The following is a 139,340-nucleotide window of genomic DNA, read 5'->3' on the forward strand; positions in this document are numbered from 1 at the left end:
CAAGGTGTCTAATGGGATTGTCTTTCTCCAATGTAAAGGCGATGCAACGATGAGCATGCCACTACAGGGAAGAATACATGTTCAAAGACAATGTGCCGCATGGGTATGCACGTTATCTAGCCTACTGCTCACAAACACACTCGGCGCACCTCACACATTTTAACCGCAAATCCCAAAATGAACATTACACTTAGGGGTAATAATAGAGCTAAACCATTATATATCTCGCGAACAAAGCTACGCCGTAACTCGTGTCTACTCAAACTCGATTAACTTTTGCTAACTAGCCTCGGTTCCTACGTGACTACTTAGCCTAACACCTTGGCATAAAAGTTCCATTCCTTGTGCATCTCCATTCGTGCCTTTTCCCTATCGGTAGCTCCCGCCATTGCGCCGTCAACTTTCTCTCACATCCTTGCTTTTTTATCAACGAAAGTGTTTCCAACTCACCTTTAACCCGTGAGAGGACAAGGTAAGGTAAAGAACAAGTTGAATCACATTGACAAACACAATGCATGAGGCAGCTCTAAGAAAAGGTAAGGAATAAAGGAGATTACATCCTTAGAGTGTGAAATTAAGTATTAATGAGTATCATTAGTGAGGTTGACACATTTTACTTAACTCTAACCTACGATCAACCATGCTCTGATACCAAGCTATCGCAACTTGTCCAAATTAAATTTGAATTAATCATTAGGATGATCATTTCATAAGATGAGAGCTAGCCCACGCTCGTAACTCGACAAACCACATGATAACCCACATCTCACCACAACAATGGTAGCCACTAATGATTAAAGCGAATATAATTCTGGCAGTCATGGTATGTGTGATATAGTAATTTTCAGGAAAGTTATTACCCACATATACATTTACCAACATGAATATCACAACATAGAAAAACCAAGGTTCAACAGATTACAAGTTGATACATTAACAAACACAAGGTTAATCTAGCGTAAACATACATACGCCGCATAGGAAAACAACTAAAGAAAACAAAATCGGTGGTGCCATTTGACCACAAGGCAACCGAATGGGGTTAGAGTAGCCGGCACCTAACTTCAGCTGAAAAGAAAATAAGCAGCGAGAGTATGAAGGTACTCGCAAGACTTAATCCATAATGGGTACATATAATAACCCGACTCTAAGGAGAATGCATTGAGGTATTAGTAAGGAATCATCCACGTGGTTAAGTAAATTTCATAAGCGAAATGCAACTTGACATACACATGTAAGCATCTATACTTAACCACAAGTATAATTCTATCCCATAATCACCACAAGAATATATGTAACTAGAACCATAATAAGAATATCTATAAATAGAACCATCTCAACTATAACCCAACATGCCATACCACACCATCCCACATTCGTAATTCTACGATCGATGCGAATAGACAGAAGCATGCTCATTACTGAGAGCGCGGCAATTCAAATTGATTTTACACCCTACATGGGGTACACATTTATCCACATGACCCGGATCCATCGTCTTAGCCCCTGAGATTTACCCAGAACTACCCACTTGCACATGCTCCTATGGTGTCGGGGTTACCGCAAGCGTGTCCTGGATACCTCCAGCTCCCTACCACCTTAGTTCTCCTTTATTTTTCTTATGCATCATAGGGCCACAAGGCAAGCGTCAGCATGGCATATAATACTCAGCTCATTCGTCCATTATCCGGATATGTGGTTGTACGGATAGTGCTAAAGCCAACATCATCGACGAACGATGCTTAAACAATGCAAGCGGTCTATGATATCTGAGTTCCTCTCCCAAACTACATGGAGGAACTCATCCGGTGTAGGAGATACCCCTAGCATCGCCCACATCTCACCTCATTCTCACAACTCATTCGACCAACATCATCAACCAGCATTGTTATCATTGTGAAAGAAATTAAAGCCTATACTTGCGAATGATGGAACACTTCACCGCTCGACTTCTATCGGTGACCTATGGATTGTTAATCATTCCAGATATCTTTCAGGTTAGACAACATCATATTGAACCCATGTGACAAAGATACAGATTATCAGTAACTCAAGGTAATAGAATTAATGCATCAACATAGGTTCTACCCACCAAAACCCGATAATGGACCCACTATTCATGCAAATATACATAAAGCGTAATTTATCAAGTTATACAATATGAGATCCAAATTAGTAGGTTGAGTTGTGCTAAGATGTTTGCCTTGCTGCTTTGCTTCAATTTTAGATCAAAGCCAAAAACCATGTCGCGAAAACACGTTACTCTCCAGCTCGTCGATCACTAAAAGGGGAAGAATGCAACGCAATAAGCATGATGAAATGCTATAAAGGAATTTGCATGATGCATGATTACAAAAATATTTGTAAAAGAATGCTCGAATGATTAGGCTAAAGGAAGTTTGAACATCGGATATGACAACCTAAGGCTTTTGAGTTCTGTGAAGCTAGCGGTCAAACTGGGAAGGTGGCAGTCAGACTGAGGAAGGGGTGACAGTCAGACCGGTGGGTTTTCTAAGTGGTCAGGCGGTCAGACCGGTGGCTTGCAGAGAGATTTGGTGTATGGCGGTTAGACCAAACCGTGGGGCGGTCAGACCGCGGGGCTCGACGGTTAGACCGACCCAATGGTGGTCTGACACCTGATTATGGATCTTAACATAAAGCTAATTGGCTAAGTTTCATCCCGCCGGTCAGACTGCTCTAGGGTGGTTTCGAGCTTGATGTGGATATACATGCTTGGAATCCTCTCCGGCAAAGAGGATGAAGGGGATGAGCTCAAGGAAGTCCTCAGGAAGCTTGGGGAAGTCATCTTCAGACGTTGTAGTGGTCGAGGTGGAGCTCTCCTCTCTCCTCTGGCTTGGTGTTCACTCCGGTGACGAAAAAGCTTGGGGACGACATAGGGGACTCGTGGACAACCTCTACCTTCGATCTCCAGCCTCCGGTGAGCTCAAGGTGGGGGGATCTCCTCTCTTCTCCTCCTCCTCCTCTCTGTCTCTCTCTCTCTCTTCCCTCTCTCTCTTTCTCAGTTGGGAAGAATGAATGAGGGTGGTTGAGCAGATAAAATTTTGGAAATGGCTTTAAGTGGTGGTTCTGAGCAGTGGTGATCAGACCGTGAGGAAGCTCGGTCAGACCGCCTGGGAACAGAGGCTAAATTGGGTTCCCGGATTTCTTCCAAAGGATTTTGGGATCTTCCTAACCACCTCCAAACCATTTCTACTTAATTATACCCGGTGGAAACGCACATAAGCCAAAGACATACTTTTTCAAAACGTTTTGCCTAAAAATATGATTTCAAAATGCCATGATGCTTATGCATACTTAATGCCTAAAATAGGACTTTTGGGACATTACAAAAGTCATCTTTGGAATATCCTCTGGTCGGATCTTTATTTGGTGGTGGCCTAATGTCAAATCGATTTTGGAGAAAACCCGGGCACTGGTCAATTGATTGAACAAAATATCAATCCGAGAAAGTGGATACTGGTTCTTGAGTGACCTCATTCAACAAACGGTGATCAACACACATCCGTAAAGTACCATCATTCTTCTTCATAAAGAGTATCGGGCATCCCCAAGGTGATGAGCACGGACGAATGAAACCCTTTGAGAGTAACTCCTAAAGTTGCCTCTTCAACTCTACTAATTCATTTGGTGGCATATGATAAGGCCTCTTTGAAATCGGGGCCGCACCGAGCAAAAGATCAATAGAGAATTCCACTTCTCGGTCGGGTGGTATTCCTAACAATTCTTCTAGAAAGATGTTAGGAAACTCGCAAACCACGAGGATATTCAAGAGATCCGTGGTGGTGACAACATTCATAGCATATAGACAAGGATCAACTTCTTTAAGCTTCAGATGGACTTGGGTGCTGGATAAATCATCAAGAGTGATAATCCTCTGAGCACAATCAATGACGACCTTATTCTTGGCAAGCCAATTTATTCCTAAACTGACATATATACTGTCGGCATCAATTACCAGTAGATTTTCCAAAAAAGATACCTCGTTGATAATAATCGATGCCTTGGACACATATTGATTGGTAAAAATGTTGGCTCCGGGTGCCTCTAAATAGGGTGCACAGGTAGTGCTAATCTTTAGCTTGTGACTCTGGGTATAACTCCTCATTATGAAAGAGTGAGAAGCCCTGGAATCAAAAAGGACAACTGCAGGAACAATGACATAATCAGAATTCACAAGCAACGTACCTATCAATACGTTGGCACTCTTGTGAGCTTCCTCGGCGATGGTGTAGTTGACCCAACCACGCTTGGGAATTTGCGCAGTCTGAGAGACTTGTTGAGGGGGTTGCACAGGTAGTGGTGACCTTGGAGCAATCACCACAGCTCCCAACTTTGAGAATCGGCAATCCCGCACAAAGTGGCCAACATGCCCACAATTATAGCACGGGCCTCCGGGGCTACCTGTCACACTCCTCTGAGATCCTGCAGGTCTTGGAGGCTACACTTGTGATGAGGAAGACAGACATCGCACTATCCACATTGGCTGTGGAGTAGTCGAAGCCATCATGTGAGACGCGGACGTTGAGATATCCTGCCCACGAAAGGCGACGGGACCCTCTTGCGCTTCTTCTCCTCTTGGTGATTCTTCATCTTGAACTCGACCGTGAGGGATGTGCTCACCAACTTGTTAAAGTCGATGAACTCATGAGCTGACAAGCGGTCTTGCATCTTGAAAGAGAGGTTATTCACAAAACAGTATTGCTTCCTTTTATCGGTATTAACCTCTTTTGATGCATATTGAGCCAAGTGATTGAATGTCTACACATACTCTATGACTAACTTGCCTCCCTAATTGAGGTCCAGAAATTTCCGCCTTTTGATTCCCATTATCACTTTGGGAATGTGATAGTCATGGAAGGCTTGGCGGAACTCTACCCAAGACACACGGTGATTGGCGTCGTGCATGGTGAGGTAGTTGGTCCAACATGCAACGACCGCGCCTTGGAGTTGATGGGCGGCGAAGAGAGCCTTCTCGTGATCCTCGCATCGAACGATAGCGAGCTTCTTCTCGATGCTGCGAAGCAGTGATCTGCATCGAGAGGATCCTCTGCACGCGTGAAGGTGGGAGGCTGAGTCCAAAGGAAGTCCGAGAAATCATCTCGGTGTCCAGCTCCACCCCCTCCGTGAGGGTATGTTGCACATGAGAGCCTCAAGAAGAGCAGTTTGAGCTTGACAGTTTTGCTCAATTTGCATTAAGACATCCATCGTACTCGACGATGGAGGTGGTACGGGGTTATTCTCATTGGAACCCTCAGAAAAATCTTCAAGATTCTGATGGGTTCTCATCCTGTTAGTAACAGAAAAATGAAAAAGAGGCAAAAGGTTAAACCTCAACTTGATAGAAACGACATTGATCAGATTTGAGCAAGTGATGCACACTAGAGCATCGTATTATGAGGAGAATGCATGATCAAAAGTGTAGTGCAACATATGCGAGAACGTAGCATAGCTCACAACTCACAACTTTTTTCACGCAAGTGTCAGCAGTTAGACCGTCGCCTGGTGGTTAGACCGCAGACACCAGCGGTCTGACAGCTACCTGGCGGTCAGACTGCTGGAAGTCTGGGGCCAACAGCAGCCTTTTTGACACAATTTACACCCAATGAAACTTCCCAACTATGAAAGTGATTCGTTCCGACAACCACGATCGTCATCTAGATACGGTTACAAATACATTACACTTAGGGGCATAACATAGCTATTTAACTATTCAAAACTAACGAAAGAGAATGACACCCTATTTCACTTTTCTTGTCTTCACTAACTTTGGACCACTCGCCCAAAAAGGCGATAATTCTTAACCCACTTAGAAGGAGACGAGTCGAGGATCAAGATTAAACATGTTATTAACAAAAGGAGGTACAATAAAACCTACAACAAGGTGAGAAATAAGGTAGAGCAAACACTTAGGATCTAGTAAATTTTAGTGGGTTGCTTTAGTGAAGTTAACATGTTTTATTAACCCATATCCTAAGTATTTTTAGGCTATCTGATATCACGCTGTGAGGAACCACCCAAATAGTATACTAATTAATCATTAAGTCAATCATTTCTATAATTAAGACTGCAATGATTAACCAGAATATCATTTCAGTAGTCCCGACATGTGTTTTGTGCCTAAGATCGGAACACACACATTTCCAACATATATCATCACAACAAAGCTTAAAAAAAGTGAGTATTTAAAAATATATTACAAGTATTTGAGTATTAACAATTTCTGACAATTTACAATAAAAGAGAGCTAGGACAATAAAATGACCATCACCTAGCTAAAAGAGAAACTACGCAGCGAAAGAAAACATATATCAACAACAAAAGATAGGTGGAGCCATATGCCTTTAGACCCCACCCCAAAATAATGCCATCCAAATAGTTTGCACTACTCATCCCCGCCACCTACATTGGCAGGCGCTAAGTAGCCGAACACTACCTCCTCCACATCGATAGCACCTGAAAGGGCAGCGTGAGTACAAAGATACTCGTAAAACTTAATCCATATTGGGTACATATAAATAACTTGACTCAAAGGATTATGCATTTGGATAAATTAGCAAGGAACGACCACAAGGTTAAGTAGATTCACATGCGAAAGCAATTTTTGACATAAATGTGTAACCATCTACACATGACCATCTATACCATTCAATCCTGTAATTAGCAACATAAACATATATGTAACTAGAACCATCATAAATATATCTGAGAATAGAACCATCTCAACTACATCCCAACATACTATATCATATCATTCCACATTTGGGACTCTACAAATGATACGGATGGACAGAAGTGTGATCATAACCAAGAGTGTGACAATTCGAATTGTTTTTACACCCTGCATAGGGGTACTCTTTTACCCACATGACACGAGAACCATTCATCTTGTGTGACCCGCTAAAGTCCACATAAGGGGGTACTCGTGACAACCTTTCCCAAATAAGCCTCAACATTTGAACATGCGCCTCAAGGTGCGGGGATCATCTAGAACTACTCCCAGGGCAAACTAGATGCCCATACAAACCTATTATGCCCACGACACCCAAGGCGTGCGAGCCAAAGGGTCACAACTACATAAGGTATTCGGTTCATCCTTCCCACAAATGGATATGTGGTTAGTACGGAACGTGCTAAAACCAACGGCACTGACGGACGATGCTTAATCGATGCAAGTGGCCTATGGCATCCGGGCTCCTCTCCCGACCTACTCCTAACACCGCCCATATCTCGTCTCATTCTCACCACTCATTCATCCCAATGTCATTATCATTGTGAACCATAAGTAAGTCCTAAGCTCACGAGCTATGGTTGAACCATCACTCGACTTCTATCGAAGACCTAGGCACTGCTAAGTATTTCGGTTCACCTTTGAAGTTAGACATCAACATCATCATACCTAGGTTACAAGGATAAGAATCAACAACAATATCAAGGTTAACGTAATGTATCAACATAGAGTCTACCCATATCACCTGACTCTTGAACGCTACTCATGCAAACATACATAAAGAATAATTTATCATATTAGACACAATTGATCCAAAGTAAGGGGTGCAATATGCTTAGATGTTTGCATTGCTGCTTTGGCGCCAGCCTGATGCTACTTGCGCGGCACTCACATAATTTTGGTTGCTTGATGTCACCTTCAACCATTTGGACCGTCAACGCAATACTCTCTAAATAAATCAAGAATGCATTGCATAAACAAGTGAATGATGGAAAAGTGTGCATATGATGCATGCTTGAACAATAATAAAGCATCGTGTTTCGAAAACATTTGCAAAGGAACACTAGAAAATTCGGGTTAGAAAAGGTTTGAACCTCGGATAACACGTCCTAAGGTCATACAGCTTTGCATGGCTGGTAATCAGACCAACATTGTGGCGGTAGTCAGACCATCAATGTGTAGAGAGTTTTGGCGTATGGTGGTCAGACCGGCAGTATGGTGGCGGTCAGACCGACTCTAGCGGCGGACAGACTCCTAACTATGTGTTTGAATGAGGTTTTGATCTCCAAACTGGCAGTCACACCAGCACGAGCGGTGGTCAAACCATGAGTCCATAGCGGTAGCACCTCTACAAGGTCACCGACGAAGGTTCTGGCAAGGTTTTCTATTGTGAAGGATACCAAAACGCTCTAAGAGACTAATTGAGTGCTTCTATGGTGGTTTGGACAACCTTCACCGAGCCAAACTTAGAAAACTCCAAGAATGGGGTCTAAGCTAGGGTTGAGTTTGCATCTAAACGACATGAGGATCGATTAGACCTCGAGAATGATGGGGAATCGGTAGGGGACATCTCACCGTAGTGAGGGAAACTTCCTAGCGGGTTGGAAAGCTTCGGGGAAGCTCCAATTTGTGGATCAGGCTTTCGAGTGGTTGATGAGCTCAAGGTGAAAGGAATGTTTCTCCGGCGAGGGAGAAGAGAGGAGGAGCTCGGATAAGCCCTTCGGAAGCTTGGGGAAGCTCTCACAGTCAATCTCAGCTTGCCACAGACGTCGGGGTGGGCTTCTCCTTCTTTCTCTAGGGCTTGATGGAGGGAGAGAGTGAGAGAGGAAAGGAAAAAGAGAGAGTGCGAGAGTGGTTGATGCCTTAAATGGAAAGCCATTGAGCTCTGGTGGTCAGACCTCAGGAGGTCCCGGTCGGACCGTGGGAAGCCCATGTGGCTTCCTTTAGCAGTTAGACCGCGGTTATTCCTGGTCAGACTGCTGGAAGCAAATCCCAGTGTTTCCTTTCTTTTTTTTTCTCCTCCTTTCTAAATGGATTTAATTAAATTCAAGGTATTTTTTGAAGTACATTTAAACTTAAATTAACAAATAAACATGCACAAATGTAATGCCATGATGATTATGCATGCTTAGCTACGTAATTAGCATTTTGGGACGTGACATAGGGTATCACTGTCGGTTCAAAACCACCAACAACCAAAGAAAGGACTGTGGTACAACTTTTTATATGTGCTGGCTCATGGCTAAAACCTATATGAATATACACTTTATCACTGTCGGTTGATGCCACGAGCCCTGGGACCGAACAACACCTCCCGGATTTCTTTTGATCCCTACGACAACTATTGTTGTGTTCTTTGCTCGTTACACAGAAATGCTTTGTTTTCTGCATGTTCATATGTATATTGTTGATGACGACAATGTTGTCTTCACCATCGTGAGCCATGTTAGCCTGGTGGAGGAGGAAGATGATCCGGCAACCAGTTTAAACATCAGGTTGTTTTTTGAACTGGTGTAACAAACTTTTTATATGTATTATATATGAACTCTTATATATATATTTATATATATATATATATATATTATGGTTTAATATTTATTAATGAACTTTTTGTTTAGACATCCTTGCTCATCACAACCTGCTACCTTTGCTATCCTTTAGTACTACACTGCCTATCAAGGAATGGCTTGAATGGTTTATAAACGTCATCTTCGACTTGTATAATCGAAGGGTTGTGTTGAGCTTGTAGTGGTTGGGAACATACGAGTGGCTTTCCTAGCTCTACAGCTCAAGCACCCTTTTTTCAATTTATATTGATAGGATTACTACCGATTCTAGTTACCAACCATTAGTGATAAACTATCATCGACACCCTAATTCTCGCATTTCGCATAGTGATACTATCACTGTCAGTTGTAGTTGTGAACTAGCAATGATAATCTATCACTTTCAGTTGGTTACTTGATTCGGTAGTGATAGTATCAACACGCCTCATACAACTTTCCTTCTTCATCCTTCTTCAACACGCCTCGGCTTTCGTCCCGTGCTGCACGACCTCCTCAACATCTCAAAGCCAATGCTGTAAGACCCCATTCCTAGGATCTCATATGGCTTTTGTATTAGTTTCTAGATCAAGTAGTTGTTATGCATAGTACAACAATTATAGTATTACAGTCATACATCGTACATAAAAGAATTAAGGTTACATAGTACAAAGGGTCTTCAAACCATATGGTGTATTGCAAATCTAGCCTACTGGCCATCAAAAGCACAACGGAACAACAATCCAAAGCAATAGTAAGCTAGGGTGCGACCGTGACTGCTAATCTACTCCTCATCCACGCCTTCATCTCTAGTGAAGTTGACATCTATTTTCTCATCTGAATAATAGAAAGAGTGAGTACGAAAAGTACTCAACAAGTCCTATACTACTTCAAGGTGTTAATAGATGCATAAAGGATAAGTCAAGGACAATGCTCTGTGGTTTAGTTTTAAGTGTAAAGTAGATTTTCATGAAGATATCCAGTTATATTCTCTATTGTTAACTCTAAAATAGTGTAAACAAGGTATTAAGGTATATCTAAGGGGTTTCGGTCTTGGGAGGGGCTACAACTCACTCCGTAGTCCCTATCATTGTGTCTGGTGTACCTCTAGTACCACATAGCTCCTAGCAGATCAAGCTAGCAACCTCATCACTCGGATATCTAGTCCACACATACTCATCAAGACACACTCACACTCCCCGAGTCTAACCAAGTGATGTCATTGTTTTTCATGTCCATGATCATGGACATGACTATTCGAATAGATTTACATTATGCAGAGGTTGTACACAATACCCACATGATATACTCAGCTTCCAATTGTTGCAAGCGGGGGAGTGAATCATACCAAGATGCTTCAATAACCTTCCCTCATTGTACTATACTACGAGACACCCCAAGTGCTTCAGGTCTATGCAAGGGATGACAGGGTACCACTGGGACCTTCTCAAGGAGTCTAATTCCATAAACATCCACGAAGCACATGATAGACGATTGGGTGCTCATTGCTCCCCTGGACTCCTAGTAAAATATCCAGCTTGGTCGAGAGATAGAAAAGTCAAGTTCTACCTATGCAGGATGCATGGTTGCACTGGGGTGATTTAGCATGATGGCACAATGATTTGGTACTTATACAGCTATGGCAAACATCTTCAGCCGGCAATGAATACCACAAAGGTAACTCAAGCTCCCAAGAACATCCTCACCAAAGGACTACTCTACTTGCGCCTGACAAAATAGTTTTCACCCATTTTACACACCACCCACCATATCTCACACCACATAAAGGATTCCACAGTCACCAAAGATTCATGGCATATGAGTTGAATTGATTAAACAGTTAAGCGACATCTTCAAAGAGACGTATTTCATAGCGACATCTCTGAAGAGATGTATTCTATCCTAAGCATGCTAGATATCAAGGTATGGTCCAACGCTAATATATATAACGATAAGTAATCCGAGGGTGATATGTATTCTGGATAATGACATTTAAGGCATGGTAATTGTTTGGTACGATTTAACTACTACAAGTAGTTGAAATAGCACATGCGATAATAAGTCATGTTTTAAGTTGATCGATTAGATTATTGAAAATATGGGTTCAAAATGATCAAGGAGATAGGACTTGCCTGCTCTAAAGTCTTCTTCTAACCCTTAGTCGAAGTCAGGATCCTCCGGGTTCTCCGCGAAATCTTCTAGTTCTGCAAACACGATTACAATTAACGATGGCCTATAGTAGAGAAGAATCAAATAACACCAATGGAAAGCCAAATGAGACCTAATGGATATCACACTGAGTTATAAAGATAGACCCCAAAATTAGATGAATTTAGGTGAAATAATCGTCAGAATCGGAGTCAGAATGGAGAAATTATACTCCCACAAGATTTAACCTAGAATTAAATCAAGAAAATAGAAAATGGCACTATTCATGGGTGGGGCCCAAAGGTGGGACCCACTGCACAGTGCCCTATGGGGCCCACTGATCGAGCTAAGCTGTACTGGGCTTAGGCTCGAGCTGGACTTAGGCTTGAGCCTAAGCTGCATAGTGCTGGGCTTGGGCAGTGACGACCTGCGAAAGAAGGGTCTCGTCCACTGGGTTGTGCCAGCAGGCAGTGCTAGTGAGCTGGCCTGCCAATGGCTGAGCCGGGCTTGGCCTGCGCGATCACAAGCACCGATGCATCGAATGGCCCGTGCGTGCACGCACGGCTCAACCAGCCGGAGGAGGGGAGGCACACGGGGTTCACGTCATTACTCATGGTGGCGTCAAGCTGAAAGGCTCACGGGAGAACGGGCAAAGGGGCTGAGTCATAGAAAGGAACCTAGGGCGGGGATCTAAAGGGCGAGGGGAATCTATTTTGCTAGGGCTCTGTCAGACCCAACCAAATTACACTCAGCTTAATCGACAATTAAGTCGATTAAAACATAAGTAAATCTGGCAGTCCCGATATATGCTCAACAAAGCCCAAGATCACAGCGTATACCGTTTACAACATAGTTTTGTCACAAGATATGAATAGAGTACAAAAGTTTTAACTTTTATGACAGACCATTTTCCATGTACCGTGTTTATAGCAACAGAGTTTTCATACGCAGCAGAAAGATATTAATAAAATAAAAAGGCAGTGGCACCATTGCCCATAAGACACTACCAGGACTAGCTTAGATATTCGATCTCTACTCCTAGCCATCCCCTGCATTGGCAGGATAAAAGTACCCGTAAACTAGCTCGTTGCTACCTGTATCAACTTAAGAGCAGCACCCATAATACGAAGGTACTCGCAAGACTTACACAATATAGATATATACTATCTTGACTCTAAGGATAATGCATTAAGTGAATAGTAAGGAATAGCCACAAAGTTAAATTGACTTAGCAAAAAGGCACTGTAACCAATGTAATGACATGAACTGCTAACATAAACTGACAATAAACATAATCTTCAATAAAGTAAACTTGTCTAACTCAATTCAGTACCAGCACACGCTCCTTTAGAAGCCCACATACTTTCCATTTCCAAAACCGCATGAAACTCTACGATTGATGTCCAATGAAACTTAAGCATTCTCATAACCGAGAGTGCAACAATTCGAATTGATTTTACACCTAGCAGGGGGTACATCTTTACACACACAACTCGGGTCCATCCTCTTAGCCCCTGAGATAACCTTTCTTGTACTCGAAACTACCCACTTACACATGCCCCTATGACACTGGGGTTACTACGAGCGTGTCCCGGACACCTTTGACTCTCCACCACCTCATCCTTTTTCTTACACATCATAGAGCCACAAGGCAAGCGTCAGTATGTTATACAATAATCAGTTTATCTTACCATTAGATCGATATGTGAAAGTACAGAAAGTGCTTAAACCAACATCGATGCTTAAATGATACAAGTAGTCCATGACACCCGATTCTCCTCTCCTGAACTGCCTCTAGAACCCGCTCACATCTCGTCTCAATTTTTTTTCAACTCACCATCCTAACTTATCATTCGTTTATAACTATAGTTGAATTCCTATAACTCACGAATGACAGTGACATCTATCGCTCGATTTCTACCGAGGACCTATGCAAGGCTAAGCATTTACAGTATCACCTTTAAGTTGGACCATGTCATGGAAATAGCTAGGTTACCAGGACCATGATTAACAACTTTGTTAAGGTAGACATGATGCAACAAATAGGATCTACCCGATTCCCGACATCGACTCCTTATCACATCCATCTAAGGCATATAGCAAAATCTAACAGATTGACCAATTATTCACTGAAATATATGAGATATATGATAGATGCTTGTCTGGTGTTGCCTGTTGTTTACTCATGAACTCCACTGGTTCGCTTTTGTGTGCCATGAATTTTAAAGCATCAATGATTTTCTTAATTTTGATTATTGTCAAACATTAACAATTTTTCGGATTTGAATAAGCTCAGCTTAAAGATTAAACCTAATTAGAAAATTCATTATACATAATATGAGGGTGATTATTTTTAATGAACAGGGTATCAATTAATAAGTGGTTTTACCAATTTTGTACTTACCAATAATTAACCATGAATTATTGAAGCCCAAACATATTTTATTAACCAAATCAATTTAAATACACATTTCAGAGCTCCTAGTATTTTTAACATATATAATATGATAAAACAAAGCTAACAAAATTGGTTTCAAAATTTCTAGAGCTATATTTAATTTCCTATGCATTTTACAAGTTTCAGCCAAATTAACAATGCAAAATTTAATCTATTGCACATTTTCCGATTTAACCAAAATATCTGAAAGCGCCAAAATCTTTTTTCACCCATAGATAGTTAGCCTTACACATGAAAGTGGGGCCGGTCCTTTTGACCTTGGTCAAATGACCTGGAGGTCGGTTGCACAGTGCTGAGCACCATGCAGGCGGCTCTGTGTGGCCTCGCTGGCAGCGAACGATGACAGAATATGGCTAGCTGAGAGCAATAGGAGGCACGACACTTTAGGGAGACTCGATCTGGTGGTTATTGACTGGCGAGCCTGGCTGGAACAGAGCCAGCGACAAGCATCGCGGCCATGGCGAGGTCAGCCCTCGTGGAGAGGCACACCGGCGTCGAGCCAGGGGCCAAAACACGCATGAAAACTTTAGAACGTGGCACGAGGAAGCTCACTGAGGCACGATTCGAGGAGGAGGAACTCGGAGGTGGCGGCTCCATGGCGAGGTGGCGGAAAGGGCGCTGAATTTGGCGAAGAAAGGCGCCGACACGATGGGCTGGCGGTGGATCCAGAAAGGAATCGGCTGGAGATGGCTATAGGAGCTTCAGTGTGCCACGGAGAACCCGATGTCAGGATTCACACTGAGTGGGCTCGACTAGAGAAGGCCGGCGGCGGTAGCCAAGGCCACGACGTCAGGCCAAACCCAAAATAACATGCGCCACGACATGCCTACGGAGCAGGGATCCTCGCCGCGTGATTGTTCTAAACTGAGGAGCACCGGTGAGGCTGATCGATGGCACGATGGCAAAGAAAGGCGCCAGAGTTTAGGGAAGACGACATTGGAAGCTCGGTCCGGTGGGGGAGAAGGTAGAATCGGTCAGGGGAAGCGGTGGAGGGTGTCAGGTGATTCTCCCCATGGCTTCACATGGTCGGGCTGGGGCTAAACGGAGCTCTGGCGTAGCAGATTGGAGTTCGGTGGCTTGGTGTTGTGTGCGTGCAACTCTAGGCTACTCGGCCAAGTGAGAGAGTCTGGGAAGAGAGAGCAAGTGAGGGAGATAAAGAGAGAGAGAGAGACGTGCGGGAACAGAGGACAGCGGTCGATCTCTTGCGAAGCAACTCATGGCCAGTGACGTGGCTCGAACGAGTGACATGTCGGCCAACTTCGCCGGTTAATGAAAACGGTGGCCGACCAGAGAGCAGAGTGGCTGAGAGGCAGTGAGAAATCGGTGGAAAATCTCCCCTCCTCTGATCTGATCCAAACCAGGTCTTCCTATGGTCTAAAAATCGTGGAACAAATTTTGTGTAAAACTATAATTCATGTGCAACCTATTTTAACTTGTTTGACCCAAAAAAATCCTGAGCCAAATTTGAATTAAAATTCTTTAAAAATGCAACCATTTCTAACCTGCACAAATTTTTAAGGTTTCTCCCAAAAATTTGGGGAAATTCATTTATAATCTTTATATTGCATGGACTATTTTCTAAAAATTATTTCTATCCCTATGCTGCATAGCAAATTTGTGAGTTACTTCACAATACATCACTAATATTAATGTTAACAATTTATGTTAAGTTTAAATTGCATGTCAAAAATTGCTCAAACAATTAAACATAAGGCTAATTATACTCATGAATGCTTAATTACATGTTTAAGAATTTTGAACTGTCACTGTCACAGGCTCGTCACCGGCCGGTCGTCGGAGCAATCCCAGATCGACGCTAGAGTTGATGGTGGTAGGCACGGAATTGGGAAGCACCTCCCCTTGACCCTACAAAGCATTCCCCTACTACTCTAGGGGGTTTCCTTGGCATAGGCACAGCGGTTGGCACAGAGGAAGGAGAAGGTTGCTGGTGGTGATCATATCACAGTGTGGCGGTGAAGGTGACCAGACTACCATACGCCGCGCGAAGGTGGGTCAACATGAGCTACCAAGCCAAGGGAAAAAGGGAGGAGGTGGTCGGAGGCTCACCAGCATTGAAGGGGCTTGGGTGGCCGGAGTCGAAGAAGAGGCGGCGACATATCTCCCTTATGTTCCGGCGTCAGTCTCATCGGGGAGGGGGGAGGGGGTGAGAGCTTTGGACCCAGTTGGCTTCTTCCTCCGCGGTCCTTCCTCTTCTCTTGCAGTCCAAGTGGAAAAGTGCGATGGCGAGAGAGGAGATTGACACAGCGACATTAGGGATTGCATGGCGGATTTGGGGAAAAGAGGAAGCACAAGATCGAGGAGCTCCAATTTATAGGTGTCGTGTTGTCCTCAGTGAGCAACGCGGAGGATGACACCCACCTTAATTCGTGTGGCGCATGGTGGTGCGGCTACCATCCAACCACGTGGGGTGGGCGCCAAAGTCGTGCATGCCAGGGGCTGGTTCGGGTGGCGTGCTTGATGGAGCAGAGAGGGAAGGAGAGGAAAGAGAGGGCCGGGGAGAGGGAGGGAAAGTTGCTGAGGTTTAAATGCGGGAGAAAGGGGTGGCGTGACAATGATCAGGGAGATAGGGCGAGCTAGAGGAGGAAGACGATGATCGACCGCAGGGTCCACGTGGCGGTGGGAGCAGAGCGGGGTGGGGCGGCCTCGCTGGTGCATTGGGCTGGCGTGCTAGCTGGGACGCTCGGGTATGTGTGTTGCAGCCCATGTGCGCGGGGAGTGGAGGGAGGGGGTGAGCTGGGCCGGAACACACACACACACACACAGAGAGAGAGAGAGAGAGAGAGAGAGAGAGAGAGAGAGAGAGAGAGAGAGAGAGAGAGAGATGGGTTGTGCGGAGGAGAAAAAGGAAAAGGGCGGCCCGAGTTGAAGAAAAGAAAATGGAATTGTTTGGGATAAATTCAAATGGGATATTTGAATTTGGGGTTTGGATATTTTTTGGCATAAATTCAAATAAATGTATTTGAATTAGGATTTGGATTTGAAACTCTGAGATTTAGGAGAGGACTAAATTCAAAAGATTTTGAATTAAATTGGATTTCAGCTGGGCTAAATCTAAGAAATATATTTGAATTTGAGAGACATTTAAATTCAAATCTCCACTCAAAGAATCATAAAAACAAATAAACCAAAATGCACATGATTCAATATATTGCAATGATTAATTTAGAATTTAAATTTGGTGCTCTTTAGAATACTTAGCCAAAATAATATATTTGAATATATATACATATCAGTATGTATATATATATATATATATATATATATATATATATATATATATATATATATTAATATATATCATTGATTTTATGTTGTTTTAAATAATTAGAAAAAAATTAAAAGGAGTAAATTTTGCTAAAGTCTATATGCTAAAACTCAGGATGTTACAGATGCTGCCTTCTCATCCACACCGACACCGGCCTCCTCCACCGACACCTCGAATCATGTCTCGTGTCGTCGCTGTCCTCCATGACATCGATGTCTCTGCACCTCCCTGCCTTCCTCCACAACAACGCCTCATTCCCCTCACCGCACTGCACCACCATTGGCCTCCACAACATCGACGGCGTCATACCTCCTTCACACTGACACCTCGGCTCCTGCCCCACGTCGTTGTCGGCCTCTATGACACCACACTGCTGCATCCTCCGTGTTGTCCTCTACCCCGACATTGATGTCCACCTCCATAACGAGGTAATTTTAGTTGAATTTTATATGCATACTAAATGATTTTGGCCAATTTTAGATAATTTTAGATTAATTTTAGGTGTATTTTAGGATTTAGTGTATTAGTTTTGTTTTATAGAAATTTAGTTAAATTTTAGCTAAGTTTATCCTCTCAATAATGAAATAGACCAAGGATATGAGGTAACGTATTGAAAAATAACATATCGGATAGATAGATACAGTTTGCCAATGATAATACCTTATCCAATTTAGTTTGAATGCGGAAGTGTTATTTTTATATATCAACAAGAGTTTGGATGAAAGAAGACACATACACGAGTGCAGACCTAATTCTGCAGGTAAATATGAATTGCGATGTCATATGTGTCAATCTTCTCATTGACAGCATGCTCCCGTGTGCGTTTCGTTACTTCAAACGATCCTAAAAAAAATTTAAACAAGATCATATGCCCTTCAACCATCCAATTGTCAAGCCTTCCTATTAAATGGTATTTTTAGAAATCATCCACAGTGCCCGCAGCGTGTTTTGCCTTCTACGCAGCGCGACCAATTTTAACGAGGTCACCTGGTGCCTGGGCCGTTCCTTGTGGTTGGCCCGGCCAACGCAAAGGCCTCGCGCTACCCAAGCAAGCAAGCGGCCCTACGCGTGCTTTGGGTAGCCCATCGGCCAACCCACCCACGAGTTTCGGCTGGCTCCCCTCTCCTCCCCTCCCGGCTCCCCCACGTCGCCCGCCCGCGGCATCGCAGAACCGAGGGGAACGGTGGGAACTCCGGCCTCCTCCGATCCGGAGCTCCCAAATCGACCGACCGATCGTTCAGACGCCGCCGAATGGAATCCCGCCACGCCTCCCGGGGCCGCCGCACCGTACGCCTCCCTCTCTTTATTTTCCTCTCCGTTTTGAGATGGAAGGCGCGCAGATCCGCGTCCCGCTAGTTCTAGCTTCTGAGGTTCGGGGTTCCAATTATGCCGTAATTTGTGCTTGTTTTTGGCAGCTGGAGGAGATCTGGCACAAGAGAGCTGCCGAGAGGATGCAGCAGAAACAGCAGCACAACCCGCCGGCCGCGGCGTCCCACATCGACCCTTACGGTTGGTACATCGTTCCTTCTAATCCTTCTTGGATTGTTCATTGCGATCTTCTCTTAGTTTGCTCCGCTTCGATGCTGACCTTGGGTTGTGTTTTATTTCCATGTAACAACGCTGATGATCTGAAGGGAACCAAAGAGCTGGAGCTGAGGTCAGTTTAGCGAAATTCCTTTTTTTGACGCAGTTTAACAAGTTTTCTATGCCGTTTACAAGCATTTGATCTCTTTGAGCAATATTATGTTAGCTGCAAGTAGGATTCTTCTCTAATTTCTAGATGTTAACTAAGCTTTTGATCTGAATGCTAGCTCCTTGCTCGAGTTCAAGAACTTGAAAATGGGAACGCGGAATTGGAGAGGGAAAACCAAATGCTGCTGTCCAAGGTATTTTGTATGCAGTTTGGGTTCTTGGTATAGTTACTCCAGGATGGGCACTTCTTACATTGTGTATCCCTGCCAGATTGCAGAGAAGGAAGTTGAGAAGGATGCCCTTGTAAACCGCTTGAACGATCTGGTGAGTATCATAGAGTATGTTGTTATCTGGTTCCGTGCACCTAGTTTTTCCTGCACTTTAACCTTTGTGGCTTGATATGTTACTCGCAGGAGCAGAATGTAGTGCCCTCCTTGAGAAAAGCTCTGAACGACATTTCCTTGGAGAAAGATGCTGCTGTTATTGCTAAGGTATTAAGCACTTGTTTATTATTGTGTTTATGCTATCCGTAGTTATTGTGTGCTACCTATGCATGCTTAACCCTCATCACCACTTCAGACTGGTATGCTAAGTAGGAGGATGCTCTAGCTCAACTCAGGAGCATGAAGAAACGGCTGAAGGAAGCAGAAGAGGAGCAGTATAGGGTATTTCTAAAATTTGTGCCTTATTAGTGGTATCATCACTTTGCTAATCTTGAAATGCACAGGCAGAAGAAGATTCTACATCCTTGAGAGCACAGTTAAATACCCTACAGCGGCAAGTAATGGGCAACTCTTACAGTGGATATCCAATGGGAACATTTAGTGAGGAAACTCTTGTCGTGGAAAAGGAGATACAAGATTTACAGGCTCAGCTGAAGGTTGGTTCATTTAAACCTTCTGCTTGAATGTTATATTGTTTTCATTCTTTTGTAATCTTAACATCTAAAACGACAAACACAGCAAGAGTCACTGCTAAGGCAACAGAAGCAACAAAAATTAGCTGAAGAGATCCTGCTGAGGCAACAAGAGCAGCAAAAGGTAGCTAAAGAACAATCCTGCATTGCTTCTCTGGAGACTGAAAAGCAACAGTTGGAAGACCAAATTGCTGTGTTGACAAAGAAAGCTACAGGTGTGGATGATACACATGTTTATTGTAGTCTATCGTTTATAAAGTGAGGAAGTACAACAATTCATGTAACCCCAAGTAAACATGTAACTTCACCCTAGTTATTGGCATAGGTGTTGTCTTCCATGTTTATCATTCTCGAGTGTCTTTCATTACTTCTCACTTTCCATATTTTAGTGGTGTATAGATACGTCTTAAGGTAGTTCTTTATCTTATGTCATTCAAAATTAAGTGCTTACTTGCTGAGCATTCTCCGGATATAATCTTTGCATTGATTCTATGACATGAATTAGTTTTTGCTACCATGCAGAGGATGCTTCTGAGTTTGCTGCACGCAAGGCATTTTCAATGGTAATGTATCCAACAAACTTTAATTTTTTTTTTTTTTTCAGATACTGTATGGCCCATGTTATGAAATTCTGGTATGGTGGTATACCCATGGCCAATGATTTACTATGCCCATATTTATCAAGAAGGTAAGTAAGCTGGATGGTTGAGCACCTTCAGTCCTGATGGCCTTGAATGTATAGGGGTGATTAGAACAGTTGCACAAGTAGCATTGCTTGTTCATAGTATTATTCTAGCTTTGCTCAACTCTTCATGCAAACTGTACTGAGCTACTGACCCAAATTTACTTTATGGCAGCAAGATAGGGAAAAACTTGAAAAACCAGTTGCATGACATGGCTTTGATGGTTGATAGGCTAGAGGGAAGCCGTCAAAAGCTGCTAATGGAGGTTATAGATGTGGTCTTACCGTTTCTTTTGTATTAAATAAGTTTTCTAAGTGGTGGTTAAGTGTTTATTGTGTTGCACAGATTGATTCTCAATCATCAGAAATAGATTAGCTGTTTGAGGAGAACTCAGCCTTGTCTACTACTTAACAAGAAGCCATAGCTGTTACAATGCAATGGGAAGACCAGGTGTGTTGTTGTTGGTCATTTCCTGCGTAGAGATGCTAAACAAAACTGTGTGGAAGAAACTTGCGTCCCTGTTGACTTAATTGAAATTTACAGGTTAAAGATTGTTTGAAGCAAAATGAAGAGCTTCGTTCCCACTTAGAGAAAACCAAGACTAGAGCAAGCTAGCCTTTTGAAAGTAAGCAATATCCATATCCAACCTGGCGCGCCTTCCATATCTTAGATCCGCCAGAATTGGTCTCCGAAAATCTCTCAAGGTTAATCACTGGAGCATTTGATTTTTTGTTTAGTTTACTAGTAAGTCTAATTAAAATCATGTCATCAAAATATATATACTTTAGTTCCTGTAGGATCAACTTATCAAGAACAGAGCAGATCTGAGGGGCTGTCGGCAGAAATAAAGCTTAGAAAAGCTGTCCAATCACAGAATAACATTACACGCCTGTAAGTATGCTGCCTTTGCTTATCGGCTCCTACTATTTTGTTTCTGTTCGGAGGAATTAAACCATTGTCATCTCATTGCAGATACAGGCCTGTATTAAGAGATGAAAATGAAACAAGAAACGTATGCGACAATCCAGTGATATTTTTTTTGTGAAAAACAGTCCAGTTATATTACTGACGCATGGGCAGACAATAGAATCGCCAATGACTCGCTGATAAGCATTCTGGATGTGTTGATTTCGTGCCCTTAAGATGCTGGGTTGCAAGGCAGTTCTTTCAGTAGCTACTGTTCATCTGTGGAGTTCGATGAACATTGTTGTACCTGTACCATACTGTTGTATACTCGGTTCCCGCGTTGATCTATCTTGTACATTGGGAGCAATTGCAGGAGTTATACAGGATTACATTGGTACCATACTGTTTCTACTGACGTCTTTTTTCACCATTGCTGGACAATATGGTAAGGCTAACGCAAAGAGGCTATTTGCACGGTCCAGCTCTCTGCCGGAGTGCATAAAGACGTTACATTTACGTAGTGCCTGGACGCCATTATCATGTTTGGGTTCGGTCAAGGCAATGCATAGGCTTGTCAGATAATATGGCACAGCCGGTAGCGAACAAAATGCATATCCAGGCAAAAACAGAGCCGCACATGTAACATAACACAAAACACCAAAAAGGAAAAATTAAGTAGACACCATTAGAAAACATTTATATTAAAAAATACCATCAGCTACGAAGATAACATATAAACCCTAGAGCCGCATGACATAGAGACACCGATAGTATTTTTCAACTTAGATGATCTTTACAATGGCATTTCCCAAATTCGCCGCATCAAAAATGAGATAAGGCTCACGATTCACGAAGCACCCATGCACTCACGCTGGTCCAACAGAACAAAATTCACGACGTTCAGCAATACTAAGTCTGACAAACCAAGCAGTCAGCTGTGGAATCATCTTCAGAAGTTCTCAGCAAGCATCAGCATCCCTCCTTGACTGTTGCTTTGATGTTCGGCACACTAGAGAAACTAACATAACAGACCATATCCAAACTTGCTTACAAACCACAGAAAACACAGCCTTGGCATAGTCCTTACCTCCATACAGTACAACTGCTTTCAAATAGTGAAACTTTCAAACAGAGTCCTTGACATTCAGAATTTTTCCTGGCTGGAGAAGGAAATCGCCTCAGGTCAATTGAGAACTTTATCCTTCCATAATCAGTATATCTACAACTACATCATTGTTTCACACGTGGCAACAGGAAAGGGAAAAAATTCAGTCACTTGCCATGGAGAGACTTCCAGACGAACAGTTAGGAATGATATTATTTGGTTTCTCTGATAGAAATGGCCCAATGTTGCCTTCAAGCTGGCACCTACACCTTGATGTCTTGATGCACCCACAGGAAGAGCCTACATAACAATAGAGCGTCATGAGCTAAAACAAAGAAAGTCAGAAAAGATGTCTTATAGGCTCACATGCAGGATACCCAGTTGATATTCTTGACCATAATCCAGAAACAAAAGATTTTTCAAGTCAATATTTCCTCTCAAAATTACTCCCTATTTTATTTCCTAGATGATTAACATCTTTAATGGTGCAAGTAATCAATTCTCAGTTGCTTAGTTCCAGATGACATAATGCACTTTCTTTGTGTGGCATTTAGGTAAAATTCTGATAAAGTGGAGAATCAAGTTGTTACTTGTCCCTGGGTGCACCCCAGTGACCCCCCTAAATGTAAAGAACCTAAAAAAGCTTTCTTGCAGATTAATTTCATTTGTACCAGTAATACATATTACATCAAACATACAGCTTAATCAGACATCAATGATATTGACTTGAAAAATGTTATGTTACTAGATTACAGTCAAGACAAAGTGCAAAATGGATAAACAATACATCAAATTGTAGTACCGTCGACTAATGCACAAGCAATATTATTCAACAATTGCAAGGTTAAGAGTAGGACACAACATTGCAACTGGAGTAACCAACCTCAGCTGCTGGAAGCGGGACGGCTTCACAATCTCACATTTTGTTTGAGGCCATAAGTTTGGGTTTTCTCTCAGCAGGTTTCAGAATTTGGAAAGAGCACATCAAAGTTTCATCCACGCTCATCATCGCACCGGCATTATCAAATTCACCGCAATAATTGGGAGCCGAGAATATGGTGACGAGCTGTCTGTCAGCAAAGAATTCATACCCATCCTCAACAACCTGACACCACATGAAATATAAACACCTTAAATTATTAATTTACTGGGAAATAAAAGATAAAAAAGGTTGCGCTCAAATACTAAGGCACTACCTGATGAGCCCGGCAAATAAGATCAAGGTCATGCTTTTCCAGGAATTCTGAAACTTTCTCAGCACCAAAAGTATATGAGACCCCTCTATCATTCATGCCCCACCCTTGATTATCTTTTCCCGGATCTGACCAAAGTAGGTCACATAATAGACCTGCATCCGGTACATCAGTTGGACGCTGCAAGTTCTTTATCTCATCCAAGTGTGTTAGGTCAGGAGAAAGTCCACCATGCATGCATAATATTTTATCATCAATTAGAGCAGCCACGGGGAGACAGTTAAAACAATCAGTGAAGACCTTCCATAGCCGCACATTAAATCGACGCTTGCATTCATCATAGAATCCATATATTCTGTTTATTGAAGCACACTCATGATTGCCCCTCAGAATAAAAAAGTTCTCTGGGTACTTGATTTTGTATGCAAGAAGAAGGCATATAGTCTCCAAACTTTGTTTGCCTCGATCAACATAATCACCCAAGAATAGATAATTGGCTTCAGGAGGAAAGCCTCCATATTCGAAAAGCCTTAAAAGATCACTATATTGACCATGGATATCACCTGGATACCAAACAACACGGGAGATTACAGTTAGAGACAAATATGAAAGCTATTCAACAAACACTATGTGCTAGTTGCAGTCATAACCCCAAGCTCGCATTAGTACAAACAGAAAAGCATAACAGAATATATGAGGTCAGGAACAGCAATATGAGAAGCAGAGGATGAAAGACTAACAATTGAGTAAATCAGGAAACAAGTAGTATTTTAGCAGTTGATGTTGCAAATGAACACATGCTTGCTAGATCACATTGCTATAAAGCTACTTTGCTGCTTCAAAGACCATGCAAATCATGTGCCTTAAGCATTTGTTACATGGGTGGAATATAACCACAAAAACGGGAGATACAAAACAGCTTCTTGATCATGGTTTTTGTGTCGCCTAGGCGACAAGGTGCTCACGGGGTCCTGGGAGTCCCAGGCACCTAGGCAAAATCAGTGAGAGAGGAGGGAGGCAGGGAAGGAGAAGAGAGAAGAGCGGAGGGGAAAAGGCAAGGCCAAGCAGCAGCCACATCCCCATCCCTGCCAGCTCCAGCGTAGCCCTCCCTCTGCTCAGCTGCGGCATTGGCATATCTGGAAGGGGGCGGCGGCGGCGGCGGCCGAACTGGAAGGGGAACGACGGCGGCGATCTATCTGAGGGGCAGGGAAGCAACAGGGAGGAGTGGCTGGCTGGCTGGCGGAGAGAGAGGAGCAGGGAAGTGAGCGGCCATGCCGCTACGAGAGAGACAGGGAGCGAGCGGCGGCGCTGCTGCAAGACAGACAGGGAGAGGGCATCAAGAGATCAGGGCAAGTAGTAGATATGGACTGGTTAATGTACTACAGGAGGGGAAGGGATATGGGCTGGCAGGTGGGCTGGGCCAGCCCCCTCCCTTCCATTTTTACTTTTTCTTTCCTCCTCCCCTGCTGTAGTTTTGCTGTTTCTAGATTGGTATGGTATCACCTTGCCTCGCGTTGTGAAGGGGGTGGGTCACCATGCCTCACCTTACCGCCTTAAGAACACTGTTCTTGATGCTCAATAGCAATACCCTGTTGTAGGCAGTTAATAATAAAAGCTAGTTACAAGTGGATCATTCTCATTTAGAAGGGGCATATCATGCAAAGGAGGTAAACAGATCCTGGAGCAAAGTTTCTTATATGCCACTAGAGTCCATGACCTAGAGAACAGTTGTGTAGCTAACGAGGTTGGTGAGCCACCATGATCATCCGAAGGAACTTGCAAAAAGAATAAAGGAAAGGAACAAGCATACTAGTGCACGGTTCGGAACTCGTGATTGGGGGCATAGAGAAGGTTCAAAACCAGCTGCCATTAAAATTGCCCACAAGTTACAAGAAACTGGCTGACCTTAGAGAGGCTAATCTAAAAAACATATTCAAATTGAGGCGGCAGCCAAAATGGTTGGTAAGCCATAAATTAAAATGAACTGGTATCCCCAAAGGACAATAACTTCAGATGTGGTCTAGCATTCCTCTAGCGCCAATCGTTTGCCATGATATGCATCATATACTTATGTAGCAAAATATCAGATGATACAGGCAGCTCATAGAAGCTGTTCTAAGCATCTAGTAAGAACAATATTGACAATAAATTCCCAAGCGATATTGCAAGGGTAATCAGCAATCCAGATTAACCAATTAAAGCAAAACCTATCTTCGCCCTCATGCCCCTCCCCATGTTTACAGGTGTTTTTTTTTCATGTATGCACTTTCCTTTGCTGCTATTTTTTTTTTCCCTTGCACATACCTCACCAGCATGGCAATCGCATATGTACATATTCACATTAAAACCAATGAGCATAAATCAATATTTCACGCCCTAACATCCATCTCCCAGTAAAAACAGGATCATCAAATCTAGAACAATTCAGACTGATGCTACACGCCCACGTTTACTAATCGCTACATAGAGACGCGATCACAAGAACCCAACAAGACGCCAGCCTTCCCAAACGGCCGCGCGACCAAATCAGATCCACCCTCACGAACGCAAGAGGGAGAGAGGGAGGGGCGAGAGGGACGCACCGCAGATCTTGATGGGCGCCTCGAGCTCGAGGAGGTTGGGCTGGCTGAGGAAGATCTCGCGGGAGACGGTGCAGAGCTGGCGGATCTCCGTCTCGGAGAGCTGAACCTGCTTCCCGGGGCGCGCGATCCGCACCTCCAGCAGGCGGATGATAATGTCGTTGAGGAGCGCGGCGTCCATGCCGCCGCCCTGCCCTCCCGCCGCCGCCATCCCTTCCCCCGGGCTGGGCTGGAGAGTTAGAACGGTGGAGTTAGGGTTTCGGGCGGCGCGTCGGGAAGGGAGCGGGCTCGGGCGATCGGGCCGCGGATAGGTAGATAAGGAGAACGAAACTACGGAAGCCTCCGACGAGGCGACGAGGGTAACGTGGTCGCTGACATGTAGGGCCCATTTAAGTGTCAGCGACCACGTCACGTCAGACGATCTCGTTCCAACGGGAACTCGCCTGTTTTGCTTCGGTGTTTTTCCTTAGTAATCAATATCTATATCTAACGGTGGAAGGAATGCCCTCCAGGGGCCTGCTACTGTAGCAATAGCCCCTGAGTATGTACACGTACATACATGTATATATATACGTGTATATATACATATGTAATTTTCTTTTCCAAAATTCTAGAAAAATATCGAAATGAATAAAATGCAAAGAAAAATATCTAAAACTCAAAAAAATATGAAACAAATTTGTTTGGTTAGTATTACTTTCACCTACAAGTTAAAACTATATGCATGTATAAAAGTACTATTATTTTCTCTATAATTAATTTAATGTGTTTAATATTAATAATTTTATAAATAAATATTGAAATGTACAAATTTGTGAACTTAATTTTTTAGTCTTCTTTTGTCGTGCTCTACACAGCAAAATAAAAATAGGCGTTGCATACGCGCGCCAATCGGACTAGTTTTTTTTATTGGTGATGTCCTAGAAGCCCACTGGAATGCAGCAGCCCGAACACATGCATACAAGCAGAGCAGTAGCTCCGCGTCGCGCAGTCTTGCGCGTGCTCCGGCCATTCTGCGTCGCCATGCACGCAGGGCGGAGCCAGGATTTTGAACGCTGAGTGTGTTTGGTGAAAATTTTCGAATCTAATATACAAATATAAAATTTACTAGAAGTACAATATAATAATATTAAAAATTCTCAACATAGTAAATTCAACAAATAAATTTGAAATTTACGAAAAGTACAATATAAATAGTCTAAATATGAAATAAAATCTTGCATAAATTGTTACATACAAGATTACAATACATACTCTAGAACTCTACTCTACACTTTCTCATGGCCATGAAACTCTCGATTATATCATCCTCACTTATCTTGCAAAAAATATCACGCTCAATAAATGTGACTAAACAATCGTTCAATAACTCATCACCCATACTGTTTCTCAATTTATTCTTCACTAGACTCAATGCTGAAAATACTCTTTCAACACTTGCCGTCGCCACCGGTAGGATCAATACCAATTTAAGAATCAAGTACACCAAATCATAAAAAGCATATTTATTTGTTTCAACAAGCCTAATAGAGAGCTCTCCAAGATTGTTTAGACATTTTAATCTATCATCTCTTCTCATATCATGAATAAAGTTATCAAGTTAGATTTCAAGTCTTATCAAATCCATACTTGATATGTCCTTGGGATAAAACTTGGCAAGTCTAAGTATCTTGTGTGCATCATAAGAAGCAAATGAATTGAACGGATTCTAAGCCGACATGCAAATAAGCAACTCCATATTAACCTCATCAAACCGATTGTCAAGCTCTTACCGAATTTTATCAATGACACCAAGATATACCTCTCTTCTATAATGATCATCAATTGTTTGTTCGGAGTAAAACCGTGAGGATCTTCCATGAGGCACATAATTACCATCCAATGAAGGAATGCTGATACTATATTTTACACAAAATGATGTAACATTTCCTTTAAAGAACTCTTCCCACCCATGAGATCTCATATATTGGATTCTTTCCTTTGCAAAACTCACAAGTAACATTGCATTAACAATATCTTGGTCTCTCTTTTGTAAAGACTGACACAACTCATTTGTGTATCCAAGAATGACCAACGTCAAGTGAGCATTGAAAATAAACTCAAATGACTCAAAGATATCAACCATAGCATGTATGTTCGGCCAATCACCCCTTTGTGTGGGATCTTTTCTAAGAATTATAACCACTTTTCGGATTATGGAATACATATCAATAATGTGCAAAATAGTTTTGTAATGAGAGCCCCACCGAGTGTCTCCGGGTCTAGCTAAGTCCATCTCTTGATTTAATCCACTTCCACTTTCTATTTCACCCAATTCAAGTGTTGTATTTAGTTTTTGAGCTATAACATTTCGAAGCATATCATGACTCTTACAAGAAACTCCAACAGTATTCAACAAACGAGAAAGTTGAGCAAAAAACCATACACAACCATCATTTTCCTTGGCAACAGCAATAAGAACCAATTGGAGTTGATGTGCAAAACAATGAATGTAATAAGCAGAAGGAGACTCTTTCATTATCAATGTTTTCAACCCATTAATCTCTCCTTTCATATTACTAGCCCCATCATATCCTTGTCCACGAATTTGAGTAAGAAACAAGTGGTAACCAATAAGTAAAGATTGAATTGCTGCCTTAAGTGACAAAGAAGTGGTACCAGCTACATGAACTACTCCAATAAACCTTTCACATACCCTTCCATGTTTATCAACATAACGCAAGCAAAGAGCTAGTTGTTCTTTATGTGATACATCACTAGACTCATCAGCTAAAATTGCATAATGATCATCACTAAGTTCTTCAATTATGTGTCTAGTAGTTTTCTCGGCATAATACTGAACAATTTGCTTTTTTATGGGAGGGGAAGTCAAAATGCAATTTTTTGGAGCATTTTTCAGAACCAACTTATTAACTTCTTCATTATTTTCTGCAAGCCATTTCAAAAGTTCAAGAAAGTTTCCTCGTTTGCTAAATTCTTCACTTTCATCATGTCCACGGTATGCCAATCCTTGATGCAAAAGAAACCTCAAACATCTAAGTGAATAAGTCAACTTAGCCTTGTAAAGAGATAGATTCTCTTGTGACACCTTCACAAGAATATTATCAATTGGTTTACATTGCACAAATAAGTTGTATTTCTCTTGAGCCATATTGTGAGCACTACCTATACCCCTACATGTTTGTCTAGTACGTCACTTTTGTTCCAATTTATCCAACCATCCTTAACAAATTTACCACTTTCCTTGCCAAACAAGAAACAAACCATGCAAAATGTTGCATCCTTCCCAATACTATATTCAAGCCAAGGGTATTTATGAAACCAAATAAGACTCAAGCGGCGATCTTTATAGTATATTTTTCTGGTTTCGTACTCATGAGCATAAGGTTGGCATAGACCTTTTAGAATATATCATCTTCGAACTGCATCTTGATCAATGATATGATAGCATGCAATAGACACCCTTAATCCTGGATCAAGTTGGAGACGATTAACAACGTAAACAGGATGTGGTTCTTGTTCTTAAGTTTGCCCTTGAGCCATAACCGGAACCGGATGTGATTCTTGCTGTTGAGTTTTCCCTTGAGCCACAACTGGAACCGGAGGTGATTCTTGTTGTTGAGTTTGCACTCGAGCCACAACCGGATCGGGAGATGATTCTTGGTGTTGAGTTTGCACTTCATTCGCAATCTTTTTTGTCTTTGCTTCATGTTTCCGATAAGTGACGCAATGTTGTTGTTCCTCTTCATGTCTTCACAATTCTACATTTGCACTTCAAAAGTAAAACTAAGTGAGTTACAAATAAGGTACGAAATGTGTGCATGCTTATGCATTGTTTCAGTTAAAACTTTAACATCATGGGAAAATTCTTGGCATCAAATACAAAAAGGTTAGCATACTGATTAAGTGAATATATAATATCAAGTTATCGATGAAGTACTGAAGTAGCATACTGATTACTGAATGAATGACTCTTTTAGTTGTGTGGAGTGAAGTAGTGAGCCACTGAACCTCACGTCCTCTGTGCTCTGTGAAAGTGCATCTAGCCCCTATGTGTGGTTTTGGTAATTAATGACAATACCTATGGACTAACAATGGTGTTGAGTTTGTTAGTAGGTTGTTCCATAGGTGATGTATGGATGAGAGATATGCATGAGCTCTAGGTAAATGGGGAGATTGAAAATGCATCGAGATGAATGAGCTCTAGGTGATGCTCGGGTAAGTGATGACAATGCCTATGGACTAACAATCATATTGATAATTGCTATTAGGTTATTCCATAGGAGATGCATAAATGATGAACATGGATTCTTTGAGAAATGCCATGAGTTCAAAGAATTGCATCAAAAATCATTGAGATTTTAGTGATGCCCATAAGAAGAAGAAGAAGCTAAATAAGATTAGCAATAAGCTTGAAGGCTAAGTTACTTGTGGAGATCAAGTAACTAAAGGTATGACTTGTCAATAGAGTTTTATGGACTAACCCATGTTCTTTATGCTTGAGAGTGAGTTGGGGTTATGATCCATAAGAAGGCATAAGTTGAATTGAAATTATATGTGCCAAGAGTGAAGAACAAGAGTGGACTCCATATTTGATAAAAATGAATTCCTTGAAGATTTCGAATACAAAGTGGTTTTCTATGGCAAGATGGTGAAGGGCAAGTAAGACTCGGCTGCGATGGACCATCCGTGGTGAAGGGCAAGCAAATGGCTTGGCGCCGAAGGACCAAGGCGGTGGTGAAGAGCGAGTGAAGGATTTGCGCCGATAGACCGTGCGAGGCCATGGGAAGCTATGGATGATTCACATCAATCATATGAAGAATCAAAAAGAGATGGAGTGAAAAATATATGGAAGTTGGCAACCCTCAAGGTTTGAAAGAAAGAAGCGGTACTTGAAAGTTTTCAAATACTCAAAGTGGCTCAAACGAGTTTATCTTTGAATTTGAGTATAGGTATGCCGCTCTATTAAGAGGGATGCAATGTGAGCTAATTTTCGCATCTCAGTGCTCAAGAGTTCCCAACCAAATCCAAAGTGAGAGTTTGTTGTTAAGAGTCCGGAGCGGAAAGTGTGGAAGTGTCCAAAATAGGTTTTGGAGTGTTTCTAGTTTCATACTATGTGTTTTAGGTCATGAATTTAGTTGAGATGTGTAGCCCTCTGAATAAGCTTTCCATAGAGTCCAAAATCGTCGAAATCGGACTCCGGGATCAAAAGTTATCGCCGTTTTTCGGAGGTCAGCTGTGCTGTACTCGGAGACTCCGGTGAAGATCGGATTCTCCAGTACCTGGAGTGGTCGGAGACTCCGGTGAAGTCCAGATACTCTGGTACCTGGAGTGGTCGGAGACTCCGGGAAGTCTCCGGAGCTGTTTTCTATGTCAAGTGCCGACCGGAGACTCCAGTGTAGGTCGGATACTCCGGTAAAATCCAGAAAAGAGCCTAACGGCTAGTTCTGACACGTTCTGTGACCGTTCTGACGCCGTTTTTTGGATTTGAGACCGGATACTCCGGGGTAGGTATGTCAGAACAGTAACGGCTAGTTCTTTGGAGTGGGCTATTTATACCCCACTCACCTCATCCTTTGGGTCTGCTGCAAGGGCACGAAAAGAACATCCTCTAAAGCCAAAAGAACTCCTTCCCACTCCAATCTAGTGTGTGATTTAAGAAGAAAAGAGAGTTGGGTTGAGAGATTGGAAGATTGAGTGCATGTGAGCTAAAATCCAATCTTGAGCACTTGAGTTCTCGGCAAGAAGTTTGTCGTCGTGTTTGTTACTCTTGGAGGTGAAGCCTCCTAGGCGGCTAGGCATCGCCGATGAGCACCCAAGGTTGTGGGTTGCCGCAGAAGTTTGTGAAGGGCTCGATTTCGCCTCCGCAAGGGAAGAAATCAAAAGTGGATCGAGGAAAGCGGTTGAAAGAGACCCGGCTCGTTGGAACTTACTCAACGGAGACGTAAAATTCACGGTGGTGAATCCAAACTTTGGGAAACAAATCTTTATGTCTCCTCTCTTCTTTCCTTATTGTTAAGTTCTTGCTCAAATCTTTGTGCATATTGCTCGATCTACTTGTTTGTGTGTATTTGAGTGTAGGTTCTCCGTGGATCTACTTGGAATCATCTCCGAGAACACACGACATCACTTGGTTTGAGCTAGAACTCTCTACTCTTCCTTTTTATTCAGTTTCGGGCTCTGTTCTGTACAAAAACCGGAGAATCCAGACTTCATCGGAGTTTCCGAACCTGTACAACCCGGAGACTCCTGTCATCACTGGAGTATCTGTATGAACAGTAATTTCAGTCATATGAACAGTACTTTCAGCCTTTTTCAATTTAAGTTTTATTGCATATCTCTCGCTAGATTAGATTAATTTGTGTCACCTTAGGATTGTAATTTTCACACTTATTTAGGGTGACTGTGCACTAGTTGAGCCTAGCATATTTAGGTTTTTCTTTGTGAAAAATCCATTAGTTTATATTCCGTTGCAAATTTAGGCCAACGGTAAAAGGGAACAAATTTTTGCAAAAACGCCTATTCACCCCCCCCCTCTAGGTGACATCATTGTCCTTTCACTCTGTCCTCACCATCACTCCATCAGACATCAATTATTCAATTCATCAATCATCAGCGTGACAGCATCAAACCGATGACACATCACAAATTCACAGATTCACAGCGTGGGGGTGAGACTGTGTCACCGACTCACCGTCTCACCATGAGACGCGCATGACGCGGCGAGTAGCAATGCCGCAGTGGCCGTGCCTCAGCGGCTCGACGCGGCTGCCGGCGCCCAGCTGGGGGTCGGCAGACGGCAGGTGGCGGCTCAGCGTGGCCACGAGGTGGGTCGGCGAGCTACGTTTCGGCGCGGCGGCCGGCGGGTCAACTGGTCGGCGGTGCAGGGTGTCGGTCGGGACTCGGGTGGTCGGCATCTCAACGCAGACCGGCAGACACGCAGTGGACAGTGGTCGGTGGCTCGGCTCGGCAAGGGGTCGACGTGGGCACGTGGCAATCCGACGCGATGGAGCCTTAGCACGGCGGAGGGTCGGCGTCGACGCGGCGGGGGGTCCGGGGCTCGACGGGCAGTGGCTCCACGCAGGGATGCGGATCCTCGAATGGGGATTGGGGAACTCGATTGGTTGGTGACTCGGCGGGCATGGGGTGTCAGTCGAAGGTCGGGTGCTCAGCAGCTCGACGCAGACGCGCGGTGGACAGTGATCGGCGGCTCGGTGCGGCAAGGGGTCGATGCGGGCATGCGGCACGGCATCAGTCCGAACTCCGATGCGATGGAGCCTTGGCGCTGAGGAGGGTCGGTGCGGCAGGGGGTCAGCGGCTCAGCAGGTAGTGGCTCGGCGCAGGGATGCCAGATGCTGATGCTAGGATGAGGATCGCCAGATCGGAAGCTCGCCAGCTCGGGAGATGGGGAGTGGGGACTGTGCACTGCAGAGAGCCGGAGATAGGGCTCTCTTTTTTGCTGCTAATCAAGCTGGGCCATGAGGTAAAAAAAAGCCCAAAAATACAGGCTACGGGGTAGTCCTGGGCCTACCCGGACTACCCTGTAGCTCTGCCCATGCATGCACGCCGTCCCAATAGCCACTGACGCCCGCAGTCTTGCGCGCTACCGCTCGCCTACGCTTCAACCCTTTGCACCGTCGCCTCCTGCCCCGCCGACATCGACATCGCCCAGCTAGCCCAACCGTAGCCCCGCTCACGTGCTGCCCTGGCCAAGCCCGGCCGGCCATCTATTGCTTCACCTTCATACGGTCATACCGCCCCATCGTCGTCTATCTGCGGTGAGCCTCTTCCCCTTTTGTTTTCTACTCCCCGCCGAGCCACGTCGTGGCTTGCCTCTTGTGCGAACCATCACATCGCCATTGGACCTCACATCGATAGTCTACCACCGTCGTCCCGCACCACCACAGCCACTGGCCTTCGTGCCACCATCCCGCATGTCGTTACGTCATTGGTGCTTGCTGTTGCACCGCGCCGCTCCCTTCTTGAGCAGCCGATGTGCCGCGCTATCTTGCACGCGCGTCGTCCCGCTGTTCTGCCCAAGCCACAACTCCTCTGCACTGCCGTTGTCGCGCCACTGCGCTCAGCCAAGAAGCTGTCGCCGCCAAACTCTCACCGGTTGGCCACTTCACCCTCAGTGTCGGCTGCCCGAGTTTAGCTCCCACCACCATGGCCCGAATCCGAGCTGCCGCCGAGCTTTCCACTTCCCGGCACCGCCTCCTCTTGTGCCGCTCTGGCCACCTCCTCCCACTCCAGCCATCGCTCCCTCCGGCGTCATCCTCTCACTGGCCTGCCATACATTCCCCGACCAGACTTTCTCCTGGCCATCTCCCTCTCTTCGCTGGCCATCGCCCCTCTTCTCCGCTCTCTCTCTAAGTCGCCCGTGAAAATATCGCCCCTAACCTTATCCCTTCCCTCATCTCACCGCCATGTGGGTCCGCGAGCCGGTCCGACCAGTCCATAGGTTTGGTCCGCGGTGGACTACTCTCTGCACCAGCCTTGTTCCACTAGCTCGTGAGCTGAGCCTGCGGAATAGTACACCCTCCGATCCATAAATGAGGTGCACCATGGACCCCTCACAAATATCCCACTGGTCCATAATCTGTAGACCGAGTCCGCGAAGCAGTGCATCTTTTCCAATTTCTAGTATTTTCTTTTTGATAAATCTTCAGAGCGTCATAACTCCTCCGTTTCAACTCCGATTTTGGCGATTCTTTCGTCAATATTCCTCTAAAATCATAATCTATCTCCCCACCAAATCTTATAATTTTTGGAGTTCATATAATTTTTGGAGTTCATTTAATTTTCTCATATGATACTTACTTTGGTGTCGCGACATTTAACAAAAATAGTTTTGTATTTTATTAATTGAATTTGAGTAAGATAATTCAATAACCAAATTTAGGTTATAACCGTAGATTAGTTGTTTATGTTAATCTAACTTAATTATATTAGTAATTTTATTAGATGTATTTTTGTTTAGCCAATACGATATGACTTTTCATATTTATTATAGAGAACATCCCGCAGTTTTGCACGGGAGCCTCGAGGACTAACATTAACCATGTGATTACCAGCACCTTGAGGACTAACATTAATTATAGCTCTAGCATGAAACATATGATTATATGAATCATTCAACACATAAGGATTGCTTGTTTTAATATGAATGCTTAAAGCAGACTTTGACTTTAGATTAAAATCAAAGGGATAGATGTTATTTCCACACCCGCTAAAAATCTATTTCCAAGCAAATGAACCTCCAAAATCATGCAGTCACAGGCAACTACAATAAATTCTCAACCTTCGAGAACGAACATTAGTGATAAGATGACACCAGAACAGCATCGTTGTCTTGAATCAGGCTTTAGATATGAACTGACCACACGACATAGCTTTAAGCATTAAATGATAACACCTCTATCATGAGACACCCTTTAGACACAAAGTAACAGTACGACTCAACTTTAACCATAAAATGACAACACCTCTTTCGTGACTCAATATTTAGATAAAAAGTGACCACACGACGTAGCTTTAACTATAAAATGACAACACATCTGTCGTGAGTCATGCAATAGACACGAAGTGACTACACGCCTCAACTTTCATAGGAATCTATGCCTCCATATAGAAGCAACAATAACTCATGCTAAACTTTTACATAATGAAACAACCACACCAAACAACAGCTTTTGTAGGGAATCTCTGCAAAGCATTAGTGCCACAACTTTTCTAGCTTTCACATGGAATCCTGTGCTCCAGCCCCCAGCCAAGCCCATGCACCAGCCTCTAGCCACCATAAATAACCCCACACCCATCCATGGATAGACCAGTCATTCCTCAGCTCTCTCAACTATAATGTCTTCCTCGGCTCCACCAAGCCCACCCAAGAAATATTAGGGGATTTTCATCCCCTAGGGGTCGAACTGCTAATGTGCTTCTGTGACGACCCATGCAGGCTTTGCGAGTCCTAGAACATCTCATACACCTATGGTCTACGCTTCTTCATATGTACCAACTATAAATATGACAAGCCTCGATATGGACTGTATGAGTACCCACCGATATAATGATATACATCACTCATGTGGCACTTTTCATATGATTTTATGCATTGTCTTACTAATTTGTCATCTTCTTTCATTTGTCTAGTCTCATCCACCTCTCTGTGACTTCATAAAATGACTGGATATGGAGTAAAGTGACAACCAGAAGCAGTGGGTCCAAATAAGCATGCGGTGGAGGAGGGAAGCATACGAATGTCGGGAGTACGAGCAACAACAGGAGTAACTACGGCTTAAGCGTCAGAAGGAGGAGGAGCGCATGAGTAAGGCAGCAGAGGAGCGCGCCGCAGCTGAAGCTCGTGAGGATGAGAGGGAAAGGAAGCGGGAGAGGGTCCGTCACGCTAAGGCTTCGGGTCCCGATGCTCTGAGGAAGGGTAAATATCTCAGGTGCACTCAGTAGAGAGCATCTTTTGTAACCCGATCTATTCCCTAAGGTTGTTAGGTTTAGCAGCGGCACGCTATTAAGTTAGTCATTAGGCGTACCGTACATGCCAACATTTGTTATCGTTATCTCTGTATGGTTTGTGTACATTCACGCACCGATGAAAAACCTCATGTCAAATGTAATATTTATCAGCGGATGTTAGCTCTATACCAGGTTATATGATAATTGTTCTTCATAACTATTAATGTTTGACATATTAGAATTTGTATTCTCTCAACGTTAATTCACTATAAAATTACCCAAACAAATACATTAAATGAATAATAAAATGTCGACAAAATTACGTCTAAACAAATTTACACACACTCACTCATCCAGTTTTCTTTCTTTATTTATTCGCTCGTACCCTGATGCAACAAAGTTATACTACTGCATTCTATTCAACCCCACTATCACCAATACATATTGCACTATATACAGAAAGATGATATAAAATGACACATATGTATACTTACAAATTTAGTTTTTTTCTTTATTTATTCACTCATGCATGATAAAACCAAATTATGCTAAACCTGAGATGCTATCGCCATACGACATAAAATGACACATGAAAGTGTGGGTAAAAAAAACAGGCAAAAGCGTCGAATGCGATCACCACACTCGCACGCAGGGGCGGACCCACAGGGTAGTCCTGGTAGGCCCAGGACTACCCTGGTTCAGCCCAGTCCAACTAGTAATTAGTTAGCCCGGTTGTAAAAATAAAATAAAAAAACTACGAACGGTTTCGGTCTTCGTCGCGCGACGACTCGCCTCCTTGCGCCGCTGCCGAGTGCGACTCGACTCCTCACCTCCTCGTCCTCGATTCCTCACGCAATCACGCCGCTGCCACCAAGTACTTCCTCAATCCATCGCCCATCGGTCCATCCACTGATCCGCACTCCGCAGCACGGCCAGCGCCATCGCCGAATAGCCTCAGTACGTGAGTACCAGAGTACGTTCGGGCGGTCCGGCAATCGATCCATCGGTCCATCCGGCAGCACCAGGTACTTGAGACGTGAGCAACTAAGTAATGAGTATGTCCATTGACCATCGGTTTACCTGGTGCACTACAGCACTAGTGCTTGATTTTTGCAGGAGCAGGACAACTGGTGGCCTGGTGCATTGTCAGTACAACAACTAAAAAAATCTCAGAACTACTTGAACTCCCGTGATCATCTAGCCTCAGCCACTTCACTCTCACAGCCGGTTAGCATCTTCCTTTTCTGACTTTCTGTTGCGTCTCACAGCTAGTCACTCTTTCTGAATAATTGGCTTCAATCAGGGTAGTTTTACTGAGATGAAGAGGCAAGGAGATATTTCTTCGCTTTTCCGAAAACATGAAGCAAAGGCAAAGAAAATTGTGGCTGAAAAGCATACTCAAACTCAAGAACAAGAACCATCTCCGGTTCCGACTATGGCTGAAGAGCAATCTCAAGAACAATCACATCCTGTTCTGATTTCGTTTATGGCTGAAGAGCGACCTAAAGAACAAGAACCATCTCCAATTTGTGATGTTGATTGTCTCGAACATGATCCTGGCTTAAGAGTGTCTATTGCAAGCTATAATGTTAATGATCAAAATGCAGTTCGGAGAGGATATATTTTAAAAGGTCCATGCCAACCTTATGCTCATGATTACCCAACCAGAAACATATACGGTAAAGATCGTCGCTTTAGTATTATTTGGTTCCATAAATATCATTGGCTTGAATATAGTATTGAGAAGGATGCAGTATATTGCATGGTATGTTATTTGTTTGGCAAGGGAGGTAGTAAATTTGTTAATGGTGGTTGGATAAATTGGAACATAGGTAGTGATGCACTTGACAAACATGTGGGAGGTATAAATAGTGCTCACAAAGCTGCGCAAGAGAGATACGATTTACTTGTGCAAGGTAAACCAATTGATGATGTTATTTTGGAGGTGTCACAACATGATCTAAGTCTATACAAGGTTAGGTTTACCTATTCACTTAGATGTTTGAGGTTTCTTTTGCGTCAAGGTTTGCCATACCGTGGACATGATGAAAGTGAGAAATCTAGCAATAAACGGAACTTTCTTTAACTTTTGGACTGGCTTGCAGGAAATAATGAAGAGGTTAATAAGGTTATTCTGAAAAATGCTCCAAGAAATTGTATTTTGACTTCCCCTAAGATACAAAAGTAAATTATTAAATGTTGTGCCGGGGAAACCACTAGACACATAATTGAAGAACTTGGTGATGACCACTATGCAATTCTAGCTGATGAGTCTAGTGATATATCACATAAAGAACAACTAGCTCTTTGTTTGCGTTATGTTGATAAACTTGGAAGGGTGTGTGAGAGGTTTCTTGGAGTAATTCATGTAGCCAATACCAGTTCTTTGTCACTTAAGGCAGCAATTCAGTCTTTACTTGTTGGTCACCACTTGACTCTTACTCAAATTCGTGGGCAAGGATATGATGGGGCTAGTAACATGAAAGGAGAGATTAATGGGCTGAAAACATTGATCATGAAAGAGTCTCCTTCTGCTTATTACATCCACTGTTTTGCACATCAACTCCAATTAGTTCTTGTTGCTATTGCCAAGGGAAATGTTGGTTGTGCTACTTTCTTTGGATAAGTTTCTCGCTTGCTGAATATTATTGGAGTTTCTTGTAAACGTCATGACATGCTTCGAGATGTTAGAACTCAAAAACTTAAGACTGCACTTGAGTTGGGTGAAATAGACAATGGGAGTGGATTAAATCAAGATATGGTGATAACTAGGCCCGGTGACACTCGATGGAGTTCTCATTACAAAATTATTTTACACATTATTGATATGTATTCTACAATTCGAGAAGTACTTATAACTCTTGGATAGGATCCCAAACAAAGGGATGATTGGCCGAACATACATGATATGGTTGATGTTTTGGAGTCATTTGAGTTTGTTTTTAATGCACACTTGATGCTTATCATTCTTGGATACATAAATGAGTTATCTCAATCTTTGCAAAAGAGGGATCAAAATATTGTTAATGCAATGTCACTTGTTACTTTGGTGAAGGGAAGACTGCAACAAATGAGGTCTCATGGGTGAGAAGAATTCTTTGAATGAAAGGTTACATTATTTTGCATTAAATATGGTATTGATATTCCTGCATTGGATGGTAGATATGTGCCTCATGCAAGATCCCTACGGTTTTATCCGATTCAAACAATTGATGATCATTATAGAAGAGAAGTGTATATTGGTGTCATTAATCAAATTCGGCAAGAGCTTGACAATCGGTTTGATGAGGTAAATATGGAGTTGCTTATTTGCATGTCGCCCTTGAATCCCTTCAATTCTTTTGATTCTTATGATGCACATAAAGTCCTTAAGCTTGCCAAATTTTATCCTAAGTACTTTTCAAGTGTGGAATTGATAAGACTTGAACTATAACTTGATAACTTTATTGATGACATGAGGAAAGATGATAGATTCAAAGGCCTAAACAATCTTGGTGACCTCTCTATTAGGCTTGTTGAAACGAATAAGCATGTTGTTTATGATTTGGTGTACTTGCTTCTTAAATTGGTATTGATCCTATCGGTGGCGACGGCAAGTGTTGAAAGAGTATTTTCAGCATTGAGTTTAGTGAAGGATAAATTGAGAAATAGAATGGGTGATGAGTTGTTGAATGATTGTTTAGTCATATATATCAAGCGAGATATCTTCTCCAAGGTAAGTGAGGATTACATAATCAAGTCTTTCATGACCATAAGAAAGCGTAAAGTGAAGAATCTATAATAGTATCATAATGATGTAATCTTTCACTTATGTAAGACCTTATGTCATGTTTGAACTATTTATATTGCGGTTTTATAAATTTAGAATTTATTATTGAATTTACGATATTATACTCTTTTACCGAATTTGTGATTTTAAAATTTTGAATGCCTACCTTAAAAAAATCCTGAATCCACCGCTGCTTGCACGCCGTATCCCTGCCACGCCCCAACGCCCGCTCGACTCCTCTCTCCACCACCCAACCCCCTCCTTCCCTCGATCCCTCCACCCTACGAGCAGCAGCAGATCAAAAACCGGATGCGCCTCCGCCGCTAACTCCATTCAGACGCGCGGCGGCTAGCTTGCTCCTCTCAGACGCGCGGCCGCTTGCTTGCTCCTCTCAGACGCGCCACCGGTGGCCTCCGTTTCCGCCTTTCCATCCCGCACGTTCCAGCAAGCTTACCCAGCTCCGCCCGCAACCGACCCCACCCATTGCCATCTCAGGCCGACTCGTGTCCCGTCTCAGGCCGTCAGGCCAGCCGCCACGGTATAGACGGCTAGTCCCAGGCATCTTGCGGAAGAGGCTGCGCACTTGCTCGTACGACGCCCCGCGTCTCGGCAGCTATCAAGCAAGCGTAGTCCTCCCGCATCGCTCTGTAGCCCTTACGGACCGGCCATGCGCGCCGCGGAGCATAAAAAAACCGATCCAAAAGGCGGAGAAAGCTAATGGGAGCATACATTCCCGTTGACACAACGAATCTCTGCCCCCGCACTCTCTGTTATCTCCCTGTCTTTTCCGTCTCACAAACACAAGACCAAATATTCTTCTCCCCGTGCACTCGCCGCCGATGCGCCAGCCATCCACGATGCGCCAGCCATCCACTAGCAGCAACGGCGAGAGAATGCGATTGTTAATGGAAGGGGGGGTTAATCGCTCGCTTGCTCGTCGTTGCTTTTGCGCGGAGGAGAAGGGGAGGAGGGAGCGAGATGCCGTGGCGCCCACCCTTGTCTCGCTTCACCCTCAATCCTTTCCTTTCCGTCACGGCCAACTCCTCGCCACCACCCCAGCCCCCACTTTATTCTTAAGAACCCTCTCCTCCTCCGTCCATTGCAGCTCTTGCATCTCCTCCTCCTCCTCCCCTGCTCCTCGTTGACATCGCGATCGCCATCGTTGATCCTGCGAGGCTCTTTCGTTCGTTCTTTTCTTTTTGTTTGTTTCAGTGGCCTCTCTGTGCGTGTATATATATATATGCTGGATTGGCGCCGCTGCGACAGCGGCTCTTGCATAGATGGCGCACTCCTCGCGGGCTTGTAACCACTGCAGTCACGGTAATCTCTCTGCTTTTATTATGCTCAGTTGCTGCTGTTGTTGTCGCCATCTGCTATTTTGCACGACGTATTTGATTGTTTAGCGTGCGTAAAGTTTACGTGCCGCTGCTATTCTATATGTGCCTTAGCAGTTTGTCGTTGTCGTTGTCTAATCAGAGTTCTTACGTTCTTGTTCGCTGCCGCTCGATATGTGTTGCCTTCTGCAAGGCTGCACTGTCGGCAATCCAATTAACTACAGGCAGGCTAAATGGGTAACCTGAGAGAAAAGGCAAGATGGATTTTAATCCGTCTCTATGGGTTTCTAAAAGCCTACTTAAGGATACCATGTCATGGAACATGGTTACATGGATTAGATATCTATAGGTTCAGTTGATCCCTTTCATGGTAAACTTTGTTTCACCAATTGATTGATGTGTCAGCATCCATCGCTAACTAACCATTTTTCAGGGTTGTTCTTTTTGTTTGAGGCTGCTATCCATTAGACTGGACACATCATGCCCCTTTTCTGGAAGATTAGTTCTTGTGTTTGTCACCATTAAAGCCCATGCTAATGGCCTAATGGGCAATAGCGTAGCGCAATCGGTGATGCAATAAGTCGACATATATGATATATCTGTCAATTATTGTGGGCTGGACCTAGGAAATTAAGGATCCATCGAATCAACCTTAGTTATTTGATTGATTCTAAAATCAACTGTCATGCATCCATAAACATATCATACTATTTAGAAGGGTGAAAGGTTGACTGAAACTGACTCTTATAATCTAGGATAAACTGAGGAGATAGTGTGACTGACCCTGACTGCGTGCCCCATCAATCGGAGGTAGAATCTAACAGGAAGATATCACTGTGGTTAGCACAGTGTACAGGGGCTCATGTTAGCAACCCAAGCAATTTCGTGCGGTGTTTTGTCCCTGTGTTTGTTGCTCTTGTTCAATGCAGGTACACATAACTGGCCCTTCTATTTTTTAGCATTTTACACACAGTCATACTCCAAGTAAGGGCCTCACCCTAATAGTAAAAAAAGAAACCAAAAACATATATTACTGGGAGAAGCTTTGATGGGTTTACATGGATAATTCCCGTATAGGTTGACCGTTACATTGCATAATGACCCGCATTTTACTGTATATTACTCCCTTCAGTCAACAATACTTAACGTTTTAGACATGACACAATCTCTAATGTGTAATTTTGATCACTATCATCTACTAAAATATATTTATAAAATCTAATAAATTTATAATATTATGAAAGTATTCTTCAAGGCAAATCTACACATGATTTTCATGTTTCCAAACTAAATATTTTAAAAGTTATTAATTGTTAAAGTTTTAAAAGTTTGATCGATTTTATCCAAAACGTAAGTATTTGTGACTAGAGGCTTATCAATACAAAGTCTAGATAGAGTGCTGCGGTCTAATGTCACTCACCTAGTCAAATTTGCTTTCAAACCTATTTACACTGGGAGTTGCATACAAGTACAGCAAGTGTGTTTAATATATTCTTTTTTCATGCCTGCTTTCAACTGACAGGAAACGGTAGGTGGTAAGTCGCTCTCTGCTTTTCGGTTTTAGCCATGTGTGAGATCCTCTTCCTCTCCATCTACATTTTGATTGGGCCTAGCTGATGTTAATGTCGCTGCACACAGAGAGGAGGTCCAGCTTCATGAAGTGGCTCTGCGCTTTCTTGAAGGGGACGAAGCCCGGGGTGCCGAGCTGTCGGTGGCCCCGGCTGACGGCCGGAGAAGAGAGCACGCTTTGGCAAGAACCAACTAGACCGAAGGTACTAGTAGTCCGATTCCAACCTTCTTCCACAATCTCATCATATTCTTTTTCAAATGGTTCTTCCAATCTCTTCAACAATTCACATCCAATTCAGCTTGCATTTATTGTACTACATTGGAACAAACAGTTGCTTAAGGCTTTTGCTATTTCCAGGCTAATCCACCTAGACATGACAATGAAGAATTGGACCGTGCAATTGCACAGTCTCTTGCAGAGGATGACAAAAACCCCAAAGGTACACGGACAAATCCATCCATATATGTAAATTATGAACACGGTACTTCTCTATATTGTTTCCTGGTCGCATTGCTGTTAAATTTGCGCAGAGCCAAATCATAAAGGAGACAATAATGATGAAGACCTTGCTAGAGCCATACAGGACAGTCTCAACATGAACCCTTACACGCCTTACAATCCTTATGCCCCTTCTCAGGCCCAGCTCAGAGGACACAGGTTAGCAAGCTACCTGCATTACTGCATCCAAGACCTTGTCTCCGATGCACCGAAACAGCTCAATGCCCTCTGTGTCCTGCAGGGTCTGTGGACATTGCAAGCATGAGATAGGACATGGCCATTACTTGAGCTGCATGGGGATGTATTGGCATCCTCAGTGCTTCCGCTGCAGCTCTTGTGGCCACGCTATCCGTGAGACCGAGGTAACCATCCTGCGCCTCTTTCTTTCAAGGAAGTGTGTTTCAGTGTCATCTGAAAGCGATCATGCCCTTCTTCGTTTCTTCCTGTTTCCCAGTTCACTTTGCTAGGTGCAGACCCGTACCACAAGTTGTGCTACAAGGAGCTGCATCACCCAAAATGTGATGTCTGCCTTCACTTTGTAAGACTTTCTCTGAAATCTGAATGAACTCAGAAGAGCTAGCGCTTAGAAACTAGCATTTCAACGGTTTACCACTGCAAGAAACCCATTTTTGTGTGTATTTTTGCAGATTCCAACGAACAGGGACGGCTTGATCGAGTACAGAGCCCATCCATTCTGGGGCCAGAAGTATTGCCCTTTGCACGAGCATGACAGCACACCGCGGTGCTGTAGCTGCGAGAAAATGGAGGTACATACATTAGAGGAAATTGCAAAGGGAAGATTGTATTTCTGCTAATATTACATTGGGATACTCATGTAAATCCACATGAAAAATGGTTCATGGTTTGGTTAATGCTTTGTTTTCAAAATAGGCTATCAATTAGCTGTTTCCAAGGCATTTCACCGCAAAATTTTCTTCCGCAATTCTGCAGCCAAGGAACACAAACTATATGTCGTTGGGAGATGGCCGCAGCTTGTGCATGGAATGCCTGGGTTCTGCGGTCATGGACACTGGTGAATGCCAACCCCTGTATCATTCTATCAGAGACTACTACGAAGGGATGAACATGAAACTAGACCAGCAGATACCCATGCTCTTGGTTGAACGACAAGCGCTTAACGAAGCCATGGAAGGAGAGAGCAAAGTGAGTTTCTCTTTCGTCTTTTTCTGCAGCATTATAATCTTCGGAAATGTTAACGATCATTGCATCCGCATTTTTGCAGGGTCCTCACCATGTGCCTGAAACAAGAGGCCTCTGTCTGTCGGAGGAGCAGACTGTGAGAAATGTAAGAATAATTCCTCAAGCTAAGACAGTTTCTAGGATGGTTATAACGAGATAGTCTTATCGGTGATTTGGTTGCGATGAACTGAAAAGAGTTACTTAAAAAATTCACGCTACTTCCACTGATTTTGTTTTTTCGACCCTCTGCATTTTGATTTCTGCAGATATATAGGAGGCCCAGAATTGGTGATAACAGGTTACTTGGCATGAGAACTCAGCACCAAAAGCTGACTCGGAGATGTGAAGTCACTGCAATACTTGTCCTATATGGCCTCCCAAGGTCAGTAAATTAATGTGCCTGATTCAAATAATGCAATTCGTCGACGTTTATTTTATATCCAGTGCACACTTGTGTGAAATCGTAAACATTCTCCACGCTATTGCAGGCTACTAACAGGCTCCATTCTTGCCCATGAATTGATGCACGGATGGTTACGCCTCAAACGTACGTGTGTATACACATTATGTATTGAATTGATCGTTCATCATTCAATTTTTCGCCCCTAGAATTTGATCTGAAAATCTATTTATGAGCTCTACTGAATCGTATTTTGAAGGTTACCGGAACCTAAACGCGGAGGTTGAGGAAGGCATATGCCAGGTCATGTCTTACTTGTGGTTGGAATCGGAGATTCTTCCAGCTTCCTCATGGCATGCGCAACCGTCGTCATCTTACGCTTCGTCTTCCTCTTCCTCTCGTTCTTATCCACCGACATCGTTCAAGAAAGGCGGAATATCTCATACCGAGAAGAAGCTCGGCGAGTTCTTCATGCACCAGATTGCCAATGACACATCGACAGCGTACGGTGACGGTTTTAGGACTGCGTATGCAGCTGTCAACAAGTACGGCCTTAGCCAAACACTGAAACATATAAGCCTAACAGGAGGCTTCCCTGTATAAGAGAAAAAAGAGAGAATACTATGGCCATGCCGGATGCAGAACACAAAGATCATATGGAGATCAAAGGGGGTATACATATACATACAGAGATCAGGTGGGCAATGGAATAGGGGTTCGGATTTCTGTGACCTTGAGTTTTCAAAGGGGTCCTGTCAGAGTAAATCAGAAAAGGAACTGTATTTGCTCGAATTAATTGGAGTCGGCGATGCCTAAGTGTAATAAGATTGCACAAAAGTACTACTGTAATACACAGTATCACTCCTACTAATATAATGTAGTAGATATTTATATGTGTGTACACATTTAGTTATTTGCTTTTGATCCGCATATAAGCAAGGGCATCTTTAAAGTCAAAATGCAGAGAGAGAAAAGGTACCGTCAGCAGAATTACAGCCTTACACGAGACCTCACCAAGACACCAACTTACCCATTATCACCAAACAGCACTTTTCCATGATTCTCCATACAGCCAACTAGAAAGTAGCGCATCGTTGGCACGCCGTATGGCCTGTCGCCGAGGATGACCAGTGATAGGTATAAGGCAGTGCTATGTTTTTTACTCGAAGGCATTATGACCTCAAAGTAACATACTTTCCTTCATATATATGTGGACATCAGGTGACAAAAATACATCTCTTTTACTTGAATTTTTGCCATTTTGGATGCAGCTACGTTTCATCCTAGCTATCTAGATTTTATCATGGAATGTTCGGTGACAGTATGGATCAGGACATGGGAGCAACTGAAGAACAATAATTGGAAATGAGAAAATGCAAAAGAAAGGGCAATGTACGTGCTTCTCGTCGTCAGAATCTTTGTCATCCTCTGCATCAGAGTTGGCATTATCTTCATCAGCCTTGTCATCGTCTTCTTCATCCTGAGGAACATATGTGTCAATGTTAGCTATATTAGGTCAAGTGATCAACTAAACAATCAAGGAAGAATAGATAGATGCACTATTTATGTCAAGGTCATCATCCTCATCATCACCACCTTTGACAGTTTCCTGTTAATAAGAGATTTATAATTAATGTGAACCAAATTTCAGAAAAGAGACTTCAGTTACCCAAAATATAACCACCAACAGATATTTGCTTCCATATTTAGTCATCTTTCTTAAGTGGCAAATATCTTTTCAATAGCATATGATCAAGAGGTTCCAATAGATTGTTTAGGGAAAAGAAACGAGTCTCAGGAGTATACTGTATCAGTTCAAGATAGGATGGAGACAGAACTTTTGGAGAAGTTTTATTCACCCAATTTATACAGGAAACAAAAAAAATTATCTCAATTTGTTTTAAATCTAAATACGTACACGACACTGAATCCATTAAAGCTAACTACGACTGGGTCCATCGTCTAAAACTATTTAGTACAGGACCAAGCAGAAACAAATACTTTCTTAACGCAATCATCTATATAACCAACTTGTAATAGGATGCGAATGCGGAAGCACCAAAGCAGAGGCAAGTCATATTCCTGCTGTTTACCTGTTTAGACGCTTTTTGCAAGGGCATGTGATCCATCCTTCACCATCCTGAAGCACATGTCCTCTATAAAAACCATATTGAAACTTCATTTTTCTGGAAGAGAGAGAGAGAGAGAGAGAGAGAGGGAACATAATACAAGCACATTGAAGGATGCATGCCTTCCAATGCAAATGGGCCTTGTCCACATCGCTTCCATTAGCATCAGTGGTCAAATAAGCTCACCCACAAGCAAATCATCAACTGAAGAAACATGTTCAAGACCTAGGAGAAGTAACACATCTTTTTAGTTATTACATATCGACGACCGCCAATGGAACAAGCTTTCAGCAAGGGAACATGTTGTAAAATATTAAAGAAAAACAGAAACTATGCAGTGTTAGTAGTATTTTCAGGGAAATATAAGATAAGTTACTTTCTTTTGTCTTTGATGAATGGACAAACGGCATATGCAGAAGTTTCTTAAATTTGCATGTGGTATTTAATGTATACAGCTTCCTATTTGTGTAATCCTGGAACCAGTTGAATTTTAGGCATCAGTTTCATGTCAAACCTACTTGACATGTGTGGATCTACAAGTTTTACATGTTTGAGATAGCTTCAGGTCTTACATGGAACATGCAGCGACATCAACAAATCATTATGCTGTATTTCTTATAACAAGCTATTATATACGAAATGTGCCAAATACACAACACAGACATTTCTAACATATGTCATGTCCAACATGTTTTTCCAAAGACTTCCACTTTTCTGAGGTCTTATAACATTACAGATAAAAAGACTTTAAGACCAAGCTCAGACTGAATTCAATTATTACTGCACCAGGAACTTGTGACCTCAGTAACAATCTATGAATAGCACAAACTTGAAGAAACGTTTTAAAAGGGAAAAGGCAAGCAACCGCAACTGACCTCGTTTGATACATCAAAGTTGCATCTTGGATTTTCTTATATATTGTTCTGGCAGTCTTAATGAATGCCTACATCACAAAATATGTCAATATTTTTTTGAAAAGAACAAACTGCATAATCACACTCAAATGCAATAAGATGATTAAAGGTCTCTCTCCTGAAGTCAGATGAGTCAAATGTAAGCATCATCAGTGATTAAGTATGAAGCGGTAAGATAAGTATAGCCAAAAACGTTGTCGTAAACCAAAAGGGCACCAGTAGCCCTTCTGTAGCCAAAAACCAGTAGCATACCTGGTGATCTCGACAGTGAACACGCGGAGGAGCTCCGCCGGCAGCCTCTCTGGGGCCGGTGCAGCCTCGGCCGTGGCCTCCGCGGAGGGATCTGATAGGGCGGCCTCAGCCAGCGCGGAGGACTCGTCGAAGGAGAGCGCTTCCGGTGGATATGCCCTCAAACTCGTCCTCATATGTGAAAAAGACATAAATAGGTAATCAAGCAAACAGATGTAAATATAAGTTAAGGTACATGATAGAGCTCACAATTTTAGTAGAAATCATAATAGAGGCCACAATTTTAGTAGAAAGGATAATACAGCTTGCATTAATTTCCTTTGCTGATCCTTGAGAAATAAATCAGAATGAGCATATGTGAAAATAAATTACCATGAGGAATGAGTCGAGGTCGATAGAGATTTTCTCCTTTCTTTGTTTTAAAAAATCAGTGGATAAATGAAAATGTGAATATTCATGGATATCTGCTTCGGTCCTGCTAGCGCCCGACATCCGTTGGGAAATTTCCCATTGGACACTCTGTCTTTACATCGCAACATCAAACACTAACTTCTGCAACATCGGAGAAAAGTATCTGCAACATTGAAAAGCATGCACCAAAATAGTTCGTTATATGCATCCGATTTCAGGAGAAAATTCTCACCGCAACATCACTCCATGTTGCACGTAACATTTTCAGGTGAAAGCTCATGAGTGCAACATATGAAAATAACAATAGCAATAAATTTTCATAACGTCTGAAACATTAAATTTGAATATCTGAAACATTGGAGATACGAAAATATAGGAATTAACTTAAATTGATAATTTTTCGAGTCTGAATCTGTACGCAAGAGATTCAGGGATGCAACATACGAAAATAATTGTGGCAACAAATTTTCATAACGTCTGAAATATTAAATTTGAACATTTAAAATGTTGGAGATGCGAAAATATAGGAATTAACTCAAATGGATAATTTTTTCGGATCCGGGTCTGTACACGAGATTTCGGGATGCAACATATACAAAAATAATTATTCCAACAAAATTCCATAACGTCTGAAACATTAGATATACGAGCTAGGACACAGAAATAAACTCAAATAGATAATATTTTTAGGCCGACCCAATGATAGGCTGTGGGCTGAGCGGGTCATCCCGTCCGATACGCCCGGACATTCGAGTTACATCATTTCCGTATCTGCTTGACAGGATCCTAGGCAAAATATCATTGATTGCTGTGTAACAAGGTGGAGAACTCTATATATAGAGGTGTTCTAAATAGATTATAAAAGTTGGACTTGAGCAGTGAAAATTAATGCGACCAAAAGAGATACTTCGCTCTTTATCCAAATAGTGAAACTTGCTAAGTTAATTTTATGCATCTCGGTTGTTTATTCCAGTCTGGAATATAGGACAACTAATTTGTAATGGGCAAGGCCGAGAATGGTGGGCAAGGCTCATTATTTACATCCTTTTTGATAGTCAATCCATCCTTTTTTAAGTACAGCTCCTTAGCTGCTGAACTGCTGTTATTCAGAAGGTGCATATCCTCTGAAGGGGCATATTTTGAGGCCAATTGGTAATGAAGATAGATGACAGTGAAGACAATTTTGACTTAAGGTAAAGGCTTAAGATCAGAAGCTTTACTTTGTCACATATAGTTTTTCTTTGTAGTACATTGGCATTTGGCAGATTAAGATAGTTCAGGTAATATTAATTCAATCAGAAATATTGAGTGGTTACCTGCTATAGTATCCATAATAAAAAATGATATGGAGTCGTATGAACACTCCTTAGATATAAAAAAAAATAGGCTGGATAATCAGATCAATATTGTTATGAACATTTAGAGTAAATAGAGTAGAAAGAAAACGGGCATACTGTTTCAAGCTGGGAGATGTAAAGGTCGTCTCTCCCATCAGCACTGATGCCAACAGAACCACGCCTGAGCAGCGTTTCATCTCCCCGCCGCTGCCGCCATCCGCCTCCCACGCGCACCGTGTGGGACTGCAGTCATGTACTCGTTCATCCGGAAAGTGCGTCTCCTGCGCCGCTCCAGCACAGGGCCGCCCTATCTCCCGTTTCCGCATCTATTCAAGTAGCGCCGCCGCCGTAGATTGCACCAACTGGAGATGCCACATCGGCTTGACTCGTCCAGCGCGGAAGCGCGGCGCGGCGGAGGGTGTCTTCCCTCCTGCTGAGCCGGTGGGAGCGAGCAGCCGGCGGCTGCTGCTGGCTGAGCGGGCGAGGTCGCCGCTGACCTGCTCGACGGCGTGGCAGTGCAGGCAGTAGACCGCGGCGGCGACAGCGGAGGCGCCCACGAGCGCCGCGGCGGCAAGCTGCAGCTGGGTTTGAGATTTGGGGATTCAACCGCGGCAGGAATACCCGCGATTTGAGCGGACGGGCCGTAGTGCCGAGTGCATTTTCCACACTTCCGGAGCACACGCGAGAGACGAGCGTAAGTTCTTTCAATGTGCTACATGCGCCCTGGTTGGTCCCGGGGCGTTGGATCTTGCGGCGATTTCCAATGTTTGGGGCTCATCGTTCAGCTTGGCCGGTGGACCGAACTCCTGCGTCAGCGGTTGCCTCGTTTGCGGTCTTGCGGCGGAGCGTGGCGTCCGATGGCGGAGCTTCTTGGAGAAGATTGTTCCCTGGGTGTTTTCTTGTTTTTCGTTTCTTCCAGGGACCTGGTTGTAAAATGGGTTTGTACTGTGCTTCTTGTTTAGTAATCTAAATCTAATCCATTCGAGAGAAAAAAAAGAGCGTACGGGAGAACCCATCGCCAAACCGTGGCCTCTCGATCGCCATCCGACGGATTTCCTTTTTCCGATGACGTGGCTCAATGGTTTGGCGCGCTCACAACACGCTTTACTAATACTTAGTAAGTGTCCGTACATTGTAACGAAAATAAATTTTATATAAAATAATATTAAATATATGTATAGATATTGCAAACAAGAATATGAATAATCAGGATTTTCAAACCTATTGAATGCAATAAAAAAGTTAAACATAGATAACTTTGTAATAAGTAAACAAATTTTAGCAATTATATATGTAAGATTATAGCTCTTCTTCTTCTGATGGATGAGAGAACTCAATCTTCCGGTCTAGACGACCAGATAGTATGAAAACAAAAGAGGGTTCAAGATAGGCTGCGGCTATTGAGGGAGGGGTTGAGGTGATATGAGGCTAAGGATCCGGAAGGAAGCAAGCGTGTGCAGGTCGTGGGAGATCCAGGAGGAGACGGTGTGGATCAGGGAGGAAGCGACATGCAGAGATGGAGTGGAGTGACCACCTGTTAGAGCTTGTGGAGTGACCACCTATTAGAGCTTAGCTGGTATAGAAACCACTTTGCATTTTTTAAATAGTAGATATAAGATTCTTAGTCAAGGCATAAATCGAACAAGAAATGAAGAAGGAAAGTCATTCCCGTGATAAACAGCGACGGTTCCAACATGTACACTATATGCCGATACAATCACCATGTGAGATAGTTGAGCATGCAACGTCGATCTTTCTAACATCGCGTTATTAGCCAGACGTATAAATTGAGATACATACAAGAAACAGATCTCCATGATTCATATCAGGATAAATGAATCTCAAGGCTATTCACAGTACTCTTGCCACCACTAACCACCTTGCTATAACATAGATATAAACTTGGAGACCGTCTCTTGGAGGTATGAAGACCGTCAGGCTGAAGACAATAGCCTCATGTATCATTACAATGTTAAAGACGTGAAGATACACAGAACGATGGAAGAGGTGAAACCAAATTTTTGTGAAAGACCTATGGCATCTTTCACGGCGCGCTACAAGGAAATATGTAACCATGTAACACAAACTGCAAAATTTAGCACGTTCTAAATCCTAATGTACGCTACATACTCATATTTCTCTCATTCTAATCAGACTCAAATGTTATTCTGCCCCATATATCAAAATTGTCGCGCGTGATAGAACAGCAGAGATCTAATCATCTGATTCCAGTCCTGTGAGGATGGCCTTGAGCATCTCGTATGTCATAAATACGATGCCAACACCAGGAACCACTTTGCAGTACTCGGGCAAGATTCCTCTGTACATGCCTCTAAAACCTTCCGTGCGGACTATATGTCCAAACGTTCCGTAAAGTCCTGTCTGGTAGACACGAGCCCTCCCAGCCGCTCCTTCCAATTGCATGCGGCGTCTCACAAGATCCAACGGGAATGTAACTGAAAAATAATGAGCACGAAATGATCAAAGCGAGGTTAACTAAGTTTGACCCAACCATTTAGCGGGTCATATATTTTTTTTAAAAAAAATTGTACGTTATAGCACAAAAGATCAGACTGGTCACAAGTATTCATTATCATTTTGCTTACGTGAGGTTTAAACAAATGCAAAACTACCAAGCAACCATGCTAAAAGGAAAAGGTGAGTGGAAAGTGAAAGATATAGGTACAAAATCACATTAAGAACGCATTAAGAAGTACAAAAGAAATTTATAGCCAAACAAATTGGATTCTCACTTTTTGCACGTAATTTTCTATTGATTGGCCTTGCATCTTTATCTTGTGACAGAATCACTAGGTGCATCAAAGTCACTACATGCAACAAGTAACAACAATACGGTTTTTTTATAATCACTTACAGGTTGATGATGCGATTCCCGAAAGACTTCCACAAGCCAAACTGATCAGGACAGGGGAATCATATGGCCTGATTTGAAGATCAAATGTTAGTACAGATAAAACTATTACAAAGTACAAGGACAAGACTTAGATCCTATATGTAACTTGTACTCCAAAATTACCTCTCTATTTGCCAATGGGAACGTAAAGTTTCATATACAGCGAAGCTTACTGCAATGCTGGGGCCCACTCCCTGTGTTTTACAAAACCATCAGATGATGTAAGTACGTGACAAAAAGTAGGATGCCAATCAACTGAAAAAACAAGGAAATGTTCATACCAGTAAAGTGGCACCAAGACCCTTGTACAATCCCCTGACACCCTCATCTCTGCAGGTCACATAAAGAGCATGATATATGCCCCTGTAGTAAGCAGTATTTGTCTGCAATCATGCAATCGGAAGAAAAAATCATCATTAGGGGTGCAAAGCCTAGCTTAACAACACAAAGCTTCATTAAATTAGTCTACGGTTCATATGCTGAAAGCAATGCAAAAAGAGGGTGAAGGGGATTTGGGTTGGTATGGACATATATGTTGTTCAGTTTAGTTGTAAGCAACTATTTGTCCACATTTGCCATTTGGTTTAGTTGTCCACATCGACAATAATAAGTGCATGGAAAAATCATACAATCAAACTGTTCTTTCTTTTTTGTAGGATAGAGATTACAAAAGGAGCTCACGCTGTTACTTCACTCAGATTTAAATGGCAATCAAGAGATGGTAACTATAATCTTCTACAAGGAAACTAATTCTTGTAGTGTCATTTCAAGTGAATGAGAATCATAACAAGCCGATTTATTTGACAACTAATCATTTCAGAATAATTTCTGCAAAGCTTTATCCGGAATTGGTAACAGCATTTTACCTGAGCAGCTAGACGTGTCCGCACCAAGTCCAGTGGATATGTCATAGAAGCTGCAGTAATTCCTGATAAACCACCACCTAGCAATCTAACACCAACATCTGCACCAAATCCACCATTCTTCTCAAGGCCAGGCAGCATGTGAAGCAACTACATATCCCAAATTAAACTAAAATTACTCGTGTATCATCTGTGGGAGAGTATATCCATGCAAACTTCTATCCAAAAACACCTGCACTTACATTCTTGTATTTCTCATACGCATAGAAACTAATTGAAGAGTAAGGCAACCGGTGTGCAATAGTAACAAGATTCCCTTTCCAGAAAGCCCGAAAGCCCTCTTCATAGACAATGCGGGACGCTTCTCGCCATATGCTAGTTTTGCGCATTGTAGCCACATCTGAGTGCATTCCTTGTACCTGCACACAGAACTCATAAATTTCACTAAAAGTCACAGGATCATCGGGCAAAAGAGTGGAACGTTATGTACCTAGTTTTAACTAACCAGGATTTCTCCAACAAAATCAACCATGTGAATCAGGATTATTCTACAGTTAAACAAGTTTTGTCGCTTGACAAAGTAAAATGCATCAAGTTCCCCATTCTCCACGATTCTTAGCAGGATCACTCCCAAGTCAGCCAAGATAAAAGCGCTACTCGTACTCGCCGCTTAGTTACACAGACCCAGGGGGGTATTATGTCCACTCTTAGCTATTTGCACAAGTTCCCGGTGAGCATTTGAGCAGCATGGTGAGCACAGGAAGCAAGATCACCCTCCTTGGAGCCAAAACGAACCTGGAAGAGGATGGTGAGGCGGGCGAGCGGCGCGGTGCAGGTCTTGCTAAAGGCGCCGGCGACGCCGCCGGCGAGGAGGTGGGGCACCGTCCCGAGCTGCGGCTGGTGGTGCTGTAGCTGCGGCTGGACCTGCTGTTGCTGCTGCGTCGTGTACCTCCGCGCGGCAGCCGCGGCCGCGCCGCCGCCGTCCATCGTGGCGGCGGCCATCCCCACCCTCGCCTCCGTCTGCATCCGCTGCCCCCCTCTCGTCGTGCCGCCACGCCACCCGCCTCTAGAGCCTGGGCCCTAGAGCCTAGCGAGGACGAACAGGCCAGATCAGCGAGCGCAGCAGGCGGGCGGAATGCGTGAGGAGCACGCGGGCATTAAACCCTAGAGCGGGTGAGGGGGATTCTGAGTGGAGAGGACTTAGGGTTTGGGGGGATTTTTTATTTTCTCTTTCTCAGGAGGGCGGCGGGCGCGAATAAAGACACAGGGTGGGTCAGGTAAAAGCCATGGCTAAGCTGAGAGACCGAGGCCTGTTTGGATATTTTCCGCTTACTCAACTACACAGAAGCTCTAAAGCCACAATTTACCTAAATAGGATCTGATCTAAAGAGAAAGAGACGCTTCAATATCTTTGTTGAACCAGCACTTTGTTTACATTTCTTCTCTCTCCAAATTTTAAGCTTAGTATATCTATATCTATATTTTTGTATTCTTATAAAATTAGGAATGATAATGGCTCTATTCTTCAGTAACTCAGGGAAATTTCCCTACTAGCGAATGGCTATATAAAAATTTGATCCTCACGAACTTATATAGAGACGGTATGGGAAGATGCTTTCCATCCCCGCTCCTTGCTATATTTCTGGTTTCACACATATACATGTTTTTTATTATATAAATGTACAAACATTACATTACTTAAAAAGAAAAATAAATTGCCCTTATACTTTTTATCTAACGTACAATATTTAACTCATCTTATATTAATTATTCTCATATACATATATAAATTATTTATTTATACTATGAACACATTGTTAATATATAGAAATAACCAACTATGATTCAATTTTATTATAGGGGTGAGAGAAAACCTCCCCTCGATAACTAAATGGGGGCGGGGATGGGAAAGCACTTTCCAGCTGGGTTTGGTCTCGTTGCCAACCCTATATAAAATACACGAGTTGTAGTAAATCTAATCGATCTCTACTAGCCATACAAATTAATAAAATGGTCACTGTATAAAGTTGGATCTCGTTTCTCTTTCTAAAAATACATTTAATTTCTCATTATTTATTTTCCATACCTAAAAATCTAATATTTGTCTTTCATACGTTCCAAAAATATATTTAATCTATCATTATTTATCTTTCATATATAAATATTTAATATTTATCTTTCGTACATTCACCGTCGTCGAACATAGAGATAGCCTTCGTCACGTTATTTTTACATTAAGTTATTATACGAGAATTATTTTCATCCCCATACAAAGTCGGTCACTATCTTGATCCCTCTCGTAATGTTGCAATAGACGGTCAACTCTGGACGATACGATCACCTCCACCCTCCTGTCCAAGTACTCATCATTCTACTTCTTTTTAAAATTGCATGATCATATTATAAATTTCATTTATGTAAATATCACTTTTGTTGTACTATATTCATTTACTTCTTCCAATTATTATATCTTAGATTGATTTTTTCACACATGTATAATTGCTAGCAAATATTAATAGCCAGTAGATCGTTGGCTTTTATTAATAGTTGAAGACTACAGGAGGAGAATTAGAGGGTACACTATATCAAAATGTGTTTAGGTGTAAAGGTTAAGCAGTTCTTAGTAGGTTGTATGCTCATTTTTCTATATTTTGAAAATAAATATATTGTTAGCACTGATGCAACAATGCATATAACTCTGTAACGACCATGCTACATACGAGGCATTCGTAAATCCACGTCATTCCAAATTTTTAGGTATGTGTGGAGAGAATAATTCCGTGCCAAATCGGCATACAATGTGCTCATGCAAATTGGGGCTGCGACAGGGGCTCATTGGTTGCTCGGATGGGATGATTTTGGTTCAGTAGATATCTATAAATTTAAAAAGAAGTTTTTTTTATATATTATTCTAGTCTAAGCCAGCGAATACAAATGTATGTCCGTAGTTTAGCCCATTTAAGCTTCCCTCCACGGTCTGGCTCGACAAATGCAAACTCTTGCATCCACTTAAGTAGACTAGTCTACTTATCATTATCACAAAATCATTTTCATTTAAATAACCAATCATAATCACAACTTTTACATCCGCTCAGGTGGCCTCAGATTCGTTTAACCAAACAGAAACTCGGCTTAGCCTGTCCAGACAAAAGATGTCCAAATGGATCATGCCTACTGGGCCAAAATGAAGCACGACACTATAAGACACAACCCAAGCACGGTCTTGCTTGAGCCTATGCAGACCGGGCCAGCACAACACGAAGCCCCGAGCCATGTCGAGGCCGAGCGCGTGGCACGGCTGGCCGGCACAGCCCAACCCTGACGTTTCGGGTCGGTATTGAAAGTGCCTAGAGGGGGGTGAATAGGCTTTTCTGAAAATTAAAACTAAAACAGCGGATTAAATTTGCCGGATACTCCGGTGAAGGTCGGATACTCTGGTCTGATCCGGAGTATCCGGTCTGGATCAGAGTCTCCGGTCTATACAAGAAATCTAGAACAACTACGAATTAAAGCAAGTAGCTAGAATTTATAGTTGAAACTAGGTCTACTAGATATCACAGAGCTAAAATAACAATTAAAACTATATAGATGATCACTAGGGCAATTTGTATGAAGAATCACAAATTCACACGATTAAGCAAATTTCACAAATAAGAACGCGAGAGATTATCCCGGAGTTCGGCCACCTCACAAAGAAATGCCTACGTCTCCGTTAAGGAGCTCACAAAGAGCTGGGTCTTTTCCAACCCTATCATCTTCTAGCGACCACAAAGATCAAGCTAGAATTTCTTACTCAATTCGAAGATGATTACAAACTTCCCATAGCACTCCACAAAGTTTGGGTGCTCTACGGGCGACGCCTTGCCGTCTAGAAGTACGAAGCTTCAAGAGTAATGATCACAACGAATGCTCGAGGAAGAACTCAATGCTCAAGTGGCTTAAACCCTCTCCAAACACAAACTCACTAAATTTTGCAAACTTTACACTAGAGGTGATTGGAGGGTCTTTAAATGCTCTTAGAGTGCTCAAAGAGTCTAGAGTTCACCAGCAACAGCAAGCCTTAAATACCATGTGGTGTGGGAATATTTATAGCTCTCTCTCAAAAATTAGCCGTTACTGTTATGTTAGACCTGACCGGAGTATCCGGTGAAGACCGGAGTATCCGGCCCCAAATCCAAAAACGGCGTCAGAACGGTCACAGAACGTGTCAGAACTAGCCGTTACAATTCTGTTAAGTTACCGGAGTCTCCGGTGAACACCGGAGTCTTCGGTCCTGACAGGGCTTTCAAAAAGACTAAGTCCGGAGACTTGCCGGACCCTCCGGCCTCTCCAGGTACCGGAGTATCCGGTGAACACCGGAGACTCCGGTCTTTTTATCAAAAAGATTAAAAGCTAACCGAGACACTCCTGCCGGAGTCTCTCTCAGAGACTCCGGTTAAAACAATTAAAATAAAGACTTAACCGAGACTCTCTGGCGGAGTCTACCTTGGAGACTCTGGCCTCAAAACCCATAAACTACCGGAGTATCTGGTGAACACCAGAGACTCTGGTCTTTTTCCAATAAAAATAAATCGAAACCGAGACTCTCTGCCGGAGTCTACCTCGGAAACTCCGGACTAAACACTGAGTACTGGAGTATCCGGACTCAGTGAACTTTTACAGAATTAACTCAGTGTCCGTTGGTGAGTGTGTCTCTCAACTTGTTGATTCTAAAGGATATCTTGAGCATTGAGACACTAACCAAGCAATCAAATGCAACTCTCTTAACAGAGCGGCTATCCTAGACTCAATTTCAAAAATAAAAGAATTTAAATCCTATTGAGTACTCTTAGTTGCTTCTCCTTTTGTTTCGACGGGCGTCAAACGTCATATGTCTTCTCAACTAATACTTAAACTTGTTCATAACTTAGATAAACATATTAGTTCCTTAATCATTTTGTCATCAATAAGCCAAAACCCACTTAGGGGGCCTAGATGCACTTTCAAGTATGGGCACGACCCAGCCTGGGCAAGCACGGACACGTCACGGCCTGTGCACGCGAAGGCCCAAGAGGCATGGCATGACCCGGTGCGCCCGCTCGGCACACGGTGGCATGGCCAGCCCAACACGGCACGGCCCGGTCGGCACGCTAGGGCGGGCGAGGCATGGCCCAGCGGACGCGCAGCGATACGGCTGGCCCAGCACGCCTGGGCCGGCTGTAGCCGTTGCGCGTGGGCCTGACACACGGGGACACGGACGGGACATGGGTTTAAGGTGTTAAAATGGACCGGGAAAACCCGTTAACCTGATATTTTTAAATTTTGTAGCCGTTTAGTGACCGTTTGAGCTTCAAAAAATTTTAAAAAATACAAAAATCACTATTCTTTACCTATAAATAGAGGATCATCCTGGTATTCCATTCCACACCAGTAACACCATTTGCTCTCTTGAATCTTCTTTCCTCCTCTCATTCTTGTCTCAAAGTTCTTGAGAATTAACGATAATTTAGAAAAATTAGTTTGAATTGTTGCCAAAAATTCGAGCAATTTCAAAATCGTCATCCTGTTGCCTTGAAGTAGAAGAAATCTTGATGATTTTTTTCATCATTGTTCATTCTTGTTTTATTATTATTATTATTATTTGATTATTTTTAACTCTGAATATTTGCATTTTTGGTTGTACCATTCGACATTGATCATGGATATCGGTGATCATGATCCTAATACATGTATATTTTCAGTTATTTTGACATCGGACATATAGGTAGGTAGGGTAGAAAGGATTATCTTAGTGTTGTTGCTCATTTTGTTAATAATGATTGGGAATTAGAAAAGAGAATAATAAGTTTTAGTTGATTGACAACGCGTATACCGTGAAAATATTGCTGAAATATCGATCTTATAGTAAAAATCGGTTTGAATAGGTTGTCGTAATACCTAGACGATTTTTGTACTATAATATCTTTTGTAAACTCCTCTAACATTGTAGCATATAAACAGTACTGTGTTGCAATGGGTGTGCATCTGCGTAGGTTTGTTGTTGACATGCCGGTAAGATGAAATTCTACTTTCCTTATGCTCAAAAATATTATACCCTATAAAAGCACATTTAGTGTATTTATTAATACACACTATCATCAGCATAGGGTCAAACTTTACTCACGAAAGTGCATTGGTATGTTGCTGAAGGATAGTAGAGTTTTTTGAATTTTTTTAGATCAATTGTGAATTTATCAGGAGTTTATTATCCAACATCTTGTTTTATAATGCATAATATTGTTAAAATTGCTACTCATTTAAACATGTATGAAAATGATAATCTTCTAAGAGATTGTGTAATTCGTATGAAATCTAAATTTTTAAAACATTGAAAAGAAATTCCTTTGTTGTATGTATTTTCCTTTATTTTAGATCTTATAACAGTGCTTTATTTTCCTTTATTTTAGATCATTTGTTGTATGTTTTTTTTAAGTTCTCACAATTCTAAACAGTGCTCTTGACCATGATTATTCTATTTATTATACTAATATTTGTTCTAAGTTATAAGATGCTTATAGTAAACATGAAACAAAGTATGTCAGAGTTCACTGAAACGACCTCCACTAGCACCCATAATAAGTAAGAAGACGGCAATGTGTGGAAAGATATTTGATGGAGGTTCTTCATCAAAAAGTTCAAACTCTTCGTCACGATCATCTACGACAATGAGCGCTGAAATTCTAATATCCGAAGAGGAGCTAACTACCTTCATCGACAGCGACGTTATCAACCATGAACAAGAAAATTTCAACATACTACAATGGTGGCATGAGCACAAAATGAATTATCCAATGCTTTCACTATTAGCACGAGATTTGTTAATGGTTCTCGTATCTACAATTTCTTCTGAGGTTACGTTCAGTCTTACTAGAAGGATAATCGAAGAGAGAAGAACAAATCTCACAAGTGAGATGGTGAAAATACTCACCATAGTAAAAGACTGGGAACAAGTTGAAGCGTGAATACAACACACTACAGAGAACACTGAGTTTAAAGCTTCATTAGAAAATTTGTATCTAAATGTTAATAAGAACGTGTAATTTTCAATTTTCTTAGCTAAGTTGTACTCTTTTTTTCTTTGCTAGAAAGGTTTTTAACAAGGCAATCTATCAATAAAGCTCATTTTTAGAATTAACTATACCTCCCTATTATTTCTAAAAAAAATTATAATTTTTCTTTATTTTTTTCAAAGAGATCCAAGACCCAGCACCCATCTTTCATCTTAGCTTATAAATAGCCACTATCCGTTCATGCCAAACTCCCACTGATCCAAACCCAAAAGCCACTTACCCACTTTAACAAATCAATTCTATATTTCCAATTTTCTATCCATAGATCAAGACGTCGAAAACTCGCGTGCATAGTCATGGGTGTGGCAACATTTTAAAAATGTCTTTAGAGAAATTAACTGGGATCAGGTAAGATTTGCTAAGTGTAATATATGCAATAATAAATTAGGTGTCAGGTCTACAAATAGACCAGGGCACTTGAGGAATCATGTTAAATATTGCAAGCAAAAATTCTGAGATTTCTAATAAAATTATATTATTTTCGAAGCATAGCTATAGATTGTACTCTTTTTCCTTCTAGTAGAAAGATTTTTAACTAGACAATCATTCAATAAAGCTTATTTTTTTATTTTCTATATTTTTTATTTTTAGAATTTTGTAACTATTGTCTTTTAATTTTTTTTCTATTTTCGAAGTACTGCCTAGCCAACGTGCCCAGCTGTGCTGACGTGTCGATCATGCCTCCCTCGTGCCTGCCGACCCGCCGATGTGTAGCCGTGTCACCAGGCCGCCCCTGCACTGTGCCTCTGCTAGGCCGCTCGTGCCTTCTGGCCGACCAATCCAACCGTACCATCAGGCCGTAATTATGCCCGAGCCGATCCGACACAACATGATAGATGACGGGTTGTACCATGGGCCAAGGGAGCTGCACGCGGGCCGACATGGTATGATCCATAACAGTAGCTAGGCCGATCACGCCAAGCCATAGCCGGGCCATGCCTAGACGAACTCGTGCCGGGCCAGCCTGAAAGACCAATTTGGCCATCTCTGGTCCAGACAAATATAAAACAACTAAACATTCATTTTTTTTAACAAATAGAACTTTGCCCAATCTGCTTCCCCTTTAATCTATATATATTGTCCATAAAACCAGAGCATATACAAGTAACCTATCACACTCTATAACATGACTCTGGATGCATTTAAGATGAATATATATATCCCTAGTGTGTCTACCATCACTGCACGAATCAAAAGCTTTTGTTGCAATTTATTTATTTTTTTGCATCCAAGTGGTTGTAATTAAAGCTCAATGGTTAAATAACATTTTTCTCTTCTTTATGGACGACATAAGGCATACCTTGTTCTTTTTCCATCGTTCCAAAAATATGTGCCATCAAACATTTTACAATATGACAATTGATATATTTAAGAGCCTTGCTCTACATGTAGTCTTTCTATGCAACACTCTTACAACTCAAGATAGCAGTACTCAAATCACTTGGATGGGGACTTACTTATAAATCAAAAGGCGTAAGACTATTATATGAATATCATACTGCTAGTTTTATTTTCTCTAGTTATTTCATAAAAATATAATTTTTTTAATATATACCAATATAAGTTTGTCAAAGTTATTCATTAAAGGGCACATTATTAGAGAGTTAAAAATGATAAATAGAAAGAAACAAAGAGAGTAGTCATTTACGTATCATGTTCTTTATGGGACATTAAATTAGCACTTTAGCAGAGGCTATGGCTTTAGAGCTTCTGGCTAACTGAGGAAGCGGTTGTAGCTGTTGAATTTTAAATAAATTTATAGCTTCTCAATACACAAAAACTAAAAAAACTCCTATCAACTTGCTTCTTAGTTTCTAATTCATTTCAATCATAACCACTTCCTCAACCAATTAAAAGTCTTAAAAACTAATACCAAAAGATAACTATTTGGATAGCTTCTTATTATTTATCTAAACGAGCATGAGTCTCAGCTATAGAGCTGACTTCTGGATAAACGGATCTAGAGGGATGCTTGATACTGGCCTAGCAGCAGAGGTGGAACCTGCCATAGGTGGAGCCTTAGTCTGATCCATTCAAATTTAGATTAGACTAAAATCTACAGTTTGCATAGTAAATATTAGGGATGTCAACAGCCTCGATTCTCGTTCTCTGATGAGAGATTCCCCTATTAGGGGATGGAGATGGGGTCAATTTCCCCCGCGGGAGTTTAATGGGAGAAAATTCTCCCCTGTCGAGTATGACGGGGGCGGGGACAGTTCTTATCCCCCGTCCCTGTTTCCCCACGAGGCTAATTCTTCGAAATACTTAAACTCTTCATAACCCATATATACAAGAAACAGTTCAATTAAAATTCAACCCACCAAAACCCGTCGAGTATATATTCTCCGCGCGGAAACGAGGATAGAAGAATTTTCTCCCTCGCGGGCGGAAACGGGGACGCGGACGGGAAAAATTTCCCCTAATCAGAACGGAAATGATTAACCATTTCCCGCAGAGAATTTCTCTGTTAACATCACTCAAGCCCAGCCTGCCTGCGGGCCCTGTTCCGCCCCTGCCTCGCAAGATCATCAGGCCGGAAGAAAAAAAAGGCAAAGGGAAAGGGAAAACCGCCGGAACACTCCACCAGGCGAGACCGCGATAGAGATATCGAGATACTTTTTTCATGGCGGTGGTTGGAAATTCCACAATGGCGTCGTGTTCCAGCCCCCAAGGTCGGTGCGGTCCTGGAATATTCCCTCGCATCGGCGGGGGAGGTGCGCCCCTGCCGTGCCTTCCTGTGGCGTGTACGTGGACCGCCGGGACGCACGGACGTCTCGGCCTCCCGTGCCGAGTGCTCGACACGCGATTGGGCCCGGTGGCACGCGAAATTTCGCTGTTTTCGCGGGCCTTTCGGGCGCAAACGAGTCGAGCCGGAGTCGGATGCTCTGTAGCCAGGGGAAGGCCTCTCCAACTCCCAGGGTGGACCGGGCCCAACCAACTGGTGACAGCTCGGGACCTGGGCTCACTGGTCGAGTGCTCTGCGGACCAAGCAAGGGTGTACCGGGCCATGCTGGGCCTACTGGAACAGTCTTAGCTCGTACCATCGTCGACCGTCGTATTCGTACGGCCGATCTGGCATCCTGGCAGGTCGCCGCCCGTCGTGGATGACGAAGGTGATCGCCGGGACTTTGAACGGTGTCCTGTACTAGGAGCCCAGCGAAGTCAGAACGCTAAATTTTCACTCATGCTTCAAAAAATCACCATGACCATATATTCCAAAAGACGACAAGCAATTATTGTACGATGATGTTCATTCTTCTTTTGCAATCTTGTCCAAAAACGTATCCAATAAGTACTTTTAAAAATTACCTATATAGAAGAGTGAATTATAGATTTATCAAAAATTACATCACTGTGATTTAACCAAATCATCCAACACATATCACTTGCTTCAACGAGAATCTGTTTCTTAAGTTTTACATCTATCCTATTTAGCCATAAACCCAACATGTTAGCGATACTAGATGAAGAATGAGACCGATAGAAACTTGAACTGCTCGCCAAATAAATTCTGCAAAAGGACAATCTAAAAAGCGATGTTGTATTGTTTCGATAGAATTAAAAACAACATTTAAGACCACGTTTTCATTGTTTTCTTGCAAGATTATCTTTAGTTAAAACAACATATTATTTTAAATACCACAAGAAAATTTTAATCTTCAGGGATTTTGAGCTTCTATATGCTACTGTTAGTAGGTCTAACCCCATTATTAATCAAAGTTCTGTACATGGATCGTACAGAAAAAAATGCTATTATGATGTAACGACCAACGGAATGTGTCATACCAGTCACTAAGGTGACATTTGCAATTCTTGTAACCAACTCGTACAAGGGTAAGAACTTATTACCCACTAGCTCTACAAAAAGAGACATTAAGCGGATTTAAGTTGAGAACTTATACAACAGTAGCATGTTTATTGTACACTATATTATAAAGTATAGGATATTGTGCTTTTAACATAGTGACCAAGCTAAACATATTCCCAGAACCTAATATGTTTAGCATTTTGAAAGTTAAATGAGCCTAACAACAAGAATTCTTGTTTAACCTTCATTAGTTCCAACCAAAAATGCGAGTCCTCAGGATTTTTATCGACTTGAGCTATTATTTTAGTTTGCATGTGTTTATTTCTAAGAATTCTTTGCCAAATCTTGTCTTCATTAATTAGCTTAAATAGCTATTTGCTTAACATACATACATTCTATACATCCAGATTGAGGATACCCAACCCTCTTGATCCATAGATGTACATAGAATGTTCCATTTGCAAAGTATTTATATATTTTTATACTTTTTATTTTGTTAAAAGAATCTTGATCTATAGTTGTCCAATTTCTTTAGAATCTCTCTTGAAACTAAAAAAGACAATGTAAACATAGATAAACTACTGTACTCAGCACATAATTTATCAACACCAAACAACAGAGAGGTATTTTCCCTTCCAACACCTTAGTTTCTTTTGAAATCGGGTGACGAAATTGATAGGCGTCGCTAATTAAAAGATGTACTAATCGATGATCTGAAAGTCTGCCGAACCGTGAAAATCTGTGAGACAACAGCAAAGTCAATCGATCACATCAGGAACCCGGTTGCCCACTTGCTTGCCCGACAACGCGACACGGCGCCATGCCGCCGTGCTCTCCGCACCGCATCTGCCCGTGCCGCACGAACGAGCTGTCGTGAGAATCGGCAAAAATCATTTGGCGGTTGGCGCCGATTCTTGCCGCAGGGGCCGGCCGTCTCGCCTTTGGATTCTTCCAAAGCCACTGACGGGATCGTGGCAAACATCGGTCTTTACCCAAAGCGAAGCGCCTTCACATGGGCCTCATCTAGGGCTTTATTTCTAGCGTTTGTTGCTCTCATTTTCGCCGTTTTTTTCTGATCAGTGAACAGCGTCCAGTAGGCCTCTTTCTAGAGCAGGATGGCCTCGGCGAAGAAAAGAAGAGGAGGCAAAAGAAGAAATCAACCCATCTCCATGAGATTCCGCGACAGGACTGAAAGCTTGTTCTTTAATTCGAGCCAGGACCATGGTTCACGTTACCGACCGGAGGTCGGTTACCCACCTCCGGCGGTAACCGAAAAACCGCGGTAACCGCGATTACCGGTCAAAAATTCAAAAAAAATCGGAGAAAATTCATTCGGCAAATTTTAAATTTTTGCGAAAAAATCATGTTTTTGTCCTCTCGGTAACCGAGCGGTTTGGGTCGGTTACCGAGCGATTTTCTCGCATTTTTGATTCGGTCGGTTACCGAGCGGTTTGACTCGGTAACCGCTCGGTTTTCTCGATTTATCGAGCGGTTTTATCGAATTTCAGCGCAGTTCAACAAAAAACCTAAAAAAAGGTTCAATCTTGTAAAATCAATAACTAATTCATCCGAGCTTCAAATCAAGTGAAACAAATTTTGTTGGCTTCCTTGTAACATGATCTACATGATAAAAGTATTTATACTCATAAAAAAGTTCAAAATTTTCTGTGAGAAATTTTATTTGTTAAACCAAGGTAAATGCATAGTTTACTCTTTGCTAATCCAAAAATCATGAAACTAATTTTGTTAGTCTTATTACATGATCCTATATCTTTTAAAAATATATGAACTCATGAATTAGTTATTGTAACATGCATGATTGTGTAAATGTGTTGCGACTAGATTAATTCATAACTGACCCATCACACCTTAAAAATTAGTGAAACCACTTTCATTAGCTTATTTATATTATGATTTACGTAGAAAAAATAATAGTAGACATGAAAAAATTAATTACAGTGATGTTTCTTAACATATTCACTTTATGCTTGTGAACTTTGTAAAAATCATAGAGAATTTAATAAAACTCTAAATAAAGTGAAATCAATTTTAAAGGTTCTTTTAAAATACGTTTTATACAAGAAAAATATGTGTTTGCATGTTACACTTTTCCTTAACGTGAGTTAATAATTGAGCCGCACGCTTCAATTTTTTTCATTTTTTTCAAACTTTCTCCCTATAAAATATGATGCAAACGACATTATTTTTGAAAAAAAATTTCACAGAAGTTCTTAGAATTGTGTCTAGTTTTTTTTAAGATTTTTTTTTGAATTTTTTTATTTTTTCGAATTTTTTGAATTCAAATTTTGGTTACCGAACGGTTTTTGAAATCGGACCGGACCGGGAAGGTCGGTAACCGCGATTTTTGAGCGGTTACCGATGGTTTTTTGAACCCTGCCAGGACACGATTCCCCCAATCATTTCGATGCGTTCTTTTCTCCTCAGGGCCGTGTTGCGTTCGTGACACATCCTTCATCTCTTCCCGTGAACTCTTTTGTAACTTAGCTACCAGCACGTTGCTTAACCAGATTCATTACTCATCTGTTTATTAATACCACCCCTGCATATCTTATCCATGATTTATGCTCCAGACATTTGGCATGTGCAGGATGTTCAGAATACGCAGTCAAACTTGCTGGCGAAATTACAGGGGAGCTAGAGAATGGTGACACACATGAACTATGACGCGGTGTACTATTAGTATGTAGGGTCTGTTTATTAAAGTTCTAGATTAGTTTTTAGTTTTGAAGTAAAATTAGTGTAGGTTATGTTAAATGTTAGTTTGTAATCTTTAATTTTTAGAGTGATTTTGTAAAAGTGATTTTTGAAATCAATTGTAAGCTGGAAGCTAAAAAACCAACTTCCCATTTTTTCTTTTTCTTATAGAATCATTTTTTTATATAATTTATTATAAAAAATCACTTTTAGCTATAAAATCATTTCTCGTAGAGAATTATTTTTTTAGATAATTTAAATTAAACAGAACTTTATCAAACAGGCCGGTAGTGTTCTCATAAACTATGAGCTCGCATATGTCTCGCGGATCTCGCATCAGCGAAATCACGTCCCAACAAAAGAGATCTGCCTAACAGCATCACCATATCTCGCTTGCGTATGCAGCTTTCAGACCTAGCTGCGTGCTGCTACTGCTCGGCTCTGTGCAGTTTTGGAAACGAAGGGAGATCGGTGCCGAAAGAGTGTCTGGAGCAATCATCTTATATTCGTATGGTGACCGAGGTACCGAGGATGAAAATGGATAGAATAAATTATGTTTCATTCATTTTTGAATATTTAGGACTTGTACGGAAACATGATGAAAATTGTTTTGTTGATTTTCCACTGTATTATGGTATTCGGTTTTTAATCGGAAATTTTCTATCGGAATTTTTGTTTCTTAACTGTAGAAGGAGAATGAGAATGAGGAGAAATAAGAAACAAGAAGTTATACATATACGAATCGTGATGAATGATATTGATGAGTAGTAAGTTGAGTGAAATATTATTTGTTTTGTATTTTTGCTGTTTTATTAGGATATTATTATAACATATGTGATTGTGTGTGATCGTATCTATTTGTGATTCAGTGATTTTGAGTTAATATGTGTTGTGTCGAGTACTTGAGTTATGATATAATAATTATTTTTTTAAGTTAAAACATATTTTATTACATGTCTTATCTATTTATAGTATAAATTATTTTATTGATGTGAATTAATTATGTATCATGATGATGCTTAAAGTTATGATTATACGAGTTGGTATTCTCGGTTTAAATTATTCGAATCGGTTCATTTTCAATATCTAGATATTTTCAAATTGGCACTCACTTTTAGTTTTTCGATTCTATTTTTGAGAAAAAATAAAAATAAAAACGGTTTGACGTTTTCCCTACGTTCCCATTAGTTTTATCCCTAGCAAGTACGTACCCGTTTCGCGAAAGCTTTGTATTGGCAGAATGCGTGCTCTACACATGTGGCCCAGAAAAGAGGCATGCAAAGATAGAATCCGTTTCCGGAGTAAACTAAAATGCTGTACATGGGGCGAATATTAAAGAGTGCTACACGAAGCCTGATTCACGTCCGTTTCCGGAGTAAATCGGTTTGCCACATGTGCAAAAATTAGCGGTTTCCGATTCTAATGAAAAATTGTCACACCTAATTTTAAAAAATAAAACTAAGTATAATTTATGTGTGACTAAAAAATTTAATACATATAAGAATATCATAGATAAAATAGTAAAAACAATATTTTTAACTTACAACTGTTTAACTCTTACATTAAAGACTTCACTTAAACAAACTATTAGCTAAACGACAGCAAGTAAACGATGGCAACAGAACAGGAACATTGACGAACAAGCAACTCCACAGGCACCGACCGAAAGATACACTCCCAGTACACTAGATCATCATCTTGAAAGTATTTAAAGTCTTCCACTGAGCAACGTATATATTGTTAGAGATAGCAAGAGTGAGTATATGGAGTACTCAGCAAATATGAGAAAGATAATGATATGAAGGCTTACAACAACAATATGCTAACACATGGTATATTTGCGTAAATACGAGTAAAGAAAACACTAATAGAATTCAAAAGCATTAAGCAGTTATTAAGTGAATATAACCCCACAACCCAACAACTAAACATTACTCAAGGTTAACCACATTATAAACCATAACTATCCAACCATCACCCGTATCACCAACCTATAGCCAAAACATTACAATGACCCACTAATCATGTGAGAATCCAAATCTTTCATAATCGTGAGTACGGCTATTATAATAGTTTTACACTGTACAGAGGTTGTCCAACTTTTAGCCATAAGTCGTGATATTCATGTTATTGTATTTGTAAGACACTTAACACACGTCAGTAGTGTACCATCAGGAGAATCAATACAAAGCATGGCACATCAATTAGGTCATAGTACTCTAACGAATGACAACCAGGTGTCTAATCGATATGCTAAGTTTTACCCATATTAGTCTCGTATTTGGTACATTATTTCTTAGATTATCGCTTCATAAACCAGTCTTTAGATGTCACACTTGGATAAACATTATCCAACAGGAAAATAACTAACAAAACCTAACATCTTTTCTTAAACGTATCTACAAGCCCACAACATGAACCACCATTATCAAACCAACTCCTTATCCAAGTCCTAGGGTTCCATATTACTAAAATAAGTTCATCATCAGTATTGCATATGTGCACTAAATATGTATATGACACTTACCCAACATCTCAAAAGCATAGCTAAGTAATTCTACCCAGGAGACTCATATTAACTATCACTTAGACTTCAAGGAATATAAATGAAGAACTAGGTAAACTCTAACATAGGTGACTACCCATCAAGTTGACAGACATTGCATTCAATTTTGTAAAACAAAATATTTAAACCATACGTTCAAGATGATCAAGGACATTTGCTTTCTCCTTGCAGCTGCTCAGTGTACTCTAGCTCCTGATCTTGATGTTCCTCAAACTGATACAGAACGTTATCATCTTATCGCACAATTATCAACCAAGCATACAAACAAAACGCACTATGAACAGTAAAAACAAAATAACAATAATATAAAATCTATCTAAAAAGATAGAGCTTTGAAAAACGAATTCAACGGCGCAATAATCGCTTAAAACGGAGGTAGGACGATAAAGTTACGCTAAAAATAAGTTTAGGATTTAATCTGAAAAAGAAAAGAATTTAATTTGAAATAAACAGAAATTTTAGGGACCTATTTAAAAAAATAGAGGGTCCAATTTGTAATTTCATAAAACTTCAGGGGCTAAAGTGTAAAAAGGCATGGGCTATTTTGTGAAAACAAAGAAGTTCAAGGGTCTATTTACAAAATCACCAATTACTGGAATATTTGGAATTATTTTTATTTTGGAAAACCTTGATTTACTACGTGGCTGCTGACTAGCTTACACGTGGACAAAACGGTCGATGTGGTGCTGGGGTGGCATGGGTTGTGGCATGCTGACGAGGTAAGGCTGCTGACTAGTTTAAAAAGGGACACGCATCATCGAGCTATATGCTATTGAAGGGGTATGTTGTCATCTAATCTGGTTTAGATCTGATAGTGTAGAGAGAAGGGGACGGTCGGAGGAGAATACACGACGACGTCGAACGAGACACGACAACGCACTCACTGGAAAACATGCCGGAACCTCGTCGCGGGCCTCAGGGCATGACGACGAGTGGCAGACTACGAAGAAGGGACGACGGTGAGTCCATTTGAGGTCTTACTGAGGGCGACGCGGCTCTAGAAGGGTGTCAGCGATGGCAGAGGAGACGGTGGCACATGGGAGTTCGATGGCGGGTGCTCTGGTGGCCGGGGAAACAAAAAGACGGCAGCACAAGCTTCAGCGAAGGTTGGCAAATCTGTTGGTGTGCTCGAGCGAAGTTATTCAGCGTTGGGGCGGCTTGGCGGCGAGCTCGGTCGAAGGCGGTAGTTATGGCTGTGGTGGCGATTGGATCTCGATGGATTGCTCGAGTTTCGGCGGCTTGAGGCGATGGAAACACACCGAGAGGGCCACATGGTTATATAAGTGGGCGGATGGCTCTAAGCGAACCGGGGAAGGAAACGGACCGTGGCAAGCCAGAAAGAGAGGGTGAGGGAGAGAGGTCCGAATGGGATTAGGTTTTTTCTTTTTCATTTCTATTTTTTTTAAAATTCAAATCAAAGCAAGGCAAATTCAATCAAATACAACCAAACAAATCCAAATAAACAATAATTATCTATTTCCAGCATGAATACATTCAAACAAAATATAACCTATGCCAATTTATATTTAAATTTTAGAAAATAGATTTTATCCTATACTCTTTAAATTAAATCTAGAAATTTTTAGGAATTTAGAAAATTGGAAAATCAGGTATTACAAAAATGATGCGCCGTCTCTCTAAGTAAAAGTACAAAAGCGAGGCAGATCGATTCTAAAAGAAAAGGGTGCAAAGGATCGATAATAAATCCACTTTTTTTTCTGTCTCCATGTTGTGTGTGTACTTGAGTAGCTTGTGCGTGAAGCACTATTGGTACGGGTATCCACTTTGTCATTTTTTTTACTAATGTCACTAGTCACATTGCAGTCATAATCAGCAAGAAAGCCAGGATACCCGGAAACTTTTGCTTGGTTTAAGTATCTCTGTTTCCCATGAAAATAATCACATGGCTGTATTAATTTTAATTAATTTCAGTTGTTTTAAATGCACAGAGGTCCAAACTACCCACTTCATAACTCTATACGATGTGGAGTGGTAGATGGCTGTACGAGTGCTACTAATGTCCGAGAATGAATTAGGACTTGCCTGCAGCGTTTTCATGAGGTGATGTGGTACAGTGGCACTATGGTCAAAACCTTGAGTCCGGTCATCTCTGATAGACACTTAAAAATTTATTTTCTATAATACTATTACAATATCTATTAACATTATTACAGTATCTTTTATTTTTTTATCTCCAGCTGCTACTTTATTTTTTACTTTTTATTACTCTACTTCTACTTTCGAACCAACAGTATAACCTCTATAAACAATGTTGCGGGGTGAATTCCTTTCCCAAATTTGCCGGCAGCTATCACGGATCGGCTTCACTGTAGCACCGTTGCCGATTCTGCTGGAGCTGCCCGATCGGGAAAAAAGTACTATAACAGCTTCAGCACAGTGTTTTATCGGAGCTGCCCTTACGTGCACCTTAATGGAACAAAGGGCTAAAACCTACTCTCCGCTGTCATAACTCTTGTATAACGCTTATTCTTCAATAAACCTATCTGTTGTAAACTTATTTTCTTACTCGAATAAAGTAGATTTTAAACTAGTATACAAATATAATGTACACACAATGACGAATTCAGAACTAAAATGATCGGTATCACGTACTTATACGAATATACTATTTGTTTAGATATAGAGTGTTATAGAGTGTTATAGAGTGTTATATAGAGTTAATGTACATAAGATTATCTTCAACGATTTCCCTTCAGAACTAGAATCCTTTCACGATGGGATTTTCGTTCCTTTCAGCGCTCCAACGATTTTTATTCACAGTTTACGTCACGACGAGATTCCTAAGGTCATTCCCTTCAGAACGGGATTCTCTCTCCATTCCCTTCATGATTACCCTCGAGAGAAAGCTGTTGGAGATGAGAGGAAATAAAAAGAATAAGAACGGAAAAAAAAATCGAGAAAAGAACAAAATGAATGAAACATGGTTGGATGGTCTAATGAATCTTCGAGAAAAAAAACTACCCAATATCTGTACACCAAACTTTTACGTGGGTCCGCCCCTGTTTACACAGCCATTGTCGAGCAACTATCATGCGCTGCCTGGCACAAACACGTGAACTCTTGCCCTCAGCAGTCAGCACCTCACTAAACGTCTATGCAGCCGTGGTACTCGTGTTTCCACCTGGTACCATGCACACGTAGCATCACTTCCCTCACCGGTCACCGAAGCATCACATCAGCGGTAAATCACATCCCGTCGAGTCCGACCCGTCAATACCCCGGGACTCGTCGTTTGGCTTCCAGAAAACCCCGAAGCCTTAGAGAAACCGCGACGGTACGAGCCGCACGGCTGACGGGGCACAGTGGCCAACACAGTAGCCAATGGGACTGGGCGATGGATGGGATGCCGCGGGGAGAGGAGTCCATGGGTAGAAAAATGGGCCGTCCGTCCTGCTGCGCCGGGCGCCGTGTCAGGGCAGACGCTGCTGACCTCACCCACCCCACACCCCCATCTCATGCGGTCCACGCCCGCCTCACTGCCGCGACAAAACCGGCGGGCCCCCCACCCATGACAGCGGCCACCTCCCTGCCCGCCCGCCCCGCGCTTTTCTTTTACCGCTGAGTCCCCCCTCCCGTTCCCACCACGTCAAGATCCGATCCATCATCCTTCCCATCCAATCGCCTCCTCCTCGTGATCCCGACGACGACAACGAGACAGCTCGGTTTCTGGCCGTAGGTTAGCGATTACAGTTTGAGTGAATATCGGTCCTAGTAAATTTCTTTTGAAACAGATATTTTATATGTCTTTATCTATAAAAATTTGTAATTTTAAATCAGCATGACCTACTTAGATAAAAACCCCTAAATTAACGGAACATAGGTAGGAGAATTCAAATACTCGCTGTACACGTATGTGTGTGAATTTTGTACTTATAATAACAAGAAGAATAACCTTAATAATATAAAAATATTTAGCTTAAATATAAAAACGAAAATCATCTTAAAAGCCAAAAAAATTTGCACAGGCAAGAGGAAAAAAAACTAGAAGTAGATAAATATAAGCAAATACGAGAAAATAACTTCATTAAATACAAAGATGATCCCTATTTTATACGGATTACATAATATAGTTCTCTCATAAAAACTCTAACTATTACAAAGGTTGTCTATCTTCTCATCTCCTCTAAAATTTATCATAGAACTCTCAAATGGTCGGCTCAAGCTTTTCTATAGCTATACCACTCTATTTATATGACCAGAACTTTAACTTAGCTCTTAATTTTTTTTCCAAAATACCTACCACCAGAGTATGATCTTTTTTTTCGCTCCGTCCATCGAACGACCATGATACCTTCAGGATTTAGCTTCATCTCGACGCTAGCTCACCGATGATGTCATGTGCACTTCACCTCTTTACAGTTTTGAGGTCAAACCGCGAAAACTGTCTCGTACGTTTCTCAAAGCGTGACTTTCAGCTGTTTACTTTGACCTTAAACAAATATTAAAATGTTGACGCGTGTACTCTGTTTTGTGATCTTGATCGTCGGTAAATCTTTTCCGCTCTCGATCTTTCGGACCGCCTTGTCAATTGCACCGACATCATCTTCGCTTTACTTTATCAATATGCCTTATTCATCATTTCTTTCAAGCTTTGCTTGACATCTATGTGCATAGCTAGGATTACTCTTAACTTTGCTCGGTCTCCTCGATCACCTGGCACTAATCACCTCGCTTGGCCTGATCATCCCACTATTGGCTGCTAAGTTGCATCCATTATATACACATCCAGAGGCGGATTCAGGACCCATGCCGGGGGCTCCAACACGGGCCCATCCCAAAAAACCTAAGGAAAGCCCAGAAGAAGCTCAACTATTTTCATGTATTATTTGGCTTGTAAAACGTGAAAAAAAACCCAATAATAAGAGGCCCAGCATGCCTCCAGTCTTGATCTGCATTCACCCCTTACACATCATAAGACAAATAGACATATATCTTCAAAATACTATGTAAACTTATCACAAGTTAGTTCAAATTAAATCCCTATTAGAAAAGACAATTAAAAGATAAACGTCAACACCGGATGTTCCGATGTGTATAATCTTTGAACACCGAACCATCCGGTTAGTACAATGATTCTTTATCTGAAAAACTCTATGATGAGTACAATATACATCGCTGGATTATCTAGTGAGTACAACTACATCAGACGTCATTTTAAAACACTCTATTAAATGGTCCGTTGAAGTCTTGGTGCTCATACAACTTATCATTGGATTATCCTGTGTACATCTTCTCTATGGTATAAAAAACAGACTTCTATGTAAAACTGTCTAGTATTCACATCCCCTGAATATTAGACTATTTGACGTAACATTCAAATTTTACTGTCAAAGAAAAAAACCTCGATATATACCATCTCTGATCATCAAACTATCTAGTATATACAATTTAATACATACGGATCATTAGATGAGTATATTTCACTAGACTCAGATATACTCTCTCTGTTTATAAATATAGGTCGTTTTAGTCTCTTCAACTATTCTATAAATATAAGTCATTTTCGAACTTCTATGCATTTTTGTCTCTTTTGTTTTCGTCTTATGCTTGTTTAATAAATACTATCTCTCTCACAAATGAATGAGTTATTTTTTTCGATACAGAATAAATAAAGAGTAATAAAGTCATTTATTTTTTTTTTAATTTTTATATATAAGTTTAGAATGATCTAGATTTGTAACCGGAGTGAGTAGAAACGTGAAGCTGCGGAAGGAGCGGGCACCGACCACGCGGGGCGCACCACAGGTCCACAAGGCACCGGCTGCGCCACCTACACGAGTGAGGCTAGCCGATAGGCGAAGGTAGGGACTAGGGAGTGCCAGTAGAGACACTGTAGTACTGCGGCTCCTACCACCGCGCCTCCATCCACCGTCCACCCCCCCTATACTACGCCGCTGCAGGTCTCTTTCCAATCTCACTTCCCACCTGTGCGCTCTATTTCACCCGCCACTGCAGCGAGCTCTAGCATCGTCTCTCCCTTTCCCCCAGGTGATGCATCGCCCTTTTATTTTTGTTGCAGTGGCGTTTTTATTTTGTTTTTCCGTGGTCGAGTGCTGATCTTTCTTCTTGGTGTTGTTGTTGCTGCAGTAGTGGCAGATCTGTGCGCGTGACCCCCAGCTTGGATCTTAATGGTTTGGTGGCTCTGAGTCCTTCGGACTCCTGGTGTGTTACTCACCTCTGTTCTATGTGTTTATTCGCTTCGATTTCTGGGTAATGTGGATTGATTCGATTCGTTGGGGAACTTGGAAGTAGAGAGACGGAAGAGTAAGTGGGGTTTAGCGCCGTAGCCCGCAATGCATCCCCCCCCCCCCCACTTCTATTGCTCTAGTTATTAATCTTCGTGGATGCAATAGCTGGGTCACCTGCAAAAAGGAAGCAAAAAATTCGAGATTTTTAACCCAGCTCGTGATACATTTAAGCAGCAATTTCGTGCCTTGCTTTTGTTTTGTACCTGCAGTTTTACCGTCTCGCTCACAGTAGGAGTCCCATGTTAACAGAGGATTACTATTTTCTTTTTCCCTTTTTCAAGCCACTCAAGACAATCAAATGGAAAAGGTCCGTTTTTCATCCGGGAAACAAGAAAAGATGTTCCATTGTTGATGTCATGCATTGTTTTAGGACTGAACTATTGATGGCTGCCTGGTCCCCTGGCAATTGTATATGCACAGATGGTCTGCAGTAATGTATGGAACTATGGATAGTAGTATCAGGCCATCCTTAGAATAAATTTGGTGCCCTTTTTTATCATTAGTGGGAGCCCTTTTTCATTTTTTTTCTATACCTTGCGTGCAAGATTATTGACATGTCCTCATTAGAACATTATTATGCCAAGAACTGTCGGTGGACAAGCCCCACCGCACTGCCGGCATGTAGAAACAGCATAAATCATACATACAGGATTTCCGGGAGACAGAATGATGCAATAAGCCACTGACACATTCTTAGTTCTTTATTAAGATAATACAACACAGTATTGAATGGTAGTTCTACTGCCTGCTACTTTTCTTTTTATAGGGAAGCCTGCTATTCTTTTTGCTGGTCACTAATTCCAGTGGACTTGTATTTCAGGAAGAAATAGTAGGAATTATGTATCTGATAGTTCTTTGGCCCACTTTTTGTATTTTCAGGTTACAGGGGAGTGCAATTTATGGAATCTCTGTTTTAAACTTCAGTATATTGAATTGAATAGTGGTAACTGTGTTTTGTTCATCCACAAGATATATCATAAACTTCTGTTTCTTATGTTAAATCATCATAAAGATGCCAACGAAAGGACAGTTTAGCAGTGAAAAGAATGTGAAGATCATACCAGGTCGTGATGGACAAAAGAAGGGAAATTCACAGCATGACCAAATTGTACAAGTGCCAAAGGACAAGGTCAAAGCAGTCAGTGGAAGTGTAGATGGAAAATTTGATGATCGAGTCAGAGTTGTGAAAAATGATAAGTTCCGAAGGCAACGGGATCCTTGGAATGCAGAAAGGGCTCCATGCATGAAGGGCTCAAAACCATGGCCTGGTCGAAAGGCAGCTACTGTTGATGAACTTGTCAAGCATATGTCAATTGTTCCTTCATATTTACAGCGTAGGGAGACTGCAGACCATCTTCAAGACAAAGCGCTGAATGTTGGGGTTCTTGAGTGGGGCCTTCTTGCTAACTGGTCTCAGCAACAAAAGCATGAGCCCTACAGAAGCCATGGAGCCTCTCCATCCAATACTAGTAGGTCTGTGCTATTCTCATCTCCATCACATTCTTCTGCAAGTCTCAGCAGCAGATCTCTTGAGAGCAATCAATCTACTCCAATGAGTGACCATCAGCATTCATCCAGCAAAGCTCAGCAGAGTAGGCTTGCAGATGAACACCATGGGAAGGCCAGATATTCGCCTAGCCCAAATTCTGCGGTATTGACCTTGTTGCCAGGGCATGGCAAATATCTCTGTGCAGAGAACAGCTGTAATTATGGTGGCCTGAGTCTCAGCAATGTATCTCTACCCTCAGATTATGTAGCTGCTTCCTCTGGAAGTTGTGTGCGACATGAAATGGTTGAAGCTGAAGAGGCTAGAAGGAAGATTGAAGGCGTTGTCCATCACTGTTCCCGTAGGCTTTTTACAGACAGCGATAAAATTGGGAAAAATTTCTTCACATCAAACAACAATGATTCCATGTGCAATGATCCCGAACAGAACAGTGGCTTGAATGATGAGAATTTAGAGTCATTAATATCTAATGCCGTGATGGACACAGGTAGAAATGGCAGTAGGTCACCATTTGGTTTCTTGGAAGATATTGAGCCATCCCATGAATTTCGAATTCCATACTCATGTCCACTTCCCGTCGTAGATTCAGCTGATGAACTTGGCACCAGTAGCACTGCAGGTAGAGATAATCTTGTTGGTACAGCTGCAACAATAAGTGAGAGCTGTAACCAAAACCGATCTGCCATGAGTGTCATTGAGGATCCCCCCCAAAGTTCTGGAAAGTTCAGTGACGTGGGTAGGATGCCTGATCGTCATCTAGTTTCTGGGATGGCTCGAGTGAGCCGCAGTTCTAGCCTGAAGGAGGCACCGTATGATCGACAGCCTGAGGCAGTGACCTCTGTTGATAAGATAGGAGACATGTCATCATCCAATAGCAAAAGCAGGTGCAGCCGCAGCCGCAGCCCATTGAGGAGGATGTTAGATCCAATATTAAAGCCAAGGCACACATCCACTTCTAGTCCAATACAATCTTCATTTGTTCCAAAGTGTCATCTTCCAGGCAATACCAGTAAGCAGTCTCTGGACTTGGGTGGATCAGTGTCACAGAATGTGCAGAGAAGGTCAATTGACATGGTAGTCAATTCGAATTACCAGACCAAAGCAAATATAAAACAGCCTCCTCGTGTGCTATGGAACAGCGCAAGATACCTCCAGCAAGAAAAGGATTCAGCAACAAGGCAAGCATTTCTGCAGCTAGCATGGAAGAATGGCTTGCCTTTATTCATGCTGTCTTATGGTGATTCTGATATCCTGGCGGCCACTGTTGGAAGGAAGGACATCTCCGATAAGGATGATCTGGAAAGCACATATACTTTATTCACTGTTGCAGAACCTAAGAAAAAAAGTGGAGCTTGGATCAAGGCAGGGAATAAGAACAAGAAAAATCAACTGGTATCCAGCATACTTGGGGAACTGAGGGTTGCACGTCAAAAATCAAGATGCTGTCACACAAAAAATGTTCATGTCCACAGGGAATTTGTGTTGGTTGGTTCTGAATTGCTACCATCATCTGAAGAATTAGGTGATTCACACGTTAGTGGAGAGCTTGCAGCTTTTATCAGTGCATTGCCTCAGCAAGAAGCAGAAACTTCTCATCAATCATCTTCACAGAATTCCGGACGAAGAAGTTCAGTGTCGATTGACTGTTGTTGCTCCCCACTGGGAAACTTCCAGCCTAGTACGAGGAATGCTAGTTCCGGTTCAGCCAATGTTATTGCTATACTTCCTAATGGCTTCCACGGCACATCAACTTCTGGACAGCCATTACCTCTGATAGAAAGGTGGAAATCAGGAGGAGCATGTGACTGTGGCGGGTGGGATGAAGGTTGCATGCTGAGTGTGCTCACCGATGGTACCCAAGAAAACAACGGTGCGATTCATGCTAACCAGGCACTGGATGGCAGTCAGCGATTTGACCTTCTAGTTCAGGTGTGCCCTTGTTTTTCTTTTTCCTATTTGCACCTAGTCTAGGATTTATCACTGTAATGACGAAAGAAAGCAACTGATGCTTTATATAACCTATATTTGCAGGGTCGAGCGCGAGATAGGCATGCCTTCAGTATGGTTTCATTCAAAGAAGGGTTATACACAGTGAAATTCAGATCATCCATTGCTTTACTTCAAGCTTTTGCAATGTGTATAGTGATGCTTCATGGGAGGTACCCTAGCAGGATGCAAGTAGGTCTGCAAGCATCGCAAGAGCATGATCTTCTTGCTGATCATGAGCTCAAGACCATGGCGGCCAGTCAAGGTAGAGCTCCGACCAGCTATGTGCCCCACCAGCCACCTCTTTCTCCGGTAGGCCGAGCCTAGCTTTATCGCGATGAAATGTATGTTCTGTGCCTTGTCTTTTTCACTCGTCAGTTGTGTAGTGCCGGTGGGATCAATGTACCATGGTCCTCTGGTCCACATGCAATTCACATCGTAAAGTGATGAATCTGTGTGCAATTGGCTTTAGAGGTAGCTATCTGTACATGTTGACGTTGTATGACTGTGCTACGATGTTGCTGCAAGGCTCATCTCAATGCTTTAGTTACCCTATGCTCTCTCCTCTTGTCAGTTGCTCCCATGCTGAAATGATATTACCCTTCCTGTTGCGACCCTTTTTTTTTGACTCAAGTGTCTGTCGCATCCCCATCAGCATCAGTGCAACTGCTGAACTAGTTTATCTTCTGGATGTCTGAAACTGCCATGTATTATCACCACAAACTTCAGTTTTGTCGTCCAAACGCATCCAGTGGATTCTGCCTTCAGCACTTAAACGGCTGCAACAAATGTGCTGCAGCGTGGAGTTTGTTCATATCGGACAAGCCAGTTGAAGCGAGACAATTAAGTATTGTGACCGGACAGAATCGGGATGTCCTTTCAGATTTACAGTGATCGAGCATGACAAGCTCATTACAATACAGCTAATCAGAATTTCTAGTTCGGATTACCCACTACTCACTCCTGGCCTCAATTCTAGCTGAAATAAATCCACATCTTGAAAAAAGGAAAAAAAATATCTCAACCTGCAATATATTTACAGATCTTACGACAAGTAATCTTACAGTAACAAGTGTCACGTACATATACACGCTCGTCCCTTGGCACTGCAAGTACGTATGCCATGAGTAGTCATGACCTCGCAATGAGCGAGTCCGAGTCGTCCATGTTGACGGCGGCCACCTGCGAGGGCCCGACGCGCACGGTCACCGCCGGTATCCTTATCGGCGGCGGCCGCACGTCAGCCTTGACTATGGCGACGTCCTGGCTCTCCTTGCCCTCCCTGAGGTCGCTGGGCGGCAGGAAGCAGTCCATGGATAGCCCCCAGATGTTGAAGTCCACCTCCTCGATGCTCCACGCCTCCTCCATGCGCGTCCTGGTGTTGCCGTCGTGGCAGTCCCCGAACCTGACGAGCGAGACGGCAGTGTGGCCGGCGTGGGCGATGTTGACGCCGTCGACGGCGCGGTAGTCGTCAAGGCGCGACTCCATGGTGGTCTCCCAGAAGACGCTGCCTCCGCTGCCGCTGCCCCCGCTCCCGCCGCTGGACTTGATCTGGAGCAGGTGCGAGTCCTCGAGCTGCACCAGCAGGCCGGTGCGCTGGCTGAAGTAGCCCCACACCGTGTGCCGGATGATCTCGACGCTGCTGCTGTTGCGCGCGCGCAGGCTCGACGCCTCCGACTCCACCTTGAGCACAAAGCAATCCTCGCCGTCGATGCTCCGCTCGCCGATGCACACCGAGTCCGCGAACAGGCTCGCCGTCAACTGCGGGGCAAGGCCCTGCACGTCAAAGCCATGCACAAATTAAGTTTAATCAGCTTGTCGTGTCGGTCCATTAGTAAAAAAAAATCATTACATGTGTAAAAACGTGAATACACACATGACTCCCTCCTATCATAAATATTTATCACTTTTTAATTTTTAGTTTGCAATGTGCAACTTTGATCATTTTTCTATTAAAATATAATTATAATATTTAATAAAAATAAAATATAATAAATATATATTTTTAAGATAAATCTACACGTATAATTGTTGAAAATATTTTAAAAATTTAACTGAATCTTGGTTAAAACGAACAATTATTTAATGATCGAGGAGTAGCATACTAAGTATTAGTAAATGGCAGTTGTGTCCGACTTAGCTACCAAGTTATAGTTGACTCCATTATCAAATCACCGAGCACGCGGCGTACACGAGATTATACTATGTCTCCCTAGTCTCGGCTCGCTTTTGTTTATCGGGTTGGTGCAGCGCGATTAGCGGGGGGAGTCGGGTGGAACCGACTGACAAACTGCGCGTCACCAACCGAGTGATGGCGCCGGGGGGTCTAACTCTCAGCTCATCAGGCCCCGGTCCACGTGATGTGTCCGGCCGCGTCCCCGCACGTTGGGATGCTGGAGGACCGGGGCCGGCCGACCCCTAATCACACGGTTCCGCGCTAAGCGCCTATGCGGTGTAGCCTCCCCCGCCGTTGCTGTTGCGCTAATCACAGACCCCTTCCTCCCATCCCAGCGACAGGTTGTTGCCACCGCCAATGATGAGTCGTCTCCGAATCTATGTACCGGCGCCTGGATCTCGGTCATACTAGTAGCTACGAGACCAGAGCTCATGATGAGCGAAACCACTCGGCCTTATCCCCGAGTCTGCCCTGGGCCTTGGTCGCGACTCACAGCTCACTGATGTTGTTTTCCGCGAGTGATGAAAGCTTGAAAAGGCGTCATTATATCTCTGGCCGTGTGAACATTAGATCTGTCTGCTCTGTCCTACCGACAGTATGCAGGGGAGATCTACATGCCCTGACATGCATCTACGCACGCTTGGCTCCGCTCCCGGCTCGGCTGGTAGTCATGGTGTTTGTCGAGTGCCCGGTGGACGCGTACATAATGCGTACGGTGACATGGCTTCCGTTTCCAATGTCCAGCATAGGAACGATAACAACAATGGAGATGCTCTGCACGTCCGGCCAATAGGCAAATAGCAATGTTACATCAGCTTTGACAAAGTCCATCTGGTTATTGAGTTGAACTTACTGGATGACGGTTGAATGCGTTTCTAGCATTCTAAGCGATTGTAATTGCACATTCGACAAGTCCTGGGAAACTTGTACTTACGGAAACTAACTACCCAAGAGCAAACGGTGTGTACAGTACACGCATGGGGCGAGGGGCGTACGTACGCACCTGAAGCGACCGGCGGAGCGGCCGCGGGGGGCCGCGGGAGGCGTGGGACTGGTGCCACGGCGTCTGGCGCCACGCGACCTTGCCGTCGCTGCCGGCGCTGATCTTGCAGCCGGACACGACGAGCTCCAGGCACCACAGCTCAGGCTTCTTCTGCCACAGCACGAACCCACCTATCTCTCCGCCGCAGCCCTTGCCGGCCTTCTTCCCGCTTCGGTGCGCGTTGCCAGTGCCGCCGTGGCCGTCCGCGTCGCTGCTGTTGAGCTCTGCCGCCGTCATCCTCACCTTCCCTATCGCGTACATGCTCGTCACCTTGTTCAGCGCCCACTCCCCGCCCGACGCCGCTATGTACTGTTGCACGATGTACTTCGCCGTCGACGACTCCTGCAGTTATAGCACGAGTACGTACGTAGGTGGATAAATCAACCGATCAGCACTTCATCAAGAACAATCAGTAAACCGGTGAGAATGCTGGTTCGAGCTCGACCGTACAATAGGATCGGCCTTGAGCTGCTCGCAGAGCACAGAAGAGGGCGACTGCTTGGCGTGGTGGACGGGCAGCGGAATGAGCGGCGCGCCTATGACGCCGAGCATGAGCTGGAGCTCCCCTCGGCTCATGGAGCAGGGATCGCCCGCTCCGGAGCGGTCGGCGGCGTGTGACCGCATCCACGCCTTGACGTTGGTGCAGCCGAACTTGGAGCCGCGGGAGCCGCCGCCGCCGCCGCCGGAGAACATCTCCTCGGGGATGGGCACTTCCAGCACCGTGTCCAGCGCGTCATCGCGCTCCAGGTTCGGGCAGAGCTTCCTCATAGGAAAGGCGAAAGGCGCGCGCGCGGACAGCTCACGACCCTCCTCTTCCTCTTCCTCGTTGTGCCGCGGTGCGGCCTGATGAGCTCTGACTCTGTCTTGCTGGTGCTGCGGGTCTGCCCAAAAGTCCCTTCCGCAGCGCGCGTTATGTGCCTCCCCGTCCTGTGCCTCGGTGGACTTGTACTGGTTTTGATGAGTCGTGCGGGCAGCTGGCAGGTGGGGCTTTTCTTTATTTTGCTTCAAGTTTGGTCGTGGCCGCACGGTCGCTGCTACGTGCAAAAAATTTCTCTCTTCTTTTTTTGGGTCTAGATTTCGTCGTGCGTGTGCACATACACACGTTGCCTTTTGCGAGTCTCGACCTTTTGCTGCTGTGTTGTGTGGTGTTCCCACATATCACTTCCTTCCGAGAGCGTCCACGGGTGTTTCGGTGGACCCTCTCGTCTGATTATTCCAGATATGATTTCGCCTCATCCGTTAATGGTTAAAAAAAATACTACTAACAAGAAACAAAGTGAAAAAATATCTTGGTTTTCACGTGACAAGACATTGACAACGGTTGATTGATCTTTAATTTGGTTAGTATGTGTTTATTCTTATTCATGACTAACTTGAGTTGGTGGTATTAAGAATTGACAAATTCTTCTCCGTTTATAGAAAAATTACAGACATCAGAAGTTTTGCTGTGTTTTGGTATTTACCGGAAGTTTCGGTGTGGGTAGGACATACTCGTCGAACTATTTCTTACAGAGAGAAATTTTTAGGCGAAATTGAAGATCTATGCACCAGAAGGTCCGATGAGTATGATAACTACACTGGAGAATATTAACAGAGCTTTTCTTGCAGAGAAGAAATCTTTCAGAGAAAAAATAGAAATATTCACACCGGAAGTTTAGGTGTGTTGTGTATGAGCTAGACCAGATGTTCCGGTGAGTGGTGCTTCGTGTTGAGAACAATGCACACACTGGATGTTCCGGTGTTCAGATCGGAACATCTGATGTTCAGAAAACTGCTACGATGTGCTCTTGATGTTGAGCTAACATAAGATAATTTGGAGAAACATGTTTGCTTGTCTTATGGTGTGTATGTGACAGATGTAACTTGATGGTTGACGACGGGTGATCAGGGCCAAGCGGGGTGTTTGGTGTCGGACGATCAAGGAGGTCGGACGGAGTCAAAGGTGATTCTAGCGGTACATGTGGAGGTCAAGCAAAGCATGAAAGATAGATAAAGATGACGTGTTGACCAATTGATCAAGTCAAACAAAGAGAATGACGGTGCAAGGGACAATGCGGTCTGATGGATTGGGAGCGGTAGAGACTTGCCGACGATCAGGATTGCAAAACAAAATACATATGTCAACATCGGAGCGTTTGCTTAAGGTGTAAACAAGACGGCAAGTCACACTTTGAGAAGTGTGCTAGGGTTTCACGGTTTGGCTGCAAAACCGTGGGAGGTCTGGAGGGTCACGTGACATCATCGCAAAACTTGCGTCGAGACGAAACTAAATCATGAAGAAGCTATGGCCGTTCGATGGATGGAGAAAAATTTGGACCAACATATCCCGGTGACAGATAGGAGGCAATTGAAAGTTAGGGGTATTTTAGGAACAAAGAAATTTAAGGTTAAGATACCTTTCTAGTCCTATAAATAGAGAGGTAGAGCTGTAAATGAGTCTTGAGACAACCATTTAAGAGCCTAGTGATAGGTTTTGGAGGAGAGGAGAGGCTAGACTTAGCCTTTGTAATAAGTTAGAACTTTTATAAGAAAAAATATTTTGTATTTTACTTAAAATAGGGTTGATTTATGAGCTTAATGAAGTTTATTTTCTCACAAAGTGTTCTTGTTCATCTCTTTCTAATCTCTCTATTGGTTCAGTTGTTTTGGTTGCCGGTTTTACTTTTTTGAATGTGATTTTTGTTTTTGTCTTGAGCTAAAAAATTTTCACCTTGGCAAAGTATTCTTCTTGTTGCTAGAGATATAAAATTCATATATAGATGCATATGTGATGGGTCTTGAATTTCCTTGTCTCTAGATCATCAACATGGAGAGTTTTCATTGCCCGGTGATCTTTTTTGACCTTGTTTCTTTTCAAAGTTATAAGCTTTTGTGCACAAAAATATATAAAATTATCTTGAATGGAACTAATGGTTCGTATTTCATTTGTGGAGTCATAGTGTACTGAATCTTCCTCTCTTGCATTGTTTATGCTTCCGGTAGCGCGTTTTTGAGGTACGTTAGATGAATAAAGATTACATCATCTATTTTTAATTTTTTTTTATAAAACATCTATTCACCCCTCTGATCATCATTAATATTCTTGTTTGAGGAAGTATACCTATGCTTTGCTTGGTCTAACTGCAACGAAGATGGTCCTATTTGGACTTGCATACTGGTAGATAAAATTTAGACATCGTAAATGTTACTGAAGACTGATTACCGAGTGCTAATAAAGTGTGGTGGGGGGGGGGGGGGACTAACAACAGCATAGGCAGATACTCTATCCAGTCATAAATATTTATCATTTTGATTAAGATCCTGTCAAATTTTTAAAATTTTGACTGTCAATATTTTTCAAAACATTTAGTTTGAAAATATAAAAATCACACATGTAAGTTTATCATTAAAAATATTTCATAATATTATATTTATATTAGTTATTATAACTATATTTTAATAAAAAATAATAATCAAAATTGCACATTAAATATCGTGAAAAATAAAAAACTTATGTATTTTTGACCGGAGCGAATTGTAGTTCCCATTTGATGAAAGCGGAGTGGCAAAGATTAGGGTGAAGCCAAAGCTGAGCACTTCAACTGATCCCTTACGCACTCGAGCTATGAACTCTAAACTAGTGATTCCACGACGAAGCCGCAATGCACCCAACACAACCACCAAACTCCGTCTTGGTTCACTCCCATCCCAGTAGTCCCTTTCCATAGCCGGTGCGCTGCCTACGTGACTGGTACTAATCGTACTGCTAGCTTCAAAAGGTTTGTTGGGACGAGTAGTAGACTCTGTTGGCGCCCGCGCATGCACCCGAATCACTGGGCCCCCGTGTTAGGTGCCGCAATGATCGGCGCTGGATTGGATTGCTAGACCGGTTCGGACAGGTGGATGTGACGCAGTTTTCACCGGTGCTCTGCCGGCGCGGGGCAGCTCGATCGGCAAGGAAGGGTTTCCGCTCGTTTTCTTAAGCTGGTGGTGTACGTTTGCGTCGTCCGCGCGGTGTTACAGTATTCGCGTTCGTGGAGGTGGAGATCGATCCGTCGACTTACTTCTCCCCACGTCCCAGTCCCAACAGGTTGTTGTTGCCGCCGCTGCCGCGCGCTAGTTGCTAAGATCATCTCAATCATATTTTTTTTCATTTTGTTTTATTTCTGATTCTTCTTTCTATTTTTATTCTTTTTATTTTTTTTTATCTTTAACAGTTTTTTTCGAAGGATCCGTAAAAGGAAAAAAAAAAAGAATACTGTTACGAAGTAAATGATTTTGAGAATACAATCGTGATGATAACCGTAAAAAAAAAATCGTTAAAAAAATTCTAAATCCTAATAAAAATCAGTTGTAGATGATCTAACTACCAGTCGGTCAGTCAGCCAGGTCTCCACTCTCCACGACTCTGTCCTCATCATTGTTTGTACAGGCCACGACACGTGTCCGGCTGCCGCTCGACATTGGAGATCCACGGATCAATCGGACCAATATTCCTCGTCATTTACAGTACACGATGGACAACGATTCGATCTGATCCGTTGCAGTACATGAAGACATGTTAAATATCTCCTAATATTTTTTTAATCAGATCGTGAGATCACAAAAGGTCTAATGATTAACGCGATCTACATATTGGATAATGGTGTTCGACCAAGGTGGATCTGATACGAAGATTATTGTCGAATCTTACAGCACGGAGTGAGTGCCGAGCCATGTCACTTCCGGGGTTTACCGGCGCGAGACCACCGGCCGGCCGCTGTCACGATTGGTGAGCCGGGTTTGCTGGTGGCATCGGTTGTCTTTGCCACATTGGCGGAATATTATCTGCTCGACGTGGTAGCCCCAACAACCTGACACCGCGATCTTAAATCCGGCGAGCGGCCTGCGTCCGTCATGCTATTACTGAAATGCAAATCAGGCCACTATTCGCTAATCTCACGTCAAGGCTCGACATCGCCGGACTCCTCGGACACCGACGCTTTCACCGGCGGCAACGAACGAACAAAGCACATTCTTCTTACTGCTGGCAGCGCCCACTAGTCGAGTGGTGGTTCCGGTGGTCACATCGGCATGTGGAAAAATTGGCCGCTTTGCACGTTACCGACAACTCATTCATTGATACAAAGGTGTCTATGACCAATAGCTGAAATATTGCGGTACTGATAAGACCCCGATTTTTTAATTTCTCAGGGAAATAAAGTCAAAAGCATTTGGTTTTCAAATAAGGACTACATAGAGTTAGGCAGATGACAGAATGGATCCCAAGCATACTTTAAGAAGCTATAAAACAGTAAGAGAATAGAACAAAACGAAAACAAAGTTCAATTCTGGACCTAGCTAGAACACTGCCTGTACAGAATCAGCAAAAGAGGACCAATTTACGTCAAGAGCATCGTTGCATCAGGGTTGGCGGCGATTCCAATTTGGCATGTTAGATGTTACCACCGGATTGCAAGCTCGCGACTGCAACAGCAAGCAGCCGCAGCCGCACAGGCACAGGCACCTAACGGCGCATGCACAGGCTGTGTTGGACCGCAGCCGGATCCCTCCACCTCGGTTGCCGAAGAGATGCCAGCGTAGCGGAGCATGTTTCGCACTGTCCTGGCGCGCACAACCAACTAGGCAACCCCCGCTCCCCAACCGGAGCCGATTGCAGCAATAGAAAACACGAGGCACGCCGAGCCCTTTCGGGCTGTAAAGCGAGGCGCGAGTGCGAGGCATGGTCGTGTTTTTGTCACAGCCATTCACACCACGGCGTGTGAGGTGTGGCACTCAGCAAGTAGCAGCAGCGCAGCGAATGGGCGTGAGATGCAAATGCTCGAAGTCAAAAAGGAATGTCTCTTGGCTAGATACTGTTTCGTTAACTAGGTGAATTTGTGAACGAGGGTTCAGACTTCAGATCGTTATGTGTCTGTTATTAGCTGCGCAATCTGCGGCGAAAATTTGTCATGAAAGCGATGTGTGCCGGGAAGAAGCAGAGAACGTGGCGAAATGGTGTTTTCTTCGTGCCATCTGCAATCGAGTGGCGATGCCTCTGACTCCACCAAAATTATTGCAAATCGTCGGTCGACTATAGAGAAAGGCTGGCAGTGCGATGCTTTTTTTAGTACTATCATGGCTGCGTTAGGGTAATCCGCCGTGCGAGAGTACATTTTCGGCAAAAGCAAACGGTTCTTGCTTGTCGGAAAAGGTGAGCGTTCTTCAGTTTAGGTTTTGCCAGATCGGGTCAACCAGCTGCCGGACAGAGCACAAGCTTGGCAATTGCAGTTGGAAGTCTAGTACTAGTGTAAGGTTCCATCCAGTCCTTCTATGAATAAAATCACAGGTAAGCGAAGTAGGCCTTCTAGTTAACTATTTTGACATCGATATTTTCTTCCACTACTGACTGAATTGCGTCTTTGGATTCACACTGGTGTATATTTTGGCGCTGACCTACATGGCATGACATTTCCTGAGATGTCGCAGAGCGTGATAACCTCAAGACGGTGATCCCTGCATCGTCGAGTGAATCAGAAACATTCTGAACGAGGCTTACAATGATACTTCGAAGATTCCGTTGCCCCTCAGGAGAACAACAAGGTGAAGAGTTCTTCTCGACAAGTGTGTTTGTCTGTACTTATGATAGATAGGATACGACATGGCTACGATGTGTCTGAAGCGAGGTAGCTGTGCTTCCCGTTTGGTAGCCGCGATTGGAACCGAAGAGGACAAGTTTGTTGGACCTGTCGATGACTCAACGTGCGCGTATCATGCAGATTACCTTGGAATGCCCAGTTAGTAGAAAACATAGGGTATGTCTGTCCTCTAATCGCTTGGGATCCTGCTATGGAAGATTCCCAAGAGTGCAGTTTGCTGAACTCAAAACTAGCCAAGGAGATCAGAGCTCGTCGGGTAAATATTTTTTTCTTGTTGAAACGGTTGGTGCCGAAGTTGGTAATGCCTAATGACAAAGATGATTCGCTATTAGAATTAGAGTAAGAAGAAGAAATTGCTAGCTTAACGAGATGTGATATTAGGTCTTAATTTTTTTCCTGCAGCCCCATCTACCATGCTGATGTTAGCGGGGAAGTATAGTAGAAACTGCTGCAGCATTCAGAACGGATGGCGAGATGTAACTCCAACTTTGAGTCTAATTATGTATCCTGTATTATACAAATCTAATAACTCTATTTGGTACTGAGAGGTGAAAAGGAACTGAGCTTAGTTGGTGGAAGGTGTTGGTGTACACATTCGTCATCTAGGTTTAAAAGTAGAAAAATGATGTCCCAAGAAGGGACGTTTTTCAGACAGCCAACATTTGTCAATCCATGGCCTGCATAGGCCTACAAATGAACAATTTGGGTCGGGCTAGGATAGTTAGGCCGATGAAGCAGGTCTTGACATGTATGGGCTGATGGAGCGGGATGTTCGTTCTTGTTGGATCATGGCCAATATGGGGCAACGAAGCGGGTCATGTCTTGGGGTGTTGTTCGCTTTAGATCAGATGGGCTACAGAGAAAACATAACATCAACCGAAATGTTGAACAAAATTGTAATAATGTTATCACACATTAATAAAATAAAAATTTAAAGTAACAACACATCAAATATAAAATATAATCTGGTACTGTTCCACTTATTGATGACTGTGTGCATAATTTGGGAACCCTTCCTCTCCTTATATGGGGAGAGGAGAGACCCATTTTAAATGAATGTGCAGTATGTAACTCAAGAGCCACTTTCCTCAAATCGACTTCAATGTACTTGAGTAAGGTTTCACGTGCAGTCCCTCAAAGAAGGAGGAGTTCGAGCGTGAGGATGCCCAAGTTGCTGCTGCGATCACCAATGCATTGATCCTGCCAGATCCTCTGCAAATTCTTGAACAAACTCTTTAATTTGGCTATGTAATAAACTCGGTACTTTCCTTCGAGTAAGTTTATGGCACAATTAATTTCTATTAATAATGTCTTTGGGGAGAATCGATTATTTGTGTATCTCTTCTAGAACAACTTGGTATCTTTTGATATACGCGTACCGCCGAGTAGTTAGCCACAAGGATGCCTTGCTATCGTATGTCGTGTGTCACTCTATTTAGGCTGTGTGACGTGTGACCTCAAGTGTTACAAACTCATTGGCTTGTGTGTACTTTGGAACGTACTTATTCGAGTCTTTACGATCTTGTCTTAAGACCCCTTGGTACTGACCACTGAAAGTAATCGTGATCAAGTGATACTGTGAAGCTTATTGAATCGTTGCATAAGTAATGTACTTTCCCCCAACCCCGACTATATATCTGATATGATGAACATATCAGTCAGGTAGTCAAGGAAGAATTGAGTAAATTGGAAAAAATTAACTTCCCCTAGCCCTTGACTGCCCGAATATTATGACTAACATATGAGTCGAGCATTTAAGGAAAACTTATTAGGGGGAAAATTGATTTCCCTTAGCCCTCGACCGTCTGACTATTATGACTATCATTTTAGTCGGATAGTCAAGGAAAAATTTATTAGGGGAGAAAAAATTGACTTCCCCTCGACTGTCGAACTATTATGACTATCATTTTAGTCAGGTAGTCAAGGAAAAATTTATTAGGGGAGAAAAATTGGCTTCCCCTAGCCCTCAACTATTCGATTGAAGAAGATCTTTTCGATCGGACAGTCAAGAAGCGTAGAAAAGTCATATAATTCATTCCCGCCGTGAAGGATACTTAGAATGCCATGTGTCATTAGACTGGTGAAGATCTACAAGACTTAGGAATTGGCCGTTAAGTAACTCGGGAGTACATAGAGAGAGAAGAAAATCGAACACTATTCATAGAAAACATTATGATTTTATTCTTAGAAAATAAATTACACTTAGTCTACTTACTTACTACTCCATTCGATTGTAAATGTAGGTCGTTTTAGATTTGTACACAGAGATTAAGAAAGTAGATCAAATGACCTTGTTGCTCTTTATTTATTCTGCATTGGAAAAGATAACTCATTCATTTGCGAGAGTGATAGCATTTATTAAACAAGGGTAAGAAGGGAATAAAAGAGAAAAAAATGCATAGAAGTTCGAGAATGACATATATTTAGAGAATAGTTGAAGAGGCTAAAACGACCTACATTTGCAGTCAGAGAGAGTAATAAAAACTAGAGTTGAGCGAGCGAGCTAACAGTTTCACTCAGGCCTAACATTTGAGCTAGGCGCACTAAGCCGGCTAAGCAAAAAATCGAAGAGCAGTTTTAACCTCTTTGCCTTGTTTTGGGCTTTGAGGGTTTTGATTCTTTCTCCAAGAAAATTGGCTCATGAAGGGGTAGTTGCTCTGCCAACTCAAGGCTCTTGTTTTACTTCAATGCCATATGTTTGTTACTTGGGACGTGGATGATGACCCCCTTTGGACCTAGAAGCTTCATAGACTGGTAGGTGTAGTGACCAAATGCCATGAAGGTCACAGGGGCTGGTCGACCAAGGGTCACCCTATAGGTTATGCTAAAGTCGGCCAAATCGAAATGAATCTTCTCAGTTCAGAAGTTTTTAGCATTCCCAAATGTTACCGGTAGCGAGCACTGTCCGAGGGGTTTGATAGCGAGTCCCGTCCGAGGGGTTTGGACGAGTCCTCCAGGATTATGCCATGAAAGGCATATTTTACTGGCTCGATCAACCTTCGATCTCTTAAGCCTTGTTAGAAGGTACGGATGATGGAGTAATCTCCCGCGCGGGGGGGGGGGGGGGGCACCGCGACTCCTCTCTTCTCGAGAATCCATATATCCCTTATCAGTGTATGGACGTAATCTCTGGTATGGTATTCCTGACGAGGCTGAACCTATTGATGAACTCCCAGAGTGACTCTTTGAGTATTTGACGTAGACGGTGAAGATTTTCCTCCTTCCTTATGTGCTTGTATCGCACAAAAGACGTCTCAAAGTAGTTCCAAGGAGTCAATCGAGTTAGGCGACAGATTGGTCAGCCACGAGCAAGCTGACCCTTCTAGAGCCATTGGAAGGTAATTAGCCATGATCTGTTCATCACCTCTAGTGGCTAGGATAGTTGTAGAGTAATTTGAGAGAAATTTTAGAGGTTCATCATTCCCGTTATGTTTTTCAATCGAACCATATCGAAATCTACATGGCTAGCACACAGATCTAAGTTGGTGAGTGAAGGCCTAACAACCGGTGACCACATGATTTCTCCGATTGCAATCATCTCACCCTCAAAAGTCTAGTCTACCATGGACCTTGGGAATTTGACGAGGCCTTGATGAGGGTTCTCCATGCTCTCCCGTCTGCATGACTGTTGTATGTGTCATAGTGAACATTGTCTCTCGAGTTCTCGATTAGAGTCTCATGGGAAGGATCTTGCTGGATTGGAGTTTTCTTGGGTGCATGCATTGGAATGTCTTCTAGAGGTTGACTAACTTGAGGTGTACTGCTCCTTTCACGAGTAGAGTCTTCGGCTACTTGCTAAGCTCTGTAGATACATCCAATCATCTCTTGTAACCATTGGGCATTGACTGAATCCGCCAATCCTCCTGGAGGGATGGAGTGGATGAGGATCTTGGCCCGTTCCAGCAGTTGAGCTATTCGAGACATATATTGGGTGCTAGTGAATGCGCCAAGGAGGTTTTTTGGGACCGATGGAGTTGTGACACCTCTAGTAGCTACGAGAGTGTCTACTGGGGGGACTGGAGTGACCACGTGGTCATTTCCCCTGACATGAGCCGTGTTTCTCCCCCCCCCCCCAGTAAAACGGGAGCATGCAGGACTTCCTTCACAATCAGGTTAGGGGGATTATGGGGATCATCCTAGTTTCCTTGATCTCTGACTTCGAGGGTATTTACCTCATGATACTTCTCCTCGTCATCAGACGAATCGGAGAAAGACGCATCAAACTTGGTAAATTGAGGCTCGTCTTTCGAGATGTTCTCATTGGAGCCTTTAATTCCTCGGTAACCAACGTTACCAGTAACATGGATTGGTGAGAAAGTTGGGTGACCCAAACTCCCGACACAAACTATTGAAAAACCGTCCTGGCCTACCGACTCAGAAGTCGATCGGCCGTAGATTCCCTTCAAAGATTTGCTTATCTCGGTAATTCTTCCTGTCGTGCGTATATGTCGGGGCATAAATCACTGAAAGACTTGAGATTTGAACCCAATGGCACAACAACAACCGAATCGAGGCCCTTTTCACTGTTCCCTGCTCACTATTTACTACTCACTGTTCTCTTTTGATTTCTTTTCTTTTGATGTCAGTTTTCCAGGATGTTACAATAGGCATGCCAATCATCCACCACCACTCGATCAAATTCCAGTGACAGTTTAAATGAATTATGATTGGCCTAATCGAACATGCATACTTAAAAACTGACCTTGAACAAGACGGTTCTGCAGCCAGCAACCACACTAGGACCAGTTAAGATGTAATCGGTAGGTGTGCGTGCAATCGTGCAAGTTGGTCAGGTGGCTACACTCTGCAGCTGAAGCAGTGAAGCAACGCCGTCCTCGCAATTTTCTCCCCAATCCACACTCCCGCTCCTATACCACACAAACCTCAACCCGAAACCAGAACAAAACAAGAAGCCACCACCAAGGTGGTGACCAGCAAGAAGACGGGGCAGCCTCGGCAAGAGAACAGGAGCAGAGCGTACGTGCCATCAGCAGCAATGGCGGCCGCCGCCGCCACGTCCTCCCACCTGCTCCTTCTCTCCCGCCAGGTGGCCTTGCTCCGATGCCGCCTCTCCTTCCTCAGCCACCCCAGAATGCCCGGCAGGGTCGCGGCGGGCCAGGCGTCGGCTGCCAACGTGCGGTGCATGGCGGCCGTGGACACGGTGCCCGCGGCGGCGGAGACAAGCAAGAAGTCGAGCTACGAGATAGTGACACTCACGACGTGGCTGTTGAAGCAGGAGCAGGCTGAGATCATCGACGGAGAGATGACCATCGTGCTGGCCAGCATCTCCACGGCGTGCAAGCAGATTGCCTCGCTTGTGAAGCACGCGCCCATTTCCAACCTCACTGGCGTGCATGGCACCGTCAACGTGCAGGGCGAGGACCAGAAGAAGCTCGACGTCGTCTCCAACGAGGTAAGTATAATTTACTCGTAACTAGAAACCAGAAGAGACATTGGACATCCACCAAGAACACGCGCGCGCGCAGGTGTTCTCCAACTGCCTCAAGTCGAGCGGGCGCACCGGCGTGATCGCGTCGGAGGAGGAGGACGTGCCGGTGGCCGTGGAGGAGAACTACTCGGGCAACTACATCGTCGTGTTCGATCCTCTAGATGGCTCCTCCAACATCGACGCCTCCGTCACCACCGGCTCCATCTTTGGCATCTATAGCCCCAACGCCGAGTGCCTCACCGACCTTGGCGACGACGCGACCGTACGTACAAATCTTGACCAGTTAGCATATCATCTCCCCCTCCTTAATTAATCTACACATTTCGTTCTTCGGTCTACGTAACAAACACACAACACGAATGGGTGCGTGCAGCTTGACTCGGTGGAGCAGAGGTGCGTGGTGAGCGTGTGCCAGCCGGGGAGCAATATGCTCGCCGCCGGTTACTGCATGTACTCGAGCTCGGTGATCTTCGTGCTCACCATTGGCACGGGGGTGTACGTGTTCACGCTGGACCCCATGTACGGCGAGTTCGTCCTGACGCAGGAGAAGGTGCAGATCCCCAAGGCCGGTAAGATCTATGCCTTCAACGAGGGCAACTACGCGCTCTGGGACGACAAGCTCAAGAAGTACATAGATAGCCTCAAGGAGCCCGGCGACTCCGGGAAGCCGTACTCTGCGCGCTACATCGGCTGCCTCGTCGGCGAAATCCACCGCACGCTGCTCTACGGCGGGATCTACGGAAACCCGAGGAACAAGAAGAGCAAGAACGGCAATCTGCGGCTGCTCTACGAGTGTGCGCCCATGAGCTTCATCGTTGAGCAGGCCGGCGGCAAGGGATCCGACGGCCACCAGAGGATTCTTGACATCACGCCGACAGAGGTATGTATGTACAGAGGAATGCATTAGTGCTCAATTAATGTACTTGAAAATTAAAATGTGTCAAGCTGATTGATATAAAGAGATTAACTTTTTGTGTTTGAATTGTGAAGATACACCAGAGGGTGCCCCTGTACATTGGGAGCGTGGAGGAAGTGGAGAAGGTGGAGAAATTCTTGGCTTGAAATGTATTCCTCAAATGAATTGCTAAGACCAATAAATACAGTATATATTGTAGAATTTTCTTTTGTGATGGGAAAAATCCATTTTGAAGAATTCCGTTCTTGAGTTGTGAAGTCTGACTAGATCTTTCCTAAGTTAGGAAGGGTATTCTACCGTTATATATGGTTTCAAATGGTACAGAAACGCCATTCAAAATGGAACGATGTGACAAATGTTTGAGCACATGATTCAGAAAAAAACAGGGGTACTTAACTGATCGTACAAACAAGGACCGTCGATTGAATCCCAGCAACATTCTTTTTTTTTTTTATGTATTATCCACAAAAATTCCACAAATGATCCATGTCAAGTAGTTGTCAACGAAATGGAAGGGGAAGGGGAAGGGAAACGAGTTCCTTTCAATTGCACATGTTTGGTTTCAAATGGTATTCTACCGTTATATATGGTTTCAAATGGTACCGTAGGTGTGCGTGCAACCGTGCAAGTTGGTCAGGTGGCTACACTCTGAAGCTGAAGCAGTGAAGCAACGCCGTCCTCACAATCCTCTCTCCAATCCACACTCTCGCTCCCAAACCACACAAACCTCAACCCGAAACCAATGGAACAAAACAAGAAGCCACACCACCAAGGCGGTGACCAGCAAGAAGACGGGGTAGGCGCGGCAAGAGAACAGGAGGAGAGCGTACGTGCCATCAACAGCAATGGCCGCCGCCACGTCCTCCCACGTGCTCCTTCTCTCCCGCCAGGCGGCCTCGCTCCGATGCCGCCTCTCCTTCCTCGGCCACCCCAGGAGACCCGGCAGGGTTGCGGCGGGCCAGGCGTCGGCTGCCAACATGCGGTGCATGGCGGCCGTGGACACGGTGCCCGCGGCGCCGGAGACAAGCAAGAAGTCGAGCTACGAGATAGTGACACTCACGACGTGGCTGTTGAAGCAGGAGCAGGCCGGGGTCATCGACGGCGAGATGACCATCGTGCTGGCCAGCATATCCATGGCGTGCAAGCAGATCGCCTCGCTGGTGCAGCGCGCGCCCATCTCTAACCTCACCGGCGTGCAGGGCGCCGTCAACGTGCAGGGTGAGGACCAGAAAAAGCTCGACGTCGTCTCCAACGAGGTAAGTATAATTTACTCCTAACTAAAAACCAGAAGAGACATTGAACATCCACCGAGAACACGCGCGCGCGCAGGTGTTCTCCAACTGCCTCAAGTCGAGCGGGCGCACCGGCGTGATCGCGTCAGAGGAGGAGGACGTGCCGGTGGCCGTGGAGGAGAGTTACTCGGGCAACTACATCGTCGTGTTCGACCCTCTAGATGGCTCCTCCAACATCGACGCCGCCGTCTCCACCGGGTCCATCTTTGGCATCTACAGCCCCAACGACGAGTGCCTCACCGACCTCGGCGACGACGCGACCGTACGTGCCAATCTTGATCAGTTAGCACATGATTTCCCCCCTCCTTAATCTACACATTTCGTTCTTCGGTCTACGTAACAAACGCACAACACGAATGCGTACGTGCAGCTTGACTCGGTGGAGCAGAGATGCGTGGTGAGCGTGTGCCAGCCGGGGAGCAACCTGCTCGCCGCCGGCTACTGTATGTACTCGAGCTCGGTGATCTTCGTGCTCACCATCGGCAATGGGGTGTACGTGTTCACGCTGGACCCCATGTACGGCGAGTTCGTGCTGACGCAGGAGAAGGTGCAGATCCCCAAGGCCGGCAAGATCTACGCCTTCAACGAGGGCAACTACGCGCTCTGGGACGACAAGCTCAAGCAGTACATGGATAGCCTCAAGGAGCCCGGCGACTCCGGGAAGCCCTACTCTGCGCGTTACATCGGCAGCCTCGTCGGTGACTTCCACCGCACGCTGCTCTACGGCGGGATTTACGGGTACCCGAGGGACAAGAAGAGCAAGAACGGCAAGCTGCGACTGCTCTACGAGTGTGCGCCCATGAGCTTCATCGTCGAGCAGGCCGGCGGCAAGGGATCCGACGGCAACCAGAGGATTCTTGATATCACGCCGACAGAGGTATGTATATACAGAGGAATGCATTAGTGCTCAATTAATGTACTTGAAAATTACAATGTGTCAACCTGATCGATATCAAGAGATTAACCTTTATGTTTGAATTGTGAAGATACACCAGAGGGTGCCCCTGTACATTGGAAGCGTGGAGGAAGTGGAAAAGGTGGAGAAATTCTTGGCTTGAATGTGCGTGCTTGATACAAGAGAGTATTCCTCAAATGCATTGCTAAGACCAATAAATACAGTATATATATTGTAGATTTTTCTTTTGTGATGGGGAAAATTCATTTTGAAGAATTCCATTCTTGAGTTGAGAAGTCTGACTAGATCTTTCCTAAGTTGGGAAGGGTATTCTACCGTTATATATGATTCCAAATGGTACAGAAACGCCATTCAAAATGTAACGATGTGACAAATGTGTGAGCACATGATTCGGAAAAAAACAGGGGTACTTAACTGATCTACAAACAAGGACCGTCGATTGAATCCTAGCAACATTCTTTTAAAAAAAAATATATTATCCACAAAAATTCCACAAATGGTCCGTGTCAAGTAGTTGCCAACTAAATGGAAGGGAAACGAGTTCTTTTCAATTCTATATGTTTGGTTCATGTCTAACTTTTTTACAACTAAACTTAGGTAAACTGTGGCTACTTAAAAAAAGGTATGCTGAATAAAATAACCGCTGCACTTGTAACAAAGTTTTGACAGAGAAATGAGTCTATGATACGTGGAGCAAGAGGCTAAAAAAGTTTGACAAACTACAGTTGTGATGTTGAATCAAACATATGACTAAAAATCTGTGGTGTGCCTATGGTGCACGCAATAAGGTAACTAGCAACAAAATATGCCTTTAGATTTTTTTCAAAGACGATTTAAGAAGACCGAATGAGACTATAAGCTACAATAACTTAAGTACTTAAGTTGCTCATTGCAATTTTTCTTTGGAGAGGACTCATTATAGCTACTGTAGTTTACATATCCAGAATTTCCAGATTTTTGAAGATCCAAATTAAGCTGAACCAATGGGTCTAGAAAGTACTAGAAAACTCAATCTGCAGAAGGGATTTTTGTGCGTGTTCAAACAGATCTGGCCCACTCCAGTTTTTAGGCCCAGTTACCTAAATCTATTTTTCCGGTTAATTGGACTTCCCCACACCACGTCCGCGCGATCTTATTCGCTGTCAGTGTGTCCTTGTGTTCTTGCTATGGTCCTCTTGTTGCTCGGTTCATTGCGATGCTTTTGCTTCATTGCTTGATTTTTCAAGAAACCAACAGATTGTATTACGGTTTAATGAAACTAAGTACAAGGACGACGTTTTGCCGCAACAGTAGCAGGCCGGGACGCCTAAAACCCCAAAGAAACATGTTTACACAACCACCACAGAGAACTGAAACCACACCACACAATTACACAACAGACCCGTGTTCGTTTCAAGTACAGGTACTTGGAGCTCGAAGCTCCACAGCGCACGCGGACTTCTTCCTTCCTAGCCGGTTATCTGGACAGGCTTTGACGTCGGGCTTCTTGGCCTCCTCCTTCGGCACGGTGCAGGTGATCACGATGGCCTCCGAGGCATCCCCACCCTTGGCCTTCATCGCCAACACCAGCTACTCTGGCCCCAGCAAACTCCAAGAACACATCCGGTGGCTCCTCTTCCTAGGCCACCAGCAGCGGTTCTTCTCGCGACACCTCTACCTACAGAGGAGGCAGCACCTCCACTCGTTACAATGACGGAGTTCAACTCCTCTAATAGCAACCGTCACCGCAATTCTAATAGTGGCGGTGGTCACAACAGAGGTGACACCTCTTCCAATGGCAGCGGTGGTCGCAACGCCGTGCCTTCCAGCGGCCAAGGCTAGATCTTATGGCCATCGTTCCAATACCCTTGGGCTAGCTCCATTCACATGTGGCCAGGCCAGGCCCTCGGTTGACATAGGGACTCTTGGTCCACAACCGCCTGGAGCCTTCATGACAGCAGTTCTGGACACCGGTTGGGCCTGTGTTATCCCTAGTTTACGCTATTGCGCCGCCCCCCCGTCCCTTACCCTGCATCATGGGACTAAAATCAATTGATGCATGCCTTCAACAAAATGACATTGACCCCACCCTCTTTCTACTGGAACATGGACTCCGGTAAGTCCATACACATGTGTCGAAGATTAGTTTCTGACAATATATTCGTAAATTAACCAGGTACCTTCGAGTGTAGGGATTAATCACGAGACGAGACACACGATGTATACAGGTCCGAGTTTCCGATTGGAGTAATACCCTACGTCCTGTGAGGGTGTAACTGCTGTATATTGATAATCTCGAGTACAAGCGATGTGGCTAAGACTATTACAAAGAGTAAATCGAATCTAATCTAACATAGGCCTAAAGCTACCGAGTAGCTTCTCTACTGGGGTCTTGATGCTTGCCTCTCCTCTCCTCCTTCCCCTCAGCCTTTCCGCCTTATATAGGGGTGAGGTATAGACTTTTATCCAGCCATAGTCGATAGGGAGTTGTCTTCCTAGACGTCCAAGTAGATAGATCTGTTTTGGATACTGATCGTTCTGAATTGGATAACCAATCTAGACCTTCCTAGTGTGTACTTCCTTGATTCCAGGTGTATCAGGTACCACTGATTCGGTTCCGTGATATCTGAAGCTGCCTAATATATATTGTACATACCCTGTCTGTGTATGATATACTCCTTATGCGCATATACCCCATAGTTATATATTCGACAGTAGTCCCTTAACTTTACCTAGGAGGAGGGGTTTCCATAAGCGCCCACTCGAGTGCCACCAAGTTTAAGCTTGGTCGAGTAAAGTGGATCAGGCTTACAACCGAAAGAATTGAGTATGGACGGATCCTTCCTTGAGTATCGAGTGGAAGCTCAGTCGGGTCGAGCTCCCTGCGGCTAACCGCACTCGAGACTTGAAGAAAAAGATTAAAGAACTCAACTAATCGACACCTGACTCCAAGTAGAGTTAAATTTTTTTTTCAAAATTTGAAACGACGGGTATAGGTGCGTTTAATGCGGGCAGAAGGGTGTGCAGAGATTCACACATCGTCATCGTTCCTCTTTTCACGCCTGTCAAAGCATTGTAAAGATGGGAGTGATCGAAGAGATGATAAATTTTTGATTATTTACCCGTATGTCCCGGACTTGTAGCGGACATTCCTCACTATTGCCACCAGTCTTCCTGCACAAGCCACTCGGCTTTCTCCGCCCCAGCATGCACCACTGCCAAAAGAAATTTAGATCTATGGATCCCAGTTCTTCTCTGAAGATCCCGACTTCCTCTTTACCGGAGAAGCGGTCAGACGCAGCAGCTGCCGGTGCCTCGTCCGATCAGTACAATGAAGTGCAGTTCATGATCGAGGCTTGGACACCCTAGACGATGCAAGAGTCTTGGCTGGCGAAACTTGATGCCGAAGGAGTGGTGCCGCCATGCAGCCTGATTGAATGGAGGACGGCATCCGGTGAGAGATTCCCTTCCTGCAAAATCGAGCACGAGTTGTAGTCTTCGAATTGTTCTTCCATTGCGGATTCAATATCCCTCCTTCCAAATTTCTTCTCAATGTGCTCGATTGGTATCAAATTGAGCTTCACCACCTGAACCACAACTCCGTCAGCATGCTGAGTGTTTTTGTTCATCTTCGTGAGGCTTTTCTTGGCATCAGCCAAGTTTAAATCTTTTTCAGTATTTTTATAAACTGAAGAGGATTACAGAGAATAAATGTGTCAGGGGGGGGGGTGGTTTCCAATTGAGGAATGGAATAAAAAATTCCTATATCTTGGTTCCCCTAACCTCCTCCTGATCAAAGGATTGGAAAAAACTTTGATTTTACGTCTCCAATCCAGACCCAATTGGTTTTCCTTTAGTGTATGGAGGCATTTTCCCCATCCAAAATCTATCTTGGACACAAGAGCACCAAAAGTCCGACCACACCACCTATTACGCCAAAAGAATTGGCATGCTGAGGCAATTTATCCTAACCAGGTGGCATGTGGCCAAATATTTTATTAGCAAGAGATTGACCTCCTTGCGCGGACGTGCTTAGCTTGGGAATACAATGGGTATGAGAATGCCTCCAGGGATGCGGCCGAATGTAAGGCTTAGTTAGCACTTTTCCCTTTTCTTTTTGCTATGACCTTCAAGCTTCTCTTTTTTAGCCTTGCTTGCACAGGATGTCACTGCCCAGTTGAACAAGCTCTTCTCTTACAAAGCACTGGAACGTGGCATTTTGCCTTATTCCTTAGCGAATCTTCGATCATATGTAAGGATTTTCTTAATGGAAAAGTAGGACCGATCATTGTCTATTTGATCTAACCTGTCTGTATGACTGTAGGCTCCAGTCTTCCGCCAAGAGCACACCTTTCGAGCGAGGTCTTTGATCTTCATGGCACTTCTTCAGTTGATGCTGTCGACAAGGGAAAAAGATCAGCCAATGAGGAGGCTGAGGGATCTCTTCGACCGAAAAGGTCATCCTCGTCTTCTCACCAGATGCATGATTTAAGCCCTCTCAAGCACAAGAGAAGGAGCGGTACTGAAATCAAAATTCTCATTATCTTCTTATTTCCTTTCAAATTATCAATTGGATACTTAAATGCATTTGGTTTGGATGGGTGACCTTTTGTTAGGGGACGACGAGCATACCCCCCCCCCAATCACCTCCTCGAGCAACAGCCACAGTCGATGACTCGGTCGAAAAGGTAACTCTTCTCGAGTTATCGATTTTCTCTCAGTCATTCTACTAATGACAAATCTATGTGGGTGGCTTTTTAGACGCGTCCTCACAATCACCAACTCGAGAGACCATTGTGCCTGATGACTCGATCAAACAGGTAATTTCAATCAAATTATCATTCTTTAGTTGGTCATACTTTCACTCGATAAACTTAAGATAATAATAAATTTTTATCATCTGGTTCTTTGCAGGTTGCAGATGCCTTGGCTTTGCCTGGCCCACGTGTAACTCCTCCACCGGCTCCACCTGCCAGTCCAAGAACGAAGAAGGTGACCACCAAAAGGCCAAAGTCAAGCATCATTTTGCACTTCCCAATTTTGAAGAGGTTTGACCTGGATCCTAATCTTGACTGGCAGTTTTTTCTTTTCCTCTTCCCTTATTATGTTGATTGCAGACTATCGACAAAGGCAAAAACCCAGGTTGCCAGCGTCTCGACTAGTCATCCAGGACTGACTTCCCCGTTTGACTCAACCTCAGCTCCAACTCCTCAGATTAAAGATCCTGCCTCGAGCTTGCCCAAAGAAGAGCTGTAGCTCAAGGGAAATGAAACCTCAATATCGATCCCAACTAATGACCCATGGGCAGCGATAAAGGTTCTTCTCCAAGTTACAGGCGCTCAGGTAGCTGCCGTCAAGGCCAACCACCACAAGAAGCTTGAAGCCAAGAGAGTCCCCGATCACAAGTGTATGATTCAATTATTGGGTGACTAACAAACGTACTTCCCGGTTTACCTTCTTCAGGCTTTTAGTCCTCCTGTAACAGCAAAGAAAAACTTCTTTCTGACACAATGAAGAAAATCGACGATGACGCCAAGTACAGGAGAAACTCAGGAATCAAGTGAAAGCTGAAAGGAAGGACATGATGACTGAATGGGATGCTGCCATTGCTCAACAGGATGATGCGGTTCTTGCTCTTCAAGAGCTGAAGGAGCAGACACTCGACCTTATGTCCCAATCAGCCTCCGCAAGCGTCGTCACATTGCTCGGTATCCTCAAGAGTTACAATCCCGTGCTCAACACCTCATTGGTGACAGTCGGGTTCAACTGTACTAGTGAGGAGGCCGCAAAGCTTGTTGAAAGTGTTCAGCCGGTGGTCCCAGTCTTCGTCGAGTCGTTAAGGCTTAGCTTGCCTAATGATGACAGTGAGGGGAGTCCCTCGCACTTATGATCTATTCGGCTCTGACACTTTTAAAACATATTATGTAATCTGAGAATGCCTGCAACAATACCACATCTTTCCAGTCTATTATGCTTTTGTCTACTATTCTTTTGTCGATGAAATAGGATTAACATAAGTAGATTCAATAACTGATAGGTACGTGTTGTCATTATTCTCAAGACCATATGATTACGCATCTGTCAACACCTGAAATCTTAACTAGATAAGCCATCAGATGCGCAGCCTCGAATACTCGAGAAGACCGTAATAATGAGGAAAAGACTAATATAGAACTAGAAAAAGAAAAAGCATATCGAATTTTCTGTGAACTTTTATCAATTTGAGTATTTAATCAGCATACAAACATGAACTCGATGGAGAGCACACGCGAGGCAGACTAGGACTTCATAACCCTTTTGGTCGTTAGGCGTGAGATGTCTGACAATCTCTGTGCCATTATGCTTCATGAGGTATAGTTGTCTATCATCGATCTAACACATGCCTTCGTTGGTTCTATTAATTGTGATCGACACAGAGCCAGATAAAATTTTGCAAAAAATATATAAAAGATATATGCTATTTTGATGTAGCCCCTGACTCTATGGTTGAGGAAGAAATTACTCAATCAGAGAGTAGAAAAGGACATACATGTACCATTGTTCGGAGAGTAGTGTTATATCTCTCAACTATGTACTTGATAACGGAGTCAGAAGAAGAGTAAAGCTCATTCTCGACTGAATACTCGAGAGTGCAAGCCCTCGTGCATTATGGTTTTAACTGCAATGTGGTTCCCGAGTAAACTCGAACCACCGGACAGGTGGGCATTAAAAAACCTCACTCTCATTTGTGCTCATTTTCACCACAACCTTGATTTGACACGTCGTAATGGCCGTCCATCCCTCTTTGCAGAGATGAGACAAGCCATAACGCCATCATTACATCTCGACTTCCACCGAACGCACTACATGCGCGAGGCGATGCCATCGTTTCGGATCTTGACGGCTACGTTTACACAGTATAACCTGTTTCTCCTGCTATAAATAGAGGGGACTTGAAGCCGTTTGTCAGTCATCTCCTTTGTTTCCTTTGTCCATTGCCTCCTAGGACTCGTAGAGCTTGAAGCCGTGGCCTCCACTCCATCTCCGCCTCTTGAGCCAATCCCAGAAGTCCTATCCCCTAGGCCTCTCGCCATGGTACTTCCTGAGGTCATCATCATCACTTCCTCTAATGATGAGGACTCGAGTGGCGGGGCTAAGAAGGAGAGGGAAGAAGCGCCCAACGTAGATCGTCGCTGTCCCCTCATTCAACGCATTCACTATTACATCAAGACCTATGCTTCAGGCCAGACGGCGCAATGCTTCACACCGAAGAGGAATGAGGATGGTGGTGATCTCAACCGGATCATTGACCAAGCCGCCATTGAGGTCTTCGGCGGTGGAGCCCTCGAGTCATCGATGGCTAAGGAGGTGCGGTCGCCTTCTCCGTCAACAACCACCAGATCGCCTTCGCGCCACACAGAAGACCACTCGGCATCATCGGTGCCGGTCAGCAGTTTCAGCAGGGTCTTCGCTTCGGCCACTTTTCCTAGTCATTATGCTGGTTGGCGGCCGGTTCCTGGAGTGATCAGCTGCTGCCCGAAGGAGGAGTATAAAAGGTTCCTCGACTCGTTCAAGGGCGAATGGGGGTCTATACGCTTCCAAACTTTTGGAGACTGTGGATCTTCATTATTTGCAAAAGGTAGGCTGATCCTTTCTACCAATTCTGCACTAGCCACACGAATTAGAGGGAAAAAAGAAAAGATTATATAATCGAGTAGCTAACCAAATCGAATGTAATCGACTTACCTGTAACCTACCTTTTCAATGAATGAAACTTTCGAAGTTGGTCGATGTTCCACGAGTGCTCGAGTATCTCGCCGTTTGGAGTAGATATCCGTACTGATCTAGGTCGAGTGACTTCGACTACTATGTAAGGTCCTTCCCACCTAGGCGATAATTTGTGGTATTGGGCCTGTTTCTGCACCTTACGTAATATGAGGTCCCCAGCGGTGAGTTTTCTGGGCTGGATTCTCTGGCTTTGATATCTACGCAACGCCTGCTGATACTTAGCTGCTCGAATAGATGCTCGATCTCAGTACTCCTCGAGTAAATTTATGTCGTACGATCGTAATTGCTCATGCCCTTATTTGGAGTAATTTTCCACTCGAGGTGATCCGAACTGCAACTCAGTCGAGATTAGTTCCCGATAATATGTCCGTAAATTAATTGGGTACCTTTGAGTGTAGGGATTAATCATGATACGAGACACATGATGCATACATGTTCGGGTCTCCGATTGGAGTAATACCCTACGTCCTGTGGGGGTGTTGCTGCTGTATATTGATGATCTCGAGTACAAACGATGTGGCTAAGACTATTACAAAGAATTGATCGGATTTAATCTAACCTAGGGCTAAAGTTGATGAGTAGCTCCTCTGCTGGGGTCTTGATGCTTGCCTCACCTCTTCTCCTTTTCCCCCAGCCTTTTCGCCTTATATAGGGGTGAGGTACCGACTTTTATCCAGCCGTAGTCGATAGGGAGTTGTCTTCCTTGATGTCCAAGTAGATATATCTGTTTTGGATACTGATCGTTCTGAGTTGGATAACCAATTTGGACCTTCCTAGTGTGTACTTCCTTGATTCCAAGTGTATCAGTTACCGCTGATTCAGTTTCGTGATATCTGGAGCTGCCTAATATGTGTTGTACATACACTGTCTATGTATGATGTACTCCTTATGCACATATACCCTATAGTTAGATATTCGACAACATGACCTTGACCCATGATAACCTCTCATCCTCTTCTCCAATTCCTTCTGTTGCATCCCTTATGCTATTGTCGGTAATGGCTCTCACATTCCCATCACCCACACCGACACAACATCCTTAATTTTTTTCATCATCCCTTCCAATTAAATAATATCATCGTGACACATTCTCTCATCAAAAACCTTATTTCTATTCATTTTTTCATCATGGATAATCACCGTTCTGCTGAATTTGACCCTTTGGCCTTTCTTTGAATGATCTTCACACCAAAAAACGTGATGCTCCTTGTGCACTTTCCGTCACCACTTCGTCCTCAACTTTGTGGTATTATCGTCTCGGACACATTGGCAAACAAGCTTTGTCTCATCTTGCTAGTGCTTCTAATATCTCAAGTAATAAATTTGTGGCAGACCCTTTGTGCCATGCCTGGCGATTAGGCAGAAATGTACGTCTCCCGTTTTATCCTTCCCATACTTGCAATTCTAGAGCTTTTGATTTAATACATTGTAATATTTGGACCTCACCAGTACTGAGTTTATCCGATTACAAGTATTATCTCACATTACTTGTGGCAGAAATGCACGTCCCCCGTTTTATCCTTCCCATGCTCGCAATGCTAGAGTTTTTGATTTAACACATTGTGATATTTGGACCTCACCAATACTGAGTATATTCGGTTACAAATATTATCTCACATTACTTGTGGATGTTCCGCTTCAGGTCAAATCTGATATTTTTGACACCCTTCATAATTTCCTTACTTATGGTGGTACTCAGATTTCCCCAACCATTTGCGGTATTAAGTTTTCCAATGGTGGTGAGTTTGATAACCACACCATGATCATTCACCTCCTCTCCCATGGCATAGCACTCTGCATGTCATGTCTACACACCTCTCAACAAAATGGCAAAGCGAAACATATCATATGTTCCACCAACAATATTTGCCATTCGCTTCTATTCCAAGCTAGCATGCCTCCTTCCTACTAGGTCAAGGCACTCCACACAACCAAATATCTCCTTAATCTCCATCCAACCAAATATCTAAATTTTTGCATTCCCTACCAATCTCTCTTTGGTTCACCTCCTGATTACTCTCATTTCTGAGTTATTTGTGGTAGGTGTTACATAAATCTCTTCGGCACTGTCATACACAAGCTTGCACTACGATCCAATTCAAGTGTTTTTCTTGACAATCCCGACCACCACAAGGTTATCACTACCTTGATCTCTCCACAGATTGCATCATCATGTCTCTTCATGTAACTTTTGATGAGACTTCTTTTCCCTTTTATGAGCAGCCTAAACTGCTAGTGCCATCTAACTTTGATTTTCTTTTGGTCATCACCCACGTACTGGCACATGTTCCTACTCTGATTGGCCGCACTTTCATTACCACTCCTGCATGACCACCCACACTGCTTCCTACTATTACACTCCCGCCATCACAATAACATGCCACTGTGCCCCCTCTAGCACCGCTCCATGTAGCTACAACCCCACCTATGCTAGCCGCACTAGCGCCAGCGCCGCACTCCCCCGCTACCGTCACACCACTAGTGATGCCCTCCCCTCAGCCGCAGCACACGCTAAAGTTGCATTCCCCTGCCATTGCGCCTCCTCCGCCATCTACCACACCTATACCTCTCGTTGTTAATGATCATTTGATGACAACCCGAGAAAAATGCGATTTTCAATAGCCCATCGATCGGTTGAATTTGCATGTCACTCTCCCATCGCCAAGTCTACCACTACGTAAGAAACTAACAAATGAGACACGCCATTAGTGACGGCTGCTCAGTAAGTGTCACTAATATCCTATTAGTGATGAGTCCTATGAGGTCCCATCACTAATGTGACCCTAGACTGGGACCTGTCTCAGACTCGTCACTAATGATAGGTGAGAAAATCACTCCTCACTAATGAAAATAGTGATGGGTCACCCGACAAGCGATCACTAATATTCCGATCATTAGTAACAGGTTACAAAGAAACCTATCACTCTAACCAACTTACCCGACCGACGATCCACGCGCAAAACCTGGCGGGCTCGAACCTATTCGGGTCGCACCCACCGCACCACCCCCACCCCCTATATAAGCCTCACTCTCTCGCCTCACCTCCAAAAACCCTAGAACCCGCCCCTCCACCACCGCCACCGCCGTCGTGCGCCGCCATGGTAACCTCTCACCTCTCGTTGGTTGCTCGTCTCCGAGACCATGGACCTTGACTGACACAGACTCTCCCCTCTCCTTGCAAGGTATTGACCTTGTCGCCGGCAATTGGAACAAGAAGACCAAGTGCACCGTACCCAAGTCCGACGATGTCTACCTCAAGCTCCTCGTCAAGGTACTTTCTGCTCGCCCAATCTGATGGCACCAGCCATCTTGAGCCTTGCTCTGATTTGGGTTTGAGCGGCATCGCATCCTGATCCCCGATCAGTGTTTGTGTACGCTTGCAGCTGTACCACTGCATTCCAAGCTATGGAGAATTTATAGAGCACTAGGACACTGCATTCCAGTCTTTCGTAATCAAGCATGTCTCCTTGTTTTTTCCCTACAAATATGAATTTATAATTTAGATGCATGCTTCCCTACAAGTACAATACGTTCTTGGCTAGTAAGAAGCACCATTTTCCTTCTCTGTTAACGTTTTGTATTTTCGTTCCTGTGCAAATCAGAGACCTAACAATAAGGGTGTACATACAAGTTTGTTTGACAAGTAGAGACTCCATTCCAAGCTAATTTTCAACCAAGTTGTTCCAATTACACTCTACAAGCCCGTTAACCAAAGTCAAAGCAATTTACTTGAATTATCTCTTCTTTTATCCAGCTTGCAAGTCAAATCTTTGAGCCAGCCCGTTAAATACATACATCCGTGATATGTACATTTATGCAATCAATGCTTGTTTGTTTTTCTTCTCAACCAAAGCTCAAAATTGTTTGTATTCGACATAAACAAGCTCAAATCCAGGTAGTTTCCCTTTAAAAAAAAAAAACACACATCAATGATGGGTTTGGACCCATCATTGATGAGTTCACGTTAGTGATGCGTTCGGAGTGAAGTGTGTGGCACTCATCACTAATGAGGGTTATCACCCGTCACTAATAAGCTTTTCTGAGATAGTGTACAAACAATTGGTGCCTCCCTATGGAACATGAGTTCACCACTTTGCACACTAACCACACGTGGGACCTTGTTCCACATCCTACTGGTGCTAATGTTGTTACAAGTAAATGGATCTTTCGACACAAGTTGAAGCCTGATGGATCCTTAGATCAATACAAAGCGCGATGGGTCCTTTGCAGCTTCTCTAAGTGACCCAGTGTTAAATTCGAGGAGACATTCAGTCAAATCATAAAATCAGCCACCATGCGCACCATCCTCACTATTGTGCTTGCTAATGAGTGGTTGGTTCATCAACTCAATGTCAACAATGTCTTCCTCAATGGCACGCCCACATAGACCATCTATTATCAACAACCATCCGGGCTTCATCGACCCCAAGCACAGCACACATGTTTGCCACCTTAGACGATCATTGTATGGCATCAAGCAGTCTCCTCAGGCCTAGTTCAATCATTTTGCAACTCACCTAGCATCCTTGGGATTTTTGGCTTCAAAGGTGGACCCCTCATTGTTCATCTATCATCATGGCACATACATGGTCTACCTCTTGTTATACATCGATGACATTGTCCTTATTGTCTCCTCACTGAGTTTACTTTGTGATGGCATCGACATCGTCCTCGTCGCCAGACCTTGTCCTTCTTTCCATCTACAGATCCCCAAATCAACGCCAAATTGAGAACACCTGGCGAGTGAGGCAATTGCAGATCTGGGTGAAGAAGCGGTGGAGGCAAATACAAATCTAGCGCTTGGAAGGTTGGGGTGAATTTGGACTTGAATGTGTGGTGGCGCTCGGATGATTTGGAGGCTCATCACTGCGGCGATGCTCGGATACTGGCTGATGAGGAAGGTTGGGGTAGTGGCTGGACCTGGATGTGCGGTGGCACCAGTTGGATTTGGCACCTTATCACCGAGGGTGGGAGGATCCTTATTTTTGAGAAAAGCAAGAACGACTCGGCTCCTCTTCTATTTGATGTTGATATGGTACAAGAACAGCTCACTCGCTAGGCTAGTTAGCTTTGAGATGCACGTAGACGGACATGTAGCACCCATCCGAGTGATGCTACGGGAGAAGGTTCCTGCAGCACCGCTGCATATAATTTTTTTTCCAACCAAGTGGAGGCACATACCGAGGCCTCATCATCTAAACCCCTGACTGCCTGATGTCCATCTTGTGGAGGCTTCACCATACATAAAAACAACTTACACTATTGATCTAAACAAACAAATCATACTATTAAACACATTGACGAAGCAAGGAACCAATAGTTAAGCAAAACTGAAGTGCCACGTATAGTCACATAAGGAATATGTAAACACTGTGCTCGAATTGAGCAGTTGGTTTATGTGCTTACAGATGAGGCCTCCTCTGGCAATTATCAAGTCAATGTGTTTTGGACGACAGAGCTAGTTGATGTAGTTGAAGCACCATTGGAAGTTTTTGTTAAGCGTTGAACATCCAATGGGCTATCCTATATGGACCTCCTCAGCTTCTTGCGCTCCTTCCATTTTGGTTGTGATCTAGTTCACCGTCGGACCAGAGCACTACCTTTTCTTAACAGATTGAGGCTCGCCACGCCGTGGATATGGCTGTAGGATCGAGAATGGTGACTAGAGGGGGTGAATAGGCACCTCAATAATTTTTTTGAGAAATAGATAGCCTTATCCTATTTGATCACCTAAGGCACCTCTAAAAGAGAATCACAACAAAGCGCAACACAAACATGCAATGAAAAACTTCACCCAACAAAGAAGTTCTGGAGATTCCGGAGAATTGTCCGGAGAGTCCGGAGAATGCGGAGGTTCCGGATTTTGCAGAACAATAAACGAAAAATTAAAAACCAAACTTGAAGATCCAACAAGAAGTGAGTCTCATAGTTAGAATAGAGCACAATGTGTCTCAGAAAATCAATTCATGACTCAACCCCACACAAATCTCGGATCTTGAGAAGAATCACAAAAGATCAAATATGGTCACCAGGTGAAGATGCTCCCCAGTTTGATGATCTAGATGCAAGGGAACTCAAGACCCTCTCATATATATGAGTATGTGAGATTTATGTATCTAGCAACAAGAAGAACAACTGCACAAGATGAAATGATCGTTGCTCAAAGACAAAAATGAAAATCAACTTGAAAAAGGAAAAACTAGCAATAAAAGCAAGGGAACCAAAAGCAGGAAACTAGAAGGAGATGAGCACGAGCATATGAAAGAAAAACATCTTTATTAAGTACAGATGTCAACCCCATTTTCGGCAGATTATAAAGATTTTTCTTACAAAAGCTCTAACTTATTACAAAGGCTAAGCCTACCATCTCTTCTCCTCCAAAACCTATCTCTAGACACTCAAATGGTTGACTCTACCTCTCTCTACAATCCTACCCCTCTATTTATAGACCTAGGGATGTGCATTGATCCTTAAGTTTCCTTGTTCCCAAAATACCCCTCACCGGCAATGCACTCCTACCTACCACTGGGGTATTTTGATCCATTTTTCGCTCCATCAATCAAACTACTATAGCTTCTTCATAACTCAGCTTCACCTCGACGCAAGCTTCGCGATGATGTCACATGACCCTCCAGTCGTCCCACGATTTTATGGCTAAATCGTGAACCCCTAGCACGTTTTTCAAAGCATGACTAGCTGCCATTTGCTTTGCCTCAAGCAAGTGCTCCGATATCGACACGTGTACTCCATCTTGCAATCTTGACTACCGGCAAGTCTCTTCCGCTCTCGATCCCTCAGGTCGCCTTGTCACTTGCATCGGCATTCCCTTCGCTTGACTTCATCAACACGCCGCCTTCGTCATCCTTCATCCCATGCCTTACTCGATCTCCATATGTACTATTAGGATCATCCTTGACTCTGTCCAGCCTCCTCGATCGTCCAGCACTAAGCTCCCCACTTAGCTCCAATCATTCCGCCGTCAACCAACAAGTTACATCCATCATCTGCATACTATGAGATAAGCGAATATATATCTCCAACTCGAACTCCAGTTAATCCATAATCAAAATGTTCAATTGAAACCTCAAATCAATTCAAAGTACTTCCAAAAAGTTCCAATACATAGAAGAAGTTCAGAGCTAAAAACACTATTCATCCTTACTAAAAACACTGTTCGAGTGCAGATTCCCCGCAAAAATATTCGGACTCTCCAAAAAATATACGGACACTCTGCAAATCCTAGTTAACTTCAATTCTACAGATTATCTGAACAAATAAACCAAATCGACAACTTTATCAATCATTAATCATATATAAACTAAAGCATATTTTAACTTAGTTTCTCAATAGCTCCCTCCCTCTTCATCATGAAAATCAAAGGAAAATTCGCCAACCTAATCAAACACACTTGGTGCTCTTTTTGTAGGTGGTGACTCCCGTACTATTTTTTTTATCTGCACAGGGGGTAGTTTTATTTCCGTTTCTTTCTTTCCTCTTCAGTCACTGCCAGTGGCACCGTCATGGTCTAATTTGTGGTGCTCGTTTCCTAAATGCCTAGCTGCTAGCTCTGACCTTCTGAAATTTCATCATAGTGACACATATCACATATGTTTAAGAAATGCACAGACAAACACAATGGACTCCAGGTCTCGATCCATCAGTGGTACGCTGGGACACTCAGAACTACCTAGGGCTCCTTTGGGTGCCCCAAACCCCGTCGGGATCCCGGTCCAATCCCTGGGGGCAATTCGGCCCGTGATTTTAGTCCCCTGTCAAACCTTGGAGGCCTTTTGGATGTCGAGCAGGCCGAAATTTCCACGGGCCATTCCAGCCCAATCCACGTCGATCCACGGGGGGAGAAAAATACATCTCCCGACTCGTGACTTCCTCTCCCTGTCGCCCCTCTGCTCACTTGACTCGACAACCACCAGGTGCTAGGGTTTCGGGCGACAGTGACCGTGTCCTCCACTGCCAGCGCACCTGAGTCCCCCCCCCCTCCGCCGCAAACGCCCCTCACCTCCCCACACCGGCGGCGAACCGGACGGTCCCCAAGATCTCCACTCCGCCGGACCTCCCACGCCCGTGCATCCCCACGCCGGCGATGAACCGGACTGCCCCCAAGGTCTCCTCTGCACCGGACCTCCCCACGCCTGTGCCTCCCCACGCCGACCTCGCCTCCACATCGACCTCGCGGGTGAGAGCCAAGGTGAGCGCCCCTTTGCACTGGTTCTCTCGTTTCCATTTCGATTCCTCCGAATCCATCCACCACCCCAAGATTTTGTTTGTTCGTGGTCTTCTTTTTCCCTAGGCGTAGCATTTTTTTGAGATAATCTCCTGCAGTGTCTGGAGTTCTTCATAGGCATGTCTGCAGCGAACTTAGCATATAATATTGTAGCCTGGATGTAGCTTGCAGTGAAGCTGGTTGGGGTTGGTGACAAAATATTTTGGAGAATAATCTTAGTCCCATTATGGAGGTATTTACCACTAATTTGACCCAATTTCAAAGTTTGAAAAATATGGTCATTTGAAAAACAGGATGATTATTAGTCCAATTCACAGTTATGATCTTCATTATTAGTCCAATTCACAGTTATGATCTTCATTATTAGTCCAATTCACAGTTATGATCTTCATTATTAGTCCAATTCACAGTTAATTCACAGTTAGAGTGCCATATACTACTCATATATGTGGAGAGTAGTATATATCAAATCTAACCGTTTTTTTTTACAACCGGATGTCATTGTCATTCATTACTTCCCTGATTGATATATAAACTTAAAGCTGTTGTAGATTGCAAGTGAAGTGATATTTCAGATTTACATGCTGTAGAATTGGCCTTACTCTGCAGATAATTACATATGCATTGTTCTTATTCCTTTGGTTGCTTGTGCTGAATTGTTGACGGCACCGTTAAATTTCTGGTCTCCTTTGCACAAAGCTCTGGCTTCTAGGATGCTTGGCCTATTTTAGGTTGCGGTATGGTTATGCCAGCATTTTCTTACCTCACTGTCGACTATGAAGCAAGTAGCACTCCAGTTCTTCTATAAAAAAAGCTACTTTTCAAGATTATATGCTAGGTTCGCTGGTCTTTACACGCAGTTTCATGTCATTTTACATGCAGTTTCATGTCATTTTACACGCAGTTTCATGTAAATATCATTTTATTATCTAAGTTTTATCTGAACCAACAAATCATTGATAATATATCTAAGTCTTATCCTATCTGTTAGATAATGGGCTCTAGGAATGAGATTATGGAATATAGGAAGGAGAGAATTGGGAAATTCATGCAGATGGAAGAAGAGGATGATGAACTGTTTTTTGTGATTGTTCCATACTTCAAGGTCTAAATGATGAAAAAAGGCCAGTACATAATTCACAATATACTGGTGCTAAAAAGATGAAAGAAATTCTTGAGGGGCATGAGAGTTGGTGTAGGGTCAGAGTTCCGCATGGAGCGGGAGATATTTAAGGCTACATCAAATTATCTTAGGCGGGAGGGTCTACTTCGTGACACACACGCTGTTAGAGTTGAGGAGCAATTGGGAATGTTTATGTTCATGATCTCGCACAATGCTAGCAATGAAAGGATGCAAAAGGCATTTCAACATGGTGGTGAAACAATCCACAGGCACATAAAGGCGTTTTTTGATATAATTCCTACTCTACCCACAAATTCCTGAAGCTTCCTAGTTCCAACCAAACTCACCCCAAGATTGCATCGGACCCTCGATTTTATCCATTCTTTAAGGTGAGCCATATACATTAGATCCATCAATTTCCCCAACCTTTTCTTTGTCTTAAGTTTGTATTGTTTATGCAGAATTGCATTGGTGCCATCGACAGCACGCATGTCCCAATCACTATTGCAGAAGATAAAGCCCCCCGTATAGGAATAGGAAAGGCACACTATCGCAGAATGTGATGGTAGCGTGCGACTTCAATTTAAACTTCACATTTATCTCATGCGGGTGGGAAGGGTCTGCATCAGATGCTGGAGTCCTTAGGTCAGCTATTACCAAGGGGTTTCACGTGCCAGAGGGCAAATTCTATCTTGTAGATGGTGGGTATGCAAACACACCATCATTCCTCGCGTCTTATCGTGGAGTTCGGTACCACCTCAATGAGTTTAGAAGGCGGCGCTCATCCCGAAGAAGGGAATATGCAGATCACAAGGAGCTATTCAACCACCGCCATGCAATTCTCAGAAACCATATTGAGAGGGCTATTGGGGTTCTAAAGAAGCGGTTTCAAATTCTGAAAGTGGGTACACATCATCCCATAGAATCTCAGATAAAGATTCCAGCTGCAGCAGCGGTATTTCATAACATAATTAGAGGCCTAAATGGAGATGAGGATTGGTTGGATCACCAACCTACTTATATCCCACAAATTGATTATGTTGATCTGCCAGAGGGAGATGACAACTATCGAAATGATGTGGAGTCAGTGAGCTTACAAATTGATGATGGGACTATTCTTCGAGATCAAATTGCTATACAGATGTGGGACCAATACAATCAAAACCGGGCATGACAAGCAATATTAGTTAGATCATATCTTATTTTGCTGTATTTTCTAATGACTTATCAATCTACTGCCCAGGGTTAAGCTTCTTCCTGTCACACCTATAGAAGATTTTTGTAATGCGAGGAAGGATCATAATGACACCTATGGAAAATCTGCGGATACCACCATTGCTTCATCATTCTGTTTTGTATCTGGATACTAGTATTGTGAGAAGAGAACCTTGTCAGTGTAGCACTCTGATGAGAGGGGACTTTGTTCTAATGTGAAGGTTAAGTTAGGGATATGGATTGCTTGTTCCATCAGTCTGAACCTTGTCATCTTGTGATTTTGGTGACCCTATCTAGCATAATTGACTTGCTCATTTGTGATTGCTTGTTTCATTTTCTGATTGCTTGTTTCATCTTGTTTGATTTTAGTGACCCTATCTAGCATAATTGACTTGCGAGATACTATATTTGTGCTTATAGCGCATTTCCTTTTGATGGAATGCAGCTCAGAAAGCGTGGAAGGGACCCATGTGTCATGAAAATCTTTGTTTTTTTTTCTGATTCTTTTGAATTTTTTTGATTGGCCAGGATTTTTATCCATGTGCCTCCCAAACAACGACCAAGAACTTTTTCCAAGCGGGGTTTTTATCCCTTGCTGGGAGGAGGGGTGTCATTGGCACAAGCAAAATCCCCTTCGGGGTTTAATTCCTTGTTGTTTTTGCTCCCTGGCATCCAAACAAGCCCCTAATGTATCTCTTTGTTGGAGACGAAAATAGTAATCGGCAAAGAGCCAAAGACTAAAAACTAAATTCGAACTAGGCATTCACTTGCCAAAAGAAAACTGCAGATTCGAATCATACGGTTGCAGAAAAGAAATGAAAAAAGGCCGGGCAGAACAGAGTAGAGACAAAGATTGCAATGGAATAGTAACCGCTAACACACATAGAAACCCATCGAAACTTGGTTTAGTATAAACACAGACACTGATCAACACAACACATCAGGCTTCCGACTGGCACGTAACACACCCAACAGGCAACAGCCACAACTCAGTATGCAGTAATCAAACTACACAGACGCTCGCATTTTGGACTCGGGATGCGGAGAACACTACAGATTCCAGAGAACACAAGCGAGAACGGTTTGTTTCAGGAGCAGACGCAGCTGGGCACTCTAGCCGGAGATCTGGATGGACTTCACGTCGGGCTTCTGGATCTCCTCCTTGGGCACGGTGACGATCAGCACGCCGTTCTCCATGGACGCCTTGATCTGCTCCGTCTTGGCGTTCTCCGGCAGCCGGAACCTGCGCAGGAACTTGCCGCTGCTGCGCTCCATCCGGTGCCACTTGTCGGTCTTCTCCTCCTGCTCCTTGTTGCGCTCGCCGCTGATCTGGAGGATGTTGCCGTCCTCCACTTCCACCTTGACCTCCTCCTTCTTCAGCCCCGGCACGTCCGCCTTGAACACGTGGGCCTCGGGGGTCTCCTTCCAGTCGATGCGTGCGCCGGCGAAGGCCGCGGTCTCAGAGTCAGAGGAGGTGCGTGGGAAGAGGCTGCCGCTGCTACTGCCAGAGCCGAAGGGGAAGCCTTGGAAGGGATCCAAGAGGTCGAGGGAGAAGGGGTCGAACACGTTGCCGCGGTGAATCAGCGACATTTTTGCTTGGTCGGTGTCTGCTTGGAGCGCGAGTGGCGTGGGAGATTGGAATTGAGATTGCAGAGACTTCTGCTTCGGCTATTCAGACGAGGTGTCTTTGTTCGCTGTTTTGTCGAGGGTTGACGCGGGGTTGGGTCCTTTTATAGCCGTGATGGGAAGTTGGCCTTCACGGGCTGGAAGTTGGCCTCTGAAGAGTTCTTGTTTGCCCTAAAAGCTACTCGATCTCACACTGGACAGAATTCAGAACATTCCTGTGGGCTCGATCTACCCTATTGTAGTTGGTAGAATAATCTGGAGCCTTCGAGTAGTGTTGAGCTATGGGTCAAACGATCCAGAGGCCTAGTTCAGTTTCCATTTCTAGCCCAGTTGTCAAATCTATACGTTCTCGTACAAGCTAGAAGTCTCCAGAAGCCCACTAACGCCCGAGCCTATCGTTCGTAGGATCCCTATAAATTGTCGCCGCCCCGACACGACAGAGCTCGGCAAGGAAGACCAAGCTACGATAAAAATAAAAGCCTCTTGCGTCGCACAAACGTTCGCGCCCAAACACCACCCTTATTGATATTTGATAGTCAACTCGAGTCACCGATTTAACCGTCCATGTCGCTGATTAGTCGCGGCAACGTCTTCGACCCTTTCTCCCTCGACTTCTGGGACCCCTTCCAGGGATTCCCTTTCGGCTCTGGCAGCAGCAGCGGTAGCCTCTTCCCCTCGTTTCCGAGTACCTACTCTGAGACCGTGGCCTTCGCCGGCGCACGCATCGACTGGAAGGAGACCTCCGAGGCGCACGTGTTCAAGGCGGATGTGCCGGGGCTGAAGAAGGAGGAGGTCAAGGTGGAAGTGGAGGATGGCAACATCCTCCATATCAGCGGCGAGCGCAACAAGGAGCAGGAGGAGAAGACCGACAAGTGGCACTGGGTGGAGCGCAGCAGTGGTAAGTTCTTGCGCAGGTTCCGGCTGCCTGAGAACGCCAAGGCAGAGCAGATCAGAGCTTCCATGGAGAACGGCGTGCTCACGGTCACCGTGCCCAAGGAGGAGGCCAAGAAGCCCGAGGTGAAGTCCATCCAGATCTCCGGCTAGACATGTTCGTGCCTATCATTCGAGATGGATTGAACTGAAGTACACGGAGTTCCCCTGGGTCGTTTCTGACGATATAACATTTGGTTTGGCTGAGTGATGAGTGTCTTTGTGATATTGTAACCAGTGTGTTATTGTGTACTTCCAATGTGTGTAATCGTCAGGTGGTCTGAAATTGCGTGTCTTAGTCTCTTTGTGCTGCTGTGAATAACTCAGCTTCCTGTCACCAGATTTTTGTATCGGTCGATATATCATCGTTTGGTGCACTAACTCTTTTTTAAACTCATTTCTGTTCAATGGAGTAAGCGACAGAAGTTTTATCAGATTCGATGATATTCTAAGCATAGGACGCACACGTTTACGAAAATAAAGGCATCTTTTTTAAGAAGACATAAAATATATGAGTTATAATAGAATTATCATCGTCATATCTGTACCTATATCTCTATAAAATATACGAGTTATAATAGAATTAGACAATCTATAGATACACGATCCACATTTAAAAATTCTCCCCCAACCTCTGTTTTCATTTTTCTTCCCTGCATGTTACGGTAATTTGGAAACCCGTTGACGGTTCTTAGGCTGATTTGGACGCTCGCCCACGCACTAACGCCCGCCACCGCCTCCGCTGCATCTGCCATCTAGCGTCCTCCTCTGTGCTGCTCGGTGAGTGCGGGGGGGGGGGGGGGGGGCGTAGGAAGATGGCGAGCAGGAGGTCCTCACCGAGGGAGTGGATCGTGATGGGGCCTGATCCCTCCTGGCATTCCATCGACGGCCGCTGGGTTGTAGAGCTGTCGCTGGCGGCCATTGCGGTGGCAGATTGAAGGGGTTGCGCTGGTCACTGACGTCTCCATGTCCTCCTCCGTGCCGCCCTGTTCGGAGGGGGCGCCAGCCATGAACGCCGGCCGAGCCCGAGCCCGAGCCGCGCCGCCCGCGATTGCAGCCGGTGAAGGCTGAGCCACTGATTTATATCACAGACTTTTTGTTATGTAATTTCTTGCTCCACAGGACAACCAAAAGGTGTATGTGTTTCACCTTGTGGACGTTTCCGTGCCTTCTCATCTGAAGGCAAGATTCCTGGAAGAGCACCGAAAGTGCATAGAGATCTAGCACCGTGTAGGACATTCCATCAGAATACATGTTGCGACATGACGCAGACATTTCCTGCCCTGGTCTCAGTCAGAAACCTCGCCTTAATTGGTGAAGGCAGTCAAGAATGCCTTAATTTGTGGGAATTGCTTGAGGACTCAATATGTGATCCACGCGTGGGTGTCAGGCCTGGACCTCCTGTTGTATGTGCATCATTCTGCGATATGGTCTTCAAAGCTTGTCCAGAGGCATCCTTCTCTGTCGATATGAAAACACAGGTAAAGGCCCTCTGCTTAAGTTAATTGAAACAATCTAGGTAGTAGGTACTGGTACCTCAATCATGTACTATCACACAAGTGCTGTTGCTAGATGAAGCTTGATATTTTCATAGTCAGATCATATACTGAGCAATCATGTTGTAGCCTGTGTCAATCTGTACATTCTGAATAGCTATTGGTCCTGCGAAAATTCCTTTTTATTGTGCTTGCAAAATCCTGAGTGGGTATGAGATTTGTAGCTTTAACATCTCATGATCTTTTTTGTTGGATAGGATTTCACGGTTTGGTTATGAAATATGCTCCTTACTTCTGTGTCAGCCTGTCAGGCCTTGTCTCCTTGTGGTTTAGGTGACATCCTTTGTGGCAAAGCACATAAATGGGTCTCTAACGACACAGAGTTATGCCATCTTGCTGGTTTCTCTATGCAAATTTCTGAGACCAGCTCGGGTGGAGTTGATGACACTTTATGCTATGGTGGGAAAGCAAGTTTGGATTCTAAAGACCGTCCAACATTAAGTGGTGTGGCCTCTTGGGATCTTCAAGATTTTCTGAGATGGGCAATAGAAGTGCATGTCGGTGAAAGAGTTTCATGGGCAATTGGAGGAATGGTTCTCACAGCAGGCCTTATTTTCATCAGGTCTTTTATATTTCTTTCTCTCTTTTCATATTCTATACTATATACAGGGATAGGTAAAACATAGTGCAATCAGTTAGTGTAAAGTACCTGCGAAAATAATGCTTTTTGCCTGTTTGGGAAATTATGCTTTATATTTTGTAGTAGGTACTGTATAAGTTATTTGTAGAAGATGGATCAACAAGCAAAAGTGCAAAACCCTTAGATTTTGCCCCTTTATTAGTGCAATCTTGCAACTCTTTGGCATGATGCCTTAAATTGATTCCTGCTAAGATGGAAGATTAGAAGCTTGCACTTTCATACGCCTACTTTTGTATGAAAGCTTAAGAAGACTTTTACAATATACCTAAATAAGTGTATACCGTTCATTTCCTTTATCCGGTGGTTTAGATTGCTCTAATGATACTCTATCGCTCACCAGTATCATAGGTATTATTAAGGAGTATTATGGGTATCATAAGAATATGATTAAAAATAAAAAACTATAACAAATTTGTAAATTATAGGTTTAACTAGGGAAGGTCAAAATGTTAGTTTATTTTTCAGATAAGTTTTCACTTGTTCTGTTCATTTCATTTATTATGGTTTCTACACTCCGTCGGCCGGTAGATGATGGGTGGCAGTGATCTGAATGGTCAGCTAATGATGTAATTATCTTAAGGGTACCAAGATAATTACAATAATACCTACTCAAATGAACGGTTGGATCACAACAATGATACTCTCAACCATTTATTAGCATGGTGTACTACAAAGGATCTCAAGCTTAAACTTTCTTTTATCTGTGCAGCAGAAGGAAGAGCTACTACCATCACCAGAAGCAAGCTGCTATTGTGCGCACTATGAGATTGAGAAAGCTGGATTCAAGAGCTAACCCACAGCAACTGAGGCGAAGTTAGGAAGGCATATGCAACTCTAGCATTACTCGTCAAGGATTCTTGGATTTGTGCTTCTACCTCTTTGTGGATTAGCATTCTAATCAATCAACTATGAACAATAGATTGTAGGTCATGTCCTTCCCAGTGATTAGATACACATAGTCACCAGTTAAAACCTCCTTGTCATCCTTCTGTAAAAAAAAAAAACAATCTATAAATTATCGCTGCGTTTTTTGGGAATGTAGGATTCCTGGGCTGGCTTGAGCCCATGTACATATTATTACTGCCGATGGTATCTTCAATTCCTGGGCTAGCTTGAGCCCATGTACATATCAATACTATCTACTAACCGTGGAAGAATTCTCAAGCTCTCATGTGAGTATATATGTATGTATATACATATACAAATACATATATATGTAATTTTTTCAAAAAATTCTAGAAAATGTCGAAATGAATATTAGTTATATTAATAAATCAGTTGAAAAAAAAAATCTAAAATGCAAAGAAAAATATCTAAAACTCAAAAAAAATATAAAACAAATTTTTTTAGGTTAGTATTACTTTCACCTACATGTTAAAACTATATGCATGCATAAAAGTACTATTGTTTTCTCTATAATTAATTAAATGTGTTTAACATTAATAATTTCATAAATAAATATTAAAATATACAAAATTTATGAACCTAATTTTTTTTGTCTTCTTTTGTCCTGCTCCATACAGAAAAATAAAAAACAGACGTGGCGTGGCGCGCTAATCAGACTATTATTTCTGCCGATGGTATCTTCATTGGTTGTTCTGCAACCACTTTTCGCTGCCATTGATATCTGGCTACATGGTTGGTGACCTGTGAGTTTAGCTCAAGTGGAAGAGCATATGTATATCTACAGAAAACTATTTCACACAAAGTATGTCTATTTTGCTTATCGACTCAACCTAGACATTATAATCTATCTATGTTATATCTATTCTTCCTTTTTGTTACAAGAAATAGTTTCTAAAAAATTGGAAATAGCAAGTATCAGAGTGACTCAGATTAGTTAATTTCTTGTGGGATGATTTGAAAGAAAGAAAAAATAAGGAAACCCACATTGACTTTCATCTTCAAGTCGAATCACATCATGAATTTCAACAGTGGATGTGAGGTTGAATCAGCACCTACTTAGAATACAACAAACAAGACTATTCTTGTTCACTGTTGTGTAATGTGAAGGATCTGCTGTTGATAATTGGATAGTTTCTCCAACGATATGAATGTTTATCAATATTAAGCAATGAAGGTTCCTTCTCAATTGTCAAATCCTTTCAATTGGCTCACGCGGACTTCTTCCTCCCTAACCGCTGATCTGAACTGGCTTGATGTCGGGCTTCATGGCCTCCTCCTTCGGCACGGTGACGATCAGCACGCCGTTCTCCATGGACGCCTTGATATGCTCCGTCTTGGCGTTCTCCGGCAGCCGAAACCTGCGCAGGAACTTGCCGCTGCTGCGCTCCACCCGGTGCCACTTGTCGGTCTTCTCCTCCTGCTCCTTGTTGCGCTCGCCGCTGATCTGGAGGATGTTGCCGTCCTCCACTTCCACCTTGACCTCCTCCTTCTTCAGCCCCGGCACGTCCGCCTTGAACACGTGCGCCTCGGGGGTCTCCTTCCAGTCGATGCGTGCGCCGGTGAAGGCCACGGTCTCAGAGTAGGTACTCGGAAACGAGGGGACGAGGCTGCCGCTGCTGCTGCCAGAGCCGAAGGCGAATCCCTGGAAGGGGTCCCAGAGGTCGAGGGAGAAAGGGTCGAAGATGTTGCTGCGACTAATCAGCGACATGGACGGTTAAATCGGTGACTCGAGTTGATTGTCAATAAGGGTGGTGTTTGGGCGCAAACGTTTGCGCGATGAAAGAGGCTTTTTTTATCTTAGCTTGGTCTTCCTTGCCGAGCTCTGTCGTGCCGGGGCGGCGACAATTTATAGGGACCCTACAAACGATAGGCTCGGGCGTTAGTGGGCTTCTGGAGACTTCTAGCTTGTACGAGAACGTATAGATTTGACAACTGGGCTAGAAATGGAAACTGAACTGGGCCTCTGGATCGTTTGACCCATTAGCTCAACACTACTCGAAGGCTCCAGATTATTCTACCAACTACAATAGGGTAGATCGAGCCCACAGGAATGTTCTGAATTCTGTCCACTGTGAGATCGAGTAGCTTTTATGGTAAACAAGAACTCTTCAGAGGCCGACTTCCAGCCCGTCAAGGCCAACTTCCCATCACGGCTATAAAAGGACCCAACCCCGCGTCAAACCTCGACGAAACAGCGAACAAAGACAACTCGTCTGAATAGCCGAAGCAGAAATCTCTGCAATCTCAATTCCAACCTCCCACACCACTCGCGCTCCAAGCAGACACCGACCAAGCAAAAATGTCGCTGATTCGCCGCGGCAACGTGTTCGACCCCTTCTCCCTCGACCTCTTGGATCCCTTCCAAGGCTTCCCCTTCGGCTCCGGCAGCAACAGCGGCAGCCTCTTCCCACGCACCTCCTCTGACTCTGAGACCGCGGCCTTCGCCGGCGCACGCATCGACTGGAAGGAGACCCCCGAGGCGCACGTGTTCAAGGCGGACGTGCCGGGGCTGAAGAAGGAGGAGGTCAAGGTGGAAGTGGAGGACGGCAACATCCTCCAGATCTGCGGCGAGCGCAACAAGGAGCAGGAGGAGAAGACCGACAAGTGGCACCGGATGGAGCGCAGCAGCGGCAAGTTCCTGCGCAGGTTCCGGCTGCCGGAGAACGCCAAGACGGAGCAGATCAAGACATCCATGGAGAACGGCGTGCTGATCGTCACCGTGCCCAAGGAGGAGGTCAAGAAGCCCGACGTGAAGTCCATCCAGATCTCCGGCTAGAGTGCCCAGCTGCGTCTGCTCCTGAAACAAACCGTTCTCGCTTGTGTTCTCTGGAATCTGTAGTGTTCTCCACATCCTGAGTCCAAAATGCGAGCGTCTGTGTAGTTTGATTACTGCATACTGAGTTGTGGCTGTTGCCTGTTGGGACTTGGGTGTGTTACGTGCCAGTCGGAAGCCTGATGTGTTGTGTTGATCAGTGTCCGTGTTTGTACTAAACCAAGTTTCAATGGGTTTCTATGTGTGTTAGCCGTTACTATTCCATTGCAATCTCTGTCTCTACTCTATTCTGCCCGGTCTTTTTTTCATTTCTTTTTTGCAACCGATTCGAATCTGCAGTTCTCTTTTGGCAAGTGAATGCCTAGTTCGACTTTAGTTTTTAGTCTTTGGCTCTTTGCCGATTACTATTTTCGTCTCCAACAAAGAGATACGTTAAGTAGTCAGGTAATCAGGTTCTTTTCCCTTACAAATTCAGATCTCTACTGTCACACTTTAAGTATAAAACATATGGTTCCAATAGAGATCATAGAACCGTGGCCACTATACATCTTAGTTATGTGTGATTGACGGTTAAATACAAGTACAGCAATCTCCTGGTAAGTTCTCTTATTAATTAACTTGTAGCGTAGTGCGGATACATACATAGGTATACGGACGCAAAAAAATGTCACCCCGTTGAACTAGCCGATTGGAGCCGAACACCGCGGCAATGGATTTACACAATCTGCTGCAAAGAATAAAGGAATGCGCCTCCACGGGGAACTTTAGCGGCGGTGTGGTGTGTCCAGGTCCCCAGGAGAAGAAGCGGTAGCTCACTCTGAATCGTAGAAATCGCTAGGGCATGGTGTAATTACATCCGACTCCAGCATCTGTACCACCCTATGCATTGTTGGCCGCTCCTCCGGCAAAGAGCTTATGCACTGTTTGGCAAGAGAAAGCAGAGCATCTAAGGTCTCAGTCTGCACGCCTTCACAATTCGGATCGACAATTTCCTGCTCCCTGTGCTCACCAGCCAGGAAATTTAACTGCCAAAAAACAAGATAATATTGTCAGGAATGTACTAAATCAATTGACCGTACGACGGTAAGTATGTAGCCAGTCTGAGAGTTGTGCATAAAAAGAAATGAAAGGACAGTCATACCCATCCAACAATGTTCAATCCCTTCTCAATGAATGATGCATCAGTAGGTCGCTTTCCGCTCAGTATTTCAAGTACCAAAACCCCAAAACTATAGACATCAGTCTTTTCGGTGGCTCTGCCACTTTGCATATACTCTGTGGATTTTGGATTTTGTCCACTTTAGCTCAGAGCATTAAGGGGAAACTAAGAGTAAACAGAAGTTGCACATTTATCTCATTGGTGGAATTAACAACTTCCACATACCTGGTGCAAGATAACCAAATGTTCCTGCAACAATTGTAGTAATATGTGACTCTTCATCCTCTAATAGTTTTGCAAGTCCAAAGTCTGATACACGGGCCTCAAGATTGCCATCAAGTAAGATGTTGCTCGATTTAATATCACGATGTATTATTCGAGGTGAACAATCGTGATGCAAGTAAGCCAAGCCTTTTGCAGCTCCCAGTATTACGTTAATACGTGCATCCCAATCCAATTGTTCCGATTTTTCTGCCAAGATTGATGGACAGATACACTGTTAGGAGTAAACATAAAAAACTGTTGCTGTTTTGCACGGCACTTCAGAACGAAATATATGGATAACATAAGAGAACCAAAACAACAACAGATGGAGCAACCATGACAAGATGGAAATATTTCATGAAGCCGACCACATATGCTTTAAGTACAACCTCAAAAGAGTACAATCTCACAAACCTCTTGAACCTTTCGGACCCTAAGGTTGTTGCACTATACTATAATCTAGTGCTAAAGAATAACCTAGCCTCTAATCCTCTTGTGCGCCTCTAATTTCCTCAACTTGCTTGATGCCATTTGCCTTCTTTAAAAATAACTAAGTTCCACTTTTTTGGGGGGTGGGGGGGGGGGGGTTCAGTTTGATCATCTCAGCATAGAGTGACCAAAGATGCCATTCATCCTCAGCCCCTCTCACATATAGGCTCAACAAGCCTACGATATGAACTTAATGCTAGCTATAAGCCTATAACCCAGATCTATTCCTAGGATCCTCATCACAGCACGTGTTATGGTTTTGTTTACAAATAAAGATCTTGGTTGCTAAATCCAATTCTTTCAATCTTGAACTCAGGATTTCAGGGTTTTGAAATTGTGTTGCCTTCCATGCGCCAACTAGCTCATTTGAAAGCCTAAGCTATTGTTGGTTTTGAACAAAGACATGCTTAACTTGTCATTGAGGCAACAGGAATGATCACAATATACATTAGTTCCACTTAAAAGCAATCAAATATGAATACTCGGAAGAGTGCCATACAGATGAAATCAAGGAGAGCTCAGTTGGAAAAGAAAAACCCGGCACTTACCATGTAACACTTCATCCAGGTTACCACCTGGTAGATAGTCATATATCAACAGTTTTGATGAAGGAGAGTTGCAGTAGCCACGAAGATTGACCAAATAACGATGCTTCACACTTCCCAATATCTCAAGTTCACTATCAAAGAACCGATCAAGACCATCATTAGTTTTCACTATTCTTTTCAATGCAAAGACGTTGCCATCATCCATTGCAAGTTTGTAAACAGTTCCAAAGCCCCCTGATCCGATGATATTTTCCTCATCCATAGTCTCTAATTTCTTGAGGATATCTTTTGAGGAGTACGGGAGGTCCCCATGGAACATCACAATGGACGAGCCTGAAAAAACAAGCGATGTCACAAGACAATTTCCTCCGAAGAATGATCATTACTCGCACAACATATTTCATGAAATAGTTACCTCCGCATAGTTCCACCCTGAAGCCACGAATATCTTTCTTTCCAAAAATTTTGTAAAGAAAGCAACCCCAGAAACACATTAAAGCCACCAATAAGAGAGCTCCCACTGTGGCTACTGCACTTATAACAAGCCTGGTAGAATTCTTTCCATTCCTTCTATTAAACATTTCATCTGTTGTAAGACAATACCAAAATACATAAGAAATGTCAGAAATTTGGAGTAAAAAAGGCAATAAATTTGTAAACAAATTGCTGTAGGATATTGCAGGAGTATTTTAGAAGGGGACTCCATCGATGCAAAATGGTCAGGATACAGTACTTTAAATCTTGAATGGGCACTAATGGAAGGCCTTGCATGGAATAAACTTACTGAGCCCAAGTTCCAACAGCAAGAAAGGTGCCTCTTATACTAATTGGAATTTAATTCTTTTAGGATTCGGAAAGGGTAATCATAATTGGAATTTAATCCTTTTAGGATTTGGATAAGGTGGGGCTAAAAGAATTCTTAAAGTACTAACTGGAGGATAACTGGAGCACTATATAAAGCAAAGGTGTGGCAAAGAGATCCCAACTCCCAACCCAAGGAAACAAGCAATACATGATCATCCAGATCAAGGTAGAAGCAAAGGGGCACATGAGAGGCTTAGAGGTCAGGTTATTCTTTACTCTTCAGCACCATATCCTTGTGTAGAGTAAGGATCCAAGGGTCCAAAAGGTTTGGAAGGGTTTGTAAGAGAGTGACAACAATTTGTACTCCTTCTGAGGTTGTGCTTAAGGAGTTAACATTCAGGTTCACCAAAACCCTTCCCTATTGTTGTGTTTGTTTCATCGTCATCATTTCAATTTTCTCTGCAAGGCTCATCTACTTCATTGTTTGATAGCATGCAAGCTCAGGCCATTCACAATATTTAGTCTGATCCACAGCTACAAGAGATGACAAGAGGCATCACTGTATCAGAGTTTAACACTTCACAGTACTAAACTACACAGTGGAATATTAGACCACAGTTAGGCACATGGTTTCATAGTACAATATGACTAGAAGTCATAGCTTGCAGGTCCATCTGGTGAACTGGAAAGAAAGAATCAAAGAGATCAACTTACAAAATGCAAGACTACCACATGCCTGTATCCAACCGGCACATAAAAACACCCGCCACTGATACATAAAATAAAGACACAATGCGATCTTGCCAACAACTATAAAAGAAAATCTATTCACCCCTTTCAATTTTTATTTGAAATTATTGGCTTATTATGATCTTTGAGACTTTCTTTGGCCACTACTTTTTGTAGCTTTATTTTAATGCATACTAACAATACTATACTTTTATAAAAGTAATTCTAAGAAAAGTATAGTAAAACATTTGTGACAACCAATCTTCACGCTTTAAACATAAACGGTGAAAATTTAGAAAGTTGGAGGGCACAGATACTAGGACAACAGATAAAAAGAACAGAGGGAGTACTAGAAGCTTAGAACAAAAGGTAACTATACTGTGTTTATCTTCGAGTGTCTAGTACCTGGGGAAGGAGACTGAGGGCCACTTGATGATGATTGAGGTGCATCTTTGCACACCGCGTTAATCTGCTTCCCGCATAAACCAAGGTTCCCAATGAAGCTGCATTGTCAAATGTGAATTCAGTTGGGATCTAAGAAATGGGAAGTAGCATGACTACAAACTGGAGAATTGAAAGGTATAAGAGCAGCGTATGAAACAATATATCTGTCTTGACTAGATATAACATACAGAGTAGATGTGATTGTAAACTAGAATGATGTGATTGTAAACTAGAATGATGTGAATAAGAATAACAAAGGGAAAGATAACTCACGATGTCTCATTGAAATTGACAAGTGAACCAGCAGATGGTATTGCTCCTGTCAGGAAGTTCATGGACACATTGCTGCACAGGTTGCAAAATTAACATTTTCTTTTTTTGTAGCTATAAGCCTGTTATAACCATTAGAAAAAAGTATCCACATAAAAAAAACACTTACAATGATGTAAGTTTGGACAGCTTATCGAGAGAACGTGGGATGGATCCACTCAATGTATTACTAGATAAGTCCCTGAAGGGAAAAAAATCAAGAAACAAGAATTAATCTCTAAATTACTTAATCATGGCAAGTGAATCAATCTACAATACAGTACTTTGTTTTTCTGCATTGGACTTTTAGCTTTTGTCGCTTATGACAGTAAAATGGTAAACGTCTAATGTAGCTTGAATTAATCTAATTGGAGACATGTATCTGGTATGGAATGAGCCATATAAAATTGACATTAATATATTGAAAATTAATTAAAAAGGAATTTAAATTTTAAAATGCCAAACTTACAAGGCTTCAAGTTCGACCAGATCGCCAAATTCTGAAGGGATGTATCCACTTAAATAATTTCCTTGTAGATACCTGCAAGTGATCTCACGACACAAGAACAGAAGCTGTTACTACAAAGTAGAAGTCTGGGGCACATAAAAGAAGCACGCAGTTGAACTGAAAATGACTGAGTATCATTCATAGATTATTTGGTAACATCATCTAACATTGATGCCCTGAAAAAGACAATTCTGGTAATCACTGGAAAACTTACAATTGTTGCAACTTGGTACAATTTCCAAGTTCAGGAGGGAGTGAACCGTACAAACTGTTCCCCTGTAGTGATCTATGGGAAAAAACAAATTTAGATATACTACCAAGTGATGTATGAGGAAAATATCAACAAGAAAAGCCATCTTTACGAACAGACTTACAAAGTTTGCAACTGATTTAACCTTCCAATTTCTGGTGGTATGGGCCCAACTAACTTGTGATATGCAAGAATCCTAAATGAAAGAGTAGTCAGATATTTATGATAATAATTCAAAATACCAACATTTGATTCTCTTATATTAGCAAAAAAATGGTACACTATAAAGAATGCCAAATTACTGATGCAAAACAGTAAATAGCTCGATCAGAAAATAAGCAAGTCACAACAAACTGAGTTAACTCAATGGGTGGTTCTTAATTTCTTACAGATAAATCACTCGATTGCGATGACTATCACATCTAACACCCTTCCAATTGCAGGGATCTGCATCTTGTTCACGCCAATTTAGAAAGACCCCATCTGAATTTGTAACTGCCTTCTTGAAGGCAAGAAGTGCTTCACCTGTAGGAGACCATTCAATGTTAACACTGGATGAGCAGGAAAACAATTCAAAATGTTCCAAAAGAATAGCAACCATAGCCATTGCATACCATCTGAACTCAGTGTTTTGGCTTCACGAGCACCCAGGTGCACAATTATTAAAATAAAGAGGTACCAGGGCTGTTTTCTCAGAAAAGAGCCCATTGATCATCAGCTGGTGAAGCATATAAAATCACCAAAGATTATTCCAGATTTCATTAATGAAGCATTCGACGGGCATCTTTTTGATCAGTGATGAACTAAAGATGTGGCCATTCCCGGAGTGGGCAAATAAATTTGCAGCCCTGAAAGTGAAAACGGGAACACTCATAAAAATCTAATTAAAAAGATAAAGCCACAATTAGAAACGCCTCAAATAATGAACAAGCATTACATCACCAGGCATATAATGGGAACTAAGACAATTTGTGATGCAAATACCCTACTTAGCATCTGCGTAATTGCTTCAGCGATACAAGCTTCTAAAAGAGGGCAAGAATGGGGACAAAAGGGAGAACCGGAGCTAATTGAACTGGCCACACGCCTGGAAATCTTCTCAATTCGAACAGCAAAAAATGTAGGGAGCTAACGCGCTAGGCACCGCAGTAAAATCCTCAGCCACTTAGTCCCAGCTCCCAGCAATCTACTGGCTCCTTCAGTAACTTCCAAAATAATGGAAAACAGACACTAGCACGCAGCAGAAGAAACAACATTCGTTACTAATTCTAGCTAGCCAGCCGCCACTACCAAACGCGAGCATGCATCCAGAGTTAAAGCCACTGCAACTGAGCGCCTAGCCACGCCCCGCGCAACCGACGCGCGAACTGAGCGCACCAATTTGGGGGCGGCAGCCTAACGCGCGGTCATTCACCGCGCCCACGCACGAAACGCAACGCAAATCAGCGAAAGCAGCGGCAGATCCGGCGCGCGACGGGGGGGTACCTGCGCCGCGCCGCGCCCGCGGGAAGCGAGTCGGCGATCTGGGACGGGCTCGTGGCGACGCGGCGGCGAATGGGGTGGAACCCGCGGGTTAGGCACCGACTAGCGGAGACGGAGGGGAGGAAGATGCGGCAGCGGCAGCGGCAGCAGCAGCAGCGGTGGGATGATGAAAAGGCTGGAGAGATTAGGCAGCCGCTGCTGTGCTCCGTGGCGTGCAGAGCAGTGTACTGGACTGGTGTGCGCGAGCGAGGGGGGGAGGGGAACGAGGTGAGGTCGTGAGGAGAGCGGTTTTGTCCGCGTGCGGTGTGGGTGAGGTAGGAGGAACGGGACACGGGGACGAACAGCTAATCAACCCCCGTTTTTTTGGCTCCTCGCACCACTTTCTCAGCCTTTTCTTTCCTCCCCCACCTTTTCTTTTTCTTCGCTAAACTGACTGATTAATTAAGGGCGCATGTACTGTATGTCATGCGGACTGAAAATTACATCTCATTTGGGGGCGAGAAAGCGATAGATTCGCCCGTGAGAGAGGGGGTGTTCGTGTGAATTTTTTTAATAATATTATCTTATTGAAAAATTATAAAAATATTATTTAAAATCATAAAATTATAAAAATAGTTATGTCTCGTTACGCGACATACCGACTAAGGTCTTGTCGGTACACCGTGTGCCGATAAGCCTACGTGGCAGTGAACTTAAATGCATATGAGGTCAAAAGGCTCTGTCGATAGGCTCCCGAGTACACGTCGAAATTTTGTCGGTAGAGGACATGAGCCCACAGGCTTGTCGGCATCACACTGTTAGCAACCTGCTTGCCAAAAGGTGTATTTTGTTTTTTTTCTTTGTGAAGAATAAAGTATTTAATGGGATGGTAAATAGCAGTGAAATCCGCTTATAATATTAAAATATTAAACTACACGAAGCACCTGCAGGCTATACACCGACTCTAACAACGACAGTGACATGTTCGGTATATTTTTCACACCATCATAGGTATGTACCAATGACGAACCTAACATGTCTTAGGAAATTTAAAGAAACCATATACAGAAAGTAACGACGATATTAGTATGTACGGTACAATTCTGAAACTAACCTAGACATATACCGATTCTAAACCTAACATACCTTAAGGAATTAAAATTAGCCGATTACTACAGATACTCTAATGAATACAGCGTGAGTACTTTCCCTTCCTTGCCGCCTCAAATCCAGCTTCATGAGCCTGACATGCCCTCTCGCGCTTTCCCTCCCTATCTGCCTCACACGCTTTCGCTTTAAGACGGTTCTCCTCCTCTATCCTCTTCTGCTCTTCCACCTATAAGTGTTTGCAGGTTGCCTCCTCTCGTCTGCTTCCATTTCATTGAATTGTTTACATGCTGCTCGATGCTGCGTGTGTAGGAGGAACACATCTTCTTGACTCTGCTCAATATCAATTAACTGTATGAAGTCATATAGTGGTGGCGGAGACTAGCAAAGAAGAAAATTTTCGTAAGTGATAAACGACGGATAGTTGTGATTTAGTTTTACAATATGTGAGTATCTAGCTGCAGTAGCTACCATGAATGCTGCCCTCTGGTGGGTCATAATTGTAGTTAGAGCATATGAAGAACTTCTTGACGTAGGTGTTGAAGAAATTGTTGGCTTCCTAACCCTACAAAGGTGTCCACACCAACACATCAGAACATCGATCCTAGTAGGGGTAGCAGCGGTCATTGAGTTCTTTAGACGAGGATCAGAGGCCATTTTGGTATGAGGAAAAGGATTTGGTTTTTTTGGACAATGCGCCTCCTGGGTTGCTATTTATACAAAAAATCAGTGATAGTTCGTGGACTGAGTCCAAGTAAATTTTGCTTGAAAATGCTACATCTGAAAATGCTACTTCTAAAAAGGTTACGTCTAAAAAGACTACTTCTAAAAAATCTATATCTGAAAAGCCTATGTCTAAAAAGTCTACATAAAAAAATATTGTGTCCGAAAAGGCTATGTCTTAAATCGTTGGATTAGGGTAAAATGGTACGATAAGCATTGTACATAAGGCTTTAATGATAGTGTTAGCATAATTAATTCGTGGCAGTGCATCTATAAAAGGGTCCGCATACTTCGAACCGTAGACACAACGAAACAAAGGCTGCTAGAGGTGGGAGAGGGAGAAGCAGAGGGTCTACTGGTATGGGGAGGGCACCAATGATCTAGACTGGTTCCTTTGGTCCTAGTGTGTACAATGAGTCACTCGAGAACTTCCCTTTGCAGGAGAATAGTGAGTTTCTAACACCTCATCATCTGAGGACTTATGACCACCCGAAAGAGGAGTGGCCAAAGTACTCCTATGGATATGACTGCGTTGTGCAAATGTATGATGGCAGCATTTGAAGGCCATCGATTCTTCCGATGTCTTCTTAGGAGGGTGACAGTGGTAACAATTTTAGTATCCTATTTTAGGGCATTTCAGTCATTAATTTCTTTGTATTTGCAGGAGTCAGACGACGTCGAGAGTTGTCACTACATAAGGTGGGTCGATCCTCTCGTTGAACAGAATATCCCAGAGTACATTCATCACCTATAAGACTGTATCTTTGACTTGCAGCGTGGGATTGATGCTATTCCAAACCCCCCCCCCCCCATCTCCCAGAGAAGGACAAGCTAGTCATCCACATTGACAATCCTACCGTATGTCTCAATCCCTTGTGCCCCTGCCCATGTCACCAGAAGTTTACTCCTCCTCCTCCACCACCACCACCAGCGCACTATGGTGATGGCGGATGCTGGGAGTCAGGAGAGTCTTCACAATTCATTCGAAGTTAATATGACTAGAAGCATTGTATCCCACTGTGTTTCCTTACCCTTATGTTTTATTTCCTTGTACTATATTATGTAATTGAATAAATTATACCCCATCATGTAATATTGTATTCAGGGTGGATGCATATTAGTAGTAGGGTTCGCAATGCGAAGGGTATTTATTTGAAAAGTTGCAAGCGAACAGTTTATAATAGAACCTACTGTGTAGAGCGGGGTCCCCCCTTCTTTAACGTGCTGCTTCGGGGTCCGCTTCTTCCTACCGATGCAGGAGACCTTCACGCCTCTGAAGTAGTTCCTCACGCCTTTGGAGATCTGCCTCCTGTTGCCTCAAAATGCCCCTTCGGAGATGACGATGCTCCTCCCACATTTGAAGATCCTCGGCTTACCGCTTGTGTTCCTGTTCTTGCAGCTGACGTACCCGTTGCCGCTCTTGATGTGCTTCTTGGTGTTGTCGTGCTTCCTCCATCCTTATCTTGTACTCACGCTTAGTTTCAACCTCTCTGATGAACCCCTCATTGTAAGGCGGTTGCACCATGTCGATCCATTGGTTGTGGATGAAAAATCGAAGACATTATGACAGTCGTTTGTATGAAAGGCTTGTGTTGTGAGAAAAAGTAAAGAAGCTAAACACACCATAAAATTGTAGTCAAGATCAGGACACATGAAGAATCATCTTCCAAAAGTGTTGACATCGAAGGAGGTAGACCTCTAAGCTCGGTTGCCACACCTACATAGTGGATGCTCGTGCCATTGAGGAATTCTCATGGGGTGGTTCCTCCATGGATTCATGAAGCACTCCGGCCCCTATTATCAGGTCCTCTATGCTCTCGACGTGGCGGCTATGCTATGGGTGGCATTCTCATGCGGCTATCCTCCATAAGCATTGAATCATTACTGATGTGTCGAGGTCGGGGTCGTAGCTCTTGAGGAGAGACCAAGCATTGTCTTAGCGCTTATGGGGGCCGACTGGTTCATGCGGTCGAGGGTCTGTTCTCTTAGTTTTTGAAGCTCTGAAACCACAATTTCCTGCTCAGCAGCCATGGCATCCCAATCACTTTCTGCTTTCTTCAGAGCATCGGCCTTTCATCCCGCTCAGCTTCTGCTTTCTTCAAAGCCTCAGCCATGGTCTCCCAATCAGCTTTTGCTTTCTTTGAAGTTTCTTTGAGTTGTGCAAGGTATTTATTCTTTCCATCGATTGCTTTCATCGCATCATCAAGAAGGGTTACCTTGTTTTCTAAGGAAGATTCAAAATCTGAGAAGGCGAGCAAAGGAAATTATCATTAGTTGCCCGATGCTCGTATCACATACTATTGATAAACTAACCTTTAATCCTCTCATGGTGAACAATTAGCTCCTTATACTTCTCCTCAAGGTCTCTTTGGTGAACAACATGGTCGATTGCCGTATATTGAGCCTTGGCGGTTTGCTATGTGAGCCTCTATCACTGCCCAAGGATCAACGGTTAGTCCAAGGGTTATGGTTGCATTAGACTCCAAGCTTGCCTCAAGCGTGTTTGTAGAAGCTTGCTCTACTCGAGGAGGCAGAAGTGGCGCATCAGAAGAAGCTGGAACTAGCTGGTGAGCTGGATCACTTGTTTCCTTCTCCTTCGACTTCTTTGGGCATGGCAACCCGCCATCTATTGGCTAAGAAACAGGAAGGAATACCACAAACCAAGACAAATAGTCAGATCTAACCTTGTGGCGACTGGGATGCAGGCAAAAACACTTGACTTCTGCCTTTTGATGGTAACTTTCTTCTTCGTCACACCGGCAGCTGTTATCGGTTGTGTTGGAGGGGTCATCTGGGGGATAGATGAAGCCAAAGCTATCAATGCCTGCAAGAAAATAGCCCATAATAATTCATCATCATTCTGGATTTACCGAGCCAATACTCAGAAGAATGACCAATGTGAGGAGGCAACTCGATAAAGGTTACCTTTCTTACCGAGTCATCAGACGTGTTGGTCACTTGAGGAGGCAATTGAGGAGTAGCTCTAGCTGTCTCCTATAGAAAGGCCACCCATGCAGACCAAGCATTAGTATGCAAGTGCTCGATAGCCGGAGTAGTAACTAAATAATCACATGGCAACTTGATGTTAGTACCAGTTGACTTCTTTTCACTAGTGCTTGAGGGGCATTGGATCATATAACGGAGACGATCTCTTGGATCGAAGAGACCCTTCGACCCCTCGATCAACTGGTGTTTTCCCCTTGTCATCGGTTCCAGAAGAGGAAGTGTCATCAAAATCAAGAACCTCAGTCGTAAGGATGTGTTCTTGATGAAAGACTGAGACCTAAAATAAAAAAAGTCGTTCCAACAGTTGAGTCCACAAATGTGCGGAACTCATTATCACCTACATCCATCTGGTCGATAAGTGCGTCGTCCCGCTCCCCCTAATCAGCAACGATTGCGACCTCATTATCTTCGCCGTTGTTACGCTCTTCTCTTGTCGTCTCTACCTCAGCTGGTGCACTAGTCCTCACATGAACTTGCGAAACCACATTCTCCTCATCCTCCTCATCGACAATAGTTTCACCAACAACTTCTGCGGTGCTAGGGCCTGTCGAGCCAGCATTGCTCACTCCTACAATGATGCAATGGGGAAACCCCCGTCTCAACCTGAGTGTCACAAATTGCTACCATTGATTGGAACATTGAAGCCCCCAAAGCTCCCACTACCACCCGATTTCGCGAGGTTTAGGAATCAGAACCTTCACTGTCAACTGTTATTGTGCCAGACTAATTTGCAGCAGATTATAGAGTCACCCAAACACTTCGGCACGTCTCATTTCTCCCAGACTATCCAGTCATGTGTCCATATACTAGAAGTTACTCAAATCCATCCTACTGTCACAATGCATGATATATCCAGGGCCGTAAAAAATCTTGAACCCCATTATGATCGACATCTCTGATTCAATAACCATACTATATTCCATCAGTTTAAATAATTATAATGACCATACATCATGTACGACATAATAATCTTTTTAATATCAACATTTGTATTCTACATAACCATCAAATGTCACCGTTATTATACCCTTTCTGTTCACACTCTACCATTCTAAATCCAATGTTGCCAAAAACAACACCATTTCTATTCTATATACCCTACATCTATGAAATATTTCTATTACATATATGTCTCCAATTCATAAAAATTCGACTTCAAACTATTCTAAATTTCTAAAGTGTAAATATTTTTGAACTACATAAATTATCTAACTATTGAAAATTAAATTCTAAATTATCTAACTATTCTAAATTTTCTAAATATTTGACATTCCCAATCTACTTCAAACTATTCTAATCTAAATTGTCTACCTAACTATACTATTTTTTCTAACTATTGGAAAATTCTGAACTAGGTATACTCTATGCTAAATTTTATATTCTAGTCTATTCTAAATTTTCCTACTCTATCCTAAATTTTGTATCGTAAATTACCTATTATTTCTAATTTTTCTACTCTAATCTAAATATTTTATCCTACCATTCTAAATACAATGTTGCCCAAAACCACAACATGTCAATTCTACATATCCTACATCTACAGAATAGTTGACACCATATATGTCTCCACTCATATCAAGTTGCATATTCTACTAGTACCAACCAAATTCATAACAATTCGACTTCAAACTATTCTAAATCTCTAAATTCTAACTATTTCTGAACTACCTAAGTCGTCTATCTGTCTATCTATTTAACTACATAAATTTCTAATTACAACATATGAATTTCGAAGAACATTAAAAATTCTATTCAAACTCTAAATTATCTAAATATTTGAACTTCTCCAAATATTCTACATTTTCTAACGACCTCAAACTATTCTAATCTAATTTTTACAACTATACTAAATTTCATACCTAAATATACTATATTTTCTAACTAATGCTAATTTCCAAACCATGCCTACTCTATTCTAAATTTATATCCTATTTTTTTTCTAATTTTTCTAGTCCACTCTAGATTTTTCTACAGTTTTCTAACTAATCCTACTATTTTTCTTACTATTTTCTACTTTTTTTAAAGAAAAGAAAAAAAAGGCTCACTGCCTACTCGTCACCGCTCGCTGTTACCCCGCTGGTCACCGACCTGCCGCTGTGCTCTGCCAGTTGCTGCCCGTG

General features: G+C 43.3%; 14 protein-coding genes and 2 pseudogenes across 24 annotated transcripts; 9 read left to right on the forward strand and 7 right to left on the reverse strand.

Moving 5' to 3' along the window:
* The first annotated feature begins 18,274 nt into the window (after nucleotides 1–18,274).
* On the forward strand, nucleotides 18,275–21,780 carry LOC133916437 (uncharacterized; annotated as a pseudogene).
* A 276-nt stretch (nucleotides 21,781–22,056) lies between these two features.
* Nucleotides 22,057–26,603, reverse strand: LOC133916436 (serine/threonine-protein phosphatase PP1-like; annotated as a pseudogene).
* A 14,517-nt stretch (nucleotides 26,604–41,120) lies between these two features.
* On the forward strand, nucleotides 41,121–46,748 carry LOC133916438 (LIM domain-containing protein HDR3). The gene is made up of 12 exons (XM_062360112.1): nucleotides 41,121–41,816; nucleotides 43,469–43,602; nucleotides 43,758–43,839; nucleotides 43,931–44,057; nucleotides 44,140–44,260; nucleotides 44,353–44,436; nucleotides 44,546–44,665; nucleotides 44,850–45,062; nucleotides 45,142–45,204; nucleotides 45,365–45,480; nucleotides 45,587–45,645; nucleotides 45,758–46,748. The coding sequence occupies exons 1-12, from the start codon at nucleotides 41,777–41,779 to the stop codon at nucleotides 46,099–46,101; spliced, it is 1,503 nt and encodes a 500-aa protein (XP_062216096.1). The 5' UTR covers nucleotides 41,121–41,776; the 3' UTR covers nucleotides 46,102–46,748.
* Nucleotides 44,510–51,545, reverse strand: LOC133916439 (uncharacterized). 10 transcript variants are annotated; one of them, XR_009909495.1, is made up of 8 exons: nucleotides 50,656–51,541; nucleotides 48,794–49,364; nucleotides 48,503–48,570; nucleotides 47,728–47,852; nucleotides 47,592–47,654; nucleotides 46,895–47,107; nucleotides 46,529–46,609; nucleotides 44,594–44,649 (listed from the first exon to the last, which is right to left on the reverse strand). XR_009909495.1 is itself a non-coding variant. In XM_062360113.1 (7 exons), the coding sequence occupies exons 2-6, from the start codon at nucleotides 48,979–48,981 to the stop codon at nucleotides 46,535–46,537; spliced, it is 453 nt and encodes a 150-aa protein (XP_062216097.1). In that variant the 5' UTR covers nucleotides 48,982–49,364; nucleotides 50,656–51,545; the 3' UTR covers nucleotides 44,594–44,649; nucleotides 46,529–46,534. The 10 variants fall into 10 exon arrangements, 1 of the variants encoding a protein (XP_062216097.1); XR_009909497.1 differs by lacking the exon at nucleotides 46,529–46,609 and having other exon boundaries at nucleotides 44,510–44,649; XM_062360113.1 differs by lacking the exons at nucleotides 47,728–47,852; nucleotides 48,503–48,570 and having other exon boundaries at nucleotides 46,895–46,978; nucleotides 47,095–47,107; nucleotides 47,592–47,684; nucleotides 50,656–51,545.
* Nucleotides 51,546–52,285: 740 nt separating this feature from the next.
* On the reverse strand, nucleotides 52,286–55,590 carry LOC133916440 (uncharacterized). Its single transcript, XM_062360114.1, has 7 exons — nucleotides 55,111–55,590; nucleotides 54,558–54,734; nucleotides 54,319–54,465; nucleotides 53,734–53,835; nucleotides 53,576–53,646; nucleotides 53,414–53,481; nucleotides 52,286–52,994 (listed from the first exon to the last, which is right to left on the reverse strand). Exons 1-7 carry the CDS (start codon nucleotides 55,339–55,341, stop codon nucleotides 52,753–52,755), a joined length of 1,038 nt encoding a protein of 345 aa, XP_062216098.1. The 5' UTR covers nucleotides 55,342–55,590; the 3' UTR covers nucleotides 52,286–52,752.
* A 20,646-nt stretch (nucleotides 55,591–76,236) lies between these two features.
* On the forward strand, nucleotides 76,237–80,809 carry LOC133916441 (uncharacterized). The gene is made up of 4 exons (XM_062360115.1): nucleotides 76,237–76,501; nucleotides 76,601–76,675; nucleotides 77,641–80,197; nucleotides 80,300–80,809. Exons 3-4 carry the CDS (start codon nucleotides 77,774–77,776, stop codon nucleotides 80,579–80,581), a joined length of 2,706 nt encoding a protein of 901 aa, XP_062216099.1. The 5' UTR covers nucleotides 76,237–76,501; nucleotides 76,601–76,675; nucleotides 77,641–77,773; the 3' UTR covers nucleotides 80,582–80,809.
* A 274-nt stretch (nucleotides 80,810–81,083) lies between these two features.
* LOC133916443 (uncharacterized) lies at nucleotides 81,084–84,446 on the reverse strand. The gene is made up of 3 exons (XM_062360116.1): nucleotides 83,923–84,446; nucleotides 83,434–83,814; nucleotides 81,084–82,030 (listed from the first exon to the last, which is right to left on the reverse strand). Exons 1-3 carry the CDS (start codon nucleotides 84,238–84,240, stop codon nucleotides 81,386–81,388), a joined length of 1,344 nt encoding a protein of 447 aa, XP_062216100.1. The 5' UTR covers nucleotides 84,241–84,446; the 3' UTR covers nucleotides 81,084–81,385.
* A 10,418-nt stretch (nucleotides 84,447–94,864) lies between these two features.
* LOC133916444 (fructose-1,6-bisphosphatase, chloroplastic-like) lies at nucleotides 94,865–97,254 on the forward strand. 2 transcript variants are annotated; one of them, XM_062360117.1, is made up of 5 exons: nucleotides 94,865–95,502; nucleotides 95,576–95,800; nucleotides 95,912–96,418; nucleotides 96,529–96,579; nucleotides 97,063–97,254. In XM_062360117.1, exons 1-5 carry the CDS (start codon nucleotides 95,086–95,088, stop codon nucleotides 97,252–97,254), a joined length of 1,392 nt encoding a protein of 463 aa, XP_062216101.1. In that variant the 5' UTR covers nucleotides 94,865–95,085. The 2 variants fall into 2 exon arrangements, with proteins under 2 accessions (XP_062216101.1, XP_062216102.1); XM_062360118.1 differs by lacking the exon at nucleotides 97,063–97,254 and having other exon boundaries at nucleotides 94,877–95,502; nucleotides 96,529–96,881.
* LOC133916445 (fructose-1,6-bisphosphatase, chloroplastic-like) lies at nucleotides 97,208–98,937 on the forward strand. The gene is made up of 4 exons (XM_062360120.1): nucleotides 97,208–97,710; nucleotides 97,784–98,008; nucleotides 98,117–98,623; nucleotides 98,733–98,937. Exons 1-4 carry the CDS (start codon nucleotides 97,300–97,302, stop codon nucleotides 98,802–98,804), a joined length of 1,215 nt encoding a protein of 404 aa, XP_062216104.1. The 5' UTR covers nucleotides 97,208–97,299; the 3' UTR covers nucleotides 98,805–98,937.
* A 16,896-nt stretch (nucleotides 98,938–115,833) lies between these two features.
* On the forward strand, nucleotides 115,834–116,947 carry LOC133914780 (uncharacterized). The gene is made up of 4 exons (XM_062357800.1): nucleotides 115,834–116,010; nucleotides 116,097–116,162; nucleotides 116,235–116,298; nucleotides 116,391–116,947. The coding sequence occupies exons 1-4, from the start codon at nucleotides 115,834–115,836 to the stop codon at nucleotides 116,945–116,947; spliced, it is 864 nt and encodes a 287-aa protein (XP_062213784.1).
* An 882-nt stretch (nucleotides 116,948–117,829) lies between these two features.
* On the reverse strand, nucleotides 117,830–118,753 carry LOC133916446 (17.9 kDa class I heat shock protein-like). The gene has a single exon (XM_062360121.1). It carries the CDS (start codon nucleotides 118,576–118,578, stop codon nucleotides 118,102–118,104), a length of 477 nt encoding a protein of 158 aa, XP_062216105.1. The 5' UTR covers nucleotides 118,579–118,753; the 3' UTR covers nucleotides 117,830–118,101.
* Nucleotides 118,754–119,045: 292 nt separating this feature from the next.
* On the forward strand, nucleotides 119,046–119,937 carry LOC133916447 (17.9 kDa class I heat shock protein-like). The gene has a single exon (XM_062360122.1). The coding sequence runs from the start codon at nucleotides 119,179–119,181 to the stop codon at nucleotides 119,656–119,658; it is 480 nt and encodes a 159-aa protein (XP_062216106.1). The 5' UTR covers nucleotides 119,046–119,178; the 3' UTR covers nucleotides 119,659–119,937.
* A 573-nt stretch (nucleotides 119,938–120,510) lies between these two features.
* On the forward strand, nucleotides 120,511–122,759 carry LOC133914781 (folate-binding protein 1-like). Its single transcript, XM_062357801.1, has 4 exons — nucleotides 120,511–120,604; nucleotides 120,667–121,025; nucleotides 121,352–121,662; nucleotides 122,450–122,759. Exons 1-4 carry the CDS (start codon nucleotides 120,511–120,513, stop codon nucleotides 122,556–122,558), a joined length of 873 nt encoding a protein of 290 aa, XP_062213785.1. The 3' UTR covers nucleotides 122,559–122,759.
* An 817-nt stretch (nucleotides 122,760–123,576) lies between these two features.
* On the reverse strand, nucleotides 123,577–124,452 carry LOC133916449 (17.9 kDa class I heat shock protein-like). Its single transcript, XM_062360124.1, has one exon. It carries the CDS (start codon nucleotides 124,352–124,354, stop codon nucleotides 123,875–123,877), a length of 480 nt encoding a protein of 159 aa, XP_062216108.1. The 5' UTR covers nucleotides 124,355–124,452; the 3' UTR covers nucleotides 123,577–123,874.
* Nucleotides 124,453–124,802: 350 nt separating this feature from the next.
* LOC133916450 (17.4 kDa class I heat shock protein-like) lies at nucleotides 124,803–125,689 on the forward strand. The gene has a single exon (XM_062360125.1). The coding sequence runs from the start codon at nucleotides 124,946–124,948 to the stop codon at nucleotides 125,420–125,422; it is 477 nt and encodes a 158-aa protein (XP_062216109.1). The 5' UTR covers nucleotides 124,803–124,945; the 3' UTR covers nucleotides 125,423–125,689.
* Nucleotides 125,690–126,010: 321 nt separating this feature from the next.
* Nucleotides 126,011–132,753, reverse strand: LOC133916448 (LRR receptor-like serine/threonine-protein kinase FEI 1). The gene is made up of 14 exons (XM_062360123.1): nucleotides 132,409–132,753; nucleotides 131,538–131,771; nucleotides 131,313–131,448; nucleotides 131,048–131,119; nucleotides 130,888–130,959; nucleotides 130,635–130,706; nucleotides 130,296–130,367; nucleotides 130,130–130,201; nucleotides 129,818–129,915; nucleotides 128,295–128,465; nucleotides 127,880–128,212; nucleotides 126,804–127,049; nucleotides 126,561–126,694; nucleotides 126,011–126,444 (listed from the first exon to the last, which is right to left on the reverse strand). Exons 2-14 carry the CDS (start codon nucleotides 131,629–131,631, stop codon nucleotides 126,232–126,234), a joined length of 1,785 nt encoding a protein of 594 aa, XP_062216107.1. The 5' UTR covers nucleotides 131,632–131,771; nucleotides 132,409–132,753; the 3' UTR covers nucleotides 126,011–126,231.
* Between the last annotated feature and the right edge of the window lie 6,587 nt (nucleotides 132,754–139,340).

The sequence above is a fragment of the Phragmites australis genome, chromosome 4, assembly GCF_958298935.1.
Source record: "Phragmites australis chromosome 4, lpPhrAust1.1, whole genome shotgun sequence".
In the NCBI taxonomy this organism is placed as follows: domain Eukaryota; kingdom Viridiplantae; phylum Streptophyta; class Magnoliopsida; order Poales; family Poaceae; genus Phragmites; species Phragmites australis.

Excerpts from the sequence above, each read along its gene's own strand:
- LOC133916444 (XM_062360117.1), top strand. The coding sequence starts at position 95,086 with ATGGCGGCCGCCGCCGCCACGTCCTCCCACCTGCTCCTTCTCTCCCGC. Across the intron at positions 95,503-95,575 it reads TCGACGTCGTCTCCAACGAG|GTGTTCTCCAACTGCCTCAA; the intron begins GTAAGTATAATT and ends GCGCGCGCGCAG. Across the intron at positions 96,419-96,528 it reads TTGACATCACGCCGACAGAG|ATACACCAGAGGGTGCCCCT; the intron begins GTATGTATGTAC and ends TGAATTGTGAAG.
- LOC133914780 (XM_062357800.1), top strand. The coding sequence starts at position 115,834 with ATGAGAGTTGGTGTAGGGTCAGAGTTCCGCATGGAGCGGGAGATATTT. Across the intron at positions 116,163-116,234 it reads GATTTTATCCATTCTTTAAG|AATTGCATTGGTGCCATCGA; the intron begins GTGAGCCATATA and ends TTGTTTATGCAG. Across the intron at positions 116,299-116,390 it reads TGCAGAAGATAAAGCCCCCC|GGTCTGCATCAGATGCTGGA; the intron begins GTATAGGAATAG and ends GCGGGTGGGAAG.
- LOC133916441 (XM_062360115.1), top strand. The coding sequence starts at position 77,774 with ATGCCAACGAAAGGACAGTTTAGCAGTGAAAAGAATGTGAAGATCATA. Across the intron at positions 80,198-80,299 it reads GATTTGACCTTCTAGTTCAG|GGTCGAGCGCGAGATAGGCA; the intron begins GTGTGCCCTTGT and ends CTATATTTGCAG.
- LOC133916449 (XM_062360124.1), bottom strand. The coding sequence starts at position 124,354 with ATGTCGCTGATTAGTCGCAGCAACATCTTCGACCCTTTCTCCCTCGAC.
- LOC133916446 (XM_062360121.1), bottom strand. The coding sequence starts at position 118,578 with ATGTCGCTGATTCACCGCGGCAACGTGTTCGACCCCTTCTCCCTCGAC.
- LOC133916450 (XM_062360125.1), top strand. The coding sequence starts at position 124,946 with ATGTCGCTGATTCGCCGCGGCAACGTGTTCGACCCCTTCTCCCTCGAC.
- LOC133916448 (XM_062360123.1), bottom strand. The coding sequence starts at position 131,631 with ATGGGCTCTTTTCTGAGAAAACAGCCCTGGTACCTCTTTATTTTAATA. Across the intron at positions 130,707-130,887 it reads TGTACCAAGTTGCAACAATT|GTATCTACAAGGAAATTATT; the intron begins GTAAGTTTTCCA and ends GATCACTTGCAG. Across the intron at positions 126,445-126,560 it reads GATTGAACATTGTTGGATGG|TTAAATTTCCTGGCTGGTGA; the intron begins GTATGACTGTCC and ends GTTTTTTGGCAG.
- LOC133916439 (XM_062360113.1), bottom strand. The coding sequence starts at position 48,981 with ATGTCTTTTTCACATATGAGGACGAGTTTGAGGGCATATCCACCGGAA. Across the intron at positions 47,685-48,793 it reads TTCACTGTCGAGATCACCAG|AAAAATGAAGTTTCAATATG; the intron begins GTATGCTACTGG and ends TCTCTCTTCCAG. Across the intron at positions 46,610-46,894 it reads ATTCTGACGACGAGAAGCAC|GCCATACGGCGTGCCAACGA; the intron begins GTACATTGCCCT and ends CCTCGGCGACAG.
- LOC133916447 (XM_062360122.1), top strand. The coding sequence starts at position 119,179 with ATGTCGCTGATTAGTCGCGGCAACGTCTTCGACCCTTTCTCCCTCGAC.
- LOC133916438 (XM_062360112.1), top strand. The coding sequence starts at position 41,777 with ATGGCGCACTCCTCGCGGGCTTGTAACCACTGCAGTCACG. Across the intron at positions 44,666-44,849 it reads GTAGCTGCGAGAAAATGGAG|CCAAGGAACACAAACTATAT; the intron begins GTACATACATTA and ends GCAATTCTGCAG. Across the intron at positions 45,646-45,757 it reads CGGATGGTTACGCCTCAAAC|GTTACCGGAACCTAAACGCG; the intron begins GTACGTGTGTAT and ends CGTATTTTGAAG.
- LOC133916440 (XM_062360114.1), bottom strand. The coding sequence starts at position 55,341 with ATGCAGACGGAGGCGAGGGTGGGGATGGCCGCCGCCACGATGGACGGC. Across the intron at positions 53,647-53,733 it reads GTCTTGGTGCCACTTTACTG|GGAGTGGGCCCCAGCATTGC; the intron begins GTATGAACATTT and ends TGTAAAACACAG. Across the intron at positions 53,482-53,575 it reads TCCCATTGGCAAATAGAGAG|GCCATATGATTCCCCTGTCC; the intron begins GTAATTTTGGAG and ends TCTTCAAATCAG.
- LOC133916445 (XM_062360120.1), top strand. The coding sequence starts at position 97,300 with ATGGCCGCCGCCACGTCCTCCCACGTGCTCCTTCTCTCCCGCCAGGCG. Across the intron at positions 98,009-98,116 it reads ACCTCGGCGACGACGCGACC|CTTGACTCGGTGGAGCAGAG; the intron begins GTACGTGCCAAT and ends GCGTACGTGCAG. Across the intron at positions 98,624-98,732 it reads TTGATATCACGCCGACAGAG|ATACACCAGAGGGTGCCCCT; the intron begins GTATGTATATAC and ends TGAATTGTGAAG.
- LOC133914781 (XM_062357801.1), top strand. The coding sequence starts at position 120,511 with ATGTCCTCCTCCGTGCCGCCCTGTTCGGAGGGGGCGCCAGCCATGAAC. Across the intron at positions 120,605-120,666 it reads GCCGCCCGCGATTGCAGCCG|GACAACCAAAAGGTGTATGT; the intron begins GTGAAGGCTGAG and ends CTTGCTCCACAG. Across the intron at positions 121,663-122,449 it reads GCAGGCCTTATTTTCATCAG|CAGAAGGAAGAGCTACTACC; the intron begins GTCTTTTATATT and ends TTATCTGTGCAG.
- LOC133916443 (XM_062360116.1), bottom strand. The coding sequence starts at position 84,240 with ATGAGGAAGCTCTGCCCGAACCTGGAGCGCGATGACGCGCTGGACACG. Across the intron at positions 83,815-83,922 it reads AGCTCAAGGCCGATCCTATT|GAGTCGTCGACGGCGAAGTA; the intron begins GTACGGTCGAGC and ends CTATAACTGCAG. Across the intron at positions 82,031-83,433 it reads CGCTCCGCCGGTCGCTTCAG|GGCCTTGCCCCGCAGTTGAC; the intron begins GTGCGTACGTAC and ends TTTGACGTGCAG.